The sequence below is a fragment of the Toxorhynchites rutilus genome, chromosome 2, assembly GCF_029784135.1.
Source record: "Toxorhynchites rutilus septentrionalis strain SRP chromosome 2, ASM2978413v1, whole genome shotgun sequence".
Lineage (NCBI taxonomy): Eukaryota > Metazoa > Arthropoda > Insecta > Diptera > Culicidae > Toxorhynchites > Toxorhynchites rutilus.
Window position 1 is genome coordinate 93,317,915 of NC_073745.1, and position 124,353 is coordinate 93,442,267.

The following is a 124,353-nucleotide window of genomic DNA, read 5'->3' on the forward strand; positions in this document are numbered from 1 at the left end:
TTTTAACGTATTGCGCTGTTGCGGGTAAACATGTCGATCCGAGCGTGTCGACAAGGAGTGGAGATATCGGGAGGGAAATATTTGCGCTAGGGTATTACTAGCGAATCTCTGCTGAGGCAAATATTCAGCCTTTTTCCAAGCAGTTGACATTGTTTGATTTCCGTCATCATAAAGGCTCCGTTGATGCCTTTGACATTGTATCAATGCATTGAACTGACGCTATGGTAAAGCAAGTGTTCAGGTTGTGCACCAAAACATTATTTGGGAATATCAAGTTATTCAATAAGTTATAAAAAGTTACAAATTTATTTGGGTTCGCGTGCCAGTTGCAAATCTCCCTTCAACTAGGATTGCATTTGCGCTAACCTTGATCATGATGAAGCAGTGCTACTCTTTTCGAGGTTGTTGAGATTAACAGGAAGATTTTATTTCGTTTATTTAGTCACCAGGAATGTAAATGTCGTTCTGGAATTTTGTATGTGATTTGGTTTCGCTTACCAGTAGCAAAACTTTCTCCACTTAGGATGATAACTGCGCTTATCTCGAGCAATTGTTCTGAGAGGACAAGAATGAATCATCAAACAATAATCGTCAAATGATTCTACAAGAAAAAAATATTTCAGGGCGACCAAACTGGTAGAATGGTTATTTCGAAAACAGGAAGTGGGTTATATCTATGGTATAACCGCAAGGGTGACGTAGGACTATCGTTGATTTAGAGATCATTTGTATGAAGTTGAATCTGAATTCATTCTGAATGAATGAATATTTGGAGAACTACAAAAACAAGAGCGTTACGTTGGAGGCACAAGGTTTTATGCATCCAATATTGGATACGGAAATATCCTACTGATGGGGAAGATTAATCTTCAGAAGCTATCCTGTTGATTGCGATTGATTGAAAAATCACAAAACCTAATGTATTTGGTCACAGTGTTACATGGATAGAAAACATTAAAATAAACTCTTTCATATGAATGTAATTTTAAATTCCCAGAGGAACTGGCAGATTATTTTCAGTAACGATTAGATATTTCCACATTTTCCTCGATACTGGAAGCCCACCAGTGGTTAATGCTAACTCGATAACCATCTGTTAATAGCACTTGATTGAAACATATTTGGTCACAGTGTTACATGGATAGAAAACATTCAAATAAACTCTTTCACATGAATGTATTTTTAAATTCCTAGAGGAACTGGCAGATTATTTTCCGGATCTTTCTCGATCCAAACGGAAAGAATTCCGTGCGTGTATGTGTGTGTGTGTAGCGGCTGCTTCGAGATCTTCCCGGGGAACCGTTTGTAGCATCACTCTCCTCCTGATGGATTCCCTTCTGGCCTAAGGTGCACAAACAGGCTCTTGGTGACACCATTCATCCGCGCTTTCATGATAAATGAAGAGCTTCACCACAACAGCGACAACATGCTCCAATCGCTGTTCAATTAGAACTGAGTAGATTTCCGAGCGGCGCTCGCTTATATACCGATTGGTGATTTCAATAGCCTATTTTGAAAGCAAATTTAAGACTATTGAAACAAGTTTTTGGATCAGAAAGTAACAAGTATAGAACGCGTAGACATTTTATCTTTCGAATGAAGTGTTTATCATACCATTTCGTTCAGTTGTTTAGGAGCTATTAACATTCAAAATCTCGGTCTCCGGCGTAACGCTTTCGTTTTCGAAACTTTGATTTTACACCCCGGTATAGAAATGAAAGACGTAGTCCTACGTCAAAAATTATAGGAGGTTGTGTCCAAGATGCGACCGCATTGTTGACGTAGAACTACACTGTTATTTTATATAAGACGTCATACATTGGTGGCTTGAAACTACTAGGAATATAAACACTTCTCATCATTTTGCGCTATTCTCAAAAGAAACGCTTATGTTAATATTACTGGCCTCGAAAAAAGTTCCATTACTTTCTCATGCTCGAGGGATGCGCAGCTGTCACCCTTAGCGGAGGAGGTTTTGCTACTGGCAAGCGAAATATAACCACATACAAAATTCCAGAACGACATTTACTTTCTTGGTGACTAAACAAGCGAAATAAACTCTTTTTGTTAATAACAACCTCGAAACCAGTAGCAATGCTTCATTATTATCAATATTAGCGCAAATGTAATCCTAGTTGAAGGCAGTTTTGCGATTGGCACGCGAACCCATATAACTTATAACATTCCAGTAAGACATTCAAGATGTTTGGTATTCCCCAAATATTTTTTTGGCGCTCAACATTAACGCCTACTTCGCCATAACGCCATAATGCGTTCTCAAAGGCACCAACGAAGCCCTTATGATGACGGAAAACAAACAATGTTAAACGAACGCCTACTTCGCTGTTGTTCGATGCGGTATCACACTCGCGAAGGCTCGGTTCAGTGCGAGCGCTTTTCACTGCACCAACATCGCGTGCAGCATTAGATGACGCTTGCCTCGATTTTTTTTTTGAGATCCACTATTAATACTCTAGGCTATTATTCCCCTTCATTCTTCTACCTTTTCCTTTGTTCACGGAGACTTTAAATCCTACGATTTCCCCCTCCGTTGGTCGTCGATAAGTTGCTTGTTATTGACAGCTCTGTTCGGGAAAGCACACAAATGAACAGAACAAATGTATGGGAAAATGGAAACGCTTAAAGTTTTCAGGAATTTTAACCATCTACAAACCAGGGGAATCTAATGTATATCATATTAAACAAATCTTACGGAATTTCCGATTCGTTTAGTATGTAAATCGCCAAAATCCGTTCGCGACAAAAATAGTTATTAACGTTAACTTTATTTCATAAAAACGTGACCTGTTTTCTGATTTGGCACCCTTAATGAAAGACGTAGTTCTACGTCTAAAAATCGTAGCATTATAAAATAATATTCGCTGTTACAAACAAGCGACTTGAATTAAACTACAGCGTAGTTCTACGTCAACAATTCGGTCGTGTCTTGGACACACCCTCCTATAATTTTTTGTAACATGGTTCATATGACGGATGTTTCCTAAAATCACAATTTTTATTATCATATAACTGATTTGATTGAATTATGACTGATTTTTCAAAAGGACGTATTCAGAATCATTTATCTTTCTTTCAAAAAATCGTAACTCAAAATCCAGATGTCTGATTGAAACATCATGACAAAGTTGTTGGAAAATTAAAGTTGTTCTAAAATTAATAAACTATTCAGGAAAAATAACATTTTAAATGCACTGTTAAAGTTTTTTTCCGCCTTTCGGCAACATATTGGGGACACAAATTGGAAAACGAAAATCGATCGCATCGTGAAAAATGTCCAATTTCAAACGCTTATTGCTCAATCATTTCATGATGGATTGATGAGATTTTTTGCATCAATCGATTTCGGCACTCCATAACATTTTTCTACATTGAATAAAATAATATATATCATGAAACTAACTATCAAACAATATAGAAATTTGAAGCATTATCTCAATGGGAATTACGCGCTATGATTTATCGATTCAATAGCAATTGAAACCAACATGCAAGTTGAGGGAACTTTAGTTCCCATCGAAATGTATTTCCGCTTGTGTTAATATAAGCAAATCCGAATCATTTGTGTATTGCAAGTAAGGTGAGTGATACGATTAAGTCCAAAATCAGCATACAAAATATAGGGCCCTATTCCAGAAAACGAGACGAGCAGACGAGCGCTCGTCTCGTTTGTTTTCATATTCCAGAAGCCGAGCTCGACTAAAAACAGACGAGTAGCTCGTCTGGCTCGACGACCGTATCGCAATGTATGTTTTCAACTGCAACCATCAAATTCAATTCAGTAATTGCAAGATTTTACAGATTTTCAAATGGACCTCTCCCAAACAACATAACCAAATGTAAACATTGAACTCATATCCAGGGATGCTAGATTTTTTTTTCCAAAATATATATTTTTATTAAGGCTCATATGGCGTCAGCCTAACGTGGCCGGGAGATCAATATTTCGACAATGTTTGCTTACAACTATGTTAGTAATATATAACCGATTACTCGCGGTCGGCTCGAGGTTAGTATTACAAGTGTTCTCGTAATTAGGATGTTGCTGTCTCTAATGCTCTGTTCGTGTGCCCGACACGGGATACTTCCTATTGGGATGCAGCTGACCATTAATCAGCAACGCCCCCCTAGTCTGTACCCCATATCTAGCGTGGTGCGTCTTCTCGACTCGAGGAATCCAGGATAGAATGGTCACTAGCCGGCGCAATCATCAGCTCGTGTAGAGTTGTCTTGAGCGGTACAACCTTTGGTTCTTGTTGAATCATCAGTGGACTGCACAACCTTTGGCCCGTGTATCTGTAAAGAGTGTGTGTATGTATTGCCGCGACTAAGTAAAAGTTTATAGATCGGATAGGAGGGATATTAAACAGGGACACAACGAAGGAAACATCATTAAACGTTGACATCGGCGTTTCTGAGGAACAGGTATAGATGAAGCAGAAGATCAGGATCACGGCTACCTAAGATATCCCGAACGGGGATAACCGACTGTCTGCCTAGTGCCCTCAATGCTGAGAGCGGGCAGCATGGAACCGGATACACGACCACACAACATGCTCGATGTCGTGGTAGCCATCGCCACAATCACAAATATTGTTTGCTGCGAGCCCAATGCGATAGAGATGCGCGTTTAGGTTGTAGTGATTGGACATAAGCCGAGATATCACGCGAATGAAATCACGACCTACATTCAATCCCTTGAACCATGCACTCCTCGAGACCTGCCACATGCGCTGCCAACTAATGAGTGTGTGCTGACGAGGAATCTGATGCAGGGATACTAGATGACTGTTTTAAATATATGAACACGGCATGAAAAGGGTCACATATTGTCACATGTTGAACGAAAATGAGTAATTCAAAACAACTACTTTATTGGAAATACGTATATATAGATTTAAAACTTTTATTGATAAATCGTTGATTAGGTGAACAAAACATTGCCCCCAATAAATCCATGATAACAAAACGTCTGATTGATAAAACCATATGCTCGAGGAAAAATCTCAATGAAACCAAAAGATATATGAAACTTATTCCTTTTTGTTATGTTTTTTTTTTTAATATTTTGGCACTGAGAAAAGAGTATCGATTGTTCAATTTTAAAACTGTTTGTTGTTTTTCTCAAAACTAAAACATGTCTTCTCATCTGAAATCACTGATCATACCGAGAAAAACTGACTAAAGTCTCTCCAGTCTACCAAATAAAACATTCCAATGAAACTCGTGTACTGGAATGGGATATTTTGCTCGTCTCGACAGTGACTGAAGCCGAGACGAGACGAGACGAATTGCTCGACTCGTTTTCTGGAATAGGGCCCTTAGTCTAAGGGAATCCAACGTCAACTCGTCAACGTCTCGGACACAACACTCCCGTGAATTTTTTCACGCGTTCGAAATTCTAACCATTTTTGATAGCATGTGGTTCCGCACATGAATCTTTTTCATGTCGCGTGATTGACCTTCCTCGAATTGGTTCTTACAAACTCATTGCTGGATATTGTGAAGGGACATCCATTAGCGACTTGACAGTTTTGTGTCTTCGTGTGAATGAAACCCTTAAAACTTAAATCGGAGTCGGTGGTTGCACCTATAAGAACGTTTACTCCAATATTTCTACGCATCCATCACAATTAATAATATGTAAAATGTTTTTCCTTAGATAAGCAATTAAATAATTGTAACAAGTAAAGCGCTATCTCAACGCCCTAACTGCCCCATTTCGATTTACCCGATTTACGGTTTCCCAAACACAGCCATCAAAACCAAGGTGCCTGGAGAAATTGGCATTGCAAATACATGCAAGTTAGGGGAACTTATTGATTTTGGTAATCAGTGAATAAGCCGCTTGCAGCTGCTCAGGTTTAGTTTTGCAGGTACGCATCATGGTGATGACTTTTGACACAAGAGTGAGCATCACTTGTATGATGAATAGCAAACTGTTCGCGGTTGTACCAGCGGCTACATCGGCGTATGACATACGAGGGGTTGAGGAGTGCCCTTGATTAGGTTGAGTAGCAGCAGCTGCGAGGCGGGGCTGTGCTGAACAGCGATTACGGGCTGCTTCATCTATTTGGTTAGTAGCAGGAGATATGTTGAGGGGAAGCGATTGTAAATTCGGGACCTGATGGCGTTGCTGGAAAACAAGATACTCTGTATCCTAGATAATCGGTGGAGGACGAACGTTGCGCTTCTGTCCACCAGGCTGGTTAGATGTGGAACAAATCACGGATGTTCTTGAGCGAGCTGATGTTGGTGGTGCCCTTGACGAAGTGTTCTAGCAACAGCTGGTTTATAAATGTGTTGTTGTTTGGACGACGATTTATCGCGAAGACGTTCTCCGGATTCAAACCATGCTTGGACAGCTCAGATTTAACTTCCTCCGGGCTGACAGGCGGTAGTCCACGTAAAACCACTTTTAGAGGTTTCGCCGCGGGTAAAAAAAAAGAATGGGAAATAAACCAAAAAAAAAAATTATAGGAGGTTGTGTCCAAGATACGACCGCATTGTTGACGTGGAACTACGCTGTTATTTTATACAAGTCGCATGTTTATAACTTCGGATACTATTTTAGAATGCTGTAAAATTTTAGAAATAACTGTTTGGTAAAGTCTGCTTCATTTAATATTGGAACAAATTCTTTTGCTCATTGTGGCGCTCCTAGTGGACGGATTTGGAAACTTTTTTCACCCACGTGTCGGGAAATTCATTACCTTTCACCATGTATTTATGTCATAACACCAAACGATAGCATTTTGTAAACAACCGCCATGGAAGCCGAACGGAGAGATAAAATTGTGCACAGTTTTCTTGAAAATCCATTGTTGTCGGCATCTAAGCTAGCTAAACAGCTTAAAATGCCCAGAAATACCGTATGGCGTGTTATCAAGCAGTACAAGGAAACATTGACGACGGCTCGGAAGCCGCATTCGAAGCGTCGGAGTGGAACTGTCGACCGGAAACTGCGTGGGAAAGTCATCAAGGCCTTCAAGAGATTCCTCTTTTGATCTTTCAGACCGCAATTTGGCCAATAAGTTCCAGGCCGCTCACAGTACGGTGCGACGAATTCGTCTCCGGGAAGGAATAAGGTCATTCCGAGCCAGCAAACAGCTAAATCGGACGCTGAAGCAGAACAATGTGGCCAGAATCCGTGCTCGAAAGCTGTACGACCAAGTGCTGACCAAGTTCGACGGATGTATTCTGATGGACGATGAGACCTACGTGAAGGCGGACTTTGGGCAAATCCCAGATCAAAAATTTTATTTGGCGATGGCTCGGGGGGATGTACCTGCAAAATTTGAGTTCGTGTTTGCGGATAAATTCGCCCGCAAGTACATGATTTGGCAGGGGATATGCAGTTGTGGACAGAAAACCAAAGTCTTTCTCACTGACAAGACAATGACATCAGAAGTCTACAAAAAAGAGTGCCTACAGAAACGGATTCTGCCGTTTTTTCGTGCCCACGACCGTCCAGTAATGTTTTGGCCGGACCTCGCAAGCTGCCATTACAGCAAAACGGTTATGGAATGGTACGCAACGAACGGGGTCAGCGTAAAACCGAAGGACCTCAACCCCCCAAACTGCCCCCAGTTCCGGCCGATAGAGAAATACTGGGCAATCACGAAGCGGAGGCTTATGGCAAAGGGAAAACTTGTTAGGAACATGACTCAAATGAAGAACTGGTGGAATCAAATCGCCAAAACGGTGGACGAAAAGGGTGTGCGCCGCCTAATGTGCCGTATTACGGGAAAAGTACGAGAATTTCTTCGAAACAGCAATGAATAATTTTTTAATTTTTTTTTATGAAAGAGTAAAGAAAATGCTACATTTGTATGAAAAACAAATTATGAATTCGTTAATAAATGACTGAACTACACGCAATTGTTTGTGTTCCAATATTAAATGAAGCAGACTTTAGAATGTCATGTCATCATGCTAAATGTTATTTTATATTGCCTCAGTGGAGTCGCACCTTTAGGCATCGTTCTTACAACGTAAACCAAGCGCCGAACAAGCGTTCGCCATAGCATGCATACAGAGCCACACATCGGTGGCTTGATGCTACTAAGACTATAAACACTGCTCATCATTTTGCATTATTCTCAAAAGACACACTTCTGCTAATATTCTCATGCTCAAGATAAGCGCAGCTGTCATCCTTAGTAAAGAAAGTTTTGCGACTGGCACGTGAACCCAAATAACTTCTAACATTCCAGTACGACATTCAAGATGTTTGATATTCCCCAAATAATTTTTCGTGACAGGCCCATTGCACACGGGAGCAGATACAAATGGGGTTTCAGCGTAGCGAAGATGCACTATTTTTACGTACGGGTTATTAAGCACGCACGTACGCACCCAAATGTCCATATATCGATGGCTTTTTTCATAACGATGCAATAAAGTTACAGACTTTAAAAATTACTGTGCATTTCCGATTGAGCACCCTCCTGCTCTAATTTCTTGTGCCGACCGTATGAAAGATCAGAATTTGGCTGCCCAGAACCAAACTGCAATAGTTTGTAGAAATAAACGAATAAAAAAAAAAGTATTTTGTCAATATCGAACGGGTGGTGTGTACAAATTCCGGAAAAAAGGAAACTTCTGAAAAAGATGCCCGAAAAGTTTTGATTGTCGAGGTGGAAATTGTAATTTTCATGTTGGGGATATACGAAAATAAAATTCTATACACTGGACTTCCAGAGCCCTTACCCAGAAATATTTCGAACTTTCCCTGTGAAATATCCCACGGTTGTTACCATAACAAAAACAAACAAGTTTCAGCTTTGGGGGAGTTAAAGATGATGTGCAAATCTCGTTATTTTGACACCGCCACGTGTCCGTTCCCGCTAACGTGAATGTTATCATCCCCTATAATGATGAGATGATGCTACCGCCACAATTATGGCAGCGTGATGCTCGTATCTTCATGGTATGCAATTCGATTGTCGGTTTCATTTTCTCGTGGAATGAATTCGTATTCAATGTGTACCTGTTGATGCGAGCTTTCCCATCATTACAAACGAGAGATGAAGATGTGTTTATGGACTGACTATGGCATTCGGCGTTGGTACAGCCATTCTTCTATAGCCCTTTACAACTAATGACTTTCTTTTATGTCTCTACCATCAGCATGAAATAAACTACATTCAGTGTCAAGTGCCATGTTTTAATTTTTGATTATAGTATTGCATTGCATTCCTTAACTACCTTTCAGAGATTGTTTCTAATTATTCAATATAGTTCAGGGAATCGAGAGACAAATAAAAACTATTTAGGGGACAGAGCTCTACTAGTGATTCGTTGCGAAAAGAAATAAATTCAAGATGTATTGCCTGCTCACGGCATCAAGCATGGACAGTGTGTACTATGCTCCCAGCCGAGTTTTTGTTTCACTCGCATTCGCAAATCTTTTACAAATCAGTACATTATTGTCTAAATCGGAACTAATTAAACACAATGATTAGAACTTAAACTTCGGTTACCGCTATCTTTTGATAGATTGCATTTCATTTTAATGCAGAACCTTCAACATCGGTATCGCGAACCTAATGAATTCTTATTCCATCCATAGATTCATTTGCTGAATCATATCAGCTCTGTGCAACAGCTTGTTCACAGCTACATAACTACAAAACGCGCCCGAAGTTAGCCTGCCTAAAATCATAAATGCTGATAATCTCCAATATCGTAGATTGGCATCGATCCCATCACATTCGATCGATCCCACAGGTGCGAATACGCCGCCGTTAGGGAACTCGACGATAGTTGTCCCAGTGTCTTGTTATTGTTCGCAGGGATGTTCATTAGATTACTGTTCCTGGTGGACAGTGGCTGGGGTTGATGGTCGATCCCTATGCTCCCTAGGCTTCCGGGACCAGTTGTACCGCCTACTGGCCCTCCGGGTCCCGCTTGGCCAACCATGGAACCGCCACTGCCGGGAATGCCGCCTCCCGTCACACCCATTCCCGAAATATGGTGCATACTTTGTGCCGAACCACCGCCCAAGCTCTGCTGATGACCACCACCGCTGGACATGTTCAAACTAGGACCTTCCATGTCCGAATCGCTCGACGAGTCCAGATGTTGCTTATCTGATTCGCCGGTGCTGGAATGGATAAAGAAAGTTGATAAGTGTTATTATTGTATTTACGGAGTTCTATTTACGAGGATTGAGATTATCCGAAAGATACTATGAAACTGAGTTAATCAAAATCAGTCGTAATTCATCGATGTTGATAGAAGAAATCATACTTTGGGTGACAGTTTGAATTTTCCAAGGGTGAAGATTGGAACAGAACTTTTGTATCATATTATGACTGGTGATGAAATGTGGCGTTCTCCAAAACCCGATCTAAAACCCGATCGGCACACTTATTTCGACAAAAATGTAAAATATCAACGCTAAGGTGACTGTAGCTGTTATAGGTACCAGGGCTCTGCATAGTCATAGTCAACTGAGGATAGTCAGCTGACTATGTGACTGACTATATCCGTAGTCAGTTACTAATTACTTTTGGCTTCTTCTTTGACATACGCTACATGTGATTTAGATTCTTTTGTATCGTACACGAAAATTACTCACACGTATAAAATAGCGTGCAGTGTGTGTGTGCGCTATTTTGCTCGCTATTTACTAATACTAACGCGAGGACCTCTATGGCATACCGTTCTGAATCATATTTCGGACACTTTGTTCTAATATCTTGAAATGCTTAATGCACTGATGATATAACTATAAAACTAGTATCATAATTGCTTCTTTAGAGTAATCCCTTGGATTCACTATCATTTCATATGAGAACTACTTTTGAATTATAACATAATCGGCAAAAATCTGACTCATTATCGTTTGTATTTCACGTTTGCTTAGCGTGAGCATGTAGAATTTACCCTGTTTCATCAGTTCTCATCATCGTTATCAGGTTACTGTGATTGCTTGGTAAGTATTTCGCAGTTGACTATAGCATATACCGTTCTGAATCATATTTCGGACGCTTAAGGTATATGATGCAGAAAACAGCACAGGTATTATTTGGTTGATATTTTAAGTAAATTAGTTCAATATGCTTTTAAGCTTTCTACTTTGGTACCTATTTGATTGAAAACATAAAAAAATCATCGAATAAAATGCTTTTCAAATGAAGCGAATAAAAATCAAACTTCGGACACTAAATCAAATTTCGGACACTTTATTTTGTAATTTTTTGGACGAAAGTTACATTGCACTTGATTATATTTTATAGTCAACTGCGAAACACTTACCAAGCAATCACAGTAAACTGTTAACGATGATGAGAAATGATGAAACACGGGAGAAATTTTAATATTTATGAACGGGTAAATTCTACGTGTTCACGCTAAGGAAGCGTCAAACACAAACGATAATGGGTAATGTTGTAAGATTTCTGTCGATTATGTTATAATTCGAATGTAGATCTCATGTGAAATGATAGTGAAACCAAGGGATTACTATAAAGAAGCAATTAAAATATCAATTTGATAGTTATATCATCAGTGCATTAAGCATTTCAAGATATTAGAACAAAGTGTCCGAAATATGATGTTGTCCGAAATGTGATTCAGAACGGTAATCAAGTGTAATGTAATTTTCGTCCAAAAAATTACAAAATAAAGTGTCCGAAATTTGAATTCAATCTGTCCGAAATTTGATTCAGTGTCCGAAGTTTGATTCTTATTCGCTTCATTTGAAAAGCATTTTATTCGATAATTTTTTTATGTTTTCAATCAAATAGGTACCAAAGTAGAAAACTTAAAAACTTTCTTCTGCATCATGTGCCTTAAGCGTCCGAAATATGATTCTGAACGGTACTTGATAAATGTCTAAGTTCGTTGATTTGAATTCATAATGGGTAGATAATAAACCATCCATTGATGGGGTAACTTCTTTTTGACGAAGAACTACGTCTTTCATTAAGGGTGCCAAATCAGAAAACAGGTCACGTTTTTATGAAATAAAGTTAACGTTAATAACTATTTTTGCCGCGAACGGATTTTGGCGATTTACATACTAAACGAATCGGAAATACCGTAAGATTTGTTTAATATGCTATACATTAGAATCCCCTGGTTTGTAAATGGTTAAATTTCATGAAAACTTTAAGCGTTTCCATTTTCTCATACATTTTTTCTGTCCATTTGTGTGCTTTCCCGAACAGTGCTGTCAATAACAGGCAACTTATCGACGAGCAACGAAGGGGAAATCGTAGAATTTAAAGTCTCCGTGAACAAAGGAAAGGTAGAAGAATGAAGGGGAATACTTGCCAAGAGTATAAACAGTTGGTCATCGCTGAGGCAAATTACGAGGCAAGCGTCATCTAATGATGCACGCGATGTTGGTGCAGTGAAAAACGCTCGCACTGAACCGAGCTTTCGCGAGTGTGACACCGCATCGAATAACATCGGAGTAGGCGATTTCGGCACGTCAAGCGTTAAGCGTTGAGGTTGTGCGCCAAAAAATTATTTGGGGAACACCAAGCATCTTGAATGTCTTAATGGAATGTTATAAGTTATTTGGATTCGCGTGCCAGTCGCAAAACTGCCCTCAACTAGGATTGCATTTGCGCTAATATTCATCATAATGAAGCATTGCTACTGTTTACGAGGTTGTTATTAACAAAAAAAAGTTTATTTCGCTTGTTTAGTCACCAAGAAAGTAAATGTCGTCCTGGAATTTGTATGTGATTAGGTTTCGCTTGCCAGTCGCAAAACTTTAGTGACAGCTGCGCTTCTCTCGAGCATGAGAAAGTAATGCAACTTTTTTCGAGGCCAGTATTATTAACAGAAGCGTTTCTATTGAGGATAGCGCAAAATGATGAGAAGTGTTTATATTCCTAGTAGCTTCAAGCCACCAATGTATGGCTCTGTATGCATGCGATGGCGAACGCTTGTTTGGCGCTTGGTTTACGTTGTACGAACGATGCCTAGAGGTGCGATTCCTTTGAGGCAATACTAAATAACATGTAGCATGATATTTGATACTTGCAAGTTTCTAAAATTTCACAGCATTATAGAATAATATCCGAAGGTATAAACAAGCGACTTATATAAAATAACAGTGTAGTTCTACGTCAACAATGCGGTCGTATCTTGGACACAACTTCCTATAATTTTTTTGCATCAGAAATCATGTTTTCGTTCCTCTTTATATGGACGTAAAACAAGATTGCATACGCGGGTATAAAATTAGTATCAGGGGGAAATGGAAGTGTGGATTGAAGTCAGTTGAATGAATCGTGATCTTTTAAGATTTTAATTGAATTCTCACCAGAAAATGTTGATATCAATATTGCAGCCAAATTAAGAAAGATAAAAGTTGAGTGCACCAGAACAAATCGTAGAACAATTCGAGAGCTTTGATTTGGTTGGCAGAAAAAATCAGGTTTATTATGAACTTCTGGAATAAAATTAATGAACCACTCTCTATTAAGTTTTTCACATCCAAAATGTTATTCCAAGAGAACATCCAAGTCGTTCTCCAACAAGTAATTTGTGATTCCAAGCTGCACTACATGAAGTAAATCTTGCGCAGAACTATTTGAAAATTAAAGAATTATTTCTGGATAACATTTTGACCAGACTGAATGCACCGTAAATTTTCCTTGCTGCTAAAATAAACAATCGATTCGAAGCTTAATTAAAATCCAAAGGAGAATTTATCTTAAGATGAGCAAGCTAGGCGAAACACTTGTCGGACCCGAGTTAACAACGGAGGATGGGAAAAGAGCGGGAAAGTTGGAGTGCATTTATCGTGTCCATCGGGAGTTACAAGAGCGAAACGAAAAAGTTGCTGATTTTTTTGAATCAATTCAAGCTTGGCACATGTTATTAGCATCTGACAGTGAAATGACAATTTTTCTATGGCGAAATTTTTATAGACGACGAGTTTTTGCTAAAGATGCCAAGTTTCGGTAAATATTTTAAGGTAGATGAAATTAACCGGGATGATGCCAATCATTGAACTGCATTAGCTAAGTGGATTTACAAAAATTTATGATTAATCGTACAGCGGTTTTCTATACGCAGGCGTTTCTATGGCATCTTGTGAAAGAAGCTTTTCAAAGTTGAAATTAATTTAAAAATTATATGCACTCCACGATGGGACAGGCGTGCCTAACTGGATTGGATTTGCAGTCGATTGAAAGTGAATGTGCTAACTCTATTAACTATGATGATGTGACCAGACAACTTGTTGCTTCGTTTTATCCTTTATTTCAATAAATAAGTTTCTTGGTTCGAAAAATTTGATTTTTCATTGAATTACGAAAACATAGACTTGATACCGATGATTGATTAGAGGGGTAATACCAAAGACATCCGCCCCAGATATCACCCCGTCACGCTACGCCACTGGATACACCCATCCGGAACTATCCCATTTTTGAATGATCTAAGCCTCCACATTATCGGAACTAGCATTTGGCGATCTTGGATCGATATTTAGAAGATCGATTTCCGGCCCCACTCCGATTTACAATTTTTCGGATCGATTCATTGTACTGGAAGAAATCGCGAAAAAATGAATGTTTTTCAGTGTACATTGATTTTTATCTCATCAAAAATCACCTAATGTCAGCATTTGAATCCCTTTCAATGTTGTTCAATTGGGGTAGTAAATCTAGGAGAAGCAGTTATATAAGTTTGGTCATTGCAAAACAAGAGCCATAATATATTCTCACCATCACGATACTAGACTAACATCGAAAATTATGACTAAAAAACGACGAAATTGTGACTTGAAAAGTGACATCAGTTCCAACCAAAAGGTTGTATTCAAGACCTGGACTACAACCAAGAATAGGTTTTGACTAAATACTAGATGTATGGTAAAATTCGATTTCAATGTTAGCTGAGTTATGGGCATATACCAATTAGGGATTGCATTACCGTGCCTAAATTTCAATAACCGGTTATCCGGTAATGTAAATTTCATTACCGGTAGAAAACATACTTTAAAATAAACCATTTTCTTGTAGAAACGGCTTTTATTTATAATGATTAGTTTACAAAAAACATTTTGCAAGTTTTTGCTGGTTAAAGTAATACTTAATGAGACGGAGATCGTTAATTTTGTCGTAGATCGGATCTCATTAACAAAGTTTTAAGGAAGAGGAAAACGCCCGTTCAGAGTCCAATTATGTTGGGTAGAAGAGTATCGAATACCATTGTCATGTATTTGTCTCTGATGCCCTCTGTACGAAAACTCTTGTTCGAGGGTTTTCATCAATCCTTATATAGACGTTGAGCTTGGGCTGGACGTTGATACCTTTCACTGTTGCAATCGTCGTTCAAGTTGAATGCTCCTTGATGCTCAACTGTTCTGCAGGTTTCCCATCGTCTAGTGGATTTTTTTCCTCCTGTTGTCCAGCTACAGATCAATATCATCATCATCATCATCATCATCATCAAAGTTAATCAAGTCAGGAATAATTTCAAATGCTTGTTTGATCAATGCAGTTCGCGACGTTTGATAGAAAACGCCGAAGTCTCCATAATTGTATCACGACCACGAGCAGAATGATTATTCATATACGGGAACAAATCTGCATACACGAAATGTCCTTCTGCAATCCTTCCAATCAGGGTTTCAAGCAGCTGCTTCGAAATTTTTGATGGTTACTCCGATAGCTGTTCTAGCATAAATTGCAATCTTATGTCAGCTTCAAACAAGGTGCATTTCTTCCGCAATAGCAGTTTAACAACGACCAGAACCGGCTCGAGGGCATCAACCAATTCCTATATCGCTGTTAGCTCTTCATCGCCGAAGCTTATCTTGTGTTTCGTTTTCAGATCTAGCAGCGAATTTTGAACTGAAGTTCGGAGGTCGTAGAATCAGCGCAACACTGCCAGTTGCGTTTTTTCGATCTTATTTGATTCTCGAGCAATATTCAAAGCCGGCATAAAGGCAAATATTATTTATGGTGTTAAAATAAAAATTACCGATATTACCGGTTCTTTATTGTAAAAGTACCGGTAATTCGGTAATGGAAAATGACCCGGTATTACCGGTAAAACCGGTTAACGATCCCTAATACCAATTATTAAATTTCTAATAATGCTTTTTCAATTTTTACTCTCTATTTGGGGGTATTCTAGTGTGAAGGCATTTTTCAAAACTATTATTTTATTTCTTGTTTATTACTCTTGAGGAATACAAAAAATAACTAAACGGAAACCTAGCGTATATGATTCTAGCCTTTCAGGTTATCCGAAACAAAAAAAATGGGTGGTTTATATCTATTACATAACCGCAAGGATGACGTGGGACTACCTTAGCTTAGAAATCATTTGTTTGTATTGATTGAATTTTTGATTGAATGAAACAATTTCCGAATTCAATTGACTTCAATATATTTGCTTTGTGAGTAAAAAGATTGTATAATACCATGTAAGGTCAATTCGTGCATTGTGATATATTATGTTCTTCGTTACAAGTAAATTTAATGACAGTTTTTTTTACGTTCGGTATGATGCCTAGGACAAAATATGTGAACGAAAAAATTATAAAACGATTATTTTGTTTCACGTTTCCTTCTGAAGTTTGCATCTCTCAAGTGTAATCTCCCTGCATGCACAGAGAAAACTTAATCTTATGCAAAAAGTGTTCATCTTGAATATTTACATTCTCTCTAAATTATGGTATATTGCTCAAATATTTCCACCAGCGAACAAACATATTGCAGAGATAAAAAGTTTGTGCAATAAATTTATGTGGAAAGGATACCTGTATAGTGTAGCGAAAAATGAATTATACCTGCCAACATTCAAGGGTGGTTTAGGATTGGAAGATGTAGAAACCAAATCTAAATGTCTTTTTATAAAAAAAACATTCTACACGCATACCGCGATCCCAACCAACACCTCGATGAGTTTATGTTGAATAACGTTAACAATAGATACTTAGCAAGAAACGCTAGGGAAAGGCTGGTTATTGCTAGAAGTTTAGAAGGGGATTCCAATTTGAATACAAGTAGGAATATATATCACCACCTTCAAAATGCGATGAATATAAAACCTCGTTTGCAAACAGAACTGCCCAACGTGCAATGGGAAATTCTGTACGAAAATTTCAGTAAAACCTTCCTCTCCACTGATCAAAAAACGGCCTTATTTGTGATGTATAACGACTTAGTTCATACGCGTAGCAAAATGTTCAATCACCGAATAGCAGGAATAGATTCTCCTCTTTGCAGCATTTGTGGTAGTCTCGACACACTGCAACACAGGATAAAACTTTGTACTTCAGCTGTGACGGTTTGGTCGTGGATCAAGTCTATAATACATTTGAATGAAATTAGAAATCAGTGATCCAGAGGAGTTGATTGCGTAACAAATTTCTGAAAAATGTAACAGATCGAAAGCTGCCCTCTGGCTTACTGTAGAGGCAATTAATTTCAATTTGAACAATTTTGGTAAGACTCGCAATGATTATTTGACAGCGTTCAAAGAGGGAATACGGTGGAACAATAAGATAAATTTTATAATAGATTTTCCAATATCTGCTAAGGTCGGTTAGGTTTTGCTTTGAGAAATTGGGTTTCACTGGTTTCGTTATACTTTAAGTACTAACCCCGAGTGACCGCGGGTAATCGGTATTGATAATCTTAGGTTTAGATTAGGTTAAGGTAGATTAAGTTAGGTTAAGGTTTTCTTTTTTTTTTTTAGCAAACGAAACTAATTCAGAGAAAAGATTATGAATTGTTACAGATGAAAATGAAATAAATAAAAGGAAAAGAAGAAAAAAAAAGTGTATGTACTTCTCGAACAGCGAATTTGCTTGATTTGATAAACTTCAGACACTCAGTTGCAATTTTGACATGTGCGTCGAACGCATATTGTTTAATCAATAGGCGTTATCGCAGCAAATGGTTATCACCATTTTGCCTAATCATCAAATGGTATGCGTGGAAATTCAGTGAGCAGAAGATATGAAGGCATATCCTTCAATGCAATCTTGAATAACCGAGCCAAAGCGTTGTGTTCGTACCCGCTTTTGTAATCCGTGTTAGGAAAACACTTTTCGGAGTGCAAAAAAGTACCACAGCTTGCATGAATCAACCTCAACTTCTTTTTTTTATACTATAGAGTATTTATACTTGAAAGTTCATTCGCCTCTAGTGTCTGCACGATTTTCCCAGATTCCTAAGTTTAGGAGACCATGTTAACGAAACATTTTCTAGTTTGCACAAAGGCAAGCGAGTACAAGCAATTTGCATTTGTTTGCAAAGCCGATCTTGGTTCTGAAGTCTGTGTTGGGGAAACATATTTCAGTCGGAACAAATTACCCCCGACCTGCAGGTATTTGCAATGCCAATTTCCCTAAGCTCCATGGATTTGAGGTCTGTGTTAGGGAAACACACTCAGTCGGAACAAAAATACCCCCAACTTTCATGTGTTTGCAATGCCGATATCCCCAAGGCTGCTTGGTTTTGATGGCTGTTGTAGGGAAACCGTAAATCGGGCCAATCAAAACCAGGCAGTTAGGGCGTTTAGATAACGCTTAACATTTCACAGTTATTCAAAAAAAATGAAATTTTTTATTTTAATTGCGATAGAAGCGTAGAAATATTCCCTATCAATTGATGCAAACGTCTTTCCGATCCAGTATGAAATGTTCGAGTTATAAGCATTCAGAATCTTTCATTTTTTCCAGCATGTTCTGTGTTTAGGTTTTCATTTTACCCCCCATATACTCCGTTTAGACGTAGTCCCACGTCAAAAAAACTGAACAGATTCTTACGACTGTGGATCTAGTTTAGAAATTTGAAAAAAAAATCGATTCTTCAAGATGGATCATCTTTTTCTATAGATAGAAATTATATAATAATATCCAAATTTATTGACGAAACTAAGAGTGCTCATACACTGTTTGGCCGAAGCCAAATATTTAACTCTTTTTGACAGAAAGAAATTTGATCAACGTATATCGATTCATCCATATAACTGCTCTACTGTGCAAGAAACATCGGGCTGTTGTGCTAAAAATAACACAACAATGATTATATCAACTGTCTCCGCCTCACCATCCTCCTGCACACCGCCGAAGACGATTCTTAACACCCGTCGTTCAAAGACTCTGAGTGCTCGCTGGTCGACTTCGAGTATTGTCTACGTTTCGTGCCCGTAAGAGACAACCGGTCTTATGAGCGTTTTGTACAGGCAACATTTCGGTCGTTTGTCTGTTTGACCTTAAGTGTTTGTGAAAACCATAGTAGATAATTGATAATGCGTCTCCGGATCTCGCGGCTGGTATCATTGTCAAACGTTACTATTGAGCCAAGGTACTCATCGCCGTCGATCACTACACTACTACCTAGTCGGGTCCTGTCGTGCTCGGATCCGGAAGCCAGCAAGTATTTGGTTTTAGACGCATTGATTCTCAGTTCAACTCTCTCTGCTTCGTACTTTAGTCTGGTGTAAAGTTCAGCTACCCTCTCGAATGTTCTGCCGACAATGGGCCTGATCACGAACGTCACTTCACGGCGAAAACGAAGTGAATTGTATACAACGTTATTACGGCTGCCACCGTGTGTGTAGAATCCGGATGAGTTCATCCGTCGTGACAACTTTGATGAACTCGGTGTTATTATGAATATCACGATACTGTCACGTCACGACGAAAGACAAGTATATTTGTCATTTGTGTTTTAGATGGTGAAAGCTAGTCACGCGGAATGGAGTAAGTTTAATTTCGGATTTATTCAGCTTTTTTGCTAACATTTTGAATCGTGTCTTGCTTTTTAAGAAAGAAAAGTTAAACAAACAGCAATTTTCCCGCTTGGTGGCATATTTAGAATGAAATCCTGACGTATCCAGAGGACGTAAATTTGTTTATTTGGGTTCGATAGATGCGATATGGGATGTAATTGAGGACTAAAAATGTAGCTCCCGTAGACCGATTGAAATATGGCGAAAGGTCTAATTTCAATTGTACTAAATGAATAGAATTTTATTGTTTCTATTTTAAGGATTAGACTAACAGAGAGTTGCAACCCCATAAAATGGAAATGGAGGCCACTGATCCAAAACAATCATTATGATTGATTATGTATGATATTTATTTGTTGATATTTTGAATATAAAATAATAACTGTAATGTTTTTCCAACATTGCAGAGCTGGTTTTTGTAATTCAAACATTCGCAATTGGTGGACAAGACTCGAATCAGGACGATAGTTACATCGAATAAGGCAATTGATCTTTTGTTTTTACGTAATAGATATTTTCAACGATATTATTTTAAAGACATACTATGAATGGAAGAATATTTATGTTTCAAATAAGGAACAAATGAATCTAACATTGCACAGTTTTCAGAATCCTATATGGGAGTAACTCGGATTATACTGATCATAAGATGGATAAATTCGGGTTTATTCTGAGATAATAAAAATATTATTATTCATCAAAATTGTTGAAACGGTTCTTAAAAAAATATTTTAACGTTGACCTATACTAAAAACTTCTCACTATTCAAACGAGTAAGACAGAACTGAGTACAAGAGTATGCGAGATATCTATTATTAAACTCATGATAGTCATGCTTTATCTCTAGAGTAATTTATAGAAAGAGGAAATAAAATTACATTCCCATATGTTCAACAACTACATCATTCAAGAGCAACCAAGTATTCCTCCTCATCTTTGAACCAGCGTTTGATTCAGCAAACTAACGCACCAAGCAAATGATTCATGGAATGAGTACGAATAGTTGGATTGAAATACCGAATCATCGAGGTATAATCGCAAACTTGTCATTCTAAAACATACGTTCAATTAAATGGAATATTATCTCATACACTTATTAATTTTACCTACATAACGTTCAAACGTCCGAAATTATGCAACCGGCATAACGTTCAAACGCCCGAAATTATGCAACTGACATGTCTCTTATAAACGGGAATGAACTCTTTCACTTCACGGTTTTTATTTCTACAAGCAACTGTCCGTAACAATGATGATAGACACAAAAAGATTAAGTGAAGTGTAAGTGACGTGAAAGCGTTTGTGACAGTGATGTTCGTGATCAGGCCCAATGTCTACGTCATCAGTGGAGCAGGTGAATTGGTTGGATCTATTGAAGATCGTACCACGCAAGGCAAACGCCGCTCGTCTCATAACACCCACTAGCGCAATGTTGAACAGCAGGCAAGAGAGACCACATCACCTTGTCGAAGCCCCCGGTGGGACTCGAATGATTCAGATGATCCACCCGATATTCGCACACAGCACTGTATTCTATCATTAATCAGTCTTGTCAGCTTCCCGGGGAAATCGTTTTCGTTCATGATTCTCCTTAACTCCTTTCGTGTTATTGAATCATATGCGGATTTGAAGTCGATGAATAGATGATGCGTAGGGACTCTGTACTCACGGCATTTCTGGAGAATCTGCCGCAAGATGAAGATCTGGTCACCAGTAGACCGACCTTCGATGAAACCGGCCTGATAACCTTCCACGAATCTGTTTGTGAGTGGCGATAGACGCGACGGAATATGATTTGGGCAAGCACTTTGTAGGCGGCATTCAGGACGGTGATTGCACGGAAGTTCACCTTTCTTGAAGAGAGGGCAAATATCTTTCCACTCCTCCAGTAGCTATTCTGTTTGGACCCCGTACTTATGACAGGTAAATTTTTCTTTGTTCCCGTAGACATCATAACTATATTGTTTAACTAATCAATAAACAAATGTGCTCACAAGGAGTGCCGGTGGAATGCTTCCTAGTGACCTTAAATTTTATTATCAGATAAATGTTTTCCAGAACTGTTCCAATAAAAAAATTAATAAAAGGCAGGATAATTCAAGAGCATCGTTATATTCCTTCTGCCTCCATACATCATAAGTTTTCACACAATGCTCCCCCCTTGTTATCCTCACACATTCACTCCGATACGCTAATTTTGAAACATAAAGCATAACGTCATAATTAAAGCGAACCCGCAATTACACACAGAGAGCTCGTTTCATGGGAAATGCATCCGACGGTTAGGATGATCAATGTTGATGATTTTCGCTCAACCAAACATATGCTTGTTATTATGCTGATCACGAGCTGGGCTTAGCCACACTAGGTGGTACCTAGCGCAACGCGTGTCTTTAACGCCAAATACCTATTAGCAGCACGTGTATACTCCCCGCGCTATACAAAGAACTCCGCATAGTATCATGGCAACGGGCGGATTGCTTCATTTGTACAAAGCCGTTCATTTCTCCAAATGAAGCTCGTGAGTGCATGAGTTCTGTTCGCATGGATATGTGTAAGTGTGTGTGTGTGTGTGTGGCACAATGCAAACGATGGGTGGCGTAGAGAGCAACAGCACAGGGTGATATTCGCTGTCTCACTCGCACCCATCGCCTTCTGTCAGAGAGTATTTCCGTCTGTTCGCCTTGCCGAACACAACGAAGCGAATTGGTACACTCGCTCTGTTCAGTCATTTTAATGGGATATCAAATATCACCCGGGATGTACACTCGTTCGGTAAACTTTGGGTTAGACGGTGACCGGCCGATTCGGATGATGGTATGAATTTTAGCATTCGCCGGCAACGGCATACAGCATAAGCATAGGGGGTGGGGAGGGTCGCACATACAACGCGCAGTCAAACGAGCAGTAAAAGTGAAGGAGGAAGGCGGAAAAAAACTCGATGGTTTTGCGGCCAGGCTGGAACCGTCGCTCCGCGTTGTTGGAGGTACCCCTGGTGCAGTACTTGGAGTTTTGGTCGCTAGAGGGAGAAACCAGGAGGTGGTGAAACCAGGGCGTGCGATCTAGGCCTTGGGGAAACTGTTGACGATGATGGTTTGTGAGTGATAGCATACTTTTTCGTTAGCACAATGGTGTGGGTAACTGCCGGCAGGGAGTATTTCTGAATAGGGTGACGAAATGGACAAATTCACGTCTATCTATTGCTGTTTAGTGGTAAATAATGAAATAACAATTTCCGTGCTTAATTTTTTGGCATACTGTGGTATACTGTGAAATTTTATTGTGAAGATCTTCAGATGGTCGGTGTTAAGTCAGACCGAAACATGTGACATTTCTATGATTTCGAGAAAAACGAACATAAAGTTTAATGCTTTGCAATTTTCAAAGCATTTTCGTTCAATATTTTGCTTAGAAATGTTAGCTACTCTCTAGCAATACTTTGACGTGTGATAGTTGTAAAAAAACAAGTATCATGCCAAAAAAATGCAGTTATTTGGCTGCCTATTTTTTCAAATTTGAATTCATTGTCATCGCTACAGCTTTAATCGCACTCTTAAATAGTACATCTTCAGTCGGAGAGGACCAAGCTTATTTTTTAATATACTCCGAATGTGCACATTTTAAACTAACGGGTTCAAGCACATTTTGACAAGGTACCTATAAGCTTCAAGAAACCGTTTTGTTGGTTTGAATTCGGAGCTTGAATTTGTTTAAATTCAATATACAAATGATTGATACATGGTCCACTCTGTCTGCACATGATATAGAGCCATTTTGCCATGGTAAATGGTACATGGTCCACTCTGTCTGCACATGATATAGAGCCATTTTGCCATGGTAAATGGTACATGGTCCGCTCTGACTGCATACTATGAGGGATTTTCGTTGATCAATCATAACAATTTGGATCCGTTATTCCTGCAGTATGTGTGATTTTCCAAATCTGATAAATTTGGAATGTAGCTTACATAACGCATAACCGAATGTAATCAATAACTCGGAATTTTCAATTTTGCGACTTGGTCCCCTCTGACTTAACAACGACCAGATGAATGTATGAATAATTACAATAGGTGACGAATGTGGGAACTGTAGCAGCGCTAGTTATTATTTTCATCTGATTAATGCATTATCCACCTAAAATTCATACGTCGTTACAGGGGTGACCAATGAATTGAATTATTCTTGTACAACTCTGTACGTTTTGTTTTTGCCTCAATGAATCGACGAATCATTTGTCTAGATTTATAGATTCCCTTCTGTTATTTCTCGAAAATATTACTGATGGTTATGGTCTCTCTTCTTACCTCACGGAAGATTGAGCAAGACTAATCATCTACAAATTATCTGACTTCATTTATTAATAAACTAATAAAGTTCATATATAGTCATATCCGCCACAGATACGACACTGTCCCGATAAAGCGGTCGGTCGAAAAAAAATCTTAAACAAAAAAATCATAAGCATGTCATCAGATTACTAACAATTTATATCGGTCTTATTATAAATTATATCGCTTTTATCTGTAATTTATATTTTTTATCACAAACTTTCGCAGACGACTTTATTTCAACTAATTCAATGTAAAAATTACAAATGCGACAAATAATTTATATAAAAAATGCTTGAATAAAATTATCCAAAATTTTATCATTGTTTGAATCACGTAACTCAATTGACGCAATATGTATTTGAAAAGTCGATCTTTGAACATTGTGCGATTTTTCTTTTTCTATGAATAATGTATGAATGTACCATGAACTTTCCAAAAAATGATTGACAAATCTATTACTGATTTGTATAGTTGTGATTAGAGAAGTCTGCATCTATCATCGAACGTCAATAAGCCAAAACCAAAATATTTTGTCATAAAAACCAACAACATAACACAATGAAACCCAATCATAAATCAGCGATCCTCGATTTCCACGGAAGCTAATGTGAGGATAACCACGCGAATCACGCGGTTGTTCACATCGTTTTCGGTCTTCGAGATAAGATTGCAGCCACGAGAGAGGCAGCGCTGTAAAACAAAGAAGGTATCGACTAACACTTTTGGGAGTCGGCCATAAATTAGCTTTTCGGTCCCCCATCCCTCTCCCACTCCCACTGCCGCACTGTGCGTCACTGACTAAGGATGGCATTAAATGTCCACGTTTGGCCCGAGAAGAAGTGTCGATTTTACATGCGTTTTGTGTAGCGTTTTATAGCCTTCGTTAATCTTGTTATATTTACAGTGAAAGCGTCAACGGCGCCGAAGATAAACTTTTGTGCGTCGAGAATGGGTGGTCACTTGAAGGAAATAGTTATTGTAAGAGGTACTAAAATTCGAGATTTAAATCATTCAATTGATTGGTAGTAGAGAATTAGACATATATAACTGAGGAACATCTAAGTGAAACAAATTAAATGTTCGAAGTGCACTCAAACTAGTAAACAGATTGACGAGGTCTGTTGAAAAAGTATCGCGAACTATGAAAAGCCACGGTTTCGCGGTGACCAGTATCATCCGATTCAAATGTTGAAGAAACTCACAGGTTTTCTGGGTTAACTATTATTTTTTCAATGCTATAATGAAAATAATATTTTAATTAACATTGTTTTGACGTAGGACTACGTCTAACCGGAAGATATAGGGGGTGAAATGGAAATCTAGGCACTGAACAAGTAGGAAAAAATGCAAGATTTGGAACGCTTATAACTCGAGCATTTCTCAATAGATCGCGAAGGTTTTTGCATCAATTGATAGGAAATATATCTACGCATCTATCATAACGAATAACATTTCATTTTTCTTGAGATAAATAATTGAATAATTGTGAAATATCAAGCATTGTCAAAATGCACTATGTGCCCATTTTTGATTGGTCCATTTTGTGCTCCTCAAATCGTACCGACCAAAACGGGCAACCAGAGCAGCAGCGAAATAGAATGAAGCACGATTTGAAAGGAAAAAGAAAAAAATGAACGAAACATTGGTCGCAGTCTCACACATGCGTAATTCTCGAGCCAGCCAGTCAGCTTAAAAATCCCCGCTCCGCGGCCGTAACGATCCTTATTCTTTGTGTGGACACCGACTGGACAACATCGTTGCTGGACGGGCTGGACGGCGAGGGATCGAGTGCCTTTCTCAAGGCAAGAGGGCGGAGGTGGTAGCGCTGGAGTAGAATAGAGTAGAGTTTTCAAAGGGCCTTTCTCAAGGCTAGAGACGAATGAACTGCAAAAGTTTAAAGTCTCTATAATACAATACCTACCTACCTACCGTAACGATCATTCTCATTCAAACCGTACACCACATCGGTTCGCATCACAACACATCAACAAACCAACCCAAGCAGCCATGTCTGGACATGGTAAAGGAGGAAAAGTGAAGGGGAAGGCAAAATCCCGCTCGAACCGTGTTGATCTGGAGTTCCCCGCAAGGGTAGCTAGGCCGAGCGCGTTAGTACCAGTGCAGCAGTCCACCTAGCCGGCGTTATATAGTTTCGGCCGCCGAAGTGATCGAGTTAGCTGGCAAAGCTGCTCGCGACGAAAAGAAAACCCGCATTCGGAACAGAACACATTCGGTTCGGCGGACATCAAGACAACAGGCAGTTGCAGCGAGTGGCAAACGCAGTCGCAAAACGGCGGCAGCAGGTAGCAGATGAAAAAAGTTTGTTCTTTATACAAACTGCTTTGGTGGCAAATCCAGAACAAGGCGGCATCGAAGGCGTTCGAAATGGTTTTTTTCACAACCACGACTACTAAGGTTTTTTAAATTGGAACTATTCCATAAAACAAGGCGCTTTTCAGGGGCATTAAACCTTCCAAAAAAGAGTTTAGGAAATACAGTTCAATGCTTTCTAAAACAATATCCAAAATAATATTAAACACAAATTGATTTTTTCATAATTTGTTTGCCAGGATATGATGAGTATGTGAATTTGGCAGTTGTTCTGAGCTTATTGATTTTCACCAATTCTTAAATTGCATCTAGATTGAAAGTACAGTAATTTACACTTATCTCGACATTTAGCTAATTAGACGGACCTGTAATGCGACATATTTAGTGGGACATTTTTGTAAACATAGAGTTCGGGGTCCAAATTATGACCCCACATTGAAAGTTGACACTGTACCACTGTCATCGCAAATGTTCAATTACAGGTTAAAATTACCTCCAATCCGATACTGAGTGGTGGTAATGCGACATGCCATTGAATGTAATTTACTGTAAAATATGTCACAAGCTGGATGGGAACAAAATTTCCAACTGTGAAAGCTGTGGCGAGTGGCAAATGCAATCGCTAAACAGAAAGGTTTAGCCGAACAAGATGGGGATATCGAGTGATAACAAAACAATAAACGAGTTGGCTTGCAAAGCTGCTCACGACAATCAGAAAACCCGCATCAAGAACAGAGCAGCTTCGGTTCGGCGCTCATCAAGGCAACAATTAGTTTCAGTGAGTGGCAAAGTGTTTCTCCGGCACGTCGCATTAAATGTAATTTACTGAACAACATGTCACAAGCTGGATGGGAAGAAATTTTCCAACTGTGAAAGCTGTGGCGAGTGGCAAACGCAATAGCTAAACAGGAAGGTTTAACCGAACAAGATGGGAATATCGAGTGATAACATAAACACAACACCAAAGGTTCTTTTCAGAACCATCAACATATTCATAAAGAGTAAACAGTAAACTAATCCATTTTTCAGGTAGATAGGTAGGTATTCACGTAGGAGAAGAAAAAATAAAACAATATATTTAAATTATATATTTAACAAAAGCTGTCCCCTTTGTATAGTCCTACGTCACTCCGGTTATTTCCCCGACATTACCCACCCGTCTTTTTTTTTTACAAAACCAAGCAACATACTCGATATAATGACATCCTGGACCACAATTACACAAATTGTTAGTAGTGAGACCTACACGATAAAACATGAATTGAGCACAAAATGATTGGACAACATATAATATAATAAAAAATTAATGCCTATTATCGGTAAATGGAGATTAATTCATTTTACGCATCAACTCACATTATGGGCTAACGCCCGAATTTAGGCAAAAAGATTGCTCGTTGCGTCGGGGAGGAAGCGAGTGGATAGTGCAATCGAAAGAAAACATACCCCATTAAATCATCAAATTGTTAACTTTTTTTACTATATTCACTGTTCATTCAAGCAAAAAAAATTCTGGATAAATTTCCTGTCTAATGATATATAACACAACATATGCCCCAATAACCATTTTGAGTAACATGCGTTTTAAAACTCTTAATAAATCGTTACATTTTTCTTAGAGTGACCCCCCTATATAGAAATGAAAGACATAGTCCTATGTCAAATAATAGCTCGTTTCTATATACCTTATCGGAAACTTATTGGAGCGTCATACAATGCAAACAAAATGGAGTTGCACTTTTTGGTTTTTTGTATAAAAACATATCCAACTGGAAAAAGAAGAAGATGAAAGCGCCATAGTCTTATTTTTGTAAATAACGATCGGTAAGAAACAGGTTCCACATACAATAATTTCTGACTGAAACGTAAAGAATGTAAAGGAGTTTGTTTAATAAAACATTTCTAATGCAACATATCTTATGAGGAATTTTAACTTACGTTGCTAGAAAACGAAATGTCATGTTGTTAGAAGTTAATAAATATGATAAAAATTTTATTTTGCCAAATAATATCGCCTTAATTGTGTTTCGAATTGGGAGTTCAAAAATGAGTCTATATAAGACTATTTAGTCTTTGTGGCACTTCGGTAGCCAGTCGATCATGGAAGCTGCTCTAATTCCAATATCAGGTGTAAATGCCTATTGATATTTTGGTGTAAAAACATGCACTAACGTCGACCAAAAAACTAGAAGTGGGTTATATCTGTGATAGCTCTTAGACATTTCATCTTTCAAATAAAGTAATTAACATGCCATTTCGTTTAGACGGAAAAGAATTATTAACGCTCAAAGGAGGAATCGATTCCTCCTCGGAAATACCCAGCGTATAAAATATCCCTTCTCCAACCCCCGACAATTGGAATCATCGATCGATAGCGGCATTCGTGAGCATTCGATAATAAAATTACTGATTTTACCAGAACTCCGTGGATTTTGAATTTCCTCCTCCTCCTCTTTTCTTCTTTCATTTCTTCTTCTCCTTCTTGAATTATGGAGACTTTCAATGTTTGCAGTTCATTCGTCTCTAGCTCTTATAAGGGCCCTTGGAGACAACTCGATCCAAACTTTTTCTCCACCTGCCTTGACAAAGACACTTCATTGTTGTTCGACGCTCCTCAACAAACCGTGTCCGTGTCAGCAAACATCAAACGACGTTCTTGTAATGGATTTCCGAGTGGGCATCAGTTTAAATACAAATTTGTGATTTCATTAGCCTGTTTTCAAAGCAATTTTTAAGCTATTGAAACAAATTTTCGGGTCAACAGTTAAAAAGCATATAACTCTTAGACATTTTATCTTTTGAATAAAATCATTACAATCCATTTTGTTTAGCTGGAAAGGAATCGATTCCTTCTCGTAAACATCCAGCAAAAATAATACCCCCCTCCCCGCATATTAAAATCATTGATCGATTGTGTCATTCGTCAACAAATGATATTAAAATTCCTTCTTTCATCAAACAATATGGTTTCTTTGATATGGCGGAATATCCTCTACATCACGGTTTCTCAAAGTGGTCGATATTGACCCTTTGGGGTCGATATTGGTTTCTCAGGGGTCGACAAGATACAGTATAAGTTGTGTTACATGAACCAACTTGTTATAGGAATGGCTAATATTTGATTAGAAATATTAATATTGTTATTTGTAATAATCGTATTAATTACAGTTGATATTTACTGAATTTTATGCCTATGAGCAGTCTTCAGAATGCAACCCGGTGCTGATGTGTAACAGCTCTGGCAAATGAGCACGCTCCGAAACACAGATGAAATGTTTTGTTGTCAGCGCCGTTTTTGCGCCGTTTTAACGCTGAGTTTTACGCTGAAGTTTGCGCCGTGCTTGCGCTGTATTTCTATACTGCGCGCTTGAATCTGGATTGCTCTCTCTGTTGAGATACTTTTCTTCATACAAGCGTATACGGCTAGCATGGAGGCGCGCTGTTTTTTATGCTTTGCTTAGAGCGAGCGAAGACAAAGTGTGCGCTAGAATTTGATGTGTGTGTGTGTGTGTGTGTTCACCTCTCATATTCCCGCCACTTTCCAATCACAACTAAATGGATTTCCGAGCGAGCGCCAGCTTATATACAGATTTGTGTGATTTAAATAGTCTGTTTTAGAAGCATTTTTTAAGCTATTGAAACGAGTTTTCGGGTCAACAATTAATAAGCATATAACACGTAGACATTCATCTTTCGAATATAGGTGGCTATCATACCATTTCGTTCAGCTGGCAAGGAGGTACTAACGCTCAAAATCTTGTTGTTCCGGCGTAATGCTCTCGTTTTCAAAACCCCAGTATAGAAATGAAAGACGTAGTCCTACATTGAACGGAAGCGCTTCAGCAGGAAATCGATGCTCTAAGTTTTGAGGGATCAGAAGGGTATACACCGTTGATCGATTTGAACTATTCATTACTTAAAACGGCCAAAATGCAAAAAGAGTCAACACAATATAATTGTTCAATTTTTAGGTTCCATCACATTCGCTAAACCGGTTAACGATACGTCCAAAGCTGGGAATGACTGCATTAAACTGCTTACTCATTTGTCTTAATTCCTCTGACAATAGCCATTGTTTGCTTCGAGGGGCACGTCCTTGCTGAGTAACGCATTGATTCGCACGATTAAATTTAAAAATGGCTCAAGGGATAGTTTGCGGTAGATAGGCAAGATTTTTTCTATTATTTAGAAATTCCATACTGAATTGATTATTATAACAACAGTTCGAATTTTTCATCTTTAACCTGTATTATAGGTTTAAGATTATTGTTATATTGAAGCTCGTTTCTATATATAGGAAGTAGGAATCGACCCTTTGAGAGCTAATTGCCATGCATCAGAAACGAATCGAAGACCTTAAAACCAGAAGATCTGAATATGGTAATGAATTATCGAAATGCAAACGATTAATGTTTAACATTATTCTACAAAAAGCCTTAATACTTAATATTTTTCACAGTCCCATTAGACGTACAAAAGGCAAAATTCAGGCCGTTCAGTCATAATTTGAGAGATTTTTGCAAAAAAAAAAAAAATAGTGGGGTGATGTCCGAAACATGACCGCATTGTTTTTTTTCCAAAATATATTTTTTATTAAGGCACATGTGGCGTTAGCCTGACGGGGCCGGGAGTCCAATATTTTGACAACTTTTGGCTTACAACTATGTTAGTAATATGTAACCGATTACTCGCGGTTGTTCTCATAATTGGTATGTTGCAGTCTTCGATGCTCTATACGTGTGCCCGACACGGGCTACTTCCTATTGGGATGCAGCTGACCATTAATCAGCAACGCTCCCTAGTCTGTACCCCATATCTAGCGTGGTGCGTCTTTCTCGACTCGAGGAATCCAGGATAGAATGGTCACTAGCCGGCGCAATCATCAGTTCGTGTAGAGTTGTCATGAGCGGTACAACCTTTCGCTCTTGTTGAATCATCAGTGGACTGCACAACCTTTGGCCCGTGCATCTGTAAAGAGTGTGTGTATGTATTGCCGCGACTAAGTAAAAGTTTATCGATCGGATAGGAGGAATATGAAACGGGGACACAACGAAGGAAACATCATTAAACGTTGACATCGGCGTTTCTGAGGAACAGGTATAGATGAAGCAGAAGATCAGGATCCCGGCTACCTAAGATATCCCGGACGGGGATATCCGATTGTCTGCCTTTTGCTCTCAGTGCTCTAGAGAGCTGAGAGCGAGCAGCATGGAACCGGATACACGACCAGACAACATGCTCGATGTCGTGGTAGCCATCGCCACAATCACAAAGATTGTTTGCTGCGAGCCCAATGCGATAGAGATGCGCGTTTAGGTTGTAGTGATTGGACATAAGCCGAGATATCACGCGAATGAAATCACGACCTACATTCAATCCCTTGAACCATGCACTCGTCGAGACCTTAGGGATAATCGTGTGTAACCAACGACCGAACTCATCTTCACTCCACATGCGCTGCCAACTAACGAGTGTGTCCTGACGAGGAATGTGAAAAAATTCATTATAGGCAATTTGCCTTTCAAAAAGTGTGCCTTCTGAAGCGCCCACCTTAGCTAGCGAGTCCGCTTTCTCATTCCCCGGAATCGAGCAATGAGAGGGAACCCATGCTAAGGTAATCTTGAATAATTTTTCGACCAAAACACTCAATAGATGTCTTATTCTTGTTAGGAAATAAGATGAGCGTTTATCAACATTCATTGAGCGGATTGCCTCTATTGAGCTGAGACTGTCTGAAAAAATAAAATAATGGTCGATGGGCAGTGTTTCAATGATCCCTAGAGCATAGTATATCGCACCCATTTCTGCGACATACACGGAACAAGGATCTTTGAGTTTGAAAGAGGCACTGGAATTTTCATTGAAGATGCCGAAGCCAGTGGACCCGTTTATGTATGAACCGTCAGTAAAGAACATTTTATCAGATCCAACTTTCCCATATTTTTCCGAAAATATCGACGGAATAACATTGGAACGTAGGTGATCTGGTATTCCATGGATTTTTTGTCGCATGGACAGATCAAAAATGACAGAGGAATTGCAAAAGTATGGGAAGCAAACTTGGTTGGAGATGCCTGGTGAAGGGTGCACGTCGTGGGTAAGGTACTCATGGTATAAAGACATAAAACTTGACTGAGGAGTCAGTTGGAGTAGATTTTCGAAGTTATCAATCACCAATGGATTCATGATCTTGCAACGGATGAGAAATCTGTAGGATAATTCTGTGAACCGAAGAGTAAGCGGGGGTAATCCTGCCAAAACTTCGAGACTCATCGTATGTATCGAATGCAAACACCCCATGGCTATACGCAAGCAACGATATTGTATCCTCTCCAGCTTGAGAATATGAATCCTGGCAGCTGATCGGCAGCAAAAACTGCCATATTCTAACACTGACAATATCGTTGTTTTGTACAACTGAATGAGGTCTCCTGGATGGGCACCCCACCATGTTCCGGTTATTGTTTGGAGAAAATTGATTCTTTGCTGGCATTTCTGTTTCAAATACGCAATGTGTCTCCCCCAGGTACATTTAGAATCAAAATATACACCCAGGTATTTGAAAAACATAGAGTGTTGGATCGTTTTGCCGGATAGGTAAAGCTGGAATTGGGCGGGTTCGTGCTTCCTAGAAAAAACGACCATTTCAGTTTTCTCCGTAGAGAATTCGATACCCAGCTTGAGGGCCCACGTGAACAGATTGTTCATGGTATCTTGCAACGACTTTTGCAGAGCGACGGGATTAGTACCCGTGATGGAAATAACTCCATCGTCTGCAAGTTGTCTCAGCGTGCAGTCTCTAGTTAGACAATCATCCATACCATTGACGTAAAAACTGTACAAGAGGGGGCTTAGGCAGGAGCCTTGCGGTAGGCCCATAAAACTGTAACGAGAAGATTTTGAGTTGCCATGAGAGAAATTCATGTGCTTTTCTGACAGTAAATTGTACAGGAAATTATTCAGAATTGGTGAAAGTCCACGATTATGAAGCTTCTCTGAGAGAATTTCCATGGAAACTGAATCAAATGCCCCTTTGATATCGAGAAAAACGGAAGCCATTTGTTCTTTGCGAGCAAATGCAATTTGGATTTCAGAAGATAGCAGCGCAAGACAATCATTCGTCCCTTTACCTCGGCGGAAGCCAAACTGCGTATTTGACAGCAAATTGTTCGTTTCGACCCACTTGTCTAAACGAAGTAGAATCATTTTCTCTAACAATTTGCGAATACAGGATAACATTGCAATCGGCCTATACGAGTTGTGATCGCAAGCCGGCTTGTTGGGTTTCCGTATGGCTATCACTCTCACTTGTCTCCAGTCATGCGGGACAATATTCAGCTCCAGAAACTTGTTGAACAAGTTCAGCAAACGCTGTTTTGCCAAGTCGGGAAGATTCTTCAACAAGTTGAATTTAATCTTGTCCGACCCCGGAGCGGAATTGTTACATGAGAGGAGGGCAATTGAGAATTCTACCATCGAAAAATTCTCATAATCGCATTGGAGCGGAATATCGCGTACGACGCTTTGTGCAGGAACAGAATCGGGACCGCATTGTTAACGAAGGACTAATTAATTCTTTAGTACGAATATTAGGCAGCACTGACAGTGGTCGACGAATAAATGCTTCCACTGAGCGGCAAGAGCGATTCTCTAAGAAATTAAAAGCCAATTCAAGCAGATTGACAAATCGACTCTCAACATTAACATGTATTGTTGATTTTCCACTGTCTAGAGCGAAACTGAAACACTAAGCTCTAAGCATTTTTGAAGGAGAACGGTTGCCAAACCTGTCGTGAATTGGTGGAAAAATGAACTGGGATCGTAAAGCGATTCGTGGTTGAGGCTATTCGACTGAAAAGATCTGGTCAAACCGTATTCACGACAACGCCAGGCGTGCTGTTGAGCAGGTCATCAAAGCCGCACTCCAGCATCCGCCGTATTCTACATACCTTGCTCCGACCGATTACCATCTTTTCTGCTCCCTGTCAAACCATATGATGGGTGTTACCTTCGATAACGAAGAGGTTCTTTAAACTGGCTCAACACTTTCTTTGACACCAGACCAGGCGATTTTTGGCGGTACGGCATCAACAAATTGGTCGACAGGTGGGAAGAGGTTGTAAACAGCAACGGCGAATATATTAATTCATTAACTTTTTGATAAAATTATTGTTTTAGTTTAAATAAAAATCTTCGGTAAAAACGCTACGAACTTATGCCCCAACCCAATAGATTCAGTGTAGCAATGAATTGGTCAAACCAGAGTTACCAACATGTCATCATTTCGTTAAAAAGAAATAGGTTCCATAGGTTGTTTGTGCAGCTAGCCATCTTCCAGTGCAAGATGATTCGTAAACGTTTCTTTAGTTTTCTTCCTTGTGACACTAACCACGATGGTAAACATGAAACATGTTTGTGTCAAAACAATTTCCAAGGAATTTCAGTACCGAAATTCATTTCGAAAATGCAGCTGAATCACACAGAATTCTTGTTCAAGTTGGAATAACAAGCAGATATTGGTTTAACCTTTGGCCTGCAGCCCAGTCTCGGAGAAATTCATCAGCTGATACGGCGCGTTATGCACATGTCAGTCGATGTGTTGCGCCAGACCAGTGACTATTGTGAAGAAGTGAAAGACTGGCGACAGCGTATATATACGCCTTTAGTACTGAAAAGGTTGAACGCCTCAGAAATGATTTTGTTGTTGAAGATAATGGGTGTACCGTTTAAAATCTGCACATAATCAAATTGCTTTTTGCTTGATCCGTACAGTGCGTGCGCGAAAAAAGGTTTGCACGAGTTCTTCGAGAATAAGGATCGGTCGCATCGTGCCATCGGAGAAAAAGTTGAGAATCGCAAATTCCACGGTGTTTGGTATCATAAAACGGTTCGAAGAACGTCTGACTGTTGATCGGATGCCAAAATCCGGAAAAAAAGCTGTGAGGTCAGCGAGAACGATCACAAACGCAGTTCGAGATGTGGCTAAAAAGTTGGATGTGAGGAAGACTTTCGTGCAGCATACCAAAAACCGAACTGTAGTACGTACGTTTAAGGTACAGAAGTCCCCAAACCGTGGCGAGAAACAGAATACGGTCACAAAAGGTCGTGCCCGGAAGATGTACGACCAGAAGATAACGAAACCACACTGCTACGTAATGAAAGACGAGACATATGTGAAGGCGGAATTCAAACGGATTCCAGGAATATGTGACTGCCAAGGATAAGTTCGATGTTCTCGAAAACCTCCGGACACAGAAGCTGTCGAAATCGCCAAGAAGTGATTAATTTGGCAAACGATTTGTACTCACGGAAAGCGGAGTACACCTTTTGTTACCGCAAGCACCATGAATGGACAGGTGTACTTGGAAGAGTATCTCCAAAAGCGGCTTGTCTCTCTGCTGAAGGCTCATGACGGTCCGATGGTCTTCTGGCCAGATTTGGCATCATGCCACTACACGAAGGACGTGCTAGAGTGGTATAAGGTGAATTATGTCGATTTCGTGCCGGAATATCTGAACCCCTCCAAACACCCGGAACTGCACCCAATAGAAAAATACTGGATCATTAAAAAGGGGCGCCTTCTTAAACGACCTTAAGTGGTGAAGAATGAAAAAAAAATGAAGAAATCATGGGTTAACTGTGGATTCTGAGGTCGTGCATAACCTTATGGCTGGAGTGAGGGCCTCGCGCATTCGGATATAAATCAAATGAATGATGCTAAAACTAACTTTAAATGTTTGTTTTTACTCCCTGAAAATTTGGGGATAATCGTATGAAAACTCAAATTTTGAGAATATGTTTTGTGTGTGCGGATTTTAAACGGCACCCTTTACAGAACGCTCCACCGAGATAGTTGTATCAACCAAACGAATTCATCGTTTCGGAAGTGATTTTACAACACGGGAACGCTTGGCGACATGTCGCAGAGTCGGTGGAAATAGATTTGCGTATTCACCAATTATTGTTTTTCTGATTATCACATCTTGTTTTTGATGACACATGGCCTGGCTGGGCAGCACTTCTACGCGTATGAAGATATCAAAAATAGATCGATTTCTGGATTGTTCCAAAAACATGTCATTTTTTCAACGAGGAAAAATGCTGGTATAATGCGTGAATAACAGTATATGTCTTACAACTTTTATCTATATATATAAAAATGGATTTCTGTCTGTCTGTCTGATTCTTATGGACTCGCAAACTACTGAACCGATCTACATAAATATTGGTATGTAGGGGTTTTTGGGGCCGGGGAAGGTTTTCGTGATAGTTTGAGACCCCTCCCCCCTCTCTAATGGGGGGGGGGGGGTCTGCCATACAAATTAAACACAAATTTCTACATTACTCGGGAATTAATCAAGCAAATGAAACAAAATTTGGCATATGAAGGCTTTAGGGTGCAAAAAATTATTCTATGGTGGTTAGACTCTCCACCCCCCTCTCTAAGGGAGTGCTGCCATACAAATGAAACACAAATTTCTGCATTACTCGAGAATTATTCAAGCAAATTAAACCAAATTGGGCATATTGAGGTATTAGGGTGCAATAAATATTAGGCTGTCGAAAAAGTCCTGCGGTATTTCCGCGAGGTGTCGTTGTAAGCGCGTAGTTCTAGTTGTATTCATTGTATCGAGTCATACTAGAGCATCAAAGGACTTTCTTGTTGGAAAGGTATTCTTGCGCGCTATATTTAATATAGTCCTTGATAGTGTTTTGTTTGGTTAAGTCGTTCGTGAGTTATAGTGTCGCAAATATGGAGCAAAATAAAGAGAAAATCCGACATATTTTACAGTACTACTATGACAAAGGCAAAAATGCATCTCAAGCTGCCAATATAATTTGTGCAGTTTATGGACCCAATACAGTTTCCATTTCCACCGCACAACGATGGTTTCAACGTTTTCGTTCTGGTGTAGAGGTCGTCGAAGATGCACCACGCTCCGGAAGGCCTGTCGTCGAAAATTGCGACAAAATCGCTGAATTAGCCGAGAAATATCGGCATAGTAGCAGCCGTAGCATCGGCCAAGAGGTGGGGATAAGTCATCAAACCGTTATTAACTATTTGAAGAAGCTTGGATTCACAAAGAAGCTCGATGTATGGGTGCCACACACGTTGACGCAAAAAAACATCTTTGACCGTATCGACGCATGTGAATCGCTGCTGAATCGCAACAAAATCGACCCGTTTCTGAAGCGGATGGTGACTGGCGATGAAAAGTGGGTCACTTACGACAACGTGAAGCGCAAACGGTCGTGGTCGAAGCCCGCTGACCGCTGGCCAAGCCCTCATTAACGGCCAGGAAGGTTCTGCTGTGTGTTTGGTGGGATTGTGCACCAAGTGACTACCACCTGTTTTTTGTCCATGGCGAACGAGCTAGGTAGTCAGAAGTTAGCCAAATTTTGCATGTGAAGGTTTTAGGGTGCAATAAATGTTTCTATGATAGTTAGACTCTCCATCCCCCTCTCTAAGGGGGGCTGCCATACAAATGAAACACAAATTTCTGAATTACTCGAGAATCAATCAAGCAAACGAAACCAAATTTTGCATGTGGAGGTTTTAGGATGTAATAAATGTTTCTTTGGTGGTTAGACACTCCTCCCGCTCTCTAAGGGTGGGCTGTCATACAAATGAAGCACAAATATCAGCATAACTCGAAAACTGATCAAGCAAATGGAGGCAAATTTGGCATGTGAAGGTTTTACGGGGCACGAAACGTTTCTATGGTGAATACTCTCCTTTCCCTTCTCTAAGGGGGGCTGCCATACAAACGAAACACAAACTTCTGCATAACTCGAAAACTAATCAAGCACAATTTGGGATGTGAGGATTTTTGGGTATGAGAAATGTTTCTATGATGGTATGACACCCTTCCAAACATGATAATTGAAAATTTTCGGAAAACTCTGAAGGAAAAAGTGTAAAATCGGAAAATTTAATTCCCATATGTTCTACAATTACATAGTGACAAGTGCTGTTAGTCCATTTGATGTTTGCGCTAGCGAAATTGATCTTTGTTCGAAACTGACAAACTGACGAAACTTTGACTAAAATTTATTCCATGTAACGGAGAAATATGTTATTTGAAAGTGGTTGAACAATCTTGAACGAGAATTGTGTCTGAAAATAATCTGATATTCTAATGATGAGATTTGTTAGAAATACTAGGAATTTTATAGTAAAAGGTAAATTCAACGGGGTCGATTAAAAGATCAATCAATGAACAGTTCTGCGATTGGACCCATGAACTTGCTCATAATAAGAAAACGTGAATGTTTGAAGGTATTGATAACAAAAAACAAATTTTGGGCGGGACGAAGTTTGACGGGTCAGCTAGTTTTAAATAAAACAGGACTTTCACAAAGGAACAGCGATAATAAAATTCAAGATATTCTTGAAAGAGGTATTGTATTGTAAACGTCAATAGATTTGAAACAATACACAATAATAAGCGTTGCTACATTCATAAAACATTTCCACATTCTCTAAGACAAGAAAGCAGGGCTCTATACCCGCTTATCCACGAGGCCGTAGGACCGTAGAAAGGTAGCGAGCCGTACTCGTACACACAGCACATAGCTCTACTGCACACCACCACCCTGTCAGCCAGCAGAAGCGAATGGAACGAGTGAAAATCCATATTGTGGTGGCCGTAATTTGATATTTTTATTTACATTTTATTTGTCTCCCTTTCCAATAAGTTGCGCTCTCCCAACTGCCGCTGTCTTTTCCTCTTCATTTTCATCCAGCAGCATGGGAAGCCCTGATCCGTTGTCGGCTCTGGGCGAGGGGTAGCCGATCCCAAACGCGAGTGACGTGTACACTGCGAAGCGTCTCAAACAATAACTTCAACTTCCTTCATTTGTGCTTTTTCAAGATCACTTATTGTATGACGAGAAGCATATCATAAAAGCAAGATATCGCCTTGATTAGATTTGTATCACGGAGGGGAAGAAAGTGTGTGAGATTGCTGTTAATAAGCAGCGACCGAGATGTCATTATTTTTGTCACATCTTGTTCTTTCGGTAGAAACAAAGCCTTCAATTAGATCCTATCTTTCATCCTCCTAATTGACACGTTGTTCAGCGCACCGACAAACGATTTAATGTTTCTACGTTGATTTCTCAATAACATCGCTGATTGGGACTTGAAATCATATCATTGTTGAAAGATACTTACTCTTTGTGCTCAGCTGCTCGGTCTCGTTGTCGTCGGTTTTTGAACCAGTTTGAGACCTGCGGGATCATGAGAAGAAAATTGTGGTTAATATTTTGTTGTCTACAATGATGCATTCTCAAAAAACAATTGAGATTTGTCAAATAATGATAATGATAGTATACCGCGACGAAAAACAAACGAGCTAAAACAGATCAATATTATCAAACGTCATAAGTTATCGGAGAAAGGATAGATCGAAAAATATCAAATTTCAATCCATCTACTCTCGAAACAATGTTCAGTAGTTAAAAACCAAAAATAAAGAAAACAAAGCAAGAAGAATGCTAATGTTATTATAACAAGAGCTTCTTCTCGTCCATCATCTGCTACATGATACAAGCACCTAAAGGATTTTACCGCGCAGGGCACTCATTGTTCATCTTGTTCGTACAGAAAAAAAACAATAATCAAAAATTAAATGATAACGCCATCCGGCTGCCTCGGTCTTACCTGAGTGGTAGTTAATCCGGTAGCCTCGGCCAACTCCCGCTTCTCTCTCGGCGAGGGATAAGGATTATGGGTGTACCAATCGCGTAGAACCGATCTTGATTTTTCCTGGAAGATAACGCGGGGAAAATGTACACGAATAAATACATTTGGATCGAACCTAAATTTGCTGCTTCAGTGGTTTTGGGCTATTTGGCTCTTGTTTTATTTTATTTCTCTCGAACTGCTAGGAATGCTTTTAATAAGATTTCACCGTCAAATTGCCTTCAGCTAGGATTAGATGAGTTTGGGACAATGGCAGACACAATGAACCCGTAGGAAATTATGTGTTTTGTGCCTTTTTATGCTGTATGAAACACTTGACTCACCTTGAAGCAGTAGCTAGTCTCCTCGCCGTCCCATATCGTCCGGGGTAGAGGGAACTTGCGTCGTACCCGGTACTTGCCAACGGCTCCAAGCGGTCGACCACGAAGCTTCTCCGCTTCCACGTAGTGGGCTGCCAATATACAGAAAAAAAAAACGTTCGAGAAATGTGGTGATAAAATTTAACAGGGTATCGATTATGATATCCCGTGCAATAAATCCGATTGGATTCACTGGAAGTCAATTAATTCGTATGAGAAATAATTGATATATTGTTTGACTCAATATGTTTCTGCAAATACTATCAGAATGTGCATTGCTGGATTTGACTTAGAATGAAACTCCTAGTAACACATATTGAATAGTCGTTGAAATTTACCACAAATATGCACAATTTATAAATTGGCCAACGCTAGCTGATTAGATTTCGAGCCACAGTCGATAAAGAAAGCTTCGCTATGAATTGATCTTGGTGCAGTGAGGAGTTATGGATTAGAGATTATGGACAGCCGTTTATCCATAATCTCTAATTCAAAATTAGAACAATCTGACCGAATCTAAGTTCAACGATCGTTTGTCGATATTTTCCATTGATCAATTAGTACATTGAAAAGATCGCTGATCCTGATAAAATAAAACAATTTGATTGTATGGGGTTGCCCGAAAAGAAATTGCCGATTTTTTCATAACAAATAAAATACTTTTTTGTACAAAAAATGAACGTATAAAGATGGGATGTACAACATTTTAAAGTTTAAACTCTCAAGTTTTGGAATATTTTATGAACAAAATTTTTATTTTGGTGTGTGTAGATGTAATCTACAAAAAATATCGGGAAGAAATTTTTATTTCGATTTTTTGACGTAGGACTGCGTCTTACATTAAGGGTGCCAAATCACAAAGCAGGTCACGTTTTTATGAAATAAAGTTAACGTTAATAACTATTTTTGCCGCGAACGGATTTTAACGATTTGCATACCAATAGAATCGGAAATTTTCTAAGATTTGTTTGATATGCTATACATTACAATCCCATAACCTGTATATAGTTTAAATTGATGAAAGTTGGAAGCCTTCCCACTTCCCCATATATTTGTCCTGTCCATTTGTGTGCTTTGCCGAACAGAGCTGTCAGCAACGGGCAACTTATGCAGCCGCTAGGATAGAAACAACGAAGGGGGATAGCGAAAAGAGAATATTTGCGAAGTAAACTCCACCCTTGCATAGTAAGTAAGCTAACGCTAGCGTATAAGTATTGCACCTCCTTTGAGGAAAATTCTCAAAATCTTTCTGTGCCCGAAACAACAAAGGTCGCTTATTCTGCTCTTTTGTGTTTTATGTTTCCCCTCGAGCTGTGAACACTAGCGAATATTTCACTTGAAGTACATCTGGCATTGCAATTAACACAACCATCCGAGCCATGGCAAAGCAGGCGAAAAAAGAGAAGAGTGCAAATGACTATAGGTCGCTTCTAGCCATCAGTGTTTGGTTTTGTGTATGTTGCTTGTTTTCGTTGCGCGAAACTTAGAACATGTTCCTTTCTTGTACATGTGAATAGCACACCTTCGATATTTTTAATTACCATTCGTATTTGCTCTCGTGCGCATCGGCTCTGTTCTGATGCAACAAGCTCCGATCTTTGTTGACGGTTTTGATCGAGAGTCGAGAAACGATTTTTCATAAACGGTCATTCTTGCGATGTTTCATTTTTATCGCTGCAGCTGTGTGCATCTGTTTGACGAGTGTTTGATGTTCGTTGAATGGCGATACACGGAAGATACCTTTGTCAAATACTCAGTGCAATGCGTGCATTGATATAAAGAAACAAATTGCGACATATGATCAATTAGTGTATTGTTCTCGCAAAGGCAAGAAAGAATCGTTGCTTCTCGAAATGATTTTACAAAACCACGTAAACCATTAAACCATTTCAGGGTCTCCGGAACTTTTTACTAAAGAGTTATTTATGAAATTTCGACGTACTCGCAAATAATATCCGAAATGATAAACCAACAAATTTAAAAAAAAGATTGCGTAGTCCTACGTCCTAAGCGGTCGTGTCTCGGATACAACCCCTCGATGTTTCTGTTTTTTTTGACGTAGGACTACGTCTAACCGGAAGATAGGGGGTGAAATGGAAATCTAGGCACTGAACAAGTAGGAAAAAATGCAAGATTTGGAACGCTTATAACTCGAGCATTTCTCAATAGATCGCAAAAGTTTTTGCATCAATTGATAGGAAATATATCTACGCATCTATCATAACGAATAACATTTCATTTTTCTTGAGATAAATAATTGAATAATTGTGAAATATCAAGCATTGTCAAAATGCACTATGTGCCCATTTTTGATTGGTCCATTTTGTGCTCCTCAAATCGTACCGACCAAAACGGGCAACCAGAGCAGCAGCGAAATAGAATGAAGCACGATTGGAAAAGAAAAAGAAAAAAATGAACGAAACATTGGTCGCAGTCTCACACATGCGTAATTCTTGAGCCAGCCAGTCAGCTTAAAAATCCCCGCTCCGCTGCCGTAAGGATCATTCTCATCCAAACCGTACACCACATCGGTTCGCATCACAACACATCAACAAACCAACCCAAGCAGCCATGTCTGGACATGGTAAAGGAGGAAAAGTGAAGAGAAAGGCAAAATCCCGCTCGAACCGTGTTGATCTGGAGTTCCCCGCAAGTGTAGCTAGGCCGAGCGCGTTAGTACCAGTGCACCAGTCCACCTAGCCGGCGTTATATAGTTTCGGCCGCCGAAGTGATCGAGTTAGCTGGCAAAGCTGCTCGCGACGAAAAGAAAACCCGCATTCGGAACAGAACACATCAAGACAACAGGCAGTTGCAGCGAGTGGCAAACGCAATCGCAAAACGGCATCAGGTAGCAGAAGAAAAAAGTTGTTCTTTATACAAACTGCTTTGGTGGCAAATCCAGAACAAGGCGGCATCGAGGGCGTTCGAATAGGTTTTTTTTTTCAAAACCACGAGTACAAAGTTTTGTAAATTGGAACCATTCCATAAAACAAGGCGCTTTTCAGGGCCATTAAACCTTCCAAAAAAGAGTTTAGGAAATACAGTTTAATGCTTTCTAAAACATTATCCAAAATAATAATAAAACACAAATTGATTTTTTCATAATTTGTTTGCCAGGATCTGATGAGTATGTGAATTTGGCAGTTGTTCTGAGCTTATTGATAGTTGGTAACTTTCCAGATTATTCAATTTTCACCAATTCTTAAATTGTTTCCAGATTGAAAGTACAGTAATTTACAATTAGTTCGACATTTAGCTAATTGGACGGACATGTAATGCGACTTATTTAGTTGGACATTTTTGTAAACATAGAGATCCAAATTATGACCTCACATTGAAAGTCGACACTGTACCACTGTCATCGCAAATGTTCAATTACAGGTTAAAATCGCCTCCAATGCGACACTGAGTGGCGCTTCGGTACGTCGCATTGAATGTAATTTACTGTACAACATGTCACAAAGCTGGATGGGAAGAAATTTTCCAACTGTGAAAGCTGTGGCGAGTGGCAACAAATCGCTAAACAGGAAGGTTTAGCCGAACAACATGGGGATATCGAGTGATAACAAAACAATAAACTCTTTAGATTGAAGATAATTTTGTGATCCTGAAAAGGACCCTTTTTAGCCTGGACTCGCCTCTTTGGCTGAGTCTGCCGATTTGTCTCTATCCTGTGAGTGTGTACCGCTAGAGTATAAAACACGCGGACCCCAAAAAAATATCTTATTTTCTTTCAAACCGTAAACCCGTGTGGTTGTACGGCATCGGCATCGTGGACGTAACAAAGGAGGACAAGTTAAGGGAAAGGCAAAGTCTCACTCGAACCGTGCAGGTCTCCAGTTCCCTGTTGGTCGCATTCACTGATTGCTCCGCAAGGGTAACTAGGCCGTACGGATTGGTGCCGGAGCACCAGTATACCTAACAGCGATTATAGAGTTTCGGCCGTCGGAGTGCTCGAGTTGGCTTGCAAAGCTGCTCACGACAATCAGAAAACCCGCATCAAGAACAGAGCAGCTTCGGTTCGGCGCTCATCAAGGCAACAATTAGTTTCAGTGAGTGGCAAAGTGTTTCTCCGGCACGTCGCATTAAATGTAATTTACTGAACAACATGTCACAAGCTGGATGGGAAGAAATTTTCCAACTGTGAAAGCTGTGGCGAGTGGCAAACGCAATAGCTAAACAGGAAGGTTTAACCGAACAAGATGGGAATATCGAGTGATAACAAAAACACAACACCAAAAGTTCTTTTCAGAACCATCAACATATTCATAAATAGTAAACAGTAAACTAATCCATTTTTCAGGTAGATAGGTAGGTATTCACGTAGGAGAAGAAAATAAAACAATATATTTAAAATATATATTTAACAAAAGCTGTCCCCTTTGTATAGTCCTACGTCACTCCGGTTATGTCCCCGACATTACCCACCCGTCTTTTTTTAAAGATTTTGAACTAATACAATTTTTTGCCAACTAATTCAATAGAAAATTAAATATCAAAAAGTTAGCCTTATCAACACGCTTTCATTTGATTTCTATAATATTTCTGTAGGACAGAGGTTTTCAACCTTTTTTGTTCCATTTCTCCCTTTACGAAAATTAATACCAGTGCTTCCCCCCTTTCAGTATTTTGAAATAAATTCTGTAGCCTATCAGTAAAATGATGAAAGAATGCAAACGGCTTTTAAGTTATATTCGCACCAAATATGATTTTGTACTTATATCTGATTACAAAAAAGATATATAAAGTCAGTATGACACCTGCGCCTGAACGATTTCCGCCAAAATAGTAATTCTTGAGAACTTTGTCGAAAAGCACACCTCACGTCATTTTCGATATCCACTTTGTTACGGTGTTTTATTTCCATCGGCAGCATTGTAGAAAATCCAGATTCACATAAATACTACACACAAGACAACAACATTCGTAACGCTAAATCCGCATATCAGGATAAAAATCTATCATTTGTAGATTGATGAGTTTGTTCGGAAATTTATCCGAAACTTTCATCACTGCCAGTCGGGAGGGATTTCAAACCATGTACTGTACTATTTCGTCGTCTGTTCTATCATTATCACTGACGAAAGTCTTTAAATCATTGTGAAGTTGTTCAATTGAACATTACATTTCAAGTTTGGAAATGTTTGCCGAGGATCGCAACTTTCCAATAAAGTTTATGGAGCAGTTTTTGCTAATCATTGTCAAATTCAAAGCGAAATAAATGTGCAATAGTCCCTTGCAGAATTCCCCCCTTTTAATTAACCCACCGGTTGAAAATCACTGCTGTAGGACATTTCAATACAGCGATATTTTTGTTTGAATGAAACTTTTTCCCTTCGTCTTTAATGATTAAGAGCCCCCGCAGCGTAATGTTAGTGAAAAAGCTCAATTTATTTTTTTCGTAATGCAGCTTATTTTGAGGTCAATGTAATGGGGGCGAGGCCCCCATCTAACGCGATCCGAGTCTGCTGTCGATCCGTCGTCGGAAGCGGTGGCCTTTTGCAAGCAAACCTGTGTTCCGCTGATTTCCCGGTTAGATTGAAACATAGTAGATTATCATTTAGTGAGACCTTCGAGAAGTAAACTTCGTTGGATTAGAGGCGAATGAACTGCAATGTTTAAAGTCTCTTAAAAACAAAGAATGAAAAGCAATGAGTGTGGGACGGCATACGTTTTCGTGGGGCATTACGTTTGTCCGATTCATTTTTGTTTTGAAATATATTATTCTTTGCAATTCAAAACTATTGTAAAGGGTGTGTCACATCAAATTGCATCACGGAAAAAACGCTGTAGAAATTTAATTTTTAGGAATTATATCTTCAGCTTTCGCTTATAATCAGATAAGAGTGTATAGATCACGTTGGCCATGCTTCACTGTCAATTTTTCGTAAATTTGGAAAAATGTCGTCGAACGAAAAAGAGCGTCGTGAATTAATCCTGCGCACTCATTTCGAGAGTCCGGAGTTGTCACATAGGGACATCGGTAAGATGCTGGGAATCGTCCAATCCACGGTGAAGAACGGAAAAAATGGATGCTCCGTCAGTGAAAAAGATCATAAGCGCGTAGTTAAGCAGTTTAGACGTGATCCGAGAAGTTCGGTCCGGGATGTCGCCAATAAGCTGAATTTGTCAAGTTCATTCGTCCAGCGGACCAAGCAGCGGGAGGGCCTGCGTACATACAAGGTTCAGAAGGCTCCTAACCGCGACGAAAGGCAAAACATGGTGGGGAAGACGCGAGCCCGTAAGCTGTACACCGAAATGCTGACGAAGCCGCATTGCCTGGTAATGGACGACGAAACCTACGTCAAAGCGGACTTTCGTCAGCTGCCGGGCCTGTTGTTCTTCTCCACAGAGGACAAATTCAGCGTTCCGGAGGAGATTCGCAAGCAGAAACTATCCAAGTTTGCCAAAAAGTACATGGTGTGGCAAGCGATCTGCTCTTGCGGAAAGCGGAGCGCCCCCTTTGTGATGACCGGCACGGTAAACGGGCAGGTTTATCTTAAGGAGTGCCTACAGAAGCTCTTACTACCACTATTGAAGCAGTACGAGGGCCCGACCATCTTCTGGCCGGATCTCGCTTCGTGCCACTATTCAAAGGACGTGTTGGAGTGGTACGAAGCCAACGGGGTCACCTTCGTGCCAAAGGAAATGAACCCGCCCAACGCGCCGGAGCTTCGCCCAATAGAGAAATATTGGGCGATTATGAAGCAGGCCCTCCGGAAGAACCCAAAAGTTGTCAAATCGGAGGCGGACTTCAAAAAAAACTACAACCTGACGTTGTACAGAACCTTATGGACGGGGTAAAGAGGAAGGTGCGAGCATACGGGCTTGGGCTCGAAGTATGAATAAAAAGAAAATGCCAAAAGTTGTTTAATAGTTTTTATTTTACTGTCTAAAATTTTCAAAGCGATCGGTCTACTGGGCGAATTTCTACAGCGTTTTTTCCGTGATGCAATTTGATGTGACACATCCTTTACCATGTTCTGAAGAGATTTCCATACTTTTTTCAAGGAATCGGTAAACGAACCGTTTTTTTTTTGTTATGTGAAAATGCAATGTGCCAAATAATCGTCTTCTGTGAGAAACGTTGATCGATGAATCGATTTTTTTTCTGCATTTTTGGGAAGCAAAATTTAGCATTTATTCGATATTTGATTTCGTAGGATAGTTACACCTCAAGGGATATACACCCTTATGCTTGTTTACGGCCGTATCTGACTTTCGATCGAACGGCACGATTCGAACATGTTCGAAAAATGTATTCTTGTTTTCGTTTGAATCCGTTGGAACCAAACTTTTTTTAAACGTAAATAAGTTGACGTAATCAAATGCACTTCAACTTCTCTAAACAAAAAGAGCTGTGCAGGGAAATTTAGGATAATCGAATTATCAAACGGATGTCAACAATAATATTTTTCGTACTTATTCAGGGCTCAGTTGCCTTTTTGCCTTTTTGTGGTTTTATTGCATTCGGTTTTGCAGTTTTAGGTTGTGACTTTAGCTTCGTAAAATGGATACCGTATTACTAGGTTATACCGCAGTGATGGAGGACAACACTCGATCTCTAAGAACTAGCAGAAGCAATTTTAGAGAGAAAGCGTAGATGGGTTGGGCCTATGGTCTCGGACGGGAGCTTAACGTAGGATTGTGACAGTTTATAGTAATTGCAGTTTAAATGAGTTTTTTCATTATTCAGAAATCTGTAGTTTTTACTCATTTTATACTTCAAATGGAGGTCCTCGAAAAACCGTTTCTCGGGCTTGAGCTCGGGTGGACTGTACTATTCGTAGTTGCTCTTGGTTAATGATCTGAATCAGCGAAATTGCACAAAGAACACACTGAATGACGCTTGGGAGTAGCAATCAATTCCCATTGTGCAAATTTTGGTGATTCTAGCTTTGAACAGTCAATAACGACGCCGGCCACATCCTTACAGGCACCAGGGCAAGGGAAGGAATGTTGGTATGATATTCGCCTCCCGAAGGCCAGAAGGTTCTAAATGATTGTTGGTTTGATGTTGACGACTCTATAGCGTAGTTCCCTAGCGATTATCATGGAAGGGATAGTTGTTAGTGGGGAGAGGTAAGAATCAGGATTCACTGAGGTAAGTGATGTGATTATGTAAACGCGAACTATCGAAATGACACGAAAAACCGAAAATGTCTTGTGTCACAACACGTGGCAGAGATTATCTTCGGGTATCCTGAGAAATTAATTGGAACGACCATATATTCTATTATTGAATGTACATACTTTTTATCGAAATTCAATCGTGACGGCGAAGAGTTTATTTTGGGAGACCTGAGAAGGTAACCGATAGAACACCTCTAAAACCAATGGACCAGTGAATATTTAATAATCTTCGCGCGTACTTGATATCTAACTACAATCGCGACGGTGAAGAGCTATCTTTAGGAAACCTGAGAAGGTAACCGAGAAAATTCATATAAAACCGATTAGATAAGTTATATACTTCGTTATTCATCCCACCTACTCTTTATTGAACTACAATCGCGAAAGCGGAGAGTTATCTTTTGGAAACCTGAGAAGGTAACCGAAGGTTCCTACAAAATCAATCGAACTGTTTATATATTTCGTTAATCATCGAGCGAGTGAGCTTGAGCTTGAGCTTGGGTAGACTGTACAATTCGTTGTTGCTCTCCGTGATTCACCTGAACCAACCAAATTGCACAAAGAACACACAGAATAACGCTTGGGACTAGCAAATCATTCTCGTTGTGCAATTTTTGGTGATTCGAGCTTTTAATGGTCAATAATAACGCCGGCCACGTCCTTACAGTCACCAGGGGAAGGGAAGGAATGTTAGTATGATATTCGCCGTCCGAAGGCCAGAAGGGTCACCTCTATAGCGTGGTACCCTAGTGTTTATCATGGAAGGGATAGTTGTTAGTGGGAATGGTTAGGAAAAAATCAGGATTCACTGCGGTAAGTGATGTGATTCTAAAATCTTAAATTGGAAAATTTTTTAATTTTTAAATATTTAAATTTTTAAATTTTTATATTTTAAATTTTTACATTTTTAAATTTTCAAATTTTAAAGTTTTTAAATTTTTAAATTTTAGAATTTTTAAATATTTAAATTTTGAAGTTTTCAGATTATCTGATTTTAATTTTTTGATTCTTAGATTTTTAGAAATGTAATTATTTGTATTTTTTGGTTTTTAAACCAAAAGCAATTCGATCAGAAGCAGCCACATTCTGCAAAACATCCGAAAACAAACCATACATATTCTTACTCTATTATTCTACAACTGCCAGTCTCAGTCAGTCAGCACCCTCCCACCAAAAAGCCCAACGTCAGCCCCTAGGGGCCGACGCCGGGTTCAACGCATCAAATTTTGAGATTTTTTTCGTTAATCATCGAGCGTGTGGTGGAAAAAAAGGAAAAAAATTAAGAATTAAGTAAAAAAATAATCATACTGTTCAAGAATTAGGATTGAAAATTCAATGAATTATAATCCAAATAATTCATCAACTAAAGAATTGAGTAATGATGGAATTAAAGAACTGGAAAATTTAAACCGTTTAAAATAATTTAACAAATGTATATAAGGTTGATGTATGACAAAAAAAAATTCTCTGCAAACACTGCACGCTATGTCGATGCCACCACTGGAATGGTGGCCACCTAGCGGCCCGCATGCTGGTTTGAAAAATGATGGTTTTTTTTCATTTCAGTGATAAATGAATATAGATAAAAAAAATCTTCAAAAAACTCAGTAAAAAAACTTTATGAGTAATTCTTGTTAACCGTGTGTTTTCAATGTGATTATTGTTTATTTCCTTTCCTATATATTCAAATTCAACCTTCTGACAGTTATTTTTGTTAGTAACGTTTGCATTAAAAAATGTACGAAAATTGCCGAATTTTCATGGGTTTACCTTCACATGGTCGGTGTTAAGTCAGACCGGACCATGTGACATTTTTATGATTTCGAGAAAAACGAACATAAAGTTTAATGCTCTGCAATTTTCAAAACATTTAATTTTTTCATTCAATATTGTTCTCAGAAATGTTAGCTACTCTCTGGCAATACTTTTACGTATGATAGTTGTAAAAAAACATCAAGTATCATACCAAAAAAGGCAGTTATTTGGCTACGTATACATAGTCCACTCTGACTGAACCAATTGAAGCATTTTTTAAGAGTAAGTTCACTATGACTGAACAATTTCGAAATATTTCTCAATCAACTAACAGCTGTGAGTCAAAGTGTGCCATATTGCTATGAAAATCAGAGTGAGAAGGATTCTGAGTTTGGAACTGCATACACATTTGTTTACATTCAGCATAATAGTCTCTGCCATCTACTGCATGAATATGATTGCACGGCAATCATGCTAAGCATAAACAACCCATTTTCAATCTTCTTAGACAGTATTCGTCAACAGAATCGTCAAATTTGAATTCATTGTCATCGCTACAGCCTAAATCGCACTCTGAAATAGTACATTTTGCGATCATTCACACTGAAGACCAGCATTTTTCACTGATCCGTTCAGTCCGAGTGGACCAAGTTTATTTTTTCATATACTCTGAATATGCACATTTTACTCTAACGGGTTCAAGCATATTTCAACAAGGCACCTATTAGCTTCCAAAAAATGTTTTGTTGGTTTGAATTCGGCGCTTGGATATTGTTTAAATTCAATATACAAATGATTGTCACATGGTCCACTCTGTCTGCACATGATATAAAGCGATTTCGCCATGGTAAATGGTACATGGTCCGCTATGACTGCATACTATGGGGGATTTCCGTTGATCAATCATAACAATTTCGATCCGTTATTACTGCTGTATGCCTGATTTTTCAAATCTGATAAATGTGGTATGTAGCTTACATAATGCTTAACCAAATGTAACCAATAACTCAAAATTCTTAATTTTGCGAGTTGGTCCGCTCTGACTTAACACCGACCACATGTACTGACGAAGCTATCCATGTAGCATCAATCATAGTAACCCGTGATTCAGGAGAAAAAAATTTACAACTCTATCAGTCGAACTCTAACCGTGATGGCGAAAACAGTAATGCTACTCCATTCAGAAGTGTTCGCGTTCAAAGAACGATACCCCGCTGCGTCGAAAACGGACATCGTGCGGCACTTTGTAGACGCCGGATATGTCCGTTCTGGCATCTACAACATCTTGGCACTATTGGACAACAATCAGGCCTCGAAAGAAAGCCCGGCTCCGGACAAGCGACAAGAAAAAGATGCTGAAGAGGAAGATCGAGGGAAAAGTGGCTACATCGCTGCGTTGCAACCGACCAAACAGTGAAAAAGTACCTGGCGAACATGGAAATACATGTCAGGAAGCGGAAGTCCCGTCTACTGATCTCAAGTCCGATTTCCCGGCGAATCGCGACGTGACGGTGGTGATGGACGACGAGACCTATCTCACCCTGGATGGCAACGACTGGCAGAGCACTTCGTATTTTAGTTCCCCCACGAAGGAAGTGAGCTCCGAAGTAAAGTTTATTTGACACACCAAGTTCCCCAAGAAGGTGCTGCTGTGGTTGACAATCAGCGAGAAGGGGATGTCAAAGCCGCTCTTCTCTAGCTCCGGACTGACCGTGAACGGGGAAATTTATAGTACGAAGTGCCTGCCGGAAGTTGCGTCGTACATCAAGAAATACCATAAGGGCGAAGATGCAGTGCTCACTAGTCGAAGCAATCGTTAGAGGAGATGGAGCGGCTGAATATCGATGTAGTACCCAAGTCGGCGAACACGCCCAACGTCTCCCAGCTACGCCCCATCGAGAATTTCTGGGCAAACCTGAAGCGTAAGATCTACTCCAACAATTTTGTTGCGAAAACTGAGAAGGAATTGATAAATAAAACGAAGAAAGAACTCAAAACCATGCCTACACGCATGTTTTCGTCCGCCATGGCGAATGTTCTGGTTGACTGCCGAAAAACCGCGCGCAAGAGCGTAGTTTTTTTGCGAGTAAGCTCATATAAATACTTTTCATGGAAAATTTATCTTAACTCAATTATCTGTCTTAGTTTTTTCATCACCATCCGAAAAGAGTCCATTTTTTTAATGCAAACGTGGTCATGAGTTCTCTCTAGGGCAGTTCGTGGAGCTGTTGTAGTAAATTGATCTCATCGGGTGTTAAGTTCTGTTTATTTACAGGAAAGAGAAGGGAGAACGAACAAGTGAATTCAGGAAAGTGAACCAGGCAAAATAATAACATAATTACTTCTAAGGAAGACATATATTCCATTCACTAAGACGCGACGCGAGACAAGACAAACATTTATTGTTTTTACTATTAAACGGTTTAAAAATTACCTTAAGTGTCGACCGGTTTCGGGCGCGAAGCTGCCCATCTACGGGACAATGTCCGACTTTGGATATATTCCCTAAAATTAAATGCAGTTTTTTTCAATTCAATATACTGTCTTTCTAATTATTCGGCAAAATGTTTTACAAAGAAGGATTTTTCAATGGTTTTTACTGAAATAAGAATAGACCGAAAAGCAGAAAAAAAATTGCGAAGATTAGCCAAAAACAGCACCTTTTTTTGTCAATAATTGATGCATTAAATTATGAACCGAATTTGTATCTGCGCTATTCAAGACGGAGAAGGGTTCCATATTATAAAAAAACATGGATAGCGAACGAAAAATATTAATTTAATGAAGATTATTTGAACAAGTACAAGTCTTTGCAGCCTTCCTGACATGAGGAAGTTTAGCCGTTCATATGAATAAGTTGAAAACACAGATATTAATAGCAAAATATTTTCAATAAAATTGGAGATTGCAGTATCGGGTAAAAGAAAACCCATCAATGTTACAAGGTGGTGTTGAAGGAAGTTCAGGATTTTCTGTGGAGTTTTCACCACTTGTAAAGTCCAACTTTCTCGTAGTGGCTATACGCCGTCTGCGATGCGTACGCGGATCTTTCCTTTCGCTGTCAACAAACTAACCAACAGTGAACCGAATCTGATCCGGGCAACCACACAACGCGTCTACACATTTTCTGCTGATCCGCTCCTTTCGGTTGTTATGTGTACCCCCACCGAATGGACCACCGAAGCAACAATAACAACAATTTCATTCCGTACCGCATCCCAACAAAAGCCAGCGCGTTTATCAAAACGAATAATAAAATGAAATTGATATCTGATACCGTGAGCAACGGGCTCTGCTCCTACCCTCCGTTGCTTGCTTGCTCATCCGAAGACCCACAGAACGGAACGCGGGACCAACCGTTGATTTGTTGTCACCCATTGCGCGCGACGGTTACAAAAAGGAACCAGTATCTGTGACTCAGCGACGGAGAAGTACTGCGTGTCACCCAGCCGTGGAAACCACCAGACGCAGAACAAAGAAGGGACTCTCGGGTCCACATCTTGAGATCTTTGATATCGTCGTTATGATTGTTGTTATTACGGGTTATACGATTCTCGTTGGCGCGTTATCAAGGTCCATCTCAGCCGAGAGTGATATGTTTGGCCACCCGGCAGTGGTAATTGTTACCACGTTCAGATTTCCGTGCATCAGTTCTTAAGCCCGTTCATATTTTTGAGAACATTGACGGTTGTTGCATCTCACTGATATTTTTCATCTTTTATACTTATATGATAATGTTGTGCTAAAATTTGTGCTATTCAAATTATTCAGATCTTTGAGTACCTAGCGAACGACATTTGTGTACACAATCCATTTAAACCAACCCAGCGTTGGACGCCACCCTATCTCAAAAGCACCATACACAGCAGGGAAGCCCGAGGGATAGGTGAATATTAAATAAAATAAAATGCTTAAAACACCATAACTTTTATAGACAAATAAATTTAATTACTTCTCCCCCACATCTTCTATGACACTTTGCTCACACCTCCTCTTTCCTTCAACATCCGAATCATGCCTGCGACCGCTGCTGCGGTGGCTGCTGTGGCAGATTAGCAGTGGATAAGAGAAACTGGAGACAGGTTTCACTGATGATTCGATTCGATTTCGAGTGCCACAAATCGACGTCGACTCGGATATCGTTTTTGGTGGTTTTGAAATTTGTCTCCTCGCGTTGCTTTTTTTCTTCTCCCGTCGAGATTCAACCGTGCTGATACCATCAGTCATCGGACCGTGGCAGGAACCAAGCCCAAGCCGAGAGTTGTCTCCCACTAGTCGTTTTATTTGTATTCCTTTCTCTTCTCCTTATTGATATATTTATGTTTTTTTATTTATAAATATAAATTTTAAACGGGGTGAGAGGGAGACAATCACCTACTGACAAACGAACAAGCTAAAGAGTTGCTCTATTGAGCATAAACCGGCTGATATCGTTACGCATCTCTATTTTTAGCACACCGAATATTGGAACAAACCTGAGTAGGGGAGCCGCGAGTAAGACGGACAGTGGGGGTATAATGGACAGGTGGATGATTTGTATAGTTGCATTATGAATTTCAAATTTCTGTTGATGAGAAACCCTTCTTTATGCTATTCTATAATACAGGTCGGACTCGATTATCCGGGATTTTCCGGAATTTTAGACTCGATTATCCGGAGTATTTTATTTTTGATTTTCAGAAATTTAGAATAATTTGTATAACAATTCTATATTGAATAGCTAATATGTGTATCAAAAGAAAGGGCTTGACTAGTAGAATGCAGTTATTTATGAAAAATGCAAATCCAAGATGGCGGCCACTACAAAATGGCGGATTACATATTTTCTCATAACCCCATAGGTATGGATATCTGATGAAAGAACTTGACTAGTAGAATACAGTTATTTATGAGAAATGCAAATCTAAGATGGTGACCACTACAAAATGGCGGATTACCTATTTTCTCAGAACCCCATCAATATGGATATCAAATTAAAAGACTTGACTGGTAGAACATAGTTATTTATGAAAAATGCCCAAAAATGTATCAAAAGAAAGTTCTCGACTAGTGGAACATAGCAGATAATAAAAAATCCAATTTCAAGATGGCCGCAGTCCCCAAGCAACTAATTATTTTTTGAATGGTTTCATTCAGCTTGACCTGTTTCTATATATGTTTGAATGTTTGTTGGGTTGTCCCACATTCCTGTTCCATTCCTGTTGACTGATTGATCTGAAATTTGGAACATACTTTTAATCCTACTGTCATTATAAAACTGCGTATTCCATAATGTTGAAAAATTCAATTTGGCAGCCGCTAAAAAATGGCTGAATGGCTTGATTTGGGGAATACATCACACTATGAACAACTTAAATTCGAAAAGGTCGCCGCCACAAAATGGTCGACTATGTATTTTTTGCAATCCCCTCAATATTGGTATCAAATGAAATGATTTGACTAATAGAATACAGTACAGGTCGGACTCGATTATATACAATTTTGGACTCGATTATATTCATTATATTCATCAAATATGATCGTCTATCACCTCCTGAGAGAATCTGAATAAATTATTTTTTTTCATGTGAGAAAGGTGTTTTCTGACTTTAAGGGGATGAATCAAAAATCAAATTCCTCTTTTATTTTCAAAACAAAAAACGAAAAATACATGCAAAAAAAAACAAATAAAGAAAAAAATTGTTTACTCGATTATCGATTGAAGTTTTCCGTCTTACCCCCATCTCCCCTAAGCATTTTCATGAATTTGGAAATTGTAATTCGAACCGGAATTTTTTACCATATTCTATGTGCAATAATAATATATTCAATAATATTCTTATGCAATAATAATATATCCAATAATAATATATACAGTTCGTGAATGATTATAATGGCTACCGTTTCGAAGCAGAGTATCCAGCAGCAACCGTGACTATAGCTATAAATCACTATGTGGACTACATGCTCGCTAGCACTGAGACGGAAGCGGAAGTCATTGAACTCGTGAAGGCACCCAAACTCCTCCCAAACTCCTCTTGGGTGTCTAATGAAGAGAAGAACCTCAATTTATCAGCAGCAATAGCGAGGGAAAAATTTTTGGGAACGTAACAAAACACATCGACGGATTGTTTTATGTTTAAAATTTGCTATCGACGTTTCGATGCGGCGCTATTTGACGGGAGTCGGACTCCAACCAAGCGAGAGTTGCTTCGCTTCTTAATGACAATTTTTGACCCGTTTGGTCTCATATCGCATTTCTTGATGCTTCTCAAGGTTCGCTTTTCAGGAAGTATGGCGAATTGGAGTGAAATGGGATAAACAAATAACAGAAAAGCAGATTACAGAATATTACGTTATTCGGGATACAAGCGACGGAGAGGTTCGGTCAAGCGTACTGTTCTACTGCAAAAATGCTGAGTCGGTTGTTATAGCGAGTAACTCTCTGCGATGGAGGGATATGATGAGGGTTACAGCAGTATACAGTAATAGCAGTAACACTCGCAAACTAAGCCCTTTTTTGAACCCCGCAACCCTTTTGCGTATGAACAGCAGGGCTGCAGAATGTGTGTTACTATTTCCGGAAGGAAGAAGAAATTATGCTATCCGAAGAGCATCTCGTCACGCACTTAATGCTTTCAGATTTCCATGAAAGGTTCATCACCGGAACTATGCAACGACTGCTAATGAAGTACGTCGCAGATTTTGTATTATATATTTTGTATTGCATACAGGTGTCAACGGTGTCGGAGCCGCAATGTTAGTCCGGTGCCATCAGAAATGGCTTAACTTCCTCAAATTATGTTTGTCTTTCTCTCACGTTGGAACTAATTTTCTCGGGCCGACTAAAGGCATTGCGAGTCGTAAAGTAGAAAAGCTTTGAAGAGTTCTGATGACGACTTCATGTCACGGTCGTCAGTCAATCAGCACGAGTTTTTGTATTATGGCGTTGAATAGTTTCATTGCTCGTCGAGGAGCTCCTACCTGCTTCTATAGCGACAGAGGAACAAATTTCATTGGCGCTTCTAAAGAACTATGTGAGTATGTCCGGGTTCTAGATAAGCACCAGATGTCACAGGACTTCACTTCGACTACGGAGTCCTGAACCGGTGCTCGCCCCCAATTATTTTCTATTGGGTTCAGCGGAGGGTCCGAAGCCTTTGGCACTGTGTGACGATAATGTACAAGCTGTGCGTCTGGTTGGCTGGTTGGTTGCGGAACTACTTCACTGTAATTACCAAAAGATCTGAACCATTTAAACCGATTTTCATGGGAGACATCGTTGAAATTGTGGATCCTGAACATCCACGAAATTGCTGACCAAAGGATCAAGAATCTGGTACCGTGGAAAAAGGAGGTCTGATACGTAGAGCTACAGTCCAAACATCTAGAGGTATTTACGAACGCCCAGCCGTTATTTTAGCCGTACTCGATATCTGGAGCGATCGAATTTGGCATACGAGGGAGGAATGTACCTACCCTTCGGTTTTGTGTCGCTCCTAAGATATCTGTGTCTCCAGTCAAATCAGCTTGCCTGTAATGTAAATGATACATTGGCCAGCTGAATAAAGATCAATAGAATTACTATTAAAGAGATGATTTCCATGCGTAGAACATGCAGTGCATTGCATCTGATTTTATTGTTCCTTACATTGGTTGCTAGAATAAAAATAATTACTTAATTTTTTATTATTCACTATTGTAATAAAAATTTAAAATTCTATTGTAGATTACATGCTAAACCAAAACAATGTTTCGAGCTTAACTTAAAATCCCTATATCCCACGAATTGAACTAAAGGTAAAAAAGTTATAAGCGTTAATTAAAAACGTGTAATTACAGGGAAATCAACGAAGAAGATAATCCAGAGAAGATTGACTAAGGAAGCTTATATTTTTCTTTGTCGCAGGGTATTAACGACAGCAATTGTTGCGGAACAAATTTTCACCTTCAGCTTTCCACCGAAGAACACAGATCTCCCCGCTGGAGAATACCTTGTTCACATCCGGCTCGAAATGCGCAACTCTTTAACGCCCCTTTCAACCCGGAAAAAAATTCTTAAATTCACGTAAATTTGATGATCGATCGTAAAAAAAAATTCTTCGTGTTTTTGAAGGTTAGACATTCAAGAATGTGCACTTGGAAGTATTTTTTTTTTTGAAATTTCGTTTATTTACCGATTTATAGATATTTTAGTAACGCGGTATCTAGACTCAAACTTCAAACGCGTTTGTATCGAAACAACTTTTTTCAAGCTGGCGTACATTATATCTAAAGTTCTACAGAGCCGATTTATTTCTAATTTGATGTGAAATCACCTTTATACATAACTCTATCGCGCGAACCACCCAATAAAAAATATTAATTATTATTTTTAAATTTTACAACGTTTGTAAAATTTAAAAATAGGAGTAAAAATGTTTTAAACAGCATTTTTTTTCCCACCAAACGACCGCCTTTTCCTCAACCTTTTTTTGTTAACCGGTCTAGAATCCTTCGCGCCATGGCATAACTTTTTTTAAACGTCCTTACTTCAACGGCTCGTAAGATTCAATGGAATCCCTACATAAAATCATAAAAATCAATTTGTAAGATGTATCGAAATTTGACACATAACTCTTCTGTACAATGCTTTTTATGAGGTGAAGTGGTGAAGATTGACGGAATCATGACGGCTGGGTCATACTGCATCATCCTGCGTGAAAATCTCGAGATCTCTCTCAACGAGGAGGCCATTGAAGAGCACTTCGTTTTCGAGTAGGATAGCGATCCGAAGTGCATCCTATTGGATGGCCTCTACAAAGCCGAAATTTTTCCACCTATTGAAAGCCTGTGGACCATCCTCGGCGCTAGGGTCGACAAATCCGGTGTCACAAATAAAATCAATTATTTTGAAACCCTGTAGCACGCGTGGGAGGTACTCGACCCACAGTACCTGAAGAACCTTGTGAAGAGCATGCCGAAGCGCTTACAGGAGGACTTGTGAGCTAAAGTTTTTTTTTTGCTTGAATACATTTTTTCTATAGGAAAAACATTAATTTTTTCCTCAGTACAACATGAAATTTAAAAAGGACATAGTTCGACAATGTTGTAGTCCTAGCTATTTGAGACATCTTTGTAGAACAAAGTTTTTTTCTATCTCTTGAAATAACCGATATAGCGCCTTTTTTCTATGTTACGCTAGGGTCACCATGAAAAAAAAACTGTTTTTCTGCTCTTACTTTTATATGTCAGATTCTACATATAAACTGTCTTCAAAAGACTTTTAGAAGTTACTAACTCAACTTCGCTCAAAGTTATTGATATTTTTTCCCAAAAACACGCTCTTTTCAAATGTTTGTCATTCTTTCTGGGGAAATCATAAAAAATGTTAGTTGACGTAATTTGAAAGAAAAAATTTCACTCTATACAATGCGTTTCAAAACTATGTTATTTTTTGTGTTTGAGTAAACTAAAATTGCAATCATGAGTTTTTGGGTAAAAAAACTTCAATAACTTTAAGTATTAAGAAATATAAAAATTAAGTATTTGAAATATAAAAGTTAAAGCAAAAAAAAAACGTTTTTTCATGGTTACCCTAATGCAACTTAGATAGAAAGCGCAAAAAACAACTTTGTGCGAGATATTTGTTCTTTAGACAAAAACTATCTTCAACAAAGTTGTTACAAACGAAAGGGCGCTCATTTTTATGTTATCAAAAATAGGGTGACCAAAATTGTCGATGAAATAAAAAATCTAACTTTCTTATCTTTGTAGATAGAGATAAACATAGTCGAACAATGTTGTAGTCCCAATCATTTTAAACAACTTTGTAGAACAAAGTTTTTATCTATCTTTCAATATAATCGATTTAGCGCGTTTTTTTCTAAGTTGCTAAGTTACCCCAAAAAGAATAACAAACAATTGAAAAGTGCGTATTTTTTTGGGAAGAAATATCAATAACTTTGAGTAAAGTTGAGGTATTGACAAGTTCTGCATAGCAAAATATTTGTATTAGGAAGCTCTAGAAGTCTTCCGAAGACAGTTTGTATGAAGAATTTGACACATAAAAGTTAGAGCAAAAACAGTTTTTTTTCATGGTGACTCTAACGTAACCTAGAAAAATGGCGCTATATCGGTTATTTCAAGAGATAGAAAAAAACATTGTTCTACAATGATGTCTCAAATAACTGTAACTACAACATTGTCGAACTATATTTACCTCTATCTATAAAGATAAGAAAGTTAGATTTTTTATTTTATCGACAATTTTGGTCACCCTATTTTTGATAACATAGAAATGAGCGCTCTATCGTATGTAACAACTTTGTCGAAGACAGTTTTTGTCTAGAGAATAACTGTCAAGCTCTAAATGCTAATTTCCACTTAATTACATCTCCTGGACCATTGTGCACTGTACTTGAGAATGAGTATATGTAATTTCAGAAACAATTTATCGACTTAATGATTATATTTATTTTAAAGAAAATATAATTTGTAATCATTAAATAATAAAGACTAGTCGCATTCGCATTCGACTCTGTGGCGATATTGGTGAATTGAGTTGTTTCGTATTTCGATGATAACAAAAAGTATAATCTTTGCACTTAAACTGGTTGAAAGATCGGTCAATGGGTCAATTCCTCTGCCCAAGTTGTAATCTATCACTCAGGTAATCACATGAGAAATTACAAAGAAGAAAATGATACAATGCTGACATCCCTCAACTAAGAAAAATGTTTTCATGTGATCGAATTTAATTGAGATTTACTTATGTCCAATATAACAAAGAAAAGTCAACCAAAATATTTTTTTTACTCAACAGTTGAATGGTTTCGCTTACACTCAAAAATTTTCGTTGAAAAAGATATTAACAACACGGGAGCAATTTGAACAAGAGCGTAACGATCATTCGAAGAATGTGATGCGTCCCATAACCGACGGCTGTGTACCCTTTCTCTCGCAGCATTGTATGGCTGCTAAACAGAGCTTCCACCGTGTTCGGGGAAGCCCAAAGAATGCAAATAAAACCACTTCGAAAAAACTTAGCAGAACAATTTCTATCTGACCAAACCCTCTCGAACAATGTGGATCACGAAGCCACCTCCACGGCGAAGGGTCGAGTCGTGGTTCGCACACAACTTCGATGCACTTGTGTACCTGTTCGGCTTGATAGAAGCATGCTTCGAAAGATAATATATAATGCCTAAATGACGATTGGCTGAGAGAACTGTGAAATGAAGGATGAGGGATGACGATAAAACACGGGAAAAGCAATGCAGCAGAACAGCAGCAGGAAGTTGAGTGTAATCGGTGCAGGATTAAAGTCCACGTCGTATCAAAGATGTGAACAAGAGGAAGAAGAGCCGCTATTGAATCAAGATTTTTAACGCATCATTCTCTGTTATTGTCCATAATTTATTATAAGTAAACAACACTCGGCAGGAATTACCTAAGTAGGAAGCGAGGAAGTGAAGGACGATTTGACCACAGAAACATGTGCAATAGAATGCGGCGGAGATGATTTGCATGAAAATTAATTAAATGAAAACCTTATGACAGAGTTCGGACGGAGGGCGTTCGAAAGCGAAGGGATTCCCAATGGCAACATAAAGGTAACATATTTGAAGCATACCGTCAGAAGCTGACTGCGGCGGCGCTTGTAGTGGTGGTTTTTTTGCTCGTTTTAAGTTTATTTTTCTAAAACAAACAAAACAACATCTGAGCAATCATCATCTGGAGGATGACTTTGTTTGGCCTCTTCTGCCTCTGTTGGTTATTTCTTCAACTCGAATAGTTTGGAGGAAATGAGTACTTGGAAAGTTTCTTCTCGGGATTCATCTTTCTCTTTTTTTTTATTCCCATTAATTTTAGCTCTGGTGGAAGGGAAAATGCAGTAGGTTACATCGATAGCATCTTATATATGTCAGAATGAATTGTAGTCATTATTTCGCCTATCAGAAAACACTGTTGGTGAGTATTCAGAGCGTAGATTGGAGCATAGAAACATTACTAAATTGCAAAATTCAACCTACTAATCTTCTGGCCTTCATATTTGGCAAATCGTAAATTGGCCAAAAAAAGACATTCGAAAAATGTCTTAATAGTTTTTATGTAGGTGCCAACAACAGGCTAAGATATATCGGAACGGGTTTTCATAAGCGTGCCTGTTCACTAGTCAACTTTGATCTGCATAAATCGTATGATTAGCCCCATGTGGAAAAAAACGACAGGTTCAACTTTTTTTACTTACCCTTCAGCCAGAGTGCTTGTAGTTTGGCATGGTTGTGGGGAGAATACTGATGATGTTCCAGCAATCGGTACAGTTCCTTGAAGTTCCCCCGGTGGAATGCAACGACGGCCTTCGCTTTGAGCACAGATTCATTCAGCTGCAACTTATCACAGTGTGGCAGTGACCACAGGAACATACCGAGTCGTTCAATGTTACCCGATTGCTGTAAAGCCTGTCGTGGAGGAAAAATAGAGAAAAAAAAATGGATCTGAATAATCAAAATTACTAATAAACACTACAAGTTCATCAACACGCGTTTCTCACGAGCCAATTCTACGGCGATACGCAAAGTATGCTAAAATATGAATGGCAGCAAATGTTCTACTAAAACTGACACACGCAACCTGAATCGAAACTGTGGGAAAATATGTTTCCTCGAACAGCTCGGGAGGACGTTCACTTTTAGTCGCAGAAAAGTGCCACCTTTGGTTATTAACATTACAGCACACGCTTTAAATTCACCATGCTCAACTATTGTTTGGAGAAGTGATGTCAGTTTCAAATTACGCACAAGGAAACATAGCAAAAAATATAAAACCAGCTAGCAGCAGATTCGATTGAAGGCCGCTTGACACCTGAGCTGTGTTTGTTGTGAAAGTTCGTTGACACATTAGAATCATTCCTTCTATTTTAATGAGGAATCACGGCCAATAAAAATTAATTAAAGAACACGGGAAATGAGCTTTCTTCCTGTATTTAACGTTTCTAGTGATCCATACGCTACAAAGTAGTGGATCGACTTTAGATATGCTATAAATCACTCCGCGCAACGGCACATGATTCATGCTCGGTTTTCAATTCTCTGCACAGATCCACAAATCACTGAGCGTAAAATTGCAACAACGTATCAAATTTTACCTTTGCTATTTCAGCACGACATACGAACAAGCTGTACCAACAAGTCCATCGTTCTGCTCGATTTCCCGCCGCATATATCCGAACGTGAATCGATGCCTCTGGTGTTCTAGCATATGAAATACTAGCAGGCAGCGTTTGCTTCGGCTGGTATTCCAAACTAAACTACTAAAAATATACACTAATAGCGAGCGTTCGCAAGATAGAGCACACCAAAAATAAGTCTTTGTGTGAGCTTGCCAGTATTCAATAGAAACCATTAATGAGGACATCTGTTGAGGAGCTGAGGAAACGCGCGGTGTGCATTTGGACACATTTTTGATTAATTAATTTTGTGTGGATGTTACTGCTGACATCGCAAGGATGACACATATTCATTCCGACCTATTGTTTATTTCTGTACAGTTTTTTAAGCCTCGGCATTCCGAAGCTCAGCCGAGCTCAGCCAGAGGTTTTTCCATTGACGCGCAAGCATGTCAGATGTACATTATCACTTACATCAAATTGTATAACCGTTGAGTTCTCTCTCTACTCTCTCTTTCATACTCTGACACTGAATACTCTAATAGAGCTTGTCATATCCGTGAGAGAATTGATATGCTCTCAAACATTATATTGATTTATATTTCTTACTCTTTTCTTGATTTTTCTAGTTCCTTAAAATGGGCATTTCTATTCAATTCAATCCAATTAATGATTCTAAAGCAAAAATGTATAAATGTTAATACGAGTTTTGCTCCTTAATACTTTGCGGACCGCTCACGAGATTTCTCGTTTTCGCGTTCCTTCTTTATGGACTTGTGTGGAATTAGCGGATAAATGTTTGCGTGCAAGTTTCTGTTCAACGTCTTGCTGAATTAAATGAATTATTTCAGTTGAAATGAATTGATTGTTTATCAAGTGACAACTTTCAAAATCATGCTCATTAGATAGAGAATTGAATTCATCTTTCCACACAATAATTTTTTTTTCTTGACCGTAACAGAGAAAAGTTATACTGAAACGTGAACATGGGTCAATATAGGAAAATATACAGAATTTTGAAAATCAAAAAAAGTTGTTCGAATAGAGTTATGGAAGTTATTTGATAGAGAAATCTTTTACCTATCTTCCAGCCAAAATTTTAATAATCGAAAAAGGGTTTCAGAAAAGTTATAGGCGAAGTTGTATGGAAGAAATTAATTGTTTTAAAGAAAATTGAAAAAAAAAATATTTGAAAGGACCCAAAACACATTCTCGAGATAGTACTTATTCGATAGAGAATATTTTTATCTATCTTTAGCAAAATTTCCATTGGTCGGAATAGAGTTCAAGAAAATTTATAGCCCAAAACCTATACAACTTGTATGGGGAAAATTAATAAATTTAAAGAAAGTTTAAAAAAGTTATTTGAATGGACCCGAAACACATTTTTGAGATAATACTCATTGGATAGAGAATACTTTTATCCATTTTTAGCCAAATTTCGTTGGCGGAAATGAGTCTGTTATGGGCCAAAATGTATACAATTTGTAGGAGGGAAATTAATAAATTCAACAAAAATGAAAATAGAACTTTTTCACCCACGAAAAAAAATTAAACAAACAGAGTGCGAAATCGAAATTTTTAGGCGATTTTTGAAATGCTTCCGAATCGTGAAATATCAACGCATGAAGATGGGATATAAATCACTTTAAAGCATAATTTACATGGATTTACACGGAATATTTTACAGAGAAAATTTTATTTCGATGTATGTAGAAGTAGTGGACAAAAATATCGGGAAGAAATGAGAAATCGATTTCTTTCTGTTTTTTCAAATATAGCAAATTTTTTATTTATTTTTTTTAACAATGATGGCCCACCTCATTCCCCTACAAAGGTTTGAGCGGGTTATTTTGAAGATAATTGAATATTGGAGTTTTCGTTTATAGCATAAAACTAAACCAGTGAGCAAGATAATTATAAAAAATAAGAAAAAAAACGGACTGGTTTTGTCACAGGCATAAAAGTTTTACCAAATGAACAAATTGAGGCATTACGTGAGTGCGTTTCGTCGATGGCATGTCAAGAAAATTTTCAACCCGAAAAAATCCTTGACCGATCGTAAATTGAATCCAATGCCTATGTCCGTATCAGCCGTGAGTTTACAAGAGTCTTTCCGCTTTACTAGAATCCCGATAACGGTCTACTGTGTGATCGTTCTTGAGTCCAGATAGCTGAACAATCTGGACTCTCTCTTGAAAATTTAGTTCTCTTTTGCATATGTTTATTCTCAGTTATCTATGCCTGTCAACGTGCGATGATCAAACTATTGTAGACTTCACAGTAATTTTAAAATAAATAACAATTCAACAACTAAAGCTAATTAAATACCATCATTATTATAGTCTTCAGACATTAAAAACAACAAAAAACAGGCACACAGATACACATATGCAAACAAAAACAGTAATCTATCCATCAATACCTCGTCAATCCACAGAATATAGAACAGGTAACAAGTCTAAATCATTTTTCAAGAACTCCTTGCAAATAGTTCGGAATGTTCTTATGTTCGATGTTGTCTTTGCTTCAGTTGGCAGTGTGTTGTATAAACGATAGTTTTTACAATAAATTCCGGAAGTTCATAATTCTGAGGTCACTTGCTTGCCTTGTATTGTATTGGTGAATATCTCTTCCAAAAGTATTGTATTGTAATTGTATTCTGTAAATAGTTTGGTATCATACCATTTATCTTTTTAAATATAAAAGTGAACGTACAATATTTTATACGCTGACCGACTGACATCCATTGAAGGCATTCTAACATAAAGCTTCGTGGAGTTCGTCGTTCGCATTTCAATATCAAACGCATGGCTTTACATTGTAGCAGTTGCATCCGTTGCATTTATCTTTTGTTAGCAAGGAACAACACAGATGCACAATAATCAAAATGCGGAGCAATCAATGCTTTGTAGGTCGTCATTTTGCTTTCGAATGTCAGAAATCGATTTATTCTACAAAGTACTCCGTATTTTTGAGCTGCTTTTTTATTATGTAGTTTATGTGTTCGTTAAAACGTCGCATTTCATCTAAAATAACGCCAATATATTTAATTGATGATGCCCTCTCCACTGTTATGATGTCCGTCAATGGTTATAGTCAGGTTGTTACACTCAACAACACGTGTTGATACAACCATGTACTTCGTTTTGTTAATGTTTAATTTCAGTCTTTTCCATTTTAGCAAGCCATCTAGATGTTGCAGTTCATGGTTCATTTTTATGTAACAACCTTGCAACGTGTCTTCCACAACAAATATCACAGTGTCGTCTGCAAATAAATTCACGTCACTATGGTTTAACACCTGTTTAATATCGTTAATGTATAGCAAGAACAATAGTGGCCCCAGAACTTCCTTGAGGCACACCCAAATTTACTGGTTCCGCCGATGATTTACAGTCTCTGTAAGTAGTGATCTGTGTTCGGCCGTAGAGGTAACTCTCAAACCAGTTTATTACAGATCCGGATACACAATAAGCAATTCTATTAACTTTCGCCGATCAATCGTTTCGAAAGCTCTTTATAAATCAATAAATACGGCTAGAACAACTTTCTTACTTTCGATAGCCTGTTTCCACTTCAAGAACAACAAATTGAGAGCCGTTTCACATGAATGGTGTTTCCTGAATCCAGATTGCTCATCAACCAGTATCCCATTTATCGTTATATGTTCCAAAAGTTGTTCCTTTACTACGATTTCAAAGATTTTCTCGTACATTGGTAACATATTCACAAGTCTACGATCTTCTGGTTTTGATGATCAATCAAAACCCAATCAATGTTGAAATCGCCAGTTACCACGATTCGTTTTTCTTCATACAACAGCACTTTTTGTATCCATACATCTTCCAAAAATACTAAAAAGTCCTTGTCACTGCTACTAGGTGAACGGTATATTCCAGCATTGATTCCAGGCATTTTAGAGCCATGAATTTCTACAGCCAGAAACCAATTGTCTCCAAATATCTCGTTAGATATTTCTTTAAACCTCAACGAGCTACAAATGTACATGGATACGCCTCCAGTATGCACATATCTGGACAAGCAATTCACCATTGTGTATTCAACAATATTGAATCCTTTAATTCAGACATTTCTGTAAGGTGTGTTTCAACCATAACTAACACTTTCGGTTTTTTGTTGAATAACAGTAATTTTATTTCGTCGAAATGTGTGCGTAGACCGGCAACATTTAGATAAAGTAATTCATGTTTATGATTCACTTCTTTCTTGGATTGCTAAACAGAGTAGTCTACCAATTCCTTCTTCCTATTATATATACGTAGGAACAGTATTCCATGTTTCACAAAAAACACTGCGTCCGGAATAAACATGTACACGCTGCTGTTCACAGTTTTGTGTTTGAGTACAAACATGATTTTTTCGTACCTATGTTAGAAAATGTGATATGTTTGTATTCGTGGTATGTTTGGACATACGATGTTTAATCCCAATGTTTCACATGATGTTCGAACATGGTGTACAGTTTCTCTTGCATTTTCACCCCAAGCACCGGCAGTGCGTAGAGTAGAAGAAGCGAATCGGACACCACACCACCACCACTCAACGCGTGGTGTGTTGGTATGTTGACATGGAAAAAATGCTTTCCTTTCATGACAATGGGTGCTTCATCAAAAATATTGGGCAAATAAAATAAACCTCTTTTTCTGTTCTGAACAAAATACACATCGATTGATATGAGAGTTTTTCACATTTGATACCATTATTTAGTGCACCCATCAATTTATATATTGAATTCATGTAACATTCGCTATTATTAACTATTTGAATAAGTACTAAAATTGAATTATTCAGCAGTGACATGTTAGGCGTGACGCTAACCACTCGACCACGGAAGCAACAATTTTGGCTGGATCTTTGAATACAAATGGCCAATACTGCTTGTTCGCGACGATCGCGACCCGAGCTATAAAACGAGCGGAGAAGAGGAGAAGAAAGGATGATGCAATCGCATGCACACATAGCATATGTAGTGCAGTGTAAGTGTAGCTTTTAGTTTTTTCCTTCATTCAGTTTGTGATAACATTGAGAAATGAATGGTGTGTTTTAGCCGCTGAAATTTCTCTGCTGGTTCTGCTGTGTGCCGCTGAAGGTTGCATCTAAAACTAATTTTTGGGTATTAATTTTTTTGGTCAGCATTTGTACGACGTCGCCCGCTATGCAGTCGGCTCCCCAGACTTTAATTGCCAACATGCACGCAAAAAAAAATAGAAAGCTTCGTTCTATTCAGAGAATGTTTTCTTTGAACGAAACCAAGGATTTTTTAATCAGACTTGCAAAATGTGCATGAACAATCTATAACTTTTACTTAGTCGCGGCAATACATACACACTCTTTACAGATACACGGGCCGAAGGTTGTGCAGTCCACTGATGATTCAACAAGAGCCAAAGGTTGTACCGCTCATGACAACTCTACACGAGCTGATGATTGCGCCGGCTAGTGATCATTCTATCCTGGATTCCTCGAGTCGAAAAAGACGCACCACGCTAGATATGGGGTGCAGACTAGGGGGTCGTTGCTGATTAACGGTCAGCTGCATCCCAATAGGAAGTATCCCATGTCGGGCACACGTACAGAGCACTGAAGACTGCAACATCCCAATTATGAGAACACTTGTAATACTAACCTCGAGCCAACCGCGAGTAATCGGTTACATATTACTAACATAGTTGTAAGCAAACATTGTCAAAATATTGAACTCCCGGCCCCGTTAGGCTGACGCCATATGAGCCTTAATAAAAATATATATTTTGGTGCATGAACTTATAGCCTCTTAGTTCGTGCAATTTTTGAAATGCGAACTAAATTTCAAGTTCGTTTCTGTGAAAAAGTATTCTACGAAGAAATGTTTTGGGATGAATAATTTCTTTCCGTGTATGAAAAGAAACGAAACGAAAGCAACGAATACTGCGACATCGGGTGATATGTTTGTACATGATGTTCTTGAATTATAAACATCGTGTTTGTTTTCACATGTCTATGTTTGTGTATTATTGTTCGTGTTGGGGATAGACACTCAACACTAGCGAGAATCATGTTTGAATTCAAACAAAAACATGGAATTTTCACATCGCGTGGACATGTGTAAGTGTTTTTCGGAAGACTGCGTAGGAATATAGGACAGTTAGCTCCCATGCAAAATGATTTGTATCAATTTAAATATTCTGCTCGTTTTTAATTTCCGTACAATTTGGACATTTAATTTCTTCAGACGTACAATTTTTAAACTCATGATTATTTCCACATTTTGAACATTCGCTCAATGTAGCTTTGCAATTTACAATCTTATGACCGTAATCACAGCATTTGAAACATCTGAGAATCGTCAATCCATCAACAATTCGACATTTCTCAAAACCACAAAATACTGATTTATTTTCCATCAATTTTGTATGTATGTCTCCATCCATGCAGTAAACTTTTCGTAATTTAAAATGCTTGCTGCTCTGCATTATTGGGTTTCGTTTCATTAATGTAGTTTTCAACTCAATCTCATTCATGTCGTCACTATATCCAATTATTCTAACCGTTGGTTTTAACGTTTCCGGTATCGTGGCCGCATAGTCCTTGCCAAGATTTTTCTCAACATTTGCTTTTAACAACTCAATCCGAAGCGGAGATAACAACTGAGCCCTTTTTACCATTTCTTAGTCCATTTATATTAAATCCCTTAGGATTAACATTTTCTTTCAATAATTTCCGCGTTATATCCGATTTCTGTGTAGTTTTCGGCTTAATGATTAATATTTTATCCCTGGTCAATGTATTATTTGTGGTGTTCTAACTAACGGAGTCATCAAAGTGATTATTTCCGAAGCCATTCTCATTCAATAAGAGACAAGTATCGCACACAAAAACAGCGTTTTTAATTTTTCTTAAAACGTCTATATTTTCACGCGCCGCGTCAGGTAAACATTCAATGTGCATTGTTTCATGGCACTTGCCATAACATTCTATCGCTTCTGAATGAGGTTCTTCGATCTTTTCGTAGCATCTAGTACAGATATGTAATCCCATTTCTGTACAGGAAATCCAATTAACGTTATCAATTATCTTTGATTTGAATTCTATAACGTTGCTGTAGAATCATTCAGTACTGAGATATTATTGTATGAATGAAAAAATTTTGAATTCGTATTTGATAATAAATAGTTCAATAAATAATCATCGAAAAACAGTTTTGGAAACTCTAATAAATTCTATACACCCAGGATTTTTTTACGCGGAGGATAGAATTTTGTTATCATTTGTCGCGGTACACCACAGTAAATATACTTTGAGTATTTTCTCAAATTTTCATTTCCAAGCCTATTGAGAATGGGGAAAAAAAAGAAAACCCCATTTTTTCACTATAGCTCTTAAAGTAAACAATATAGGAGAATTATCTAAAATATGTACTATTTTTTACATTTACAAAAAAAATAATTGGCAATATCTAAAGTAAATATGTTTTAAATATATTTTAAATTTTTGTCATATAAAATAGAAGTCATATAGAAATTTTAAAAAATTAGCCCAAGAACTATTTTTGACGAACTTTGTGGAACATCGAATTTTAGTGAATTTTCGAAACTTGGAAATTTTGTATGTTAACAATCATTTTTAGCCATAAATCATGAATCCTAAAGTGACCTAAAACAAAAAAGCTCAAAATCAATAAAAAAAACAAAAAAGCAAATATCAATCTCCTTCTAAATGCATCTCCAGAATATTTAAAAAAAAATATATTTCTAATTTATTGGCTCTTTTAATATGCTTATCGTGTTATAGGTACAAAATTATTTTTCGAGATAAGCGTAAATCTCGACGAGTAATGCAAATTTAAGACATTTGCCATCAACAAACTTTTTTAAAACCCCCGATTTTCGGCAATTTTTCGTTTTTAAAAAAAACTCAAAGGGCCTGGCCGGGTAAGGAAGTAAAAAGTGCCCCCAAACCAAATCACTAGCCGTATGGCAAATATTGTAAAGGATATTAAATAAGAAATTTTGGCGGTTTATTTGAACCCCTATCTGGTTTGACGTAGGATCTATAGTGAAAAACGTACTTTTCGTTAATTTCACGCCATCCTCAAAAGATCCGAGATAAAAATTTGAAAAAAATACTGAATGTGCATCTTACTACGATGTATCAAAAAAAATTATCAAAAAAAAATTTCATCAAAAATTTTAGTACTAAAAAAAATAATGAAATCTTGAAAATTTTTTTTTTGGGATTTAGAGATTCAGTACTACTCTAATTCATATTTTAATGTGTTTCTACGGCTTTTCTAGATATGTGTGATTTTTTTCAGATTTTTTTCAGTGTTGCGCGGTATCAAAAAATTTTTTTTTTATGTTTCCAAAGAGTGGTTAGGTAAGGGAGTAAAAAGTGCCCCCAAACCAAATCACTAGCTGTATGGCAAATATTGTAAAGGATGTTAAATAAGAAATTTTGGTGGTTTATTTGAACCCCTATGTGGTTTGACGTAGGATCTATAGTGAAAAACGTACTTTTTCGTTTATTTCACGCCATCCTCAATAGATCTGAGATAAAAATTTGAAAAAAATACTGAATGTACATCCTACCATGGTGTATCAAGAAAAATTATCAAAAAAAATTTCATCAAAAATTTTAGTACTAAAAAAAATAATGAAATCTTGAAAATTTTTTTTTTGGGATTTAGAGATTCAGTACTACTCTAATTCATATTTTAATGTGTTTCTACGGCTTTTCTAGATATGTGTGATTTTTTTCAGATTTTTTTCAGTGTTGCGCGGTATCAAAAAATTTTTTTTTTATGTTTCCAAAGAGTGGTTAGGTAAGGGAGTAAAAAGTGCCCCCAAACCAAATCACTAGCTGTATGGCAAATATTGTAAAGGATGTTAAATAAGAAATTTTGGTGGTTTATTTGAACCCCTATGTGGTTTGACGTAGGATCTATAGTGAAAAACGTACTTTTTCGTTTATTTCACGCCATCCTCAATAGATCTGAGATAAAAATTTGAAAAAAATACTGAATGTACATCCTACCATGGTGTATCAAGAAAAATTATCAAAAAAAATTTCATCAAAAATTTTTGTACTAAAAAAATATTAAAATTTTGAAAATTTTTTTTTTGGATTTAGAGATTCAGTACTACTCTAATTCATATTCAAATGTACTCTTACGGCTTTTCTAGATTTATAAATATCTTCAAACTGTTTTTTTTTTCAAATATCTAATACTAAAAATAAAATGAAAAAAAATACACAGTACAAAAAAATGTTATAGATTTTCTGGCATTTCGAAATTTTGAAAAAAAATATAACTTTGAGACCACAAATTCGATTTGTTTTTTTATTTTAATCTTTCAATTGAAAACCACGAATACAATAAAATAATCGATTTCAAAAAAATAAAAATAATAATGCAGACGATGAAGAAAATTATTTTGTGTCACACAATGCTCTTAAAAATTCAGGAAAAATTACGCCACATGTAGAAAAAAGACACATACGAACGCATTTAAATAAAAATTTGAGCAGGAGTGGGTCTCAAAGTTATATTTTTTTTTTCAAAATTTCGAAATGCCAGAAAATCTATAACATTTTTTTGTACTGTGTATTTTTTTTCATTTTATTTTTAGTATTAGATATTTGAAAAAAAAAACAGTTTGAAGATATTTATAAATCTAGAAAAGCCGTAAGAGTACATTTGAATATGAATTAGAGTAGTACTGAATCTCTAAATCCAAAAAAAAAATTTTCAAAATTTTAATATTTTTTTAGTACAAAAATTTTTGATGAAATTTTTTTTGATAATTTTTCTTGATACACCATGGTAGGATGTACATTCAGTATTTTTTTCAAATTTTTATCTCAGATCTATTGAGGATGGCGTGAAATAAACGAAAAAGTACGTTTTTCACTATAGATCCTACGTCAAACCACATAGGGGTTCAAATAAACCACCAAAATTTCTTATTTAACATCCTTTACAATATTTGCCATACAGCTAGTGATTTGGTTTGGGGGCACTTTTTACTCCCTTACCTAACCACTCTTTGGAAACATAAAAAAAAAATTTTTTGATACCGCGCAACACTGAAAAAAATCTGAAAAAAATCACACATATCTAGAAAAGCCGTAGAAACACATTAAAATATGAATTAGAGTAGTACTGAATCTCTAAATCCCAAAAAAAAAATTTTCAAGATTTCATTATTTTTTTTAGTACTAAAATTTTTGATGAAATTTTTTTTTGATAATTTTTTTTGATACATCGTAGTAAGATGCACATTCAGTATTTTTTTCAAATTTTTATCTCGGATCTTTTGAGGATGGCGTGAAATTAACGAAAAGTACGTTTTTCACTATAGATCCTACGTCAAACCACATAGGGGTTCAAATAAACCACCAAAATTTCTTATTTAATATCCTTTACTATATTTGCCATACAGCTAGTGATTTGGTTTGGGGGCACTTTTTACTCCCTTACCCGGCCAGGCCCTTTTGCAAATATTTTGCATAGGGTATATTATCATTCAAATCAACATTTTGCAGCAAGTTTTGAATGAAAAATCGAGATAACTATTTTTATTGGTACCCATAACCATACGTTTCGTCTCGTATTCCGAAAAAAAATAAGTCCCAGAGCGTCGATTTTTGAAGAAAATTTTTTTTCGAAATGACACTAGATCTCGACGTTTCATGCAATTTTAAGACATTTGGCATAAACAAAAATTCGAATACCCCGATTTCCTTTACTCCCCCCTTGGGTGATTTTTCGATTTTAAAAAACTCAAACTTTGACCGCTTCGCGCCACCTTCCCTCAAGTCCGACTGAGCTGATATTTGGCATAGGGTGTTTTTTCGAGGTGGTGAACATTTTTTATGAGGTGACTTTTGGAAATTAGAGATGATTATTTTCATTGGCACCCTAACGTACATATTCACTACCAAAAAACTAAATTTCTAACAATCAAAAAACAAAAGGGGGCTCATCTCCATCTAAAGCTTGTTTCTGTTGTTTGTCGTGACGTTTCACCTATACACACGTTGCAATGGGTATACACAATTAAGGGTAATCCAACAGTTGATTGTTTTAATAATCTAGAGAGTGACCGGGCTAAGACGACGAAGTCTGAGAATTTAGGCGAGGTAGAACTTCCCAGTTTACTCTTCTAGATTCATAAACATGTGTGTTTGGGATTTTGTGAAACATGGATATATAGAAAAAAGAACAATCCATAGTTTACATTTGGAAGGCATATCAGTAACTGATATCAAAAGATTGAGAAGTTGGACCAGGCGTTGTTTTGTCTCTGTTCCTGATGCAGTGATGAGTAACAAATTGGATGACAATGAACTTTCCATCAGTTCCGGTGAACTTTTCTAAAATTGTTAATATCGTTTCCAGTGCCGGTGTTCTACAAATAAAAAGTCCACTGTCGGTCCGATGAGACCCAGGCGAACCAAACGTTCAATTTAGTCCCCAGGAACCGATGTTGAGCTCAGCGGTTAATTGCAACGAGGAACAGTAATTCTGCTATTTTAATTTCTACTACCCATTGCGAACCACCCTAAGTGCTTACAACCCGTTAATCACATTCACACACACTCATCGGCTGTAAACTCCAAACAACGCAAACGCAGTATGTGGCCATGTGTCAGCCAAATGATGGGCTCAGGATTTACTTCCAATGTTTTGGTTATTCTTCTTATTTCTTTTTGCACTCTGTCGATCTGAGTCGGTTTTTTTCGGTGCTTCATCCAGTCAAGATCCATTCTTCGACTAATTTCGTGCAGTTTAAATGCTCTTTTATTAATAAACAACAACCATTCATGCCCGGGAACGGCCGCTTTGAAGGAGGAAGACTGAGCCAGTGGAAGAAGGGATGGAACCGAAATGCTACGGCAGAATACTTTCGAGAAGAAGGATGGACAAAAAAGAATTGACACTTCTGCTAAGTGGAGAGGTTGTTGACATGTACACAAAAGGGCCGAAGTTCTTTGTGCTTAGGTTTAGAACGGTAAAGGATTGAGATTATTTTTCTTGTTCCTTTCCAATTGATTTGCATTCAAATTATAAGGTTCTACAATTATAAAATTAGGATAGAACGAAAGAGAAATTAATATTTAATTTAAACACGGTAAGATCAGAAGTGGCATCGAAAATAAAGTAGCCGCACAAATACTCAGTTTAGCTTAACGATAATTATGCATTTGGTTGAAAAAAAACCTATTGGATTAAATGTATAAGAATGAATCGTTTGATACTTTCGCTGACTGCATCGTGTGATTCTATGACAATTCCTAACTCGTGAGAAAAAGAAAAAACCCAAAACAGGCGAGACAAAAAAATGCGTGAACGAAGTGGCCATCGGTATCACCATTTTATCTACGATGATTTCTCAGGTTAATCAACTGAACACGATCTAACCAAGAAGATGCTATCGATCGCGCATAACTCATTCTGTGTAATTGCTTGCCACAAGACTTCCTTGGGCAGCAGATGATCAAACCGGTAGAAGCCTAATAGACCCACGCAACATTTAGGTAATGGTAGGAAATTTTCCGAAAATTATTTTCATCGCTTTCCACCTATAGGCCTTTTTCCGTATAATTTCGAGAAAGAATGAAGTCGGTGAAGCGTGCAAAACCAACATCTCGCTGATGACTATATGATGGGTTTTCGTTTTGAACCAGCGGGCCCGGCTGCCCGACCGGGTTGATGTTTTGATCGAGTGAGCTGCAAAATGTGTGTAATATGATACGACCAACCATTTGGCGATCATCGCCCCAGTCTTGTTTATTCATCGGCTCGGCCAGCTTCCCATATGTGCAGAACATACGTTTTATCTTGTCCGTCTACTGTGGAACCGAGTAGACGACTATCACCGGCCATATCGTAACGGTTTTGCGGGATGCGAGTGTGTCCGTTTGGAGGAGTGGGAAGCTGAACAAATGCGCATCGTTCCAATACATGTGAACAATGAAAACAAATCATAAGGCTGAAGCTGTCGAAGAAATATTTGTTTTATGCATGCCACCAAGAAAAGAACGTCTCAGCTATGAAAGAATTATCCATCTTCAATTCCACGAGAGTACAGAGTCTTTCAGATTAAACGTCGATGGTAACACTGCATTCCCCACTTCGGCACGATAATATTCGGCTACTTGTTCAGTCTGATCGGTTGGTTTTTAGTGTCAAGATGTACAATTTACAAGAACGTGTATTTTTAGTGAAATCGTATTACTCGAGTAACCGAAGCCTCAATGAAACTTTGTCCTCTTATGGTAAGAATTTCAACATTTCTCGTCATCGATTACTTCCGCTGGGGATACGTGAAGGAGAGTTGCTGTGTTAATAGGCCACAAAATTTGGAGGAACTTAAAGAAGAAATAACTCGGATTTTCAACAGCATTGAAGTCGTAATGTTAGAGTTGTGCATGAAGAATTTTGTTCGCCGCTTAAAACGCGTTATCGAAAAAGGGGTGGTCACATCGAAAATATCCCAAACGAAGTTTTATTTTCGTTTTTTAAAAATTAAATCGGTTCACTTTCGTAGATGTTATTAAAATTTGATGCGTGAGCGTTCAATCTGAAAGACCCTGTAGAATATTTTCTATTTGACAACTTTATTTTTAAAAAGTCTCTATTCTTATGTGTACTATAATCAATTAAGTCGTTGGAAAAATCATTAATAATCTTCAATCTTTAAAAGCTCCATGCTCAATTCATTCCATGGAGGAGTCTTATGTCTCACACAATGATAACGTGTTAAATATCTATATGTGATGGATGTTTTTATAGAGGATTTTTTTTAAATTTTCGATGTGTGTGCCATTTTGACAGCTGTCATTTGTTTTGTTTAGTTTGTTTGCCATTTTATCAGGGGATAGAAAATCCGAGCGAAAAGTGGGGTCTGATTTGTGGTTGCTCTAGTGTAAAAAGTGAACTAATTGTACACTCTAAAAATTTAACTGTTCAATATTTTCCCGCGGACGCTCAGGAACACACATTTTGGCGATCTTACCAGGAGAATTAAACGTCATATAAATCACAAAAAAAACAAATGCAATCAATAATTAGGAAGACAAAATCCAAATTATCTGCAAATGTTATTTTTTTCAAAAAAGACTAGCTGACTTGGCTTTAATTTGATATGTCGATCATCTGAATAGGTTCAGTAGTTAAAAAGTTATGAGTTATTGAAAACAAGTCATATTTGAAAAAAAGGGAAAAATTTACTTTTCGGACCACCATGATATGGAAATAGGAACCCCAATAAAAATTCAAGATTCTAATATTTTGCGATAAGAACAAAACTACCAATTTGAACGAAAATATCTGAGAACCACTTTATCGGTAGTGGTAGTTTTGTTCTTTATCGCAAAACATTAGACCCGTATTTTTTTATTTTTTCAGTAGGGTGACCATTTCCATTTTAGGGTTGTCCGAAAAATCAACTTTTTCCTTTTTTCAAAAAATGACTTTTTTCAATTCAATCCATAACTTTTGAACTACTAGATCGATTCAGATGATCGACATCAAATTAAAACGTATTACCTGGTCTTTCTTGAAGAAATAAAACACCTACAAAAAATTCGAATTCTGTTATAAATGTTATTATTGATTGTATTCGTTTTTTATTGTTTTCATAGACTAGGGATCAAGGGCGCTATATTTTTTTTATATTTTTCACATAACATATCTCGAAACCAGAAAGGCGTTTCTTTTCGTTTTTGAGTTATGATTTTTCGAAGTTAACCGATGGTCCAAAAATCATTTTTCTTTTTTTATCCAAAAATGACTTTTATTTATTTATATTTATTACTTTTGAACTATTGGACCGATTCAGATGATCGATATTTCAAATAAAAGCCAACATTTTTCTAGATGACACTAGATCTTGACGTTTCATGCAATTTCAAGACATTTGGCATCAACATTTTTTTTTTTCGAAAACTCCGATTACCTTTACTCCCCCCTTGGGTGATTTTTCAATTTTCAAAATTTCAAACTTTGACCGCTTTGTGCCACTTTCCCTTAAATCCGATTGAGCTGAAATTCGGCATAGGATGTTTTTTTCTCAAACTAACTCAAAAACTAAAAAAACGCCTCTCTGATTTTTGGATATGTTATGTGAAAAAAAAAATCAGCTTTAAAATAAAAATATGGCACCCTCGGTTCCGAAACCATATAAGCTATAAATAATAAATACAATTTTTTTTATCCCATTTCATTATTTTAGGCTCATTAGCATTTAGCTGTAACAGAGCCGAATTTTAATCGCGTACATGTCACATGTTTATCAAATCTTACAACATTACACAGAACATTACACAGTTGCCATTTACACAGTTGCACATTAACAGAACATTACACAGTTGCCATTTTTCGGCGTAAGAGTTTTCCTTCTATTCTTCCATTATCCAGTTAGACCGGACAGCGGAAACAGTTGATTGATCGATCATTGTTGAGAGTTATTTATAGAACAGCAGCCCGATGTTTCTTGTAGAGCAGAGCATGTGTATGGATGAATCGATCTTATTTCGATCTCCATCGCTGATGATTGCTGCATGGACGTAGCTATTCTGTAACAAAAATCGGTAACAAAAATGGTCAATGAGGGCCCTGAGTTTTGAACTCACGATCGATCGCTTACTAAGCGAACGCGCAACCAATGTGGCTACGAAGACCCCCAATAAATACAATGAATAATTACGGAATAATTACGGTTAACTTTGAAAAATCATAGCTTAAAAACAAAAAAACGCCTCTCTGGTTTCGTGATATGTTATGTAAAAAATTCTCAGCTTTCCCAAATAAATATAAAGAAATATAGCACTTTTGGTCCCGACACCATGAAAAATCAGTAATAACGAAAAAAAAATTCTTTTTTTTTTGCATTTATGGTATTTTTTCAAAAAGGTCAGCTAATTGGCTTGAATTTGATATGTCGATAATCTAAATCGGCTCAGTTATTCAAAAGTTATGATTTTTTTGGAAGTCAGTTTTTGAAAAAAAAGTGGAGAAAAATTGACCTTTCGGACCACCCTAAGATGGAAATGGCCACCCTAAGAAAAAATTTAAAAAATAGGATCCAATGTATTGCGACAAAGCACAAAATTTCCGTTTTCCGCGAAAATCTGTGAACCACTTGGCATGGAATAGCTGATAGTATACTTAAATAATACCGTTTATAACGATATTGCGATGTTTGTTACACTGATATGCAATTTTACTCCTCAGTGTTATGTAAAATGTATAGAATTTACGTTTATAATACTACATATAGCGATATTACGACGCTCGTTATACCGATAAACGACTTAATCCAACAATGATATAAAAAATAAAGTTTTTGCATTTTATACGATTTTAGGTACAGATACCTACTTTGATCGATATTTTATACGATTGTGATTTGACACGAACTCATATGTGACCTAGCATGACAGAAGTTATACGATTTATTGTTTGCTGGGAACGTATACCAGGCAGCAGTAGTTCGTGATTTGAATAAACATAGAACTTAAATCAATTCATTATTGCGAAAAATCGTATTGCATACTGTGGAAAATCATTCAACAGTAAATCGTATTAGATCATAAATAAGAATATAGTTTATGAAATTGTGAATTTAACACATCAAGATCCGCTATGTACAGTGTCGGCGTCTGGTGGTGATATCCATTTAGGGAGGCGAATTAATTTCTAGTAGAAACTCGAAGGCAAACTGTTGAAATGAATGCTTGAATGCTAAGAAGAAAGAGAGTAGAAGGGAAAATAAAATCATACATGCACTCAGATTGAGCCTATTTTGACTCATTCGTTATTTCGTTCCGCAGGATTCTTTTAAAGGAGTATTCATGAATTGAATGTTGTTGTCCACTCTTTGTTATGTTAGGTTCACTCACAGTCCCGAGTGAAGAAGGTAGGAGAGTTGAAAATGATTCATCGTATAATCTCACGATTGCTTGTTGCATTCTCTTCGCAATGATTATTCCAAGCAGATACAAGAGAGATTTATAATTTGGTGAGGAGAAATGAGTGAGTGAACTTTTCCATGCTTGATGCCAGATAACTGCTACTTGATCATCCAAACAACTGGCGTTCGAATTCCATTGGAGCAATATTCTTAATGATAACCACCACCCATCTTGAACATTTATATCCCCCTCCCACTAAAAGTTAATTAACTAATTTCTAATTCTATAAACATCAATGTTGTCATATACACAAATGGCAATTGATGAGACTAAACAGTCTACTCAAATATTTTCAGCCATTTGTTTATTTTCCTTTGTCTTTTGTTTGTTATATATACCTGGGTCATGCGAACACAATCGAATATATTAGGCTGTCAAAAAAGTCCTGCGGTATTTCCGCGAGGTGTCGTTGGAACAAGTCATCGAACAAAACGGCGCATATTTGTCTTAAAACAGATGATTGTAACTAATTTTATGAACAAATTAAAATTCAAAAAAAAAATACCGCAGGACTTTTTTGACAGCCTAATATTTTTCAAGTGCATTTAGCTTGAAAAAAAAATCTTGCCACTTTTTTCCCATGCTGCCTGTTTTCCCATGCTGTCAAACGTTTCTCATACAAAAGGAGAGAACATTTTCGTGACTCGGGCTACGTTTATTTAGCTTTTGTGAAATGTGAGATTTTGGCGATATTTTTCAACGACAAAATGAATTAGTATGATTAATCTGGTATCACAGTTTTATTTGGTATATATTATCTAACAAACAAAAAATAAATTGGTGCCAATTGGACTGTCCCCTGAATAGCAACCGGTTTGTTGAATCCTTGCAGCCAAAACCTTGCAAACTGGCGGGAGTTCTGCAAGTTTTACTAGTGGACCGATTCCAACCAGTTGTTTTTTTACGCGATCTGCGACATTTTTTGTAAAAAAATGCGTCTTTACCTCAAAAGATAAAAACATTCACCAAAATATTATTTTTCAAAATATTGAAAAATACCTACGTGCGATAAGAGGAAATTTATTGGAGGATCTGGGAAAAACTATTTCATCAAAACCGGATGGACCGTTCCGGAGGTAGAACTCCCACCATTTTGCGAAATATGGTTTCGAGAGAACACGTTTGGTCTTCCTGTCACTTTTTTGTTGTCAAAGTGGACTTGCGGTCTTCTCTAGCTGCTTCGGACACCGCCCCTATGCTCGTTCGATTCGTTCTTTATCCAATTCTCGCAGTATTCGTTACACTCCGGTCCAATTTTAAGCTTAAGTTCTTTCATTTTTTCCAAAACGCATTGTAGACCATCATTGAAGTTAAAGGTTGCTATATTTGATGCAATTTCCAAAACTTTTGACTTTTGGTTGCATGCATCGATATTGCAAATCCACCGCTCTGGTCGCGCTAATAAGCGAATCTAGTTGTTCGAATCTGTGATGCACATAAGACCAATTCAAAAATCAATCTAGATATATCCACCCATTATATTGGTAGCCAGGAGGATATCCATTCCCGTAAGCAAATGATGTATACGTTGTGCGCATTCTTCACGCAAAGACTTAGGTCCACTAATTGTCTTGTAGACATCCCAGAGAACATTGTAGACCACATTTTTTTAATTTTTGCAAGGTTCCATAGTATACTACCACTTAAAACGTACCGGAATTTATATATAAACATAAACATTGACAGCTTTCCTCCTTTGAGACACTTTGCGACGAGTGATTTGTATGGAGTTCAATTGCCGTAATATTATCATGAATGGATTTACTCCTCAATGACAAATTTTCCAAATTAGCCGATTTTTTTACGAAAATCATGGTTCTGAAGCGAATTTGCTCAGCAAGATCAAGCTGTTTGAAAAGGATGTAAAAAATTAATTGAAAAATCAAGCATGAAATACACTCTAATCTCAGAATTAAGGCCGAGGGCGATAACAAAATAGTGCAAACAGTGATACAAATTGCGTCAATGGTTTTCTAATATTAACATAAAAACCCAGGTTTAATTTCTCAAATCTGCCATTGAGTGAAACAAATGGCCTAAATACATATCTACGCCGTGAACCCATAATTCACGCGTTGCTGTCTCAACATGACGCCAAAAATCACACCAATAGTCTGACAATTAATTACTCTCCGTACTCATGCCTACCCTCTCATAATGCCACAACATCGCACCAAAAAAACTACTCAAAATTATTCGAATTATGATCGTCTCTGCGACCATTTGTCAGTGATATGTTAGCTTTGTGACAAGTTTATTAGCGTTTTCTTTCATAACTGAAAACCGAAACGGCGACAACAGCAAAACGGCTATAACGAAAGCTTGTCAGGAATGCCATTGGGATGCACTCCTGAGCGCTCGTTATTACCGTTGTTATTATTCCGACTGTCAGCCATTAATCCGCCGTTCGCACGGTGTCGCGAGACGGAAAGATTTGTGATCTACTTCGGGCGGGAGCTCATGCTCTATGTTTCTTACAATTTCCACCAGAAGTGCAGCTAGAACTGTGCCGTACAGTTCCACGGAATGGTCACATTCTTGGGACGAGTAGTGCAAGAAGCGGATGCATGTGTGGTTTTCCCGGCGCACATGCTCGAAGGAAGTGGAAGTACATATTTTGCGTTATTTAACGCTCCCTAGAGAGGTATTTGAGTTGCTGTGAACGGCAAGGCAAAAGTGTCCCACAACGGACCGAAAACAATTTTCGGTTGATAGAGTCTATAAAATGGCTCGATTTATGTGGCTTCCACATCACAAGCGCAAGCAACAGATTTGAAGTCTAGTATATTCATCTCGCTGAGTCGTTTCCAAGAAACGAAACAAGAAAAAAATAAAACACAGATAAGGTGATAAATTTCGCTCCATACCGATGCACACCCGTAGGAATGTTTGTTTCTATCGTTGTCATTTCCATATATCACTGAATGTTTCTCACCAGGTGATCCCCAGACGCAACAGAACCGTCCGGGCGACAAGAGTCAACAAATTAACCATCGTGTATTTTTGGTATTTTTCGCTCCCGAGAGTGCGCCGTTTGGGTGGTGAAGGTATAGCCCGGACGGGGAAATGGTAGCGGAGAGGAATCTAAATTTTACATATTTTCATGTTGTGTTTTTTTGGTTGATTCATATTCCTATATTTCCTCTTTTAGTTGATTCGTATAAATCGAAACTGTCAAAATATTGCTTCAGCCTGAGTGAATGAATAAACTTTGGTTTTTATAACAAAACACGATTAACATGAAAAAATCGCTGCTAAGTGTTTGAAGAACCAAGTGCTCGACTTGCAACTTACTTGCGACATGGGATAAACAAAATTTATATTTATCCCAACATGATATTGGAAATATTTATGGAATTGATTTTAAGGAAATGGCTATATCTCGGTTGTTCCTTAACAGATTTTGACTCTCCGACCAGCATTAAACTTGTAATTAAGTAAATATGAGACGCACTCAAGCTAACAAACCCAAATTGATAGATTGATTGGATAAACAGTACATGCAGTCAAGTATATAGAGTAGTGCGGGGCAAAGGTGCGCAACTAACTGTTGTCGTCCAATAACTCTTGAAATAAAAGCAAATAAAATTAAATTTGCTTACCAAATTGTAACTATATATATTACCTTCGAAACGTAGTACAAGAATTTTTCGAGTTTTGTTTGTAGTTAGACAAAAAACCTATTTTAATACAAAATGGCAAATGCGTACATTTGCCCCATAGAGGGACAAAGGTGCGCACTTATTGAATTGTACTTCTGAGGTGACTTATAACAAAAATAAATGCTTTCTCATTACCAATGAAATGATGCTTCATTACCAGAGTGTGTAGGCACCATCCAGTGTGGAGGAGGGGGGTGCTGTATTATGTTTTATGGGTGGAGATGAGTGGGTGTTATGGTCGAACATACCACGTGGAAATTATTGGGAGGGAGGAGACTGACAATATAAGATATCTGAAAATGTCCAACATTTGAAACAGAATTCTTTTATATTAAGAAACTAGCTGACCCGGCGAATTTCGTCCCACCCACAATTGATATATTGATATAAATCATTTCGAGCACTCAAGTTCCCACAGAAATTATTTCAATAATAATAATACATAATCTATACTCGCGGTATATAATTTCTTTTTTGACATATAAACCTGATGCAGATTAAGACGCATCAATCCTGATACTGACTGTTTAAATCCGTTGCTTCGTTGTTGAGTTAAATCGTGAGGACGGACACCAAATTATTTTTATTAACATAGATCAAGTTTATAAATACATAGTTACTTTCACTTGATTTATTTGAAACTCATTGTTGAAAAAAAACCATTGTAGTTCATTGTGAAAACATAAACGTAAATGAAACATAACTATTACAGAATTGAATTCGTGCTGGAGGTTGTTGATTTCCGCAAATTCAAACGCCAGACGATGTACATCTTTGAGAGTCATACCATAGAAAGCTTTGTCCAGTGCTCTGCAGTGGTCCGCCAAATCCTCAGACTGCTCACTCGTAAATACTTGTCTGAACTGCCCTAGGTGCTCGCCGGCACATCCCTGAAGAAGTAGAAATGTCAATAAAAGAAGAGACTTCGAGACTCTCTTCCGAAGCCTCTGTCGGGCCATTTGAGCATTTCTGGAGTGCATTTCTTCAAATCAATTTTCTTCTTGTGGGTCCAGTTAAAAATTTGGTTGAAAACATTTTATATTTTTTTTCAGAGCAAAACTCTAGTGAGAACTTTTACCCCACAGCCACTGCGCACCTTTGCTCCACAAGCAATTTTTGAACTAATCGATTTTTTTAAAAAAAGCTCTTGAACTTTTTCACAACTTTCAGACTGATATCACACACAGCGGCTCACTCAACGCGGTTTTTTTTTGCAGCTGGCATACACTGTTACTAACTGGAAAAATTAGGGGGTGTCGGTTTTACTCTGATTTTCCCTACCTATTAATTAACTCTCTTTCTCGCACACCAAATTGCTATCTCTTCCATTTGTATTTTTTTCGTATTTCAAATACGACTTTTTTCAAGAAAAAATGTTATATGCCAAAGTTATGGTAAAAATTAATTGATTATTATAGGTACAGTAGAATAAAAATCGTGATTTTAGAAGATTTTCATTGAAAAAACGCCAGGAATTGTTTAAAATTATATTGACGCCAAATTAAGAATGATAGAAGTTGGGTGTCAAAGAACATATTGTAGAGCTATTAGAGAGTTCTAATTTGGTTGATAGAAACAATCATGTTTATTATGCATTTTTGGGGTAAAATTAGTAATAACATTTCAAAAACCACTTATTTCAAAGTTTGTTTTCTCCCAAAATATTATTTAATTATTTATTTATGCACTATTTTAGGTGTTTTACAACTATATCCTGTACTAAATTTTCTCATCTTTCAAGTGGAAGTAACAGAATCCTCCTACACAGCGTACTTTTTGAAGTAGAGCCAGTTTAAGCCAACAGAGCTCGAAACAAAAACGAAATTGGATAACTCTGTTATCATTGAAATTTTTGACATATGCGTAGAAGGATTTTTTTCATCAAATATGATCCTCTATTACGTTCTGAAAAATTCCGGATATGTGTTTCTTAAGGAAATGAATCAAAAATTTAATTGTTAATTAAAAAAAAAAACAAAAAAGTACATGTGTATAAAACAAAAACTTTTTTTTCAATCGATTATATACAAGATTCGATTATATACAGAAAAAAGAATTTTGAGACGGTATATAATCGAGTCTGTCCTGTACCTCGCAAGGAAATTGGAATTGGAAAAAACGACTCTCAAATAAATGCTCATTCGTACTCATGAACCAAAAATAGTGAATAAATTCGAGCTCACATGATTTGCATCTGGCAATACCACTGTGTGTGACAACTATCCTAAAAAGGGCAAGCTGCCACTACAGTCAAGAGGTACTTCAGTGGTACTTTTACACAATATTAATGATATTTTGATTTTACAGTTTTATTTTAAGATAACGTATCGAATGTTTTTTTTACAATAAATTAAATAGAAGCTGAACGTTGTTTTGCCATATAATTTAATTCAAGTGGATATTTCGGTTGATAAAAATAACGAATATATTTCAAGATAGTTTGTATGTTATCGATCTGATCTGTGAAATTCATCTAAAAGATGATTTTTGTTACCATACACTGGTAACTTGGGCAATAATTTGAGTGCTGGAGACAACATTATAGAATCAAAATATGGGAATCATAATACATGCATGCACCTACGAAATGAGGAGTGTTCGAATAACTTAATGCAAACTTAAGAGAATTATGTCAAAATCAAGTTGCCCAAATTTTCATCGTTCACATTCATTTCAATATCAAGTACATGGCTTAGTTTTACAGCATTTGTATCCGATGTTTCTGTTTCTTGTCTACTTTGTTCGTTGTAGGTGGACCAACCATAATCAACAATCAAAATCAATGAGCAGCAAACAAAGATTTGTAGAATCGTGATTTTATCTTCGAAGGTTAGAATTCTAAAACAGCCCTAAAAAGTATACCGTATTTTAGGAATGTTATATTTATTGTGTAGTGCACCGTATCACATGTATTTCAGTTTACTTTTTAGGTGGGTGTACTTGTTAAAGAAACAAACGTTTTTACTTATTACAGCGCCCCTAGAAGTTTTTTCCTATGTGCTCCTATGGCAACATCGATAACATCGAGAGTATATTTTTGTCATTCCGTAAATCGAAACTAAAAGAGAAAAAACAGAAAAAAAACTCTCTTGTCACTTGGTTTGCATGTAAGCTATCTGAAGCGTTGAATTTACCTTGAAAATGCTACCGTGTGATGCTACCTTAAAAAGTATAAAGAATCATTGACAACGATTCGGAATTTTTAAACCAAACGTCAGAGTGGATCTGTCGACCAGCAACTGCGTAGGAATTTCATGAGGACCTTCGAGAGCAATCCAAATGTTTCGGATCGCGATTTGGTTGAAAAGCTTGATGGCGCCTGCAGTACAGGGTGGATAATTCGTCTCCGGGAGGTATTAACTCCCCAACAAACGATCAAACCGATGCTTTGAACAGAGTATTGTGGCCTGATACGCCCTAAAGCTGTACGATCAGCTGGTGACCAAGCTCGACGGGAAAAATAAAAAAGGATGGTTTATTTTCATTTTAAATTCATTTTTTATATTTATGGGTTGTTTGAGTCGTATTAATGCAACAAAATAAATTATAAAATGGTTTTCTTCTAATCCTCTGAATTGTATCGGTACAAAGCTTTTCGCTTTCAAAATAGAGTCTGTATTTGTGGGGGCCAACCGATTTCCGTACTTTATTTTGTTGGCTGAATGTTATCAAAAAGGGTCTTACAAACGACCTTAGCAATGGATACAAAAAAACGCCTTTTGACATCCAACAACTGGGAGCAAGTTATATCTGAGTCACTTAATTTTTGCCCCATAAGATTCGACTTGAGTAGCCTGAATTCGTTATCCAAGCCTTGTCTATTAACTGCTTCAACGAATTGAGGAAATTGGCATATCAAATCATTAAGGTTTGGTAGCTTGTTGAGAATTTGGGGATATATCAAGGCCGCAGTTTCGATAACCGGATCGCTGAAATCAAATCACTTTGAAATTTGTTTCACGAGTTCAATAGAATAAAAGTCACAACAAATCGAATTGAAGGTCAGCTTCCTAGCTGCATCCAATATTTTTTCAGCTTCGGCTTCTCGATACCAACGTAAACATCCCCAAGCTTCTTCAGAAAGTCTTCAAAATCTTTCACATCAAGGTCACATCAGCGAATCGTTGCACGTAGCTCTCAAAACATAAGTTACTCAACATGATTAATAATAAACATACTTGTATCATTATGAAGTTCGCTAAATTGAGAACTTTCTCATTAAAAAGTGCAATTGACTTTATTGATGAGCGGCAGAACAAAATTTAGGAATAGCATAATCGATTCATTCATCGGATCGTTTAAATGAATCAATATACGATTGGCGGATTGGTTATGGTCATGGAACGAATATTTTTTTTAAGAATAGTTTAAGTACTTCAAATCACTCAAGATTTCGCTCAACAACTGCCTCCAACGAGAGCGTTGCGCTCAACTTTTCCATAAATCAAGGTATCTATGTATGCACTGTAATAAATTTAATATTTAAAATTGAATTGAAAAAAAATCTGTAAATTGTGTATTTTTACTAAAAATCTGTAATTCTGTATATACAGATTCTGTATCTGAAATTTGGCGAAAAATCTATAAAATACAGAATATTCTGTATATGTGGCAACCCTGCGCATACGTCTTAAACGACTTTTTTAATCTTTGATGTGTGGGTCGTATACGTCCCACGCAGTCTGAATAGAAAATCTTCAAAAATTGCTGTGGAACGGAACGTGTTAAGAAAAGGCATATGAGAAATGGATATATGTAATTATACATGAAAAAAAAAATATAAGTCGACTCATCTTTTCTAACTGGCAATCACTAGAGATCAACATTGAGGGGAAAAAATCTATTACTCGATAATGGTGTTTGAACTTGGCACGTTCGGTCGAGGTGTGTTCCAAGAAATCTCAACTAAGTTCTAATAAAAATTTACCCAACTCAAATTACGATGAAGTTCTCTTAGGAGCATTAGTGCCATTTAACATTTCTCTTGCTTTAATGGCACTACCTTTTTTCTATTATCTATATAACGAAAGATTCAGATTTGCGTTGACAAGTGAAAAGAAATGATAAAAATAAAATAATATTTCCCAACATAAACATTCAAACAACACTTATGCAGTGAACAAAATCATTTTAAACGGAATTATAACTATGTATTTTATGAAATCATTTCCTGGAGTAGTACAGATACAGTAGTATGAACTATGTAAGTTGATTCTATTTTAGCTCAATTTCATAATATGACAATCAGGAGTAATAGTAGTAAATTGTAGAATCTTTCGCAAATGGGTAAACAATAGAGGACCAATATGTCAATGAATAGAATAAATGACTAAGAACATACCTCACATACGCACGCAACCTGACCCTGTGTGAATCCGAAGCTGGGTAAGGCTTCCCGGTCACCATTATTTGTGCCACCATTCTGACCCATTAGATCCAAATCGTTATCATTATTATTGTTGTTGTTATTGTTGCTGCTGTTGTTGTTGTTATTATTATTATTATTACTATTCAAACCGCCTCCACCAGCGTCACCAGCGGTTCCACCGGTCATTGCCGCTAAGACCGCTGCATTCGCGTTCTGTGGACTGAAAGTTGGGGGCGTTTGTTTGCTCGCCGCCGATAGCTCATAATAATCGCTGCCTGGGTGCTGCAACATCTTGCTCACTTCAGCTCACTTCGTTCTTATCACCCTCAAATATGCGCTTTGATCGCTTAATTACACTTTTCCCGTCGTAACACAGACAACTGTGTCAGAGTAGAAGCCGAAGTGATCAGCACACGCGTGTTCATCAACGAATTGCGCAAAACACTTCCTTTTCTTTATTTCTTTTTGTACCGAACAGATGACACGTTCTATATTTGATTCCACTAATTTACTTCTTCAGCCACTAGTGTTCCCTGCTCCACAGACTATACGGTCAAAAACATACTCATCAAACGATCTGACGTGCCTCTTCGCCAAGCGCTAAAAATAGCGCAACACACAGGCCTTCCTTTAAATCGCCGAAATACGACACTATGTTGATCAAACCCACAACATTCTGTCACAAAATCCGTCGGCGAACGACGCGACTGTGTTCGAGAAAACAGCGCACAAACGCAACGGAAAACCATCCGTTCAGTCGTAGACCCGAAATGCAAAGCAGCAAAAAATCATCGGACCACATTCACAACATTGCACACTTCTTCCAGGCCTTCCCGAAACTATTGAACTTTGCTGCATTCACAAAATACCGGAGCACTTCTTCCGTATTCCACGAACGATCGCCACAGACTGAGATCCTAAGAGTTGATCTTCGAGGCAGTCCTTTCGTGGGGCAGACGCAGCATAGACCCACGCACATCCACACACAGGCACTCACCGAGCGTCATCGGATCGTGTTCATGCTGAGTTCCAGCGGTGTGCTTGCCCCTGTGTGTATATGTTTTGCGCATGCTTCCTTCGACGGGGGGCGTATTTTGTTCAAAAAGGGGCGGCGCTTGCTTCGATTGATTAATCTTCTCGTGTCTGCTTGACAAAGAAAATTATACACCACGAAGGCTCGGCCACGTTGGTTGGTGTTCTCTTTTTGTGATAATGGTGCTTACCTGTTGTGCAATCGTGTGCTTTCTTGTTCTGACAAATAGCATTCGAGCAAACGTTGCGATGGTGGGTTTGGATTGCTCACAAATGATAAATCAGTGGAGATTGGTATCGCTCATTAATTACTAGCGTTTTTTCGCACAGTGAAATAGTTTTTACGAACATTTGCCCCTGGACCTGGAAAATTTTTAATTGCTTGGAGACAGAAACGAATATACCGGGTGATCGGTTTTGTTGTTCGGAAGATGAAGTAAAAAGGAAAGAGTCAAGGATGAAATTGTAAAAGTAGTTAGACTGTGCCATCGAATTATCGTTATCATCAAATTCAAATATCTGCCACGTAACCGCATGCACGACACAATACTTTTAAGGGAATTTCGTTTCTGATATCCCCCAATTGTTTGTTTCCAGTTCTTCAAACGACAAAATTTTATCGAGTGTGCATTGAGTGTACAAAATCTATATAAGTATACAGTGACGAAGATGAGTTCGGCCGTTGGTTACACACGATTATCCCTAAGGTTTCGACGAGTGCTTGGTTTAAGGGATTGAATGTCGGTCGTGATTTCATTCGCGTGATATCTCGGCTCATGTCCAATCACTACAACCTAAACGCGCATCTCTATCGCATTGGGCTCGCAGCAAACAATCTTTGTGATTGTGGCGATGGCTACCACGATATCGAGCATGTTGTCTGGTCGTGTATCCGGTTCCATGCTGTTCGCTCTCAGCTCTCTAGAGCACTGAGAGCACAAGGCAGACAATCGGATATCCCCGTCCGGGATATCTTAGGTAGCCGTGATCCTGATCTTCTGCTTCATCTAAACCTGTTCCTCAGAAACGCCGATGTCAACGTTTAATGATGTTTCCTTCGTTGTGTCCCTGTTTCATATCCCTCCTATCCGATCGATAAACTTTTACTTAGTCGCGGCAATACATACACACACTCTTTACAGATACACGGGCCAAAGGTTGTGCAGTCCACTGATGATTCAACAAGAGCCAAAGGTTGTACCGCTCATGATAACTCTACATGAGCTAATGATTGCGCCGGCTAGTGACCATTCTATCCTGGATTCCTCGAGTCGAGAAGACGCACCACGCTAGATATGGGGTACATACTAGGGGAGCGTTGCTGATTAATGGTCAGCTGCATCCCAATAGGAAGTATCCCGTGTCGGGCACACGTACAGAGCATTGGAGACAGCAACATCCCAATTACGAGAACACTTGTAATACTAACCTCGAGCCGACCGCGAGTAATCGGTTACATATTACTCACATAGATAATAAGAAAAACTGTCAAAATATTGAACTCCGGCCCCGTCAGGCTAACGCCATATGAGCCTTGATAAAAATATATATTTTGGAAAAAAAAAATACAGTGACGTCTCGATTATATCACGCTCAAAAACAATTTTCGCGTGATAAAATGGAAACGTGATATATTCGAAACATCCTTTTTTTTTTCAATATGTATGATTTAAACATTAATTTCCGTGCAACATGCTAAATTTATAGTAAAATATTTATTACAATATTCATCACATGGACACGTAAAACAACACAGTATAACATGATATAACGAAATTATAGCTGCAGTGCTTTTCTCATAGCAATTTCTTTTGTTTTTTCGAAGACATTGTGTGAAAGACATTGTAGCTAAATTTAAGTTATTTTGTTCTTCCCATTATATCGTATTATTCAACTTTTGAATTGAAGTTTCGTATGAATTTCATTCTGTTTTTCAGAGCTGCTATTTTCGGTTGATTGCTGTAACTATTCTTCTTTTTTTCTTCATCTTAATTTTCCCTAACATCGGTATCTTCATCCTTTTCTGATGGATCATTCACTATACCGATAATTTGGCTGTCGGAAAGTTGTGTATAAAATATTCTTCCTTCTTCGAGGTCCGGCACCGATATTTGATTACCAGGATCAGTAATCATAAATATGGTGGATACAGAAATCCTGCCTTCATTAACCAAATTCATATTTGTTTTGAACCACATAAAATTGCTTCCAAGATTTTGTGATTGTGGTTGACGTGCTGCCAATATTCAAATTGCTAGATCGTTGAATGTTATTTTTTTCAGTGCCTTGTCCAGTATTTCTGAATTTAGCATGATTGACATATCTCGATATATTACTTTTATGTTTTGAATTCGTCCCTGCTTCATCATTCTGTTGACGTTGGACAATCTTTAATTAGTCCATTGCCAGAGGAAATTCATCTCCACAAGCAATGGTGCGTAATGCGGTTATCTATTATCGGAACGCCCCTAGGTTGTAAAATTTTTCGGGAACTTCCAGAACAAACTGATTTTAGAAGCATTCAGGAAATAGTTTCCGCTGTGAAACATCGAGGGTTTTTCGTTTTTCTAATTATCATCAATGGATGTTTATGAGTACCAGAAAAATTGTAACATGAAAATTATCCGGTTTTTGTCAGCTTTTATTCATGCGACGCCTTTTTTTCCTACAAGCGAATTAACGTTTGTCTGGTAATCATTTTGAAAAATAAGGCAGATTCGTTGCAATTATATACCTGATTGTTCAAATTTTTTTTTTGGAAATTATCCATTGCACAAACTTTAAAACTAAGACGAGAATCGCTGAACTCAAACGACGCGAATACTATCAACCACCGCAGCCTGGCCTGATGTTTTTTTCCATTAAAGTAAAAGTAAATTTTCCATTAAAGTTTAAACATTAAAACTATTCTACCTTCAGCAGCATATTTCAATTTTCTTATAGTGCTTATAGTCAAAACATACAGTTTCACAAATAAATATTTCTACTTTAGCATTCTTGTTGTATTTTTTTTTTCATTAGCTTACATCACCTTATTATCACTACACAAGAATAAATCTATTATAAAAAAAATTATGACTGTCTCTTCCACGGCTCAAATTGGGAAATGGCATTGGTCGTGCGTCTCATTTTACACAATCGAAGAGAAAGTAGCTCAGAATTATTAATTGTTTTTGATTCTGAACTTATGAAAATAATATGCTTTCAAGATTTCAACGAAATATGAGGTATACGCTACCAATCCCTCAGTAAGAATGTTTCCATGAATATGGCTAATCACAATAGACGGCATGAATGCTCAAACATATTTTTTCTGCTTAAATTTCACTTTTTGTTCAATAATTCAACAGCAGATTTAACTTTTCAAATTATTTCACCTTTTTCGAAAAACGTGATAGAAGCGAAACATTTTCAGTGATAAATTCGAGAGCGATAAAAACGCCCAGTGATATAATCGAGACGTCACTGTATAAGCAAACCTGAAGCATCAAAACAGATGTATATTTTAAGGACATGGATGAGAATTAATTGAAAATTGCATTGATGAGACAAATCCCAAAGATGCGAAGCCACATATCTACATTCTGCATATATTCAAACTGCGGAAATTTAATTTAAGTTTAAAAAATGTACATCAGACGAAATTCCTGTTTCAAAGAGTACGAAAATTGAAAACGACTGAACAATCGACATTGATACAATGAATTTTGCAAAATATTATAAATACAATAGTAAGAATGAATTGATTACTCCATCTAGCCATTAAGATAGGAGTGTATCATAAAGATGATTTACTTTATTTAAATATTGCATCAAAGCACACACTTCAACGAAATAGGGATAATGTTATTCAACAAAAAAAACGAAAATATTCGATATGGTTGAACACCTTTCCGATATATCTGAGTTAAATGAATTCATGTTGTATACACACACAATGAAGAATATCTCATCCAGATGAAATTAAATAAATAGAGTAACTCCACGCAAAATCAAGCTTTATATCTTAAAACACTTCAATATTTTGAGGTGTGAATCTGCGCTGGAATGTACAATTCACATAGTAGTGATAAAAACCTTATAGTTTTTTTTATAGATTTATGTCCGCAACAAATGATGTTGCATGATGAAAAATAAATCGTGATAACTGGCGATTTCAACATTGATTGGCAGAGCATTCGAGATCCGTTGGAAAAAATCAATCACTCAAGCCACCTTAGACTCCGGTGGCTAAAAAATTCACCAGAACTACAAGAATAACTTAAACGACTTTTGTTTTTCTTTATCAATATTGACAATGGTGTCGTTAAAATGATTAATAGCAGCACAATATAAGATCATGGAACAACCGGTATGACTTCAAATTCTTTTGATGTTGATTTTTCAGAGATAAAACAGAACAAATCATGATATTTCCAATGTATTGAAATCTGGTTTATGAGAGAAAATAATTCCGACAGGAGAACGAACTTCTCTCCAAGAGGTTGCCAAAGATCTTGAAGAAATACTTTGCTCTTCAATGAAACAGTGACAGGAAATCTGGCATTCCAACAATAAGACAACAATAAAAGAGTTGAAAACAAGGCATGGCGAATATTCCAGAATACCCGAGCAAAGATCCAACAACCATCGTAGTGAAATAGTAAAAAAGTGAAACCATGAAGTGTTTTGAAAATGACGAGAAACCGGAAAGTTTACAGAAAACGTTTTCCCTCATGGGGAAGTGTAATTCCGCACAGTTAAAAGTGCAGGCGAAATGATCAACCACGCATCAGTATAGACAACCAGCTTTGGCCATATTTGAACCTATTTCTTCTACATAATCGAAGTGTGGCAGGAAACCATCTAGGCGGAAACAACAATAGACTATCGAAAGGATTTTTTATGACTCCACACCACTCGGTACTCGTCCAGGTATTCGAGGTTATAAAATTGATCCCGTCGTCGTGACGATCCAGCAGTAGAACGCTCAAGAAAAACGGTTATCGCTACAAAATAAGGTAGGGCGACAGCAACCACGAAGAACTGAGCCGTACACTTTACATTGACGATCTCAAGGTCTTCGCCGATTCACGTCAGCGTCTAGGCTATACGGATTGTCGAAGACACAAGTAGAGACATCGGCATGGAGTTCGGCCTAGATAAGTGCCGATCTGTCCACTTGCGAAAAGGACAACTTACCGAACCTGGAGACTACGAAGACGAGTTTATGATGGATCATAGTTCGTGGCGAATCTTGTAAACATCTTGGATTCCGGAATTTTATTGGGATTTGCCACTCCGACATCAAGACGGAGCTGAAAGAGAAAATTCTTGAATCGAGTGCACTGTGTCCTGAAGACCTTCCTGAACGGTAGAAACAAGGTGCGCGTGATCAACACTTCCTTCGTGGTTTCTTGCTGGCAGTTCAGTTATGGGATAGCCAAACGGAGCAAAATTAACCCAGAAGATCTCGAGAGGAGGATGAGGAAAGCTTTCTGAAAGGCAGAAAAGTACCATCCCCAATCGGCAGTGTATGAAGTGACACTAGCACCCAAAAAAGAAGGACTTGCAATCGTCGACCATTCTGAACTATGAGATATAGAAGTACAACAACTGCGCGAGCACTTCACATAACGAATAAAATGAAATTTTACCGAGTTACGTCAATCCTGAAGACAAATACAAAATCTAGCTCTATAGTTTTTGTGCTCCCGTGGCCGAGTGGTTAGCATCATAATTAACATGCCGGGTGTTCGGGTTCGATTCCCGTTCTGGTCGGGGGAATTTTTCGTCAAAGTAATTTTCTCCGACTTGCACTGTGATCACGCGTATTCTATTTAGAGCTTGCCACTCAGAATGCATTCAAGGCGTGTTATTTGGCATAGAAATCTCAACTAAGTACTAATAAAAATGACGCAAGTAATACTACGTTGAGACGGCGAAGTTCCTCTAGGAACGTTAGTGCCATTGAAGAAGAAGAAGAAGGAGGCGATCTGGCGTAGTGGTAACATCCATACCTCTCACGCAGAGATCACGAGTTCAATTCTCACTCCCGACATTCTTCCAAAAATGGAAGTAAAAGTGACGAACCAGCCGAAATGTGTTGAAAGTCACTAGAATAAAGAAAAAAAAAAAAAAAAAAAGAAGAAGCTCTATAGTTTTGAAAGATAACTTCTATCCGCACTCTACAAATTTAGTTTTAGAACACAGATAGCTCATTGATGAAAATCAAGAACAATTATCGGGGTTTTCAATGAGAGTACTACAAAAGTTTTTTTTAAATAAAACAAAAACGGTTTTGGATATCATTGAAATTCTTTATTCTCGATTTCTTTTGCATAGCCACCACGGGCACGCTTGCAGAAGTCCAGACGCTGAACCCAATTTTCGACGGTTTTCAAGCATAAATCGGCCGATACTGCTGCAATTTAACGTTCGATATTCGTACGAAGTTCATCAATCGTCGCTGGCTTGTTGGTATAGACCATAGACTTGACGTAGCCCCACAGGAAAAAGTCTATTGGCGTCAAATCGCACGAACGAGGAAGCCAATTGCCTGAGCTATTTCGTGAGATAACACACTCACCAAACTTGGTTTTCAATAAATCGATTTTTAATTTCACTGTGTGGCTTGTGGGGCCGTCCTGTTGAAACCACATATTGTCCAAGTCCATATCATCCAATTTGGGTCAAAAATATTCGGTTATCATTGAGCGGTAGCGATTCCCATTCACAGTAACGTGCCGGTCTTGATCATCACGGAAGAAGTAAGGCCCAATGACGCCGTCGGGCCATAAACCGCACCAAACCGTAATTTTCTTGGGATGCTATGGTGACTCATAGAGTACGTGCCTACGCTGCCTGACCAATAACGCATATTTTGCTTATTGACGAAGCCATTCTGCCAGAAATGAGCCTCATCGGTGAAGATGATTTTTCGATGAAAATCTGGATCATTTCCAAGTTGCTGCTCAGCCCAATTCACGAACATACACTCTGTCCAACTTCTATAAGACCGGGTGATGATCTGGCTGCTTTGTGTCATTGTAAACAAACAATGCTTCCACTTATATTTTAGTTTATTGGTATTGGTGACTACCATACACTGCATGATTTTCATATGTGTGTGTGCAGGCGCGTAAACCAAAGGTTTTGTATTTTTCAATTGTGAAGTTTCTATAAGACCAGTTATATTTTTTCGTCGTTTTAATTGTTTTGATCAGTAAATCTGGAAAATGCTAAAGGGAAAAGTGCTCACGGAGAAAAAAGAAAGACAAATCGATGCATTTCACCAAAAAATGTTGGTATCAGAGAAATTTCTCGTCGGATTGGACGATTAAGTAGTGCTCAATTATTTGACGAATCCTCAAGGATACGATAAGAAGGAGAGAGCTCCACGTAAATCGAAGCTCTCTGACCGGAATAAGCGGGAAATAGCTAGAACAGCTTCGAATACCTCAGAATCGCTTATGCAAAAAAAGCTATATTCCAATTTAAATGTTACACGGGTGACAATTCGTCAAGTTTTGGTAAAAAATCCTCACGTAGAGAGGGTTTAAAAGGTTAAAGCTCCTCATCTTACACCATCTCACATTGGAAGACGTCTGAGTTTTGCCAAAGCTCACAAGAACCGACAGTGGGACATGGTATGTTGTGACAAAAAATGTTTCCAAAAGAATACATTTTGCTATATACCATAACGAAAAGTTCTTCAATGTATAGGTTATCTTCACTTACGAAAAAAGTACATTTTGAATGGCCCTGATGGTTTCAAAGGGTACTGACGTGATTTACGATAGGAGGAACAATATTTGTTTAACCAGGAATTTGGGTGGAGGCTCGTGCATGGTTTGGGTGGGATTCTGTGCAACCGGAAAGCTCAAGATAGCTTTCACATCATTCAAGGATTACATATATGTTCTGGAATCCTCTCTCCTATCGTTTTTTGCGTGGATATCGTCACAAAAAATTCACAAATCATATCATATTCATATCAGCAAGGAAACTAAGCAATGGATTAAGGATCATAAACTTAATTTTGTGGACTGGCCGGCTCGCTATCCAGACTTGAATCCTGTTGAAAATCTTAAGGGGATCCTTGTACGCAGAATCTACACTGCGGGAAAACGGTACACCACGATTGAAGAGCTCAAGGTCGCAATTTCGGAAACATGGAAAAAATATCGAGAAAATCGTTCAGCAGCATTTAGTAAATAGTATTTCAACATGAATTTTCCAGGTTTTTAGCCGAAATGGTAAGATTGCCAATTATTGACATGTAAATCAGTCGATCGTTTTGTTTTTTTTTCATTGATAATCCTTGTGAATTTTGAAATGGTCTTATAGAAAGTGGACAGCTGAAAATACCACATTTAAGCACAATCAATATACAAACAACTCAACGTTGTTATACTTTATTCTAAGCATTCAACAATGTATGAATGCATCTTGTTGAAATTCTTACTGTTTGTGTTGCAACGAAATATAATCAGGGTGTTCTTATAGAAGTTGGACAGAGTGTAAGACGCTTCTGGTGATCAAGCGGCTTCAGTTCTTGCGTCAATTTGATCTTGTAAGGATGTAGGCCAAAATCTTTTTGCAAAATTCGCCACAACGACGTCACAGAGATGCCCAACGCTTGAGAACGACGTGTGAGAGACTGATTTGGGTATTCCTCAATTGATGCGCTAGCGTGTGGATTCAAATTTTCCACTAAACGCTCAATTGTTGATCTGACAGAACGATTATGGCGACCATAAATTAGACGTAGCGCTCTTAAAATTGAGACCATTGACTACGAATTTCGGTAGTAAATTTTAAGAATCTCAACTCGTTGTTGGATCGTATATCTTTCCATTATGAAATGGCAAACCTTATTGAAGAAAAATGTCAAGAGAGTGGGAAAAATATGGCGTCGTTTGCTGTCCCTATCGGTCTACTTTTGTAGCGTCCCTGGAAGTACACGAAATCAGATTGGGTGACGACCCTATGAAAAAATTGACAATGCAAATTTCCGCTGATAATAGCGAGACCCGAAATTCCAAACGAAGTGGTTTCACACGCTCGAGTGCTTGGGTCAGCGATTAAGACCCTCCTCGATGCAATAAAATGCGCCACAATGTAGGGAACATTACGAGTTCCAAGAAAACGCGACAATTAAAAACAAGTATAATGTTCGGCAGCGATAAGATCGAGAATACCATATCGATGCACGACGTCGCATCATATTCCATAGACGGGGCATTCATCGTGGCGATGGTGATCGCCATCATTTACTACCATTGGAGGAGAAACACGAAACGACTGCGCGAACTGGAAGGGGCGCAGCGGAGGATCCGACTCGATAGTGTGAATGCTGTATAATCAAACGCACATTTTGTGCTGACATGGAGAAACAAGAAACACCCAAGTGACCTAAGCAATGTAAAATTTAAGGAAATACAGTTCAGTCTAAAACCGACCGTGAAGGAGTTAGTACTTAGTCCGAAAGCCGTGTTGGGCCACTATGGCCCAATACTAACATCTTAATTTTAACGAACAACATTTGGTGACCCCGACGTGATCGCACTTCGAGCGATCACGGACTCGCGAAAGTAATCGATTCTGATAAGTGAAGTGACATTCTCTCCGCGCGCGAAAAAGTGATGCCATTGCATGGCTGTATAATCGGAAAGTGAAGTGACATTGTCTCAGCGCACGGAAGATGTTGCGCCATTAAGTGGCTGAAACCAAGAAAATGAATCTCCCATTCGCGGGAAGTATGGTGTGCCACTGCGTGGCTAAAAATTAACAAAGTGAACTTCCTACTCGCGGGAAGTATGCTGCGCCACTGCATAGTTATTACAATGCGCCACTGCGTGGCTGAAAATTGACAACGTGAATTTCCCATTCGCGGGAATCATAACATGACACTGCGTGACTGTGTGATCAATAAGTAAACTTCGCCCGTGAGCGAAGCACGGTGTGCAACTGCGTGGAAGATGTGTGATAAACACGAATTATTGTGACTGATGTGAAAAATTTGTAAAGATGAATTCTCGACATTCCAACGACCTACTGTATTCCATGTGCTACATGTATATGAGGGATACGGAGGAGAATTTGAAACAGGACCCGCGTCGTACGCGGGAAGAAGCTGCAGCGATAAAACTGATAATATCGCACATGTTCAACTTGGCGGCAGGAGCCGCGGTTATAAACAGATACGAAAGCAGATTTACCACTGAACTAAATAGATCGGCCGAAGCCATAGCCGACTATTTAGACTGGAGCATAATCAATGACCCAGCTAAGTATTTGAGTCAATCAAACAAGTAAAGCGGTTAGTAATTATCAAATCAAATAAACATGACGACAAACGAGGACGATGCCGTTGAAAGCTGGAAAAAGCAGCTAACGGCACTGGAGCAAAGCATTGCTCCGATTATCAAAGACGCATGCAAATTAGCAGAAGACGACGACGAAGTCGAAACATTACTAGTGCAACAAGAAGTACTAACAAGCTTGTACGATCAAGCTTGTGCAGTGATACTGAAAATTGAGGGCCAAACGGGGCCCTCCAAGAGACGGGATGCTCTCCTCCCCGCATATATCAAGTCCAGAGCCAGTTTGGCAAAGAGAATACGGCATGCGCAATCACAGACGAATGAACCGAGTCAGGATGAAGGTTCAAGGCAAGTACTGGATCAAACAATGATCACCGGCAATAGCAAGGCCGATTATTTACCCCGATTGGAGCTCCCGAAGTTCCGTGGGTCAGCCACCGAGTGGCTATCGTTTAAAGCCCGCTTTGAGAAGCGGATTGCGACCCTAAACGAGGATGCAAGCAAATACGCTTTCCTGGCGAAATGTTTAGAATACGAGCCCGCTCGTAACTCCTGCGAAGCACTCGAGAATTCAGGAGTGCCTTTCACTGAAGCCTGGGCCAAACTGGAAGCAAGATTCTACAAGAAACGAATCGCATATGAAGGTTACTTTTACACTCTGCTGAAAATTAAAAGGATACATAAGGCATCGCAAAGAGCGATACTAGGACTGATCGACGCTGTCGATACACTATTGTCCGCCACTCGACAAATAGCAAATGAACAACCTGGCGAACCAGATTGCATCGCCAATGGGTTACTAATATGCTTAGTGAAAGAACGATTGGATGAATCAACACTTTCTAAGATTGAAGAAAAGTTGGACCTCCAGCGCATTTATGTTTGGAGCGAATTCAAAATAGAATTAGAGCGGCTGGCTAACCAGATGACTTGCAAAGTGGCTGCCGAAACGGCACACTCTAGTCATCGACCCCAGCCGAAAGTCGTAGCAGCAATCGAAGGCAAAGCTGCGACCACCAAAGACAAAAGGGAAGCACAGCGGTGCTACGTTTGTCACAATGAAGGACACACAGCATTTACGTGTCCTAAATTCACGAAAATGAGCATCCCAGAACGATGGGAAACTATCAAAGCAGGGAGGCACTGCTTTAATTGCCTCATACCTGGGCACTCAACGAAGGAGTGCAAATCACAACGGAAATGCCAAATATGCAGCACGAAGCATCATACACTACTTCATCGTGGAGACTCTCTCAAGGGGGACGAGATCCAACAATTGCATCCCGAGAAGGATGTCAATCAAGCACAAGCAAGTTCAACGAAATGACTAGCTCAGGAAGAATACGTCTTTCTGGGCACAGCCATAATTCATGTTAAGGGTGAGCAGAAATGGCACCCTCTTCGATGTCTACTTGATTCAGGGAGTCAAGTAGAAACAATCACAGAAAAGGCTGCTCGAAGCCTAGGAATTCCGCAACACTCGGTAAACGTAACCATTAAAGGAGTTAGCGGACAAGCACATGTTAAAAGGGGTATCAAAACTGTGATAGCCTCTCACGCAAGCAACTACAATGAAAGTTTAGAATTGATCATAGTGCCAAAGATATTGGACGATCAACCAAGCACAGCTATTGATGAAAAGGGTATACGGATACCAGAACAATTGCACCTTGCCGATCCCCAGTTTTACAGATCGAATGAAATCGACATTCTCCTCGGAGCGAGAATATTTTTCAAAATTCTAATGCCAGGCCGGCTTAGCGTAGCCAACGGTCTTACGTATCAAGAGTCCAGCTTGGGCTGGATTGCATGTGGGACGCTACGTCACAGCAGCCCATCAACCACTGTATTGTCTGCTACAAGGTGTAGCAGAAATGAATTCGAATTCCCACAGGACGAAATGGCCAAACTCATAGAGAAGTTTTGGCGTCTTGAAGAAGCGTGCTTTCAAGACTGGGAACCAAAGCAACATGACGAATGCGAGGCGGAAAGTCACTTCCGCACAACGTTAGAGATCGCTCCCGACGGGAGATACATTACACGAATGCCCCTACGGGGGGAGCCGTCATCGTTAGGCGACTCTTATCAACAAGCATATAGAAGATTCACATCGCTTGAGCAAAGGCTCAAGCGGAATGCAGACCTGTACAAAGAGTACAGGGCATTCATGAATGAATATGAAACACTGGGACATATGGTACCAGTCACCACAGAAGACTTTCACAAAGTAAAGTATTTCATCCCTCACTCGTGTGTGGTGAAACCAGATTCAACATCCACCAAGGTTAGGGTGGTGTTCGACGCAAGTGCAAAGACGTCAACCGGAGTATCCCTGAACGATATACAAATCGTGGGACCAACCATTCAAAAGGACTTATTTGATCTGCTAATTGATTTCAAGACGCACAACGACGTGCTAGTAGCAGATATTGCAAAGATGTACAGACAAATTCACATCGCATACACAGACACTTGGTTACAATGTATTTTGTGGCGCGACAGCCCCAATGATCAATTGAAAGCGTATAGACTGACGACTGTCACATATGGTGAAGCGTCTTCATCATTCTTGGCCTGTAGGGCACTACACGAAGCAGCTGAAGATTATCGGTCGGTAAATCCGAGAATTGCCGACACCATTCAACGATCGTTCTATGTTGACAATCTAATGATTGGAGCGTCCAACGCAGATGAACTGACGGAGACGAAACGAGAAATAGAGCATGCATTGTCACTTCATGGATTTCCACTTCGAAAGTGGGCATCAAATAACGCAAGCGTACTGGAAGGAATTCCAGAGAAAGACTTGGAACCATTGATCCAAGTTGGTGACCAAGAGGTCATAAAGACATTGGGGATAGCCTGGAACCCCAAAACAGACGTGTTCCAGTTCATCAGTACGAAAAACATAGCTAAAATATTGATGCAAGAATTGTGGACTTATAACGTCAGCTGGGACGATGATGTTCCAGATCAAGCACTAAGCTCATGGAAGAAGTTCGAAGCTTCATTAGTGGAGCTCAGCAAGATAGAAATACCTCGGATGTCGACTCCGAGTCATACGATCGCACTAGATTTACACGGATTCAGTGACGCCTCCGAAAAGGCTTATGGATGCGTCATTTACTTACATGCAATCAACTTAAAAGGAGAAGAGAGTACGAATCTCTTATGTTCGAAATCGAGAGTGGCGCCTTTGAAGAAGGTCACTCTGCCCCGTCTGGAACTCTTGGCGGCGGCACTTCTAGCAGAACTAACTGCTAAAATAAAGAGCATTCTGGCCGGTCGAATCTCGTCGGAATATTACTACAGTGATTCACAAGTAGCGCTAAGTTGGATCAAATCTTCAAATACACGTTGGGGAACCTTCATTAGAAATAGAGTGCAGAAGATACACTCCACCACGAATCCAGAGCATTGGAAATATATATCTACGAAAGAAAATCCGGCTGATATGGTTTCGAGAGGAATTCCAGTCAGAAAATTACGCGAAGCAAAACTAGAATTTTGGTTACACGGACCGGAATGTATACGAAGAAGACAATATTATCTGCAGAGCGGCTACGAATACACTGCTGCTGCAGAACAGGAAGAGATTAAAGAACCAATAACACGATTGGTAGCAGCAACAGGAAAGGCATGCGAAGACTTAATCGCAAAATACCCGCACCATCACACTCATGACAAAACAGTAAGACACTTTGCATGGCTGTGTAGAGCCATAAACAATATGAAGAAGGTCAATAAAGACACAGGCATCAGAAACGAAAAGAGATCGGGCCCACTCACCACCACTGAATTGAATGAAGGACTAACACTCGTAGTCCGAATTATGCAAGCCACTATTTATCCAAATGAAGTAGCGGAATTACGAAAAACTGGGAAGGTGCCTACGAAAGGACCTTTCCAGCATCTCAACGCAATCGTCAGAAATGGAGTCATACATGTCACAGGGAGACTCCACAATGCAGAAATGCCCATCTCACAAAAGAATCCAATATTGATTCCCAAATCGCACCCATTTTCGAGGGTAATAATTCAAAAAATACATGAGGATAGATTTCACGCCGGAACAGATCTGGTAATAAACGAATTTCGACAAAGATTTTGGATGAGGGATCTCCGAAGGACCGTACAAGGAGTCATTCAACGATGCATCTTATGTGCCAAAGCGCGGCCCAGACGTTTACAGCAACGAATGGGACAACTGCCCTCGCCCAGGGTAAATGAATCAGTAGCGTTCACTCACACGGGAGTGGACTTATGTGGGCCATTCGAAGTATATCTCAATCAAAAATCGAAATGCAAGACCACAGCATATGCTTGCATCTTCATATGTTTTGCGACCAAAGCAGTTCACCTAGAAGTCGTCGAAGATCAGTCGACGGCAGCGTTCATATCAGCACTTCTCCGTTTCACATCAGTGAGGGGAATACCCGAGGTTATTTACTCCGACAATGGGCGGAACTTTGTCGGGGCCAGCAGAGAACTCAATCGTTTACGAAGAATATATAACAATGAAGTTTTTCAAAACAAATTAGTTGATATTGCGGCAACTCACAGAATAAGATTTTCATTCATTCCACCCCGAAGCCCCAGCTTTGGAGGACTTTGGGAAGCGAACATAAAGGTAGCCAAGCGGCTCTTTAGTGCAGCGGCCAGAGGAGCACAGCTAAACATCATGGAATTGCAGACACTGTTCTACCAAGTGGCCGCAATAATGAATTCGCGACCACTCACACCTGTTTACACGACGCCAGATTCACCGACCGCGATCACACCCGGTCATTTTTTGATAGCACGCCCAATGCTAGCCGTGCCCATCCCTACGCAGAGTGAGGATGGAAGCAATCTCACAACCAGATGGAAACGAGTACAATCGCAGCTCGAACAATTTTGGAGAAGATGGAGAGACGAGTATCTCCACCAGTTACGTGATTATGCAAAATGGACCAAGCAACAAGCCAACGTTAAGGTAGGCCAAATCGTATTGATCGGAGACGATCACCTTCCCGTAGCAAGGTGGCCTATGGGAATTGTCACACAAATACACCCTGGAAATGATGGAGTAGTCCGAGTGGCAGTAGTGCGAACCGCTACCGGAATTTACAAACGCAACGTGCGAACACTTGCTCCTCTACCAGTCGAGGAGCACACCATTCAACCCATTATAGAAGAGTATGACAACACAGCTGATAACGAACAGCAATCTCAAGCCGAAGCAATCGAACTAGAAGACGATCCCCCTCCCCAAGCACCCCAAATGATTTGGGACGGTAGACTACGCCCTCGTCCCAAAGGGGGGAGAAAATGGAAGTACACGAAATCAGATTGGGTGACGACCCTATGAAAAAATTGACAATGCAAATTTCCGCTGATAATAGCGAGACCCGAAATTCCAAACGAAGTGGTTTCACACGCTCGAGTGCTTGGGTCAGCGATTAAGACCCTCCTCGATGCAATAAAATGCGCCACAATGTAGGGAACATTACGAGTTCCAAGAAAACGCGACAATTAAAAACAAGTATAATGTTCGGCAGCGATAAGATCGAGAATACCATATCGATGCACGACGTCGCATCATATTCCATAGACGGGGCATTCATCGTGGCGATGGTGATCGCCATCATTTACTACCATTGGAGGAGAAACACGAAACGACTGCGCGAACTGGAAGGGGCGCAGCGGAGGATCCGACTCGATAGTGTGAATGCTGTATAATCAAACGCACATTTTGTGCTGACATGGAGAAACAAGAAACACCCAAGTGACCTAAGCAATGTAAAATTTAAGGAAATACAGTTCAGTCTAAAACCGACCGTGAAGGAGTTAGTACTTAGTCCGAAAGCCGTGTTGGGCCACTATGGCCCAATACTAACATCTTAATTTTAACGAACAACAGTCCCTATTGAAATACCCGTTATAAGCTGTTCCTCGATTGGGACCGTGTGATATCCCACTTCCAAAATTTCACCCATTGCTGATAATTCCAAAATATGGCTTATATATTTTGAGCTATGTTGAGCTTTTTTTTCCATTAGCCTAGAACATCCATTTTGTTATAATTATACCTTCTCGTTTGTGGGAGTTGAACCCCTGCTGCGGCTCTGAGTACACTTCTGCTTAATCGTTTCCCCTCGATATCATTCTGATTATTGTTTTCGTATTTGTCTTGCGGCGCCTTCAATCTAATTGTACCGAAACAATGAACAAAAAATCTATTTGTATCTCAACACTGGCTTTATATGTAATCTTTTTGCTTTGTTTTTGTGCATTCGCTCGTATAGAAAAACAACATCAGTAAGGTCTAATTTGGTCTATTTTATGTTATTTTTTCTCGAGAATTGTCAAAATCAAACAACCTTTCTGTTTCTGTTTTGTTTAACAAAAATAACACTCTAAACTACAAAAGTTTGACTTTTCCTAAATGCCTCTTTTTGCAGTTGGTTTGTATTCTGATAAAAATTTGAATCACATTCGTCTCGGCCTCTATGACTTTCAACAATAATCACTACCTTTTTTATGTTGACATATGAAAATTTAAAGTAATTTTTAAACTGTACCTCAGACTTACTGAAATCAGTGTAGTTTTAAATCTTATATTTGTGTACTAGTGAATTTGATTCAATTATTAGGTCAATAGTCATTATTTATATAATTACATTACATTTTTTTGTTTAAAATCGTCACATTATTTATTGAGATGTGCATATTTAGCCGTGTCTCCGTCTTCCTGTGTACTTATGCTCCGTCCCTAGAACGTTACTGGATCCTCTCTCTCTTATATAAAAATCGCTGTTATAATCATCCTGACTATTACCCCCTCAAAGTACCTACAAGCCTAGAACATCACCAGTAATATAGCTTTTGCTTTGTTTCTTTGCATTTGTAACTTGCGATTCTTAATTCATTGCATTACCGTTCAATTTCGTTTTAGCTGACATTAGTAACAAGTGCGCTCCTGTTTCTGCGGATAGTTATGATTATTGTTGTGGTGGAAGAAGTGCTGCTGCTATTTGGCCAAATGTCAACGTTTCTCGTAACTTGAGTCCCGCTTCTCAAAATCGGAATCTGGTAGGTTTGTCATGTGTGTCCGGTCACTGCGGGCGGTGTTGCGGTCGTTCGATCCCGTCTTCGTGGAAACCTCCGACGGGGGACCGGAATCGGTGGTAACGTGTTTCTGCAGGGCGGATACAAAGTTCTGGAATAGTAGAACATTGTACTACTCGAAAAACAATCAAATAAGGGTAATAGTTACTTGGGAAATGATGTCCCCTCGTGCGGTTCTGACTTGATACAGATAGCGATATTTTCGCTGGCGAGCCTCCTCACGAGTCTCCCGTGATCTTGAGCCTGGTCGGCTTTTATAGTGACGTCGCCTTCGGTGCATCATCTGTCTTCGGTGGTCGATTTTCCAGGCAGTGACGAAGCTTTGCACCAACACACCCAGCACCGAAGTGATGGGCCAACAGCAGAGAATTATGCCACCCCAACAGGGTGGAGGGGTTGGATCTGGGACGATATTGAAAACCTTAAAAAACGAGAGGACCCATCGTTATGAATCAGGGTTCCGAATCTTCATGCCGAAGGCTTACCCAATCTAACGTGTTTAGACCATGCATGAAAAAATCGATGGAGCACAGGATCATGGCGGACCCAATAATGCTGGAAGCGACGATTGACATCAGTTTCGGACAGAATAATGTGATAATTGCACAAATGATTGCGCCACCCACGACCGATACAAAGAGCTCATTTTCCTGCAATATTCAATTGAAATATTGAATACATTTTAAATATACAACGTAGACGTTGATACATTCACAAAGCTGCGTGAAATACACATAACTGAACTCAGACTTACTCCAAAGATGTAATGAGGTAATGTGGCAATACATGCTGCAATGGTGGCACCAGCTACGAGTGCACCGGCCGAAGCCCCGATCAGCGTGGACGAGATTGGATGGGTTGAGCCGAGTATAGCACCAAATAGTCCAGCAACCACAGCTAAAGCTGCATGACAATGTAGAATCAACGATAGAGATTATTTAGCAAGGGTTCTAGGAGCTCATTCTTATTATACCTGGAGCCGCTAGATTTCCAAACACCGTGATGTTTTTACTTTGCAGTAATATGATGCATCCTGCGCCAGCAGCAAGCCCTGTGAGGAAACCTATAGCTCGCAAACAGCGATATCCTGAAAGACATAAGATTTGTTTAAAACGAATTATTGTAGACGTGTAAAATATATGATCGTATGAGGAATGTCTTTTGTTTTTCAATTAAGCTCAATCAAATGTATGGTCTTAAGATTATAAATCTTAACAGAGACCAGCCTGCAACTGGTCTGACTGAAAACTACCCTTCGTAAAAGATCCACTCTATTCGTTTGAATTTCCAGAGGTATATGAGAGCTCGGAAATAAGTTACATAACCTCTACTGTTTTGGTCAAGCCTATCCCAAACCCAAATCCCAAAATAAGGGTGTTCCATAACCACTAAACTGCCATTCTACGCATAGTTGTCCCACGTTCCAAAATCAGCAACTGACAAAAACGCAATCAAAAATTTCTGCCATATTTGTCTACCAGGAGCTTTATGTGTTTCAGTTTACAAATATCAATAGTTAGTGCACTCGTGGCCGTGTGGTTAGGGTCTCACATTATCATGCCGGGTGTTCGGGTTCGATTCCCGTTCTGGTCGGGGAATTTTTCGTCAAAGAAATTTCCTTCGACTTGCACTGTGGTTACGCGTATTCCAGAGCTTGCCCCTCGGAATACATTCAAGGCGTGTTATTTGGCTTAAGAAATCTCCACTAAGTGTTAATAAACGATGCTAGTTAATGCATACGTTGAGACAGCAAAAGTTTCATAGGGAACGTTAACGCTAGTCAATATAATATAGTTTACAAATACACAGGGTTTTTATAAGCAAGAAACTGTTGTTTAATGAAATGTGAAAAGATCCCCTCACTTTAATCGACTAATCTAGATTTTGGGCTTGAAAATTCATGGTGGAAAAGTTATGCCTAGAATATCAACATGGGACAATTGAACTTGTTGTTGATTTTTTTAATACTGGAAGCAAACAAAAAAAATTTTATATGTTTTTCTGAAAAATTATGCATGGAAATATCAAACATCAGCACAGAGAGTGATCTGCAGTATTTTTGCAGAACAAAAATCCCAATTGTTATTAGGCATTCGCTTCGGAATCCACTAGAATAACAAAAAACAGTAGAACTTTGATTGATCATGTTTTCTCCAATTTTGATACAGTTCATTCTTTGGTAGAGGCCAAATTTAAAATAACGGACCATGAGACAATTTTTGTTTACATTGAGAATGAACTGAAAGAACATGAAGAAAATAAAATTAAAATCAAGTGCTGGGACAAATATTCGAAAGAAGCACTGTTTCATCTAGTCCCGAGAAACCTGGATTTTACTCCGATAAATGATAATTTGAATTTGAAAGCAACAGCTCTCTCTAATGTATTGAACGAGTGTACGAATAGCTTGGTTTTTGAAAAACGAATCAATTTGAAGAATTCGAACAGCTGATATCCTTTATCACTTTTGCGTCCCAAGCGTAAACGAGATAAACAGTAGGTAAAGTTTCGGAGAAGTAATTTAGAAAACGACTGGAATAGGTACACTGCTTTGCGGAACATGTATTCACAAGCCTTGAAAAAGACTATATGTGAATATATTCAAAGGAAAATCGATCAACATCAGAATAACAGCAAGGAGTTATGGAAAATATGGAAAAGTTTACTTAATATTTAGAGTAGTTTATAGCGGTTCAAAACTTTCCGTTCAAAACATTCAGAACAAATAATAGCGGAAAAATTCAACAGTTATTTTGTGAACAGTGTTCAGCTGATTAATCAAAGTATTGAATTGGTCAGTGAGCCTCACGAAGTAATACAGCCGATGAATAACAATTGTAGATTAGAATGTTTTCTACCCATCACATTTGCAGAGATGAAAAATATTTGTTTTTCCTTGCAGGAAGCGGCTGGTATTGACAATGTCAACGCAAAAGTGATTCAAGATTGCTTTCATGTTATTGGACACGAGTTGCTGAGCCTGATAAATAAATCATTGTTATCTGGGCACGTGCCTAAAGTTTGGAAGGAATCTTTTGTGATTCCTATCCCCAAAGTTAATGCGACGGATAAAGCCGAAGAGTAACATGTTGCACACAACAGAAAAATCTTGCATCCCATAATGCATCCCCATAACATAGTACTCTGACATTGAAGCGATGGAAGCTTTCATTTTCAAGGCATGGGTTTGGGTGTGAGAATCCACAGGCCTTCGCACATATCATTGATGTTAAGATCTTCCACTTCTGGGCAAAAAGAGTCTTCCAACATGTCGCTATAGCGCTCTCCATTGACATGAAGTTCGTTCTCCTCGATGAAGAAATACGGCCGAATCACTCCTCCGACATGGAAACAACATCAAACAATATTTTTGGCGAATGTAACGGTGTTTGGGCTTAAAGTTGGTGGTTGAATTGTTGGTTTGTGTTGGTTTGCATCTGACCAATAACGCATATTTTTATTGTTGACCAAGCCATTTAGCCCGAAATGAGCCTTATCGCTGAAGATGATTTTGTGATCAAAAATCATCATTTTCTTCAAGATTCTCCAAAGGCCAATCGGAAATGTTTCGGTGCTTCATATGATCAAGTGGCTTCAGTTCTTGAGTCAATTTGATTTTGTAAAGATGTAGTCTAAGATCTTTTCGAAAAATACGCCACAATGAGGTTCAGGAGGTGCCCATTCCTTGAGAACGCCATGCAATTGACTCATTTGGGTAATTTCGGATGGATTTACTTGCGGCTGCAATATTTTCGTTGCTTCGTTCGTGAGGAGCTGCTTCTCGTCGGCACAGGATCATCCGACAGCATAGGACGATTATTACGGCCGAAAATTGAAGTAATCTTAAAGTTACAACAACCAACTCCGAATTTCTTCATAGAACGAAAAACACAAAACAAAACGTCCCATGTTGATATTCATGTATTGTTTGTAGATCCATAATAAATAAATCGGTTCGAGTATAAACATTTCATGTCACGCTTTCAGCAGAGCTAATGCAGCCATTTCTGGTTTGGAAAAACAAACTAATTCTCAAACAAATAAAAAAGTTTAACAGAACACGTGTACACCTTGATAGCGAATGTCTACTAACAATGAGGTTTAAATTCTGCAAAGGTGTTGCAGATCACTCGGTTCTTCATAAAACGAAGTTTTTATGCATCTTTCGGAAAAACACAAAAAAAACTTATAGTCCGTTCCCAGTGTTTAGAAAAACAACATGAGGTTCAATTGTCCCAGGTTATATTCTAGGCATAGTTGCCCCACCTTAATTTTTAAGCCCGTAATCAAGCTTGAAACTTTTCACATTTCATTAGACAATAGGTTACTGCTTATAAAAAACCCGGTGTATTGCTAAACTGAAATGCTTAAAGCTTCTTGTAGACAAACATGATAGGAAACTTTTATTGCGTTTTTCTCCGTTGCTGATTTTGGAACATGGGACAACTATGCGTAGAACGGCTACATAGTAAAATGCACTTTCAGTATTTAAAAAAAATTTTATTTCGAAGCTATTGAGAATGGCGTGCAAAAAATTGTGAAGCACGTTTTTCACCAGAGAGCTTATGGTGAACCATAAAGGGGTTGAAAAAATAGCCTAAAATTTCTCAATTGGTACCCTATACAATATTTTCCATGAATCTGATGATTTAGTTTGGGGGCACTTTTTAATCCCTTACCCAGCCATACCCTTTGAACTCAATATCTAGAGAGTAGATGGGTCTGAGCCTAGGGGCACGGACGGGAACATGAAGTAGGACTGTGATTGTTTGTAGTAATTGCATCTGAATTTCATTGTTCAGACATCTGCAATTTTTACTCTTTTGATACACCAATTGGAGGTCTGGGAAAAACAGTTTTTTATATTAGCTTATATCCTTTAAACGTGTAGGATAAGGTATAATCCTGAACCATATACTAATAGTAAATAACTGCTACTTGCCTTATTATTTATTAGCTTTTAGTACATTATCTGTATTAGTATCATTTCTAATCACAATTGAACAATTTTGAAAAGTATTGTTTACTTTTTTTCATTTTTCCATTTATCACAGGTGTGCTAGATCTTTTTGTATAGTACACAAAATTACACATACAGATAAGATAATGTGCAAGGTCACGGCTGTAATATCTGATTCAATTTATGAAACCCAGGATGCTAAAAAATATTGAAAAATTTGTGTGCGGTATAAATAGAAGTGTCCGATTTCTAAACCCATTTTATCCTAAACCGCTAGTTTTAATTTATTTTAATTTATACCGCTAAATTTTATTTATTTATCGGAAGTCCCCTTACATTTTAGCTTTTATTTTGGTCATGAGTCGATAACAGAAAACGACTGCAAATCTTATATAATGACAAACTAAAGTCATACCATTCGCCTTCAGGAATACTGTGATTCGAGCAATCTCACGCCATTCCACAATGGTCCAGGAGATGCATTTAAGTGGAAATTAGCATTTTGATCACTACAGTTATTCTCTAGACAAAAACTGTCTTAGACAAAGTTGTTACTCATAATAGAGCGCTCGTTTTTATGTTGTCAAAAATAGGGTGACCAAAATTTTCGATGAAATGAAAAATCTAACTTTCTTATCTTTATATATAGAGGTAAATATAGTTCGACAATGTTGTAGCTCCAATTATTTGAGACATCTTTGTAGGACAAAGTTTTTTTCTAACTCTTGAAATAACCGATATAGCGCCTTTTTCATAAGTTACGTTAGGGCCAGGAGCTCTAACTGAAGCTCACGTATGAATTTTGAGCCATCTGGTGGTCGGTTTCTGAAACACACACTAATAAACAACCCCCTAAAAAATGTGAAAATTTCTTCTCGATATACAGTGTTTTCCAACTTTAAATTCCGAAAGTAAATTGAAATAAAACACACTTAGAATTCGAATTTCGATGAAACTTTTATTTCAAATTAAAGTTTGCTTTATGCCATTATGTGTGAAATACAACATCATTCAAATGTCCACCTAGGGCTTCCTCGCACACCTTGATCCGGAACAGGTAATTTTCGATGACTTTTCGGCACATATGGGGCGGTATCTCGAATGTTGTCTTTCAAATGTTCAAGAGTTTGCGGAGAGTTGGCATAGACACGGTCTTTCGCATAACCCCACAAAAAAAAGTCTAGCGGGTTCAAATCGCATGATCTGGACGGCCAATTGGCATCACCAAAACGCGAATGCGTCCCTCAAATTTCGTTCGCAATATGGCCATGTTCGGTCGTGTTGTGTGGCACGTATGGATGTAGGTACAAGTCCAAATGCAAAATTCGCCACAATGATGTGTTTGACAAGCCCAATTGCTGAGCACGCCGTGGAATCGAAACATTCGGGTCATCCTCCACACTGGCAGCAACAGCAGCAATATTTTCGGCCGAACGCACATTACGATGATGCACAGGTTTCACAATATCCGCTACGGATCCAGTATGTTCAAATTTACGCACTACATTAGCGATTGTGTGCTCTGTAGGCCGTCCATGACGACCAAAATCCGTCCGTAATGCTCCAAAAACATTTGCCGGTTTTTCATCATTTTTATAGTATAATTTAACAAAATTAACACGTTGTGCGATGCTAAAACGATCCATATAGTAAAATGGCAGACATTCAACTAACGATATGACGCTTTGGTTGACAGCTATGTCAAACGGTTGTCAGCGCAGGGCTGTATACTTTCGGAAGCCCGAAATGGAAAACCCTGTATAGTGTGTGGTGGAGAAATGAACTACATGAGAAATCGAAATTACCTTGCCAGATATTGGCAGCTACAATGCATGAAGGGCACCATCGAAATCATCAAAAAGCCTAGTCGTATTCGCAATGGTAGAGCCCCAAAGTTCATGCAAACAGGACGTTAGTGGTTTCTTCGAATTTTTGCTCGAGAAAGAAATTGCCCGATTTAGGGCTGTCTTTATTCTATCATATTTTCTGTATCAAACATTTATTCCAAGTAATGGAGAAACATGTTATTTGCAAGTGGTTGAAAAATCTTGAGCGAGAATTGTGTCTGAAAGTAATCTGAAATTATAATGGTTTTGGTAGAAGTACTAGGAATTTCAGAGTAAAAGATAATTTTAAACGGTAAATTAGAAAATCAATCTATGAACAGTTCTGCGATTGGACCCATGAACGTGCGCTTAGTAAGAAAACGTGAATGTGATAACGAAAAATAAATTTTGGGCGGGACGAAGTTTGCCGGGTTAGCTAGTAGGAATATAAATTTAATGGTTTAAACTTCATGTTTACATATAAATTAGATCCGAATCGATAAATAATAGAACTTTTATCAAAAGGTTCACAGAGTTCCGGGGAAACAGCACACATGTACGCTGAATAATCTAGAACTATATGATCTTTATTTTGGTGATGCCAGAGCAGACACTTTCAGTGTCATTATGACAGTTCAGAGTTATAGTATACAATATTTCGTCATGTTTCTGAGTTGGTTTTAGAGTTTTTGATTCAACAACATACAATAAGAACAGATATTTTGTCTGAAATCGTAAGTATTGTATTCAATAAAATAATGAAAATAATAAATCTCGCACCAAGAATGATTTTTACGTTATTTACCCTTCTGATCTAAGAATGACCTTTTTTTAGAATTACGATATTTTTTTTAAATTACACAAAGCTTAGCACCATATCATCGTACACTAAAATGAAAACAACAAATAAGCCCCTATAGATTAAGATTCATAAGATTGGATAACAATAACAAATCTACCGATTCTTAGTTAATAGAAATCATTTCAAAACCTTTACAAACTACAGATTATCATACCTAGCAGGGTGTAGACGATTCCAAAGACCGCGATTGTAGTCCACAGCAATACAGATACCGTGGAATTGGCAGGAGTGGTTGTTGTACATAACGGATTTTCCATTGCATTCTACAATTACAAAATATAAACAAGAGTTTCGTTCATTGTGTCTCTGCAACCAATACCTGTATCAGGAAGGGCCACACAATAGAATTGTCGTATTTGGAATCTACGGCAGTGTATAAACTGGCGTTCCGCAGCAAATGCCTCCCTTCTTCGTGGCGAAAATGCATTTTTACTGTTTATCCTGAGATCCTGTTTGTTTCAGATAAGAGACTCTCCAAATGCTTTGCGGTCGAAAGAACCTTCATTCACCTTCACTAACATAACTTAATTCTTTGCTGTTTTCAATAGAAACGACGCTTTTCTTTGTGCGAAAAAACACCTCACTGTTACTCTAGAATCGTTATCTTCATCCAAATACAAGAAAAACGACGACCAACTTCAGATTGTTTCCACTCCACACTCAGTGTTGCGTTTATTTATCTTCATAATTTATCCTTTGTCCGCGTCGTTTGCTTCCACAACACAACACAAAAGCGATTCCTGTCGTGTACTGGCAAAAGTGAATGCCTTCACTGCCCTCACATCATCTGTGCATGTGCTTGGGTGTATTTTTGCGACGTGTATACAAAACAACCAGCCCACATCACATCTCACCTTGCTGGAAACACGCGTAGCGGAAAACGTGCCTCATGTGTGTGTGTGTGTGTGTTGGAAAAGCTGGGAGAATTTTCCTCTCTATTTTGACGCCAACTACCCCTCACAATCGATGAAATTTGTGCCACGAGCAATCGCATCCAACTTCACTCTGTACTTCCCTGTGACAGCGACTCAGGGGATGTATCGATTTTCCACGCGCAACACAAACACTGGATTTTTAACTACACCACGAGCGCGTATATGTTGGCAAATCATATCAATGTTCTCACTTTTATGAATGTTCCCTTCATCCCTTGCGATAATTCTTTTAATGGCATTATTTCGTGATCCTCGTTCTGTAAAAACGAGAGTCATCAATAATTTTTGCACGCATAGGACACTCTCCATACAAACGATGAGTGCAACATCACAATCACTATATCTGCCTTCAGTTGAACAATCATTTTTATCTCAAACTTATCTTTCTGCAGGAAGCACTCTTGGACGACGTGATTCTGATTCGCAATTATCCTTTGGATGCATCGTTACTTGTAATGGATCTTCACTAAATTCAGCACACACGAATAATCTCATTTTGGGGTTCGAATTCACTCAACACTCATTTTGATTGCTGTTACTATAAGTTAGATTCCTGTTTCTCAGCTGAAGCTATAGTATTTGGCACTCTACACTGTTTTCTGGGAAGGTAGACGCACTATTTCCGTCTTAGAATTGTGAGGGCAGAACGAACTGTGCCATGCCTTTCTTGCTGTTGTTAGATGGCTTTAAAAAATAGGGTGGGGAAAACCTGATTTTCGTCTCCTGACTCATGACTGAACCGTGCCCCTGTTGCAATCACCGTTCCTTTTGGCCACCCGTTTGGTCCTTCAAATGAGCCCTCGCGTATCCTGACAGATGCCAGTGGAATGTGTTTATGACAGAAACGGCGTTGATCGACTCAGAAATGAATAAACGGTTGAAAATATTTTCTGAAGATAAGGTGAGGAAGCAGAATTTCATCGACGCATGGGCTCAAGAAACAAATTATTTAGTTATACCAACATTGAAGTATTTATAAAATGATCAATCACTCAATATGATTGTACATCAATTTTCTATCCCTTAAAAATCGGTGGAATCACTGTTCCATAATATGGTTGAATATGGTTGATTGATGATACATTGCTGCCCTCGCAAGAACAATACACAAGCGTATCATGTGTCGTAATAAATGCATACATTGAACTAAGTATTCATTGCGAACACTATAGCGTCGGTCTTTTTCGCATTTGACACACACTCAGTCACAGACGATTATATTTGGTCCACCAGGACCATTATCTTATATCTCCTAACCAATTCAATCTACCTTTGGTAACGCGTAAAAACAACAACAATATGTACGGGTGATGCAAACATACAAGCTATGTCCACCAAACGGTAAAATGGAAAACGACACGATGCTTCTACCGAATAAAATTGCACCGCTGTTTGCGTTCATTCTATTTTTGTACCTAGCAAAACCTCTGTGTGTGATATAGCATTAGGAATAAAAGTTGTGAGCTCACTAGCTGGATCGAGAATATGATTTGAGAGAGAGGGAGAAAAAGAGAGAGAAAGAGTATTGAATTGTAAAAGCTGCATATTTATCGCAATTCATGCGCCTTTAGCCTCGAAAAAGACCAATTTGAGAAACTTTACCGAAACTCTCTTTCTTGAGAGAGAGAGAGAGAGAGAGAGAGAGAAAGAGAAAGAGAGAACATTTTGGACATCCTAAGTTGCTAGCTGAACTGCAGCATCGTAATTATGTGATTCGAAATCGCGAATGGCTCATTTGTACCCAATAAGTTAAAAACGGGTGGAATTTAAATTGAAATTTTACCACTCTCCATTTGGTTCATAAAACGAACATTGTTCACAGCGGTATGGCTTTAAATTTGAAAGTTTGAACGGAATATCGGTAAAAATAACGGAACATATCCGTTACCGGTGCCACAACCCTGAATTCTTCTACCATTTCGGAATTTACCATTTCGTCGCCATCGATTACAACCCTACTACTAAAAAAAGATATTGTCAGAAGATCCGCCCCTCCCGCTAGCATGTATCTAGTCTTAGGGTGGGTTAAGACTAGTGATATATTCGTGTGAAGAAATATGATGAGATTTATAGAAATCGCATCAAAACGGTTGATGCGATTTCTATAAATCTCATCATATTTCTAGCGTGAACTTATATAATGATTATATTCATATTTTGGTGAATTTATTCACCTGAAGTAGAACTGCATCCAACTTTAGTGATTTCTCATCAGTGAGAAATTCACCAGCGTTTACATATGCCTGAGTTTATTCTATGCATCCTATACATATATAGGGTAGGGCGGGGATAATTGGTCATTGGACGATATCTTGGAATCTGAGCGTCCAAAAAATTAGCGATCAATGGATGAAAAATAGTGAATTGCTGATACAAAAAGAATAAGCAAATTGGAAAACCTTTTTATTAAGTAGGTTAAAAAATACGGACATGGTTCCGATTTTGCCAAAAATCACGGTTTGCGCATTATAAAATGAGTTCTAAAACTGGTTAATAACCATGAAAAAAATCGGCTCAAAGGTAAAACAAAGGTTTATTGTACGTATTAGCTTTAAGTGTTAATGGAAATCGCTTTTAAAATTCTTTTTATTGAATTTTCACGAATATTCTTTTTCATATAGAGAGGGGCTAGTTGGTCACACAAATTGCTCGTTTGAGAGCAACGCCTATAAAATTTTCAGGTATGCCGTGTTTCATCACGCAAGCTATAAACAAATATAACAAGCATATGTTTTACTGCTAAACCCAGTGTGTTTGATACGAGATAACCACCACACAAACCACTTGCAATATAATTGTCATATTTATATTTTTTGCTGTAAAATTTTCATTAAATATAATAAACGCTAACATTGAATATCAGAACTCACAATAATGCATTAAGTAATGTAGCATACTTGGAGGCTATTTCTATATACTTTAGGGCGAACGGTACAAATGTCATCAAAACAAATGCAAGCAAGAGTGCAAGCGGTTGTGCGTCGCAGGGATGCCAGATGATTTTTTTCAAAAGTTTTGACATGGTACGAGAAAATATCTTCACCATAATATCGAAGGAAAGTTCTTCACACAAAAAAAGAACTGTGATAACTCTATTTGTTTATTTCAGCTTTAAAATTTTGGTTGGAACTTACTATATCCATGAAACTAATTGTAGAAAAGGTATGTAACCGGAAAACCTTCGATATGTGAAGTGGTCGTTTGAAAGATCTAGGTTAATCTATTGTATAGCAGAGCCAAAATAATAGAAATTCAATGTAACAATCATTCGAATTTCCGAGCGCAAATGAACTAATGTCTTCTAGAGACAATATGTATTCAGGCCGCTTCGTTCGCTGAGACTAAAGGCCTATTTTGTTGCCGATATTTTCGGCCAATAGTTGGAATTTCATGGAAATAATATCTTTTTAAAATCCACGTACGCTATCATACTGAAATGTCTCCACATATTTCATAATGTCTTCAAAATGTCATCACAAAATCAAATGTCTACAAAATGAAGAGATGTCTTCAAACCTGGCATATCTGGATCGCCACAAAGTGAAAGAGAGACGGAATAGCTAGAAAAGATAGTCCGACTAATTTTCAACGATGATAATTTGAAATTCTCATTAATTTTTTTTACTTTTTTTTTATTCGTTATTTTTTACACTTTCAGCCTCCTGGGCTGGTTCGTCTCAGTGTTTTTTTTTTTACTTGCTACACGATATTGGTTAACTGTTTTTGCTTGGATTTAATTAATCAATTTATAATGAAGGAAACTTCTAATGGAAAAACGCTTATTATTTTCTCAAAAATAACATGCCTATTATTGACCAATTTACACCGTGTGTGGGGTTAGTTGGTCAATTTATTCGGAAATATAAAGACGTTAAATGAAAGAAAAATGTCAAATAATTGATTCTCTGGTTATTTTTCATTGCAATAGTAGAAGGTAAGCTTTATTGTGGTACATAACATTCTAACGCAAAACATCGTACTACAAAGTTATAACCAAATTTATTCAAAAATGACCAACTAGCCCCGCCCTACCCTACCTCGGAGAAGGGTATCATCTATATTCTCACCCGTTTACATCTATTTTCGGGTGAATAAATCCATCTATAGCTATAGATCTCCCTAATGTAAATCCGCCATAAGACGTATTGATCCCAAGCCAAATCAGCCATGCTTCGTGTTTAGTCGGGTATAAAAGTCTGTCCGCAACCGTCGCATTTCCTCTTCCAATTATGTCTACGTCATCGGCGAAGCAGATAAATTGAATGTATTTGTGGAAAATCGTGCCCAGCACCACGTCGAAAGGTAGACAGGAGAGTCCATCGTCTTGTCGAAGTTCCTTTTGAGTTTCATACGAATCGGACAGATCACCTAAGATCCGCACATAATCAATCAATCTTGTCAGCTTCCGGACTATCAACCGCTGCATATACTGTATAGGTTTTCCCGGATTTCCCTTGTAAAGCTCCACTACGAGGCCATCTTCAACAGTTGCGTTGTGGTTCTTTAACTTTAACTGATGATGAGGAGGTGGTACGGTGGTACTCTTTCTTTTACACGCAGCGCGTTTTCCTCGCAATCGTCGTCAAACCATTAATTCCGTTGTCTACGTTGTCCATACCCGATGAAGGTCCCGACTGCGCTAAATTGCTACCTTCAGGGTGTTCCAGTATTCAAGTCGTCTAACCCCGGTAGCGCAGCTTCCAAAAGGTACCAGTATGATGCAGCAACGTTCAGTTCCTAATGTCGTCATAGGTAATTGTTATTGACAAACGTACAGTTTATATCACAGTTTGGCCACCACCAGGTAGTAGTCTGAATCGTTATCGTCCCGATAAATGCTGACGTCTACAAAATCTGAGAAGTACCGACCATCGATCAAAACGTGGTCGATTTGTGTTTCCGTTTGTTGTAGTGATCTGTAGGTGTGACGATAATGAAGGCTGGGCTGGAAGAAGGTGCTGCGTACAGCCATATTCTTGGAGGCAACGAAGGTGATAAATCTGTAGCAATTTTAATTGGTTCCCAGATGGGCGCAGAATCTACCAATTACCGTTCTGAACTTCTCCTGTTACTCGACGATCGCACTATTGAACCTTTCCAGCACACCTCCTGCAGTGCTACGATGGTCAATATTCCCGAAACAATTCGGCTAAGCTCGGTATAGACGCTTAGATACGTTCTTTCTTGTCTGTAAGCATACGACCAAGATCTCACCGGGTTGGTTACCCAATCTTCACTATGATCATCCGTATCCTAATCGGCGCCGCGAGGAAATAGTTTCTCGAGAACCATTCAGCGTCTGACCACATCAACTTAGGTAACAAATAGCAACGGGTCTCGCATAATGCCGAAGTCCCTGATCGACAGCGGTGAACATTTTTGATTTCTGCAGCATTCCATGAGTTAGCGGGTACTAAATTTTGCTCCAATTTAGCGTGACCCTTTTTTTTAACAATTCATTTTGCTATACAAAAAGCAATTCTTTGTTGTCCATTTTTCTCCAATTAACTTGGTTCGTGGCTATCTCTCTCCGATTCTGCGGGCACCCCGTTCTCACTATGTCATGCTCCACTTGATCCAACCACCTTGCTCGTGGCGCTCCTCGTTGTCTCGTACCCGCCGGATTCCCGATGAACACCCTTTTTGCAGAATAGTTGTCCGACTTTCTTGCAACATGTCCTGCGTATCCTTCCAGCTTTGATCATTTTCTGGATACTGGGTTCGCCGGTGGTTTGCGTGAGCTCGTGGTTCATCCTTAGCCTCCATGCGCCAACCTCTTGTACACTGCCGAAGTTGTTCTTAACACCCGTCGTTCAAAGACTCCGATTGCTCGCAGGTCATCTTCGAGTATAGTCCAAGTTTTGTACCCGTAGAGGACAACCGGTATTATGAGTGTTTTGTTCAGGGAACATTTCGCACGATTGCTAAGTCTATTTGACCTTAAGTTGAAAACGCGTCCCCGGATCTCGCAGCTGTTGTCATTGTCAAACGTTGCCATTAAGCCAAGATAGACAAATTGGTATTTTGGATTTTTAGTCCAATTCTCTCTGATGAATTGACTAGATCTATTGAAAATCGTACCACGAAAGTTGAATGCCGCTCGTCCGATAACAGCCTCTAGCGCAATGTTAAACAGTAGGCAAGAGAGGCCCGAATATCCACCCGATATTCGCACTGTATCCCATCCACTGTAGCCTTAACCAGTATTTTCAGCTTCACGGTGAAGCCGTTTTCGTCCACGATTCTCCATAGCTCTTTTCGCGTTATTGAATCGTATGCGGCATTAAAGTCGATGAATAGATGGTGCGTAGGGACTCTGTACTCATGGCATTTCTGGAGGATCTGCCACACGATAAAGATTTGGTCAGTAGAAGGTCGGTCTTCGATGAGCCAGCCTGATAACCTCCCACGAATATATTTGTCAGTGGCGATAGACGACATTGATGATGCATTCAGGACGGTGATTACACGAAAGTTTTCACAGTCTAGTTTTTCCCCTTTTTTGAAGATAGGGCAAATAACCCCATATTTCCACTCTTTCGGTAGCTGTTCTGTTTTCCAAATTCTGATAATCAGCCGATGCAGATAACTAACCAACTTTTCCGGGCCCATCTTCGCGCTGCCACGTTCCGCTCCGATGCCATCTTTGCCAGTTGATTTGTTGTTCTTAAGTTGTTTGATAGCATTCCAAACTTCACCTATCGTTTGGTGTGGTACATCTTCATTATTCACTGCACCAACGTAATCGCTTCCATCGTCATCTTGGGCCTCTTCCTGTCGCCATTCAGGTGTTCATCGAAGTGCTGCCTCCACCTTTCGGTCACATCACGTTCATTCATCAGTATACTCCCATCCTTATTCCGACACATTTCTGCTCATGTCACGAAGCCTTTTCGGGTAGTATTGAGTTTCCGATAGAACTTTCGCGTCTCGTGAAAACGGTGCAGCTGTTCTAGTTCTTCAAACTCCTCTTCCTGGCGGCGTTTCTGTCCCCGCAAGAGTTGGGTTTGCTGTTTCCGCTTCTGTCTATATCGTTCCACGTAGCTTGACGCAGCATTAGCTCCCTCGCAGCGTTTTTCTCGTGTAACACTTGCTGACACTCATCATCGAACCATTCGTACTATGGCTTGTTTTGTTGCATAAGATTGTACCGTCGTGGCCATCGGTACCGAATGTTGTTCACAACGGAGAGTTTTGGTCGCATCTAAACAACGGAGAGTTTTGGTCGCATCTAGTGGTCCGAATCGTTGTTAACGCCTCGATAGGTTGTAACGCCATTTATGTCTGAAAAATACCAACCGTCTCTCAGAATATGGTCGATCTAAGATTCTATTTGATTTGGTGACCTCCAGATGTATTGGTGGAGGAATTTGTGTTGGAAGAAGGTACTGCATACGGCCATATTCTAAGAGGTGGCGGAATCGATGAGTCTTAGGTCGTTTTCATTTGTTATTGGTTTGCGCTGTACTTACCAATTACAGAGTTGAACTCTTCTTCTTTACCGACATTGAAATTCCCGACGATGACCTTGATGTCGTGTTTTGGGGAGCGTTCGTATTCGCCTTCCACCTGTGCGTAAAATTCGTCTTTTTCATCATCGGTATTGCAAGATGAGGGCTGTGCACGTTGATGAGAATGATGTTGAAGAATCGGCCCTCAATACTCAATCTTCACATTCCTGGGTTGATTGGCCACCATCCAATCACACGCTTCTGAATATTGCCCATCACAATGAATGCTGTACCTAGCTCGTTAGTGTTGCCTGTGACTATCGACTATCGCAAAACGTTTGTACTGTAGTTCCTCTCTAACA

The 124,353-nt window shown here is 38.5% G+C and overlaps 3 protein-coding genes across 3 annotated transcripts; 1 reads left to right on the forward strand and 2 right to left on the reverse strand.

The window, feature by feature from the left end:
* Positions 1-9,177: 9,177 nt before the first annotated feature.
* On the reverse strand, positions 9,178-90,405 carry LOC129770631 (homeobox protein six1b). Its single transcript, XM_055773591.1, has 6 exons — positions 89,482-90,405; positions 62,578-62,788; positions 40,443-40,570; positions 40,078-40,182; positions 39,589-39,644; positions 9,178-10,126 (listed from the first exon to the last, which is right to left on the reverse strand). The coding sequence occupies exons 1-6, from the start codon at positions 89,797-89,799 to the stop codon at positions 9,682-9,684; spliced, it is 1,263 nt and encodes a 420-aa protein (XP_055629566.1). The 5' UTR covers positions 89,800-90,405; the 3' UTR covers positions 9,178-9,681.
* Positions 90,406-102,747: 12,342 nt separating this feature from the next.
* Positions 102,748-106,197, forward strand: LOC129765935 (uncharacterized). Its single transcript, XM_055766389.1, has one exon. The coding sequence runs from the start codon at positions 102,748-102,750 to the stop codon at positions 106,195-106,197; it is 3,450 nt and encodes a 1,149-aa protein (XP_055622364.1).
* Positions 106,198-106,848: 651 nt separating this feature from the next.
* LOC129769934 (transmembrane protein 198) lies at positions 106,849-117,316 on the reverse strand. Its single transcript, XM_055772471.1, has 7 exons — positions 115,925-117,316; positions 115,760-115,868; positions 108,931-109,044; positions 108,712-108,860; positions 108,443-108,607; positions 108,106-108,378; positions 106,849-108,048 (listed from the first exon to the last, which is right to left on the reverse strand). Exons 1-7 carry the CDS (start codon positions 116,030-116,032, stop codon positions 107,875-107,877), a joined length of 1,092 nt encoding a protein of 363 aa, XP_055628446.1. The 5' UTR covers positions 116,033-117,316; the 3' UTR covers positions 106,849-107,874.
* Between the last annotated feature and the right edge of the window lie 7,037 nt (positions 117,317-124,353).

Excerpts from the sequence above, each read along its gene's own strand:
- LOC129770631 (XM_055773591.1), bottom strand. The coding sequence starts at position 89,799 with ATGTTGCAGCACCCAGGCAGCGATTATTATGAGCTATCGGCGGCGAGC. Across the intron at positions 40,183-40,442 it reads AGACTAGCTACTGCTTCAAG|GAAAAATCAAGATCGGTTCT; the intron begins GTGAGTCAAGTG and ends GTTATCTTCCAG. Across the intron at positions 10,127-39,588 it reads CGAGCAGCTGAGCACAAAGA|CACCGGCGAATCAGATAAGC; the intron begins GTAAGTATCTTT and ends TATCCATTCCAG.
- LOC129765935 (XM_055766389.1), top strand. The coding sequence starts at position 102,748 with ATGGCCAAACTCATAGAGAAGTTTTGGCGTCTTGAAGAAGCGTGCTTT.
- LOC129769934 (XM_055772471.1), bottom strand. The coding sequence starts at position 116,032 with ATGCATTTTCGCCACGAAGAAGGGAGGCATTTGCTGCGGAACGCCAGT. Across the intron at positions 108,861-108,930 it reads TGGAAATCTAGCGGCTCCAG|CTTTAGCTGTGGTTGCTGGA; the intron begins GTATAATAAGAA and ends ATTGTCATGCAG. Across the intron at positions 108,049-108,105 it reads GAGGGGACATCATTTCCCAA|AACTTTGTATCCGCCCTGCA; the intron begins GTAACTATTACC and ends CTACTATTCCAG.